Source organism: Oncorhynchus kisutch, linkage group LG10, assembly GCF_002021735.2.
Source record: "Oncorhynchus kisutch isolate 150728-3 linkage group LG10, Okis_V2, whole genome shotgun sequence".
Taxonomy (NCBI): Eukaryota; Metazoa; Chordata; class Actinopteri; order Salmoniformes; family Salmonidae; genus Oncorhynchus; species Oncorhynchus kisutch.
The window spans coordinates 43,674,015-43,818,193 of record NC_034183.2 but is presented as its reverse complement, the minus strand read 5'-3'; the positions used below and the strand labels follow the sequence as shown (position 1 = coordinate 43,818,193).

Here is a 144,179-nt window from a genome sequence, read left to right as displayed (position 1 = left end):
TTTCATCAAGGATCTCTCTGTAAGTTACTCTGTTCATATTTTCGTCAATCCTGACTGGTCTCCCAGTCCTTGCCACTGAAAAACATTGCAACGGCATGATGCCTCCACCAGCATACTTCACCGTAGGGATGGTGCAAGGTTTCCTCCAGACGTGAAGCTTGGCATTTAGGCCAAATAGTTAAATCTTGGTTTCATCAGACAAGAATACTGTTTATCATGGTCTGAGAGTCCTTTAGGTGTCTTTTGGCAAACTACAAGTGGGCTGTCATGTGCCTTTTACAGAGGAGTGGCTTCAGTCTGGTCACTCTACCATAATGGCCTGATTGGTAGAGTGCTCCAGAGATAGTTGTCATACTGGAAGGTTCTCCTATCTCCACAGAGGAACTCTGAAGCTCTGTCAGAGTGACCATTGGGTTCTTGGTCACCTCCCTGACCAAGGCCCTTCTCCCCCAATTGCTCAGTTTGGGCAGCCAGCTCTAAGAAGAGTCTTGGTGGTTACAAACGTCTTCCAATTAAGAATGATGGAGGCTACTATGTTCTTGGGGACCTTTTTTTGATACCCTTGCCCAGATCTGTGCCTTGACACAATCCTGTCTCGGAGCTCTATAGACAATTCCTACAACCTCATGGCTTGATTTTTGCTCTGACATTAACTGTCAACTGTGGGACCTTATATAGACAGGTGTGTGCCTTTCCAAATCATGTCCAGTCAATTGAATGTACCACAGGTGGACTCCAATGAAGTTGTAGAAACGTCTCAAGGATGATCAATGGAAAAAGGTTGCACCTGAGCTCAATTTCGAGTCTCATAGCAAAAGGTCTGAATACTTACGTAAATAAGTATTTCTCTTTTTTATTTTTTATACATACAAAAAATAAAAACTGTTTTCACTTTGTCATTATGGGGTACTGTGTGTAGATTGATGAGGCAATTTTTATTTATTTAATCCATTTCAGAAAAAGGCTGTAACGTGCCAAAATGTAGAAAAAGGCAAGGGGTCTAAATACTTTCCCAAAGCACTGTATATACTATAGTAATCATTGTAGTGTTTGTGTAGACTTTACTGTTGCATTCACTGTAGTGGTTTTGCAGACATGACTTTGGTATACTGTAGCAGTCACTGTAGTGTTTATGCAGACTTAACTCTAGTATTCAATGTAGTGTTTTTGCGGTCATGAATGTAGCATACTGTAGTGTATTTTGCTGACATGACTAGTATTTACTGTGGGGTTTGCGGCCATGACTGTAGTATACTATAGTATTACACAAATATTAATTTTCAAAGTCTGCTGCCTCAGTATGATGGCAATTTGCATATACTCCAGAATGTTATGAAGAGTGATCAGATGAATTGCAAAGTCTCTCTTTGCCATGCAAATGAACTGAATCCCCCAAAAACATTTGCACTGCATTTCAGCCCTGCCACAAAAGGACCAGCTGACATCATGTCAGTGATTCTCTCGTTAACACAGGTGCGAGTGTTGACGAGGCTGGAGATCACTCTGTCGTGCTGATTGAGTTCGAATAACAGACTGGAAGCTTCAAAAGGAGTGTGGCTTGTATGCTGCTGCATAAATGATGTAATATGCCAGGGAGATACATATACTGTAGCTAAGAAAGTAATACTAAGTGTATGTTGTGTAGTAAGCTGTCAAGGGCCTAACCCTAATCATTTGATCCCTTTTCCCCTCATAACGTAGCCTACTGTTCTGACTTTGTAGTGCACATGTAGCCTATAGCCTCTTCAAAAGTGCTGAACAAATAGTTATATTGACTACGTCCGTCTTAGCTTGCTTGCTCAATCGAAATTACAGATTGCCTCTTATCTGCTCATCGTTCCCTTATGCAATAGTTTGAACATCTCAATTGTCAGTAGTAACTACATTTATTTAAGCAAGTCAGCCATATCAGCTATGTTTTTAAGAAATGCAGTAAATGAGGCAGAATGAACTGTTTCACTGCCAGACAAGACTCCACTGATAGGCAGGTGTAGCAGTGGTAGATAGCCAGGTGTAGCGGTGGGAAGGATCCACTCCATGGTGCTGAAAAGAAAGCTCTGCTGTTGGGATGGCTTTATGTAGGCCCTAACAGTTTGTGGTCACCGTTTGTCACCGTTATAGTGCAAATAATTTATTGTTTAGTGTTCTGTTGTGTCTGGGGGGGAGTTTGCCCCACCAAGACTTATATACTAAAATCGCCACTGCAAAGAAAACATGTGCATATGTTGCGTACGACAGCTTGATAAATGCCAATAATTTGTTGTGCATGCAAATCCTAGAATCTCCAAGTACTCCTGAATTTAGTGAAACGTTTAAGCTCTATTGATAAATGAGGCCCCTAGGGCTGTATTCATGACGCCGTTTCTGTTGCAAAATGTTTCTTAAACAGAAGCAAACAGAACGAAACAGAGGGACCTTCCAATAGAAACTCTTGTTTTAGTAGCAAAACGTTCCTACTAATGATTACACCCCTGCCATATGCAAAGACAGGTAGGCAGACACACAGGATCATAGTGATGTAACCTTGTCTGGATGTGTGTTTGTCTCCACAGCGTCTCCTGGTGTTCAGGAGGAGGTTGACAGCTCCTCAGTTCTCAGACTCATGGTTGCCTTCTCTCCATGACCAGACTTGGGAAGAGGAATGAACTGCTGTGAGCGTGTGTGTTTGTAAGTTTTCCATAAACAGCAGTTGAGGCGTGTGTGTGATGTGTGTGTGTGTGTTTTAGCCACCTGCTATGTGTCTCCAGTGTGGTATGACCTGCTGCTTTCTGCCCTTGTACAGTGACAGTAACTCACTGTAGGCCTCACACTCCTCGCTGTCAATCAAACATGGAAAATGTGTCATCCGTTTACATAGCACCACACAGTAACACACTAACACCCAAAGCACAGTCATAGATGAAAAGGTATCAACATGGAATGAATGTAGATATATCACTAACGTAGGTTACAGTGCTACATTGTAATAGTACACGAAACAAAAATATAGCAGCGCGACACATTTCCTTCACATAAGAGTTGATCAGGCTGTTGATTGTGGCCTGTGGAATGTTGTCCTACTCCTCTTGACTGTGCAAAGTTGCTGGACATTGGTGGGAACTAGAACACGCTGTCGTACACATCGATCCAGAGCATCTCAAACATGCTCAATGAGTGACTGGTTGTTTATTATGCAGGCAATGGAAGAACTGGGACATTTTCAGCTTCCAGGAACTGTGTACAGATCCTTGCGACATGGGGCCGTGCATTATGGCGGCGGATGAATGGCACGACAGTGGGCCTCAGGATCTCGTCACGGTATCTCTGTGCATTCAAATTGCCATCGATAAAATGTAATTCTGTTAGTTATGGCTGCCCATACCATACCGCCACCATGGGGCACTCTTCAAGCTCTTGAATAAGTAGGTGTGTCCAAACTTTTGACTGGTAGTGTATATAAACTCAGCAAAAAAAGAAACGTCCTCTCACTGTCAACTGCGTTTAATTTCAGCAAACTTAACATGTGTAAATATTTGTATGAACATAAGATTCAACAACAGACAAAAACTAAACAAGTTCCACAGATTAACAGAAATTGAATAATGTGTCCCTGAACAAAGAAAGGGGTCAAAATCAAAAGTAACAGTCAGTATCTGGTGTGGCCACCAGCTGCATTAACTATTGCATTGCATCTCCTCCTCATGGATTGCACCAGATTTGATGTTCGAGTCTCATAGAGATATTACCCCACTCTTCCACCAAGGCACCTGCAAGTTCCTAGGCATTTCTGGGGCGGAACGGCCCTAGCCCTCACCCTCCAACAGGTCCCAGATCCAATAGGTCCCAGACGTGCTCAATGGGATTGAGGTCTGGGCTCTTCGCTGGCTATGGCAGAACATTCCTGTCTTGCAGGAAATCACGCACAGAATGAGCAATATGGCTGGTGGCATTATCATGCTGGAGGGTCATGTCAGGATTAGGCTGCAGGAAGGGTACCACAAGGAGGGAGGAGGATGTCTTCCATGTAACACACAGCATTGAGATTGTCTGAAATGATAACAAGCTCAGTCCGATGATGCTGTGAAATACCGCCCCAGACCATGATGGACCCTCCACCTCCAAATCGATCCCGCTCCAGAGTACAAGCCTCGGTGTAACGCTCATTCCTTCGACGATAAACGCGAATCCGAACATCAACCCTGGGGAGAGAAAACCGCAACTCATCAGTGAAGAGCACTTTTTGCCAGTCCTGCCTGGTCCAGCAACGGTGGGTTGGTGCCCATAGGCAACGTTGTTGCCATTGATGTCTGGTGAGGACCTGCCTTACAACAGGCCTACAATCCCTCAGTTCAGCCTCTCTCAGCCTATTGCGGACAGTCTGAGCACTGATGGAGGGTTTGTGCATTTCTGGTATAACTCGGGCAGTTGTTGTTGCCATCGCTGAGGAAGGACACGCGTTCTGTCTCCTAGAGATGAACGTACTTCGTTGCGAAAAGTGCAAATCAAACCCAGAACAACAGCAAAGGACCTTGTGAAGGTGAAGAAGTCAGGAAGTTAAAGCTTGGTCGTAAACGTGTCTTCCAAATGGACAATGACAATGACAATTCCAAAGTTGTGGCAAAATGGCTAAAGGACAACAAAGTCAAGGTATTGGAGTGGCCATCACAAAGCCCTGACCTCAATCCTATAGAAAATATGTGGGCAGAACTGAAAAAGTGTGCGAGCATGGAGGCCTACAAACCTGACTCAGTTACACCAGTTCTGTCATGAGGAATTGGCCAAACTTCACCCAACTTATTGTGGGAAGCTTGTGGAAGGCTACCCAAAACGTTTGACCCAAGTTAAACAATTTAAAAGCAATGCTAGGGAGGGTTTAGCTGGTAGGGATATCCTTATCTCATCGCGCACTAGCAACTCCTGTGGCGGGCCGGGTGCAGTGCATGCTGACGAGGTCGCTAGGTGTACGGTGTTGCCTCTGACACATTGGTGCGGCTAGCTTCCAGGTTGGTTGTACGCTGTGTTAAGAAGCAGTGCGTTTTGGTTGGGTTGTGTTTCGGAGAACGCATGGCTCTCCCCACCTTTGTCTCTCCCGAGCCCGTACAGGAGATGTAGCGATGAGACAAGACAGTAACTACTAATAATTGGATACCACGAAATTGGGGAGAAAAAAGGTGTAAAAATACTGAGTTTAAATGTATTTGGCTAAGGTGTCCAACTTCAGCTGTATATAGGAGAAACATACACAAACATTCACATAGGTGTCCAACTTCAGCTGTATAACAAACATTCACAGAGGCAGACATTAACTCCATAGTCTTGACCTTGTTCTCTGTAGCACAGTGAGGAAATCCTCACTGTGCTACAGAGAACTGGTGTGGCAGGACAGGAAACAAGCTCTCTTTATGTCCTCTCCCTCTGCTCCTCAGGTACCAGGTCACTCTTGTTGAACACCAGCAGGACCCTGTCTGAGATAGCCTCCATGTCCGCACTCGGGGTGCTCGTGGCTGGGGTTGGGCAACACAGTGCCTGCTGAGGATCTGGGGGTAGCTGGGTGGAGTCCACCACTACTAGGGTCAGGTCAGTCTGCTACACCCTGAAGAGAACAGAACACATTAGAATTGTACATTTTTGTTGAATCAGAACATTTTCTGTATCTTTATGCGGACTCTCCCCCACCCATACGGACTAGCAGCAGCAGGATGCTTATTCTGACCATCTCATTCCTGCCCTTCCACAGGTTATGAGCCCTAGATCCCCTGACAGACACACAGAAAGTCACCTTAAGTACAATAACTATCTGCACTTCCTACTGGGCCAACTCTCCCCACTCTCTCCCTGCAGTCAGCCGGGTGAAGTCTGTGGGGGAAGGGGTGTGTGTGTGTGCACATTGACAGGGCCTACAGTATGTAGTCTGATCCCTGGGTGAGAAGGAGTGTGTGTACTCAGGGAGGGGTGTATACACATTTCCAAACTGTTGCCACAAAGTTGGATGCACAGAATCATCTATAATGTCATTGTACACTGTGGCATTAATATTTCCCTTCACTGGAACTAAGGGGCCTGGCCCGAACCATGAAAAACAGCCTCAGACCATTATTCCTCCTCCACCAAACTTTACAGTGGGCACTATGCATTTGGGCAGGTAGCGTTTTTCTGGCATCCGCCAAACCCAGAGGCAAGGGTGGATACTTTGAAGAAAAAAATATACATTTTGATTTGTTTAACACTGTTTTGGTTACTACACGTTTTCTTATGTGTGTAACCCTCTCCCCAGGCTCAAATGTGACTCTCACAATTTTACCTTACTTAGAATATCTCAACAGCATGGGATATTAGGTGAGAAGGACATCTCCAATAAGAATCCATAGTGTAAACTCGCTAGGGTGATGACAACTAGAGTATTAACTTCAGATACAGTAGAACGATTCTAGATTTTTGTTATTATATAAGGATATGCTTTCCCATGCATTTAAATTAAACTGAAACAGTAAATGACTCCACCAATGCAACAGACATAAGCTTAAAGATGTAAAGTTATATTATCACATTTCGAATGTACCACATGAAAAGAAATTCAAATAATAAACCCCAATGATGTCCAAATTATTTGCAAGCTTGCTTAAACCCGTTGACGCGCGTTGGAGCTAAAAAAAATATGGCACACTCGTAGATATTTCCTCAGCGAAGTATAGCAGTTCAGTGCAGGTGTCCTCACAAGATCCACAGCAAGCACAGCTATCAATTCAGAGTACTCCTTAGCAGCAACAGATATCCCATGGAAACATGAACGCGTTAATCTTCCACAAGCAACTCTCTCCAGGTCTTGAACGATGCTAGGCTAACCTCGAGTTGTCAAATACCTCCACGATGCGACGGTGGCTTCAGGCTCTGCTAAGTCTTTCTTAACAAAATAACAATACTCTCTTATAAAATCAAATCAGTATTTTCCTTCAAAACTCGATAGATATGGGCTTTGTTCTATTTGTATCGTCTTCTTTCATAGTTGTTCTTGATCAACACTGATAATGTCTCTCCATCTCTCTTTCAACGTCTCTCCATCTCTCTTTCAACGTCTCCCTCTTTCGTTCAACGTCTCTTTCCCAGGACTCCTGATAACCAGGTCAACTTTGACATTGGCCACAGCTTAACAAGCGACCTTTTTGGTCAAAATTTAACTATTCACTTTTGTACATTAAATAAATATTTTTTCCAAAAGATATGCATTAACGACATTACAATTCAGGATCAATTCGATCACTTTTTAAATCAAATACCTATTAATGATAACAAATAAACTCTATACATCGTTTTAACAAGGGTATTACATGTGTTATTTCATTTGACTGGTACTGTATAATTTTTTTATTCTTCCACTTTGAAATAGTATTTTGTGTAGAATGTTGGCAAAAAAAATGACAGTATGGCAACAAATTAATTCTACATCATTTTAATGGCTTTCTCCATTCTGATTGTTTTATACGCAAACAAACTAGGACAAAACTGACAGTGAAGTAGTCCAATTTGTAAATCTTTTCATTTATTTAGCACTGTATCAAAACATTGTTATAGACTGTATTGTAAAAATCCATACCGTATGTGGATCCATACCAGGTAACTTAAAATAGAATATATCGCCCAGGTTTATGGTGACTTTCTTCAGAAGGTTGTGGTAATTTGAATCTAGAGCATAATAATAGTCAGCCACTCTTGGAGGAGCATAATAGTTCAATTGAGGGTGCTTGTTTCCAACTATAAATCTTGGTTGGACTGCATGGTAGTGAGTTTCCTTTCTGCTTGTGTCTGAGCTACAGGTGAAGGAGTCTCTACTGTTCTCAGGGAATCCTTTGTTTAAGGCCTGTTTTTTTGTTGTTGCCCTGTGCGATATCACACACACTCACTCCATCTTACCCTGAGTCAACCAAGGGGAGTGGGCACACAGAGCGGATCTGTGAATGTGAACCCCATTGCCCCCAATTACACCACGTATGCTGGATTTCACTCAGATAAGAATGAAGTGTATTCATTTTAGGTGAACTCTCTCTCTCCACGCTGTCTAGGCTGTCTCTGAGCCTCGCAGTGTCACTCAAGAGGACAGGGAACCCCCACAATGTCCAGTGTGGTCTTCACCACGTCCCTGGTGGTCCCTGCAACGAATGAGAGGGATGGGGAGAGAGATCGAGAGGGATGACAGAGAGAGAGGGCTTGAGAGAGAGATCAAGAGGAGTGGGGGAAGAGAGAGAGATGAGGGAGAGGGATGGGGAGAGAGATCGAGAGGGATGACAGAGAAAGAGGGCTTGAGAGAGATCGAGAGGAGTGGGGGAGAGAGAGAGAGATGAGGGATGGGGAGAGAGATTGAGAGGAGTGGGGGAGAGAGAGAGTTGGATGGGGAGAGGGATGGGGAGAGAGAGAGAGAGAGAGAGAGAGAGAGTGAGATAGAGGGATTACGATACAAATAGAGAGGGACGGTGAAATTCGCATCTTTAAGGAAACCGAAAGCATTCTTTAGATATTTTTTTATATCCCATATCTATCTTATTTCATCATCTTGGAAACATGTCAAAATTAGAAAATCGACAAACACATCAACCGTCTCCTGCCATGGGATATTTTCATCCAGACTCACATGGCTTAATTCAGCTTTAGTCCGGCTAAACTATACGTAGATAGTGTAAAGTACTATAGGGTAGCATCCCTACCTCCCAGCTGCCCAGCCAAAAGACTAACAGCCAGGCTCGGTCATTAATCGGTGTCAGAGCTAAGGGCATGAGTCAGGCCCTGGGAAAGACAAAGCTCAATAGCAAACAATAACCAGACTTTATATGGAGTCGGATAAATACATCTATTATTCGGATAGGAAGCCCTGTGGTGCAGTCTCCAAACACACATGGTTGCATAAATGTCATTAGGCAGTTATTTTCTCTCAAGGGACATCGGACTTAAGCAGTATCGTGAGTGTGCGGAGTCTTTCTCTGTGAGTCATTGTCATTCGTGTGTGACATTTGCAGAATGTTTTAGGTGTCGATTAACATCTGTGCCTTGTTAAAAGTTTAATAGTGGAATTTCTTTCCTTAATGAGTTTGAGCCAATCAGTTGTGTTGTGACAAGGTAGGGGTGGTATGCAGAAGATGGGCCTATTTGGTAAAAGACCAAGTCCATATTATGGCAGGAACAGCTCAAATGAGCAAAGAGAAATGACAGTCCATCATTACTTTAAGAAATGAAGGTCAGTCAATCTGGAAAATTTCAAGAACGTTGAAAGTTTCTTCAAGTGCAGTCACAAAACCATCAAGCGCTATAATGACACTGGCTTTCATGAGAATTGCCACAGGAAAGGAAGACCAAGAGTTACCTCTGCTGTTGATAAGTTAATTAGAGTTACCAGCCTCAGAAATTGCAGCCCCAAAGAATGCTTCACAGAATTCAAGTAAAAGGCACATCTCATCATCAACTGTTCAGAGGAGACTGCGTGAATCAGGCCTTCGTGGTCGAATTGCTGCAAAGAAACCACTACTAAAGGACACCAATAATAAGAAGAGGCTTGCTTGGGCCAAGAAACACAAACAATGGACATTAAGATCACTGGAAATCTGTCCTTTGGTCTGATGAGTCCAAATTTGAGATGTTTGATTTCAACTACCATGCCATGTCTTTGTAGGTGAACAGATGACCACCGTGAAGCATGGAGGAGGAGGTGTGTGGTTGCTTTGCTGATGACACTGTCTGTGATTTATTTAGAATTCAAGGCACACTTAACCAGCATGGCTACCACAGCATTCTGCAGAAATATGCCATTCCATCTGGTTTGTGCTTTTGTTTTTCAACAGGACAATGACCGAACATACCTCCAGGCTGTGTAAGAGCTATTTGACCAAGAAGGAGAGTGATGGAGTGCTGCATCAGATGACCTGGCCTCCACAATCACCCGACCTCAACCCAATCGAGATGGTTTGGGATGAGTTGGACCGCAGAGAGAAGGAAAAGCAGCCAACAAGTGCTCAGCATATGTGGGAACTCCTTCAAGACTGTTGGAAAAGCATTCCAGGTGAACGGGTTGAGAGAATGCCAAGAGTGTGCACAGTTGTCATCAAAGCAAAGGGTGGCTACTTTGAAGAATCTAAAATATAAAAAAGATTTGGATTTGTTTAACACTTTTTTAGTTGTTACATGATTCCATATGTGTTATTTCATAGTGTTGATGTTTTCACTATTATTCTGCAATGTAGAAAATAGTTAAAATAAAGAAAAACCCTTGAATGAGTAGGTGTGTCCAAACTTTTGACTTGTACTATATATATATATATTATTGGGGCTGATTGGGGATTGGTGAGTAATCAAGGGCTAATTGCTCACCAAGTCCCATTATATATGTATATATATATATTGTGGCATACAGCAGGTCAGCCACCAGGGGGAGACTCGTTGAGGCCTGGTGACAGATGGCATATACATCATGAGGTGATGGCTCCATCTGCTGGACGTGCCAGGTCTTGACGGGCTCTCCTGCCAGGACTAATTGGGGCTGATTGGGGATTTGTGAGTAATCAATGGCTAATTGCTCACCAAGTCCCATAAAGCTGCCAGAAGGGCAGCACACAAGGAAGAGACTGGGGGGAGGAAATTAGTTCTGTATAGTTGGGGATAGTAACAGAAGGGAGTTCAGTTTTTGATCCCCACAGGATACAGCAAGACCCCATGCCTAGAAGACGGTATCCCGGAGAGGGTCTCTTGGGGGATACCTTTTCTTTTGGACTATTATTTTTATAAACACCTTTGAAACTGAGCTAATCCTACTCTGTCCGTGTCTGATCTGTGTGAACGTTTTGACCCAACCCCCTAGTCTGCCACTCATATATATATATATATATATATATATATTATATATATATAATCTAACAGTACAAAACAAAACATACAAAAGACAACATACAAAAGACAACATACAGATGCACACAAACATCAACAACATCCCTCCTGCCCACACCCACCTGTTCTCACCCATATCTCCAGTGCCTGCACTACTCTCTGCCACATGTCCTCAAATTGCACCATTTTGTTCCTTTGAGTCTCCCACACTCTTTCAATATTCAGATAATGAAGCATATGATTTTTCCATTGTCTTAATGATATAGGATTGGGAAACAATCACGAGAAGAGTATCGTCCAACCCATCGGGGATTTCACTGCTCCAACACATGACATGTCTTGAAATATGCAGACAGATGGATTAAAAGTAAATTTACATTGTACTTCTGACAGTCAACTTTCTAACCCCGCTCATAATTGTTGGACTTCATAGCACTCCCAGAAGGCATGGATTATTGAGTCATTGTTAGTTTTACACTTAAGACATGACTCTGTTGTTGTTCTGTAGAATTTGTGCATTTTGGCTCTTGTATAATAAATTCTATACATTAGTATATACTGGATTGAGCTTAAATTTTCGTTCCCTGTAATTTAGTTTATGTTCCAACAGTCCCTCCATCTTGTGCCAATATCAGTTATTTTTAAGTCTTGGTTCCAATAGTTTTTTTCCTAAGAGGTTGTCAGTTGGATAGACTGTCTGCAAGGTTCCTTCAAGATTGCTATAATGTCCGAAAGATTTTAAATCCACATTTCATGATATGAAACTTGTAAGTTGCATGTATTTGAAAATATCTACATTGGTCAGTCCAAAATAGTTTTTTAATTCTGTCATGGAAATAAATGTACTTCCTATTACTAACAGGCTGACTACATCGCTCGCGTCGCGTGTGCGAGCATTGCAAAAATAAATTTAGAAATCTATATTATTAAATTATTGCACCCACACTGCTTGCGTGCACCAACGAGCATCTACGTTGCCAAAGGCTAAAATAGAAGTCAGTTCTATGTGTGACGCAGATTGCGCTGCAAGTCCTGCCTCTCCCATCTCCTCATTGGTTTATAGAAGCAGGTACCCACGTGCCATCTCCTCATTGGTAATACCCACGTGGGTGTCTGAAAGACGAACGAGATCAGTGGCGGTAATGCATCTAATTTATGAAAGTTGCCAATCGCAATATAAAGTCTAGAGAATAAAAAGCCTAGAAGAAGGAGAGATGACTAGAAATGATTCGGTTGACCGTTTTATGTGTGGATCAATTGTCGGATTAGAGGACTTTGTGCATTTCAGGTAAAATAACAACTCAATATTGATATCACAGGACAAATTAGCTAGCAACAGCAAGCTAGCTAAATAGGACAAATTAGCTAGCAAGTGCAAGCTAGCTAAATTGCCATACATGTTTAATCCTTTTCAATCTGTCCCCAAATGAATGTAATTGGTTCAGAGTTTGTTTTGATATTTTAACCTGGGTGCTGTGATTGTGTTTGGTGTGGGGGGACAAAATACATTTATGCACGATGGAGCACGGGCACAGACGGTTTGGGTTCCGTGTAAGTCATTTACGGTTTCTATGCCTTAGTTTTCCATATGGACCAGTTAATCGGTGCCTTCTGAAAAGCTATCCAAGGATCGTTCCATAGGGTTGTGCTTTTTGAAAGTGATATTGATTCTTGAATAATCTGTATAATTTTCTTCCATATTGTTATGTTTGTAACTATGAAGTTGTTAATCTGCTTAGCTTTATCCTTTGAAAATAGACACATTAAATGATTCTGGGTGTGAGAATGCGTATCTTCAATGTGTACCCATTGTTCCTCTTTAGTGCATTTAACAATATTTCTCACGTAAAAGCCTTGGGTGGCAAGTTGATACAATTCCCAAGTCTGGAAGGTTAATAAAACCACCCTCAGACTTAGGGAGATATAAAACTTCCCTTTTTATTTTATGAGTTTTATTTTCCCATAAAGTCTTATGGCTGGGTATACTTTTATAAAGAATATCTTGGGTGGGGTAATTGGTATTACCAAGAATAAATGTAAACTTTGGGAGCTATGCCATTTTTAAGTTTATTCTACCTGTAAGATTTTATGTTGTTTGTTGTCACTTAACCATTAGAGTTGATGTCCGCACCCTCACAAACATCAATTAGCATAATAAAAAATCCCAATAAAAATCTGTTAGTTTAAGCTTGTAACGGCGTTCTTCGTTTGTCGAAAGAGAGTCGGACCGAAATGCAGCGTGGTGGTTATTCATGATCTTTAATGAAGAAATGACGATACATGAAACAACTATACAAAAATACAAAACAACAAATGGAACGTGAAACCTAATTACAGCCTATCTGGTGAAACTACACAGAGACAGGAACAATCACCCACGAAATACAAAGTGAAACTCAGGCTACCTAAATACGGTTCCCAATCCGAGACAACGAGAATCACCTGACTCTGATTGAGAACCGCCTCAGGCAGCCAAGCCTATACTAGACACACCCCTAATCAACCACAATCCCAATGCCTACAAAAACCCCAATAAGACAATACAATAACCCCATGTCACACCCTGGCCTGAACAAATAATTAAAGAAAACACAAACTACTAAGACCAAGGCGTGACAAAGCTAGAGATACTGGCGACCCGTCATTCAGGGCAGGTGGGGCAGGGCCTGTTACTATGGCATTAATACGTGTCACATTTCAGTTTGCAAACAATATTATAATAATATATATAAAGCTGCATACAAACATGGTCTCTTTTTTGCTTTCTTGAGTAAGGCAGCTCCAAAATGCAAGTGTTTCAGCCCAGCAGTACTTTTTGTGGTGGATTGGTAGCCAGTGGAAAATACAGAGCATAGGGGTTGGTAATCTTCTCTAGTAGCACCGTGATTGGCTCTCATGGCGACACCACCTTACCGCAAAATCTACAGGGAGAGCTTGAAAGTTCAAGCCTCATTGGGTGCTGCCATAAATTTACATAGAAATGCCTATCCAAGAAGGCTCAAGGTCATTGGCCACAGATAAAATGACCTCAAATCACATATCTACCGTAGCTTTGATTGGACTGATCATGACAACCTCGTACTTTCAAAATCTTAGCTAGCAAGCTAGACAAGCAGTCATCGTCATGAATCACGTCGACAATCTACTGGCAAATCCTTTTCAATCCTTGTAATATGAAGAGAAATTATAGATAAAACGTGTCGGTTCTCATCGGCCTTTGGACATGAACATTACACAACAAGTTGGAAATCGCAAATTCAACAATGAGTGGTTTGAAAGGAATCAGTGGCTAACTGCAAGCGTTGCTAAGCAATCCCGATTTTGCTTATCCTGCCTGCTATCTGGTGGAGAGGATGTGTGGTACAAGTCTGTGTCTAAGGGTCTCTTTTCCAAGCTTAAAAGGATAAACATTCACACTCAACACTATGGGCCAGAAAAGGTTGACTTCAGCATGACTTCTGCCACTTTCAAAACAACTGGAAACTCGGAACTGGGAAATCTCAAACTTCAGTGAGTTCAAACAACTGGGAACTCAAAAAAAATGAACTCCGACTAAGAAAATATGTTTTGAATGGTCATCCAACTCAGAATTCGAAGTCGGGAACTCTGGCCTACGTCTGTCTTAGCTCGCTCATTAATGTCTTAATCGGAATTACTCCTCTTATTATTATCTTATTATATATTGCCTCTTATCTGCGCATCGTTTCCTTATGCCATAGTTTGTACATCTCAATTGTCAGTAGAAACCACATTTGTTTAAGCAAGTCAGCCATATCAGCTATGTTTTTCAGGATTGGTGTCCCTTCCACGGGATGGTTGAGCTAACGTAGGCTAATGCGATTAGCATGAGGTTGTAAGTAACGAGGAACTTTTCCCAGGACATAGACATATCGGATATTGACAGTAAGCTTAATATTGTTGTTAATCTAACTGCACTGTTCTATTTACAGTAGCTATTACAGTGAAATAATACCATGCTATTGTTTGAGGATAGTGCACAATTTTAAACATGAAAAGTTATTAATAAACAAATTAGGCACATTTGTGCAGTCTTGGTACAAAATGTTGAACAGAAATCTAATGGTTCATTGGATCAGTCTAAAATGTTGCACATACACTGCTGCCATCTTGTGTCCAAAATCTAAATTGCACCTGGGCTGGAGTAATACATTATGGCGTTTTAAAAAAAATACAAAAGAACAGTTGGTTTTATCTTTTATCAGCTCTATTATGTTATATTCTACAACATTCCTTTCACATTTCAATAAACTTCAAAGTGTTTCCTTTCAAATGATACCAAGAATATGCATATCCTTGCATCAGGGCCTGATCTACAGGCAGTTAGATTTGGGTATGTCATTTTAGGTCGAAAATTTTAAAAAAGGGGCTAATCCTGCTGTTTGGACAGATTTATGTAGGCCCTAACTGTCATTTGTGCGCCCTCTCTGGCCTCTAGGTCACCAGGCTGCTCCTTAGGCCGCACACCTGTCACCATTGTCACGCGCACCTGCGAGTCGTCAGACTCACCTTGCTCCATCACTTCCTTGATTACCTGCCCTATATATGTCACTCCTTTTAGTTCCTTCCCCAGGCGTCATTGTTTCTGTTTCATGTCTGTGCATTGTTCGAGGGTCTTGTTTTGTATTATGTTCTGTTTATTTTATTAAAACACTCCCTCCCTGAACTTGCTTCCCGACTCTCAGTGCACATCGTTACACTAACAGTTTATGGGCACCGTTATAGTACAATTCATGTATTGTTTAATGTTGCGTTGTGTAGTGGCTTTGCTGGCATGTGTCCCAATTTTTTTTTTGAGTTTGCCCCACCAAGATTTACATGCTAAAATCACCACTGGTCTCAATCCACCGCATCCGCCGATGTTGCACTTCCACATCCATCTATGGGAAGATGAGACTCTCACGGGCACTATGGCGTTCTCCATTTTGCTCTATGACCCCCACAGGCAGCTTGGGACTCGTCTGAAGTTAAGGGGTTTTAAAATTCAAAATCAAATAGCTTGGTATGACCTTCTTAAAACAATTCCATACCACTTAGTAGAACCCCCTCCCCCGTCTTAGATGGGGCCTAGACTGTAATGGGTAAACCATCCTAAGTATCTTTTTTGTGGTCCACTTCAATATGTTTTGCAAGAGGAGTATTAAGTTTTCAATATAGGTCAGATAAATCATGAGATCATTGGCAAATAAGCTTAGTTTATATTCATGTTTACCAACACTTATACTTTATATCATGTTTAACAACACTAATGCCCCTTTCTAAAGGAATTTCATCAACAAATGCATTATTTTCTATTTTTGCGTTGGGATATTTATATACCGTAATATTTTTATGAAATGTATTATTTCAGCTGGTAAGTTGAAGGCTTCCAAAGTTTTGAATAGAAAAGGCCATTGAAGATGGTCGAAAGCTTTTTCGGCGTCTACTATTGATAAATCTAGATCTTGCTTTTTTTGCGTATTGTATTATACTGAAACATGTTAATGTATTTGTCTGTAAATGTCTACTTAAAAAAAAAAAAAGGTTTGATTAATATGTATCATGTCACGGATCCCTCAAACTTTCATTGCGCACACCTGGCCCCTATACCCACTGATTGTATTTGTATATATGTGCCCTTTGTTCACCATGGTCTTGTTGATTACTGTTCCCATGTCCGTTGGTCGTGTGAGTACTATGCGTTGGTGCAGCTGTTATGCTGCGTGTTTTATATATTGTGTATTATGGGTATCGTCCCTTGTCGTTTTTCGAGGTACTCCTCTCTCTTCTGTTTGGGTTTCAACCCTGTGGTTTTGTATAGTGTTTGGTTGGTCTTCGTCCCTGTGCCTTCACACAGCACGATGTAATTTGGGCTTAATAAATACCCCTATTACGCATTCCTGCATCTGTCTCCCGACTCATTTATACCAGCGTGACATACTGTATCAAGTCTAAGACTTTTTCCATTTTTCCACTTTTATTATTTTATTGTTGCAATTTGGGTCTGTAGTCTTCAGGGGAATCCCGCTGTTTCTGTTTTTAAAGAATGTGATTAAGCCAGTGGCTCAGAGGGAACTATGTAAGTAGTAGATACATTTCCTTTAAATGTTGTTGTTGCATTGTCAACCAAACACAATTCAATATTGCTTTTGTAATACAGTAAATAGCCTAATGTGAAGGTTCTTACAAACTAATTAAACATTCAACGTTAAAATGAGTAATGCAACACATCCATGGCCACATTTAAGGTTACTGTAACAATAAATGTCTTAAGTAATCATATAAAGTGTGCATGTTCAAGATGCTGTAATAATTTGCTCAAAATCTCAAATGGCATTGAGCACTTGCACCATGTTTTTTTTATGTAATCTAAACTGCAATCCAGGTCATCTAGTTCTGCTATTCAATGAAGCACAGTGACAACACAATCTGTTGTATAAAAGTGTTGGCATGTCTATAGTATTCTCTCGGGTATACAATCTGGTTTCCGCACAGGTTATGGATGTGTCACTGCAACCTTAAAGGTCCTCAATGGTGTCACCATTGCCCTTGATTCTAAGCAATGTTGTGCTGCTATTATTGACTTGGCCAAAGCTTTTGATACGGTAGGCCATTCCATTCTTGTGGGCCGGCTAAGGAGTATTGGTGTATCTGAGGGGTCTTTGGCCTGGTTTACTAACTACCTCAGAGTGCAGTGTATAAAGTCAGAACATCTGCTGTCTCAGCCACTGCCTGTCGCTAAGGGAGTACCCCAAGGTTCGATCCTAGGCCCCACGTTCTTCTCAATTTACATTAACAACATAGCTCACGCAGTAGGAAGCTCTCTCATCCATTTATATGCAGATGATAGTCACCTAGCCCATCCCTGGATTTTGTGTTAAACACTCTACAACAAAGCTTTCTTAGTGTCCAATAACCTTGTTCTGAATACCTCCAAAACAAAGGTCATGTGGTTTGCTAAAAAGAATGCCCCTCTCCCCACCGGTGAGATTAATACCTCTGAGGGTTTAGAGTTTGAGGTAGTCAACTCATAAAAGTACTTGGAAGTATGGCTAGACGGTACACTGTCCTTCTCAACACATATCAAAGCAGCAGGCTAAGGTTAAATCTAGACTTGGTTTCTTCTATCGTAATCATTCCTCTTTTACCACAGCTACCAAACTAACCCTGATTCAGATGACCATCCTACCCATGCTAGATTATAGATCGGCCGGGAAGGGTACTCTCGAGTGGCTTGATGTTCTTTACCATTCGGGCGTCAGATTTGCCACCAATGCTCCTTTTGGACACATCACTGCACTCTATACTCCTCTGTAAACTGATCATCTCTGTATACCTGTCGCAAGATCCACTGGTTGATGCTTATTTATAAAACCTTAGTCCTCATTCCCGCCTATCTGAGATACCTACTGCAGCCCTCCTCCACATACAAGACCCGTTCTGCCAGTCACATTCTGTTAAAGGTCCCCAAAGTGCAGACATCCCTGTGTAGCTCCACTTTTCAGTTATTGCAGCTAGCGACTGGAACGAACTGCAAAAAACAACCAAACACAATTCAATTTGACTAAAATATAATTATTGAAATCAACCAGTCCTATATGTATTAGCTATTTTTATTTTAATCCTGTTTTGAATTGAAACAATGTATCTTGATGATATTAACAGTGAATCTATTTCATTTTTAACTGGAGATCTCTCAAATCATTCTCATGATAGCATATTGGTAATAATCATTCACAAATATCAAAGCTAGGCAGGGCTGGACTTGGTTAGGTTAAAACCCTGGATGGGAGACCAAAGGGTAGCTGTAGATAGATCAATTCTCCAGTAGGAGGTGCTGCCCAGCCTATAGTTATTTTTCTGATCGTGGATATAACGTTGAAGACGTGACATTGTTTCAAAGGTACAAATTCAACATACTTCGTACAAGGTTTGTTTATGTTGAAATTTGGTTACCATGATAACATAATCCGGTGGTTTTCAAATCCAATGTATTTTCCACATAGAATCCACATCACAATACATCTAGCAAATTACATTGAAACAACGTTGATTCAACCAGTTTGTGCCCAGCAGCTATTGCTTAAGGTGGGGGAGGGACAATATTTAACCTGTGTACTTAATTATTCAGTAGACTCCATAGAGGACAGCTGTCACCTTACTTGAGCCATCAGCACCAAGTCTTTGTCTTCATACTGTACCTCTGACTGTATGTGTAGTAACAGCAGTCATAATGTTGATGTATACACTGTAGTGGCACATGAAACGCACACCTTACATACACACACACACAACAGATAACAGGTTGGGGAGTTGGTCACGTGTGGAGATGGTTATTTTTTCATTCGATTTTTTTTACCTTTATTTTACAGTTAAGTCAATTAAGAATACATTCTTATTTACAATGACAACCTAGCCAACATATCAACAAACAAATTACACTCTATATATATATATATATATATATATATACACAATTACAAAATACATGAAAAGCAAAACAATCATATGAAACAAACACATTCTTCAGTAAAAAAGAAAGCAGTTGCCATAGTACTGAAACCATTTGACACAGTTTTTTTTATAGCTAACATCTGCCTGAATTGCCATAGAGGCACCAAGTCCACCAACTTTAAGGACTTTTGTAGATCATTCTACATGAGGCACAAAAAAACTAAAAGAAGATTTTCCTAACTCGGTGGATATTGAAGCGATCTCCAGGGTTAGCCATCCTTGAGTCCGGGTCTGGTAACGTATACTGTAAGTCTGAAGGTCAACAATGAGGTAAGGTATGGCAGAAGTTTATGCAAGAGGGCTTTTGAGACAAAAAAAGTGCAATGTATCGATCTATGAGACTTCAAGGAGGGCTAGCCTACTTTCTGATACAAAACGCAATGATGTATACTGAACCTATCACCCGTAATAAAGCACAATGCGCTATGATAAACTGTGTCAAATTGGTTTCAGTACAGTGGCAACTGCATTCATATAGACGATATCGCCATATTCAATGAATGAATATTGACTGAATGAATTGTTTTCTGCCATTTAACAGAAAACAGGACATGTTCCTGTAGAAGAAGTCTATTTTAATTCTTAATTTCTTAATTAAGTCATAAATGCTTTTTGAAAGGTAGCTTTTTATAAATCTGATTCACAGATATTTATAAGCGGGGTCATGATCAATGAGGGCACCATTCAAAGTATGTATGCATAAATCAGATACATTTTTACATGATTTGTAAAATGATGCAAATGTTTTTCCTGCATTAAGTACCAATTCCAGTTCAACTAAGGTTTTCTGCATGGCAATAAATGCAGATTGAAGCCCCGACAGAGCCTGGTCAGCTGTGGGGGCAATAGCATACACCACAGTGTTATCTGCATACAGGTGAAAGTTCATGTTTATTACAGATAAACCAATATTGTTCATGTAAATAGTGAAAAGAACCGAACCAAGAATCGATCCTTGTGAGACACTCTTTGGTATGTCCAAAAAAACGGATTTAACACCATCAGTAAATACACACTGCGTTCTGTCCTTTAATAAATTGTTTTCAAACCAGCAACACTCAGCCTGGTCCAGGCCAATTGATGAAAGCCTCTGAATAAGTAATCAGTGATCCACAGTGTCAAAGGCTTTAGACCGGTCAATAAAAAGGGCTGCACTGTGTTTCTTATCGAAAACAATTAAGAACACAATTTAAAACAAAAAAAGTATGAACTGGTCTGAAACCTGACTGGTGTACATTTAGGGCGTTTTCACATATGAAATTCGGTACCCTGATGCGGTTCTCTGGAGCGTTTGCGAGAATTCTACAGAATAAGTTTGGCTTTCAAAATTATTTGTTTTTAAAGTGTATCAGAGTGCGTTTTTGGAATTCTGGGACTGTCTGTATTAAAACCCAGCTAACTTAAAAATGGAGACCAATTTACTTGTCAGGCATGTGCGTACTTGTGGTGAAGTCAGGTGCAGGAGAGCAGAGAATTGTGAACAGGCGCACACTCACTATTACAGCAGTAGAGATATACAGATGAACGCAGCTGCGTCAAAACCTCTATCAGCCAGCAAGCGAAAGAGTATACCGCGCACAAATGTCACACAACAATAATGAATAGCAATACAAATAAGCTTAGTTCAATAAATTGCATAATGGTGTTTTCACTATGTAAAAGCAGCAGGATAATGGAAAACTATCCACCTAAACCGACACAGGCGGCTCACACAACAACACCAAGGCCAACCGTTTTTAATGATGAATCAAGAGTTCATGAAATGTAATGTTTCTCAGCATACTGTTCTCATCCAAAAGCATGCAACACGGTGAGTAAAAAGATGCCTGGATTTTTCTGAGCAACTTGTTGTCTATAGTCTATAATAACAGTCACGAAAATTGTCATATCTAGATTGGATTCAGCTTTTGTCAACATTTTTTATATACATTTGAGCTAAACCTAACCCTTTTCCTAAACTTAACCTAATTCTCCTAACCTGCAGCGTAAATTCTCCAAAACCTGCTACGAAAAGTCAATTCTGGCAAAAGCTGGATTCCTTCTAGCCATGACCCACAAGTGCAGTTACAATGTTGTCCGTTAGATGGCACCAGCCATCTAATATCAGATCAGAACACTAGCCAAAAGGACATGATGGCATGCATATATCATTTAATTTAAAATGTTTTATATTCTGTTTTGAAATAAGTAATATTGACATGCATGCACTATCAGATCTATCATTGTTATCTGTTATACATATTATTTTGGCTATAATTGTTATATTGTAGCTTACCATTCATGTTTACAATTTGAAGTAATAAGCCTAAGCCATGTATTTCTCTTTTACCGTGAGTATATGGGCTGTTCCAAGGGAGGCACAGTGGTGGCTGACTGCATTTGAAGGCTGGACTGACAGAGAGAGAGAGAGCGGAAGGCGAACTTTAGGATGAGGAAGACAACATTCCTCAATCTGTGATATTCTTCGTCCTTCTCTTGTCCAGCAACAGTGTCATTGCAGGAAAGCACTGTCTGTGGAGCAGCAGGTTGCCATTTATCTGTGGAGACTTGCCACTAATATAGAGTATTGACTCTCTCTCTCTACCGCACCTGCTGTCTTTAACTCTGAATGATCGGCTATGAAAAGCCAACTGACATTTACTCCTAAGGTGCTGTTGCTCCCTCTACAACCACTGTGATTATTATTATTTGACCATGCTGGTCATCTATGAACGTTTTAACATCTTGGCCATGTACTGTTATAATCTCCACCCAGCACAGCCAGAAGAGGACTGGCCACCCCTCAGAGCCTGGTTCCTCTCTATGTTTCTTCCTAGGTTCCTGCCTTTCTAGGGACATTTTCCTAGTCACCGTGCTTCTACATCTGCATTGCTTAATGTTTGGGGTTTTAGGCTGGGTTTCTATATAGCACTTTGTGACATTGGCTGATGTAAAAAGGGCTTCTTAAATACATTTGATTGATTGGAACCATCTCGTTATTGTTTGGTGTAGGTTTGTCAACTGCATGTACAGTCACTAATCAAACTGCCGGTCTCATCCGGGAGAAAATGTTAAACGTTTACATCAAGAGAACCAACGGAGGCTGAGTTCAGAGACATAGTAAACGGATTCCATGACCGTCAACCAAGATTCCCTCAATGCTGTGGAGCAATCGATGGCACACATATACCCCACTTAGCACCACAAGACAAGCGGGACTATTATAATAGAAAGAAGTTATACTCTGTGATCCTACAAGGGGTTATAGATCACAAATTTAATTCCATGATGCCCATGTGCTGGTCAATTCAGTACTATTTACCAAGAGTCAGGAGGGCAGACTACTCCCAAGATGGACTGAGACCTTTCATGGAGTGAATGCGCCAAATGTATTATTAGGAGACTCTGCCTACCAACTTCTTTGGTGGATGATGAAGCCCTACTCAGAGAGAGGAGGAATCACACCTGTGCAGACCAACTTTAATGAGGCTCAGTCCTTCTCACATTACTGTAGAGAGGGCTTTTGGTCAACTGAAGGGAAGATGGAGGTGTTTGCTGCATAACACGGTGCCTGACCAGTCACACGCTCCCCACGGTAAGCACGGGGAGTTGGCTCAGGTCTAAACCCCTGACTCCGTCAATCTCCCTGTGTGCCGCCCCCCATTTTTTATTTATTTATTTATGGTTTGTTCGGTGTTCATTCATTAAAAGAGAATGTACGCATACCACGCTGCGCCTTGGTCCAATCCTTACGACAAACGTGACAGAACTACCCACCACCAAAGGACCAAGCAGCGTGGCCAGAAGAGGCAGCCCCCAAAAAACATTTTTGGGGGGCACATGGAACCAGAGTCAGTCGGGGAGAAGAAGGTGAACTTGGAGGGGAGTGAAGGGAATGAAGCAGACAGTTAAGGAGTTGATGGGGAGATTGGAGGAGAGAGTTAGGAGAGAGCTGTTGTGTTGGTGCATGAGGCACGACATTCGCCCTAAGGAGCATGTCCTCAGTTTGATGTCACCTGAGTCAGCTCTCCATACTCGTCCTGAGGTGCGTGCTAGCCGTCTGGTGAAGACTGGGCCAGCCCCACGCTCCAGACCCCCAGTGCTCCCCCACAGCCCGGTTCGACCTGTGCCTGCGCTCTGGAGGTGCCGGGTTAGAGTGGGCATTCAGCCCGGAAGAGTGGTGCCAAGGATATGCACCAGATCTCCAGTGCTCCCCCACAGCCCGGTTCATCCTGTGCCTCCTCCAAGGACCAGATCTCCAGTGCTCCCCCACAGCCCAGTTCATCCTGTGCCGGTCCCCAGTCCGGGGCCAGCAGCGAGGGTCCCCAGTCCAGGGCCGGCAGCGAGGGTCCCCAGTCCGGGGCCTCCAGCGAGGGTCCCCAGTCCGGGGCCTCCAGTGACGGTCCCCAGTCCGGGGCCGGCGACGAAGGTCCCCAGTCCGGGGCCGGCGACGAGGGTCCCCGCACCAGAGGCGCCACCAAAGTGGGGGGAGCCAGAGGCGGAGGGGGGTCTACGTCATGCACCAGAGCCGCTGCCGTAAGGGATGCCCACCCGGACCCTTCCCTTTAGAGTCAGGTGCCAAAGTCCGCACCTTTTGGGGGGGGGGGGGGGGGGGGGTAGGCCAAGGTGTGACTAGGGTGGGCATTCTAGTTTCCTTATTTCTATGTTTTCTGTTTCTATGTTTTGGCCGGGTATGGTTCTCAATCAGGGACAGCTGTATATCATTGTCTCTGATTGGGAATCATACTTAGGCAGCCTTTTTTCCTTTGTATTTTGTGGATAGTTGACTTTGTTAGTGGCACTATAGCCCTAGTAAGCTTCACGGTCGTTTCTTATTTTGTTGGTGACATTTATATAAATAAAGGAAAATGTACGCTCACTACGCTGCACCTTGGTCCTGTCAATTCCACCCCGACGACGGCCGTGACAATGATATGTATTTGATTAAATCAGACAACATTTCTGCACCGGATGGCTACAGATGACGATATGTGGTTGTGGTGGATGTTGATGGCTCGTTCTCAATTATGAATACGGTGCCTTGAGAAAGTATTTACACCCCTTACATTTTTCCACATTTTGTTATGTTACAACCTGAATTTAAAAACACAATACCGCATGTTCTTTTTTTGTGGCAAATAAATTAACTTTTTATCCTGAAAAAAAATATGTTTGGCGCAAATCTAATACAACACATTAGTGAGTAACACTCTCCATATTTTCAAGCATAGTGGTGGCTGCATCATGTTATGGGTATGCTTGAAATCATTAAATATACATTGGAGTTGCTTACCAAGAATACAGTGAAAGTTCCTGGGTGTCTGAGTTACACTTTTGATTTAAATCTACTTGAACTGAAAATGGATGTCTAGCAAATGATCAACAACCAATTTGACAAAAGCTTGAAGAATTTTATAAAGAATAACTGACAAATGTTACACAATCCAAGTGCGGAATGTTCTTCGAGACTTACCCAGAAAGACTCTCAGCTGTAATCACTGCCAAAGGTTCTTCTACAAAGTTTTGACTCAGGGGTGTGAATACTTATGTAAATGAGTTATTTCTGTATTTTATTTTCAATACATTTGCAAAATGTCTGAAAACAACATGTTTTCATGTCATTATGGGGTATTGTGGGGGAAAAAAATCTATATTTGATCAATTTTGAATTCAGGCTGTAACACAATGAAATGTGGAATAAGTCAAGGGTTATGAATACTTTTTGAAGGCATTGTAGGTGAGTCACATCTGAGGCTGTGTACACTGAAGTTCCAAATGGAGTTGTGGGGGGATACCACGTTGTGTTTTGGGCCTACTTTGTGTTGTTGGGGGACAGCTTTCATGAGGTGGACAAGGGCTCCTGCCACACATTCAAATGTGTTTTCCAATGTAGCACATGGGGATGTGTGATACTTACTCCTCAGCCTGAAGTGTCCCCACTTGCGCAAGCGAATCACTAGCTTTTCGCATCGTGCCGACTGGTAAGACACTTCAGGAGGGCGGTCACGTATGCTAGCAAGGCAGAGGTTCCGCATTTGTGCCAGGTATGGGTCGAATCGGGAGGAAGTTCTACTCGCTAAGCAAGCAATATGACATCCTTTACAGGAGTACTGAGTAAGTCGGATCTACAACGCTGGGGCCGCTGTTGAGTAATTTTCAGGGGTGAATGTACTGTATAGCACATGCGGATGTGTGAAACGTACTCCTCAGCCTGAAGTGTCTCCACTTGCACCAACGAATAGCTAGCTTTTCGCATGGTGCTGACTGTTAAGAAGCTTCCGGAGAGCAGTCAATTGTGCTAGCAAGGCAGAGGAAGTGGCACTCGGTAAGCAAGCAGCGTGACGTCCTTTACAAAAGCTGCTGAAACACAGTAACAAAGCTCTTATTCTCGTTGAGGAGTTCATCCATTTGCTGAACCTGCCTTTCGCTGTTCTTCTCCTCATTTGCTGTCCATGCCACCATTTGATCTACCTGCTCATTCTCTCTCAAGAGGCGATCAATCTCCAACTTCACACACTCCTCAAATTGTTTATTCTGTGTCCGCAATTGCTGCCGTGGTGCTGTGTGTGTCAGGTGTCTTCCTTTTCCTCTTTGTCACTGGTGGTACAGGTCCCCACTTGCTGGATAATGTCCCTTGAAGCACAAGCAGGTTCACCTGAAAAACAAATATTCAAGGCTTGAATACATTTGCAGTATTGATTACTGTAACCCAAATAAGTTGAAATGTGACTGAGCTGGCTAGATAAAAGGTTAAAAGGTCTATGTATTGTAAGCAACGTACTTGCATCATCAATGGGAGTACTCACAGGCAAGCCATACATTACATGGCCTCCTGTTATTATTTTACTAACTAGCTACCGGTAACTTACAGTAGTGTGCCATTGTTACAGTGTATAATTGCTACAATGTATCATTGCTTCACATAGTCTACTTATTGTAAGCAATGGACGTGTGCATCACCAGTGGACTAATCATAGGCTAATGTTACTTGGTCTAATGTTGTTAGAATTATTTTGCTAGCTAGCTCACGTTCACCTACAGTGTACTATTGCTATGCATAGCCTACTGTCAACTTACCACTAGGGAAGGAATCGTCAATTTCAGATGATGAAATGTTCAGTGTCTGGTTTGGTTTGCAGCAGTAGGCATAGGACTCATCTATGACAATGTATGCACAGTTCCGATTGGCTTTCTTGTTGGGCGTGAGCCAATGATGGCGTCAATCATGTCACAATATTGACACTTATCTTTTTCATCCGCCAAGCTTCCTGAGTGCATCCCTAACTGGAATGTACTGTGAGTTGCTTAATTTTTTTTAATGTCCAACTATGCTCTGCATTCCTTGAGTAGCCTTTTTCCCCCATATGTTCGCAAATGTACCCATGCACCACCATATCTTTGTGGGCGTTTGCCAGTTCCACCTTGATACTCTAATCTCCCCAGATCTCCAGAAGGTCTTAGTTTCACAGACAGTCCATGTCGCCCCTTTGCCCTTGTTTGAACACATTGTTTTGTATTTTAGTTATTTTAGCGAATTAAGCTACAGTGCCTTGCGAAAGTATTCGGCCCCCTTGAACTTTGCAACCTTTTGCCACATTTCAGGCTTCAAACATAAAGATATAAAACTGTATTTTTTTGTGAAGAATCAACAATAAGTGGGACACAATCATGAAGTGGAACGACATTTATTGGATATTTCAAACTTTTAAAAAAGTTATTCAGCCCCTTTACTTTCAGTGCAGCAAACTCTCTCCAGAAGTTCAGTGAGGATCTCTGAATGATCCAATGTTGACCTAAATGACTAATGATGATAAATACAATCCACCTGTGTGTAATCAAGTCTCCGTATAAATGCACCTGCACTGTGATAGTCTCAGAGGTCCGTTAAAAACGCAGAGAGCATCATGAAGAACAAGGAACACACCAGGCAGGTCCGAGATACTGTTGTGAAGAAGTTTAAAGCCGGATTTGGATACCAAAAGATTTCCCAAGCTTTAAACATCCCAAGGAGCACTGTGCAAGCAATAATATTGAAATGGAAGGAGTATCAGACCACTGCAAATCTACCAAGACCTGGCCGTCCCTCTAAACTTTCAGCTCATACAAGGAGAAGACTGATCAGAGATGCAGCCAAGAGGCCCATGATCACTCTGGATGAACTGCAGAGATCTACAGCTGAGGTGGGAGACTCTGTCCATAGGACAACAATCAGTCGTATATTGCACAAATCTGGCCTTTATGGAAGAGTGGCAAGAAGAAAGCCATTTCTTAAAGATATCCATAAAAAGTGTCGTTTAAAGTTTGCCACAAGCCACCTGGGAGACACACCAAACATGTGGAAGAAGGTGCTCTGGTCAGATGAAACCGAAATTGAACTTTTTGGCAACAATGCAAAACGTTATGTTTGGCGTAAAAGCAACACAGCTCATCACCCTGAACACACCATCCCCACTGTCAAACATGGTGGTGGCAGCATCATGGTTTGGGCCTGCTTTTCTTCAGCAGGGTCAGGGAAGATGGTTAAAATTGATGGGAAGATGGATGGAGCCAAATACAGGACCATTCTGGAAGAAAACCTGATGGAGTCTGCAAAAGACCTGAGACTGGGAGGGGAGATTTGTCTTCCAACAAGACCATGATCCAAAACATAAAGCAAAATCTACAATGGAATGGTTCAAAAATAAACATATCCAGGTGTTAGAATGGCCAAGTCAAAGTCCAGACCTGAAACCAATCGAGAATCTGTGGAAAGAACTGAAAACTGCTGTTCACAAATGCTCTCCATCCAACCTCACTGAGATCGAGCTGTTTTGCAAGGAGGAATGGGAAAAAATGTCAGTCTCTCGATGTGCAAAACTGATAGAGACATACCCCAAGCGACTTACAGCTGTAATCACAGCAAAAGGTGGCGCTACAAAGTATTAACTTAAGGGGGCTGAATAATTTTGTACGCCCAATTTTTCAGTTTTTGATTTGTTAAAAAAGTTTGAAATATCCAATAAATGTCGTTCCACTTCATGATTGTGTCCCACTTGTTGTTGATTCTTCACAAAAAAATACAATTTTATATCTTTATGTTTGAAGCCTGAAATGTGGCAAAAGGTCGCAAAGTTCAAGGGGGCCGAATACTTTCGCAAGGCACTGTAGTTAACACATAGTTGCAACACAATCAATATTCGTTATTTCCTTTTGGTCATTAAACTTTTGTTAGCCAGTTAAAATTAAGTAGATTATTTTTAACTATGAAATGTATTCTGGGCAGTTTCACATACACTACATGACCAAAGATATGTAGACACCTATTCGTTGAACATCTCATTCCAAAATCATACGCATTAATATGGTGTTGGTCCCCCCTTCGCTGCACTGACAGCCTCCACTCTTCTGGGAAGGTTTCCACTAGAAGCCTGCGGGGACTTGCTTCTATACAGCCACAAGAGCATTAGTGAGGTCGGGCACTGATGTTGGTTGATTAGGTCTGGCTCGCAGTCAGCATTCCAATTCATCCCAAAGGTGTTTGATGGGGTTGAGGTCAGGGCTCTGTGCAGGCCAGTCAAATTCTTCCACACCAAACTTGATAAACATTTCTGTATGGACCTCACTTTGTTCACGGGGGAATTGTCATGCTGAAACAGGTAAGGGCCTTCCCCAAACTGTTGCCACAAAGTTAGAAGCACAGAATCGTCTACAATTTCATTGTATGCTGTAGTGTTAAAATTGTCCTTCACTGGAACTAAGGGGCCTAGCCCAAACAAAGAACAGCCTCAGGCCATTATTCCTCCTCCACCAAACTTTACAGTTGGCACTAGGCATTTGGGCATGTTGTGATCTCCTGGCATCTCCCAACCCCAGATTCATCCGTCAACTGGCAGATGGTGAAGCGTGATTCATCACTCCAGAGAACACGTTTCCACTGCTTTAGAGTCCAATGGCAGTGATTTGTACACCACTCCAGCTGACGCTTGGCATTGCGCATGGTGATCTTAGGCTTGTGTGCCGCTGCTCGCCATGGAAACCCATTTCATGAAGCTCACGACGAACAGTTGTTGTGCTGATGTTGCTTCCAAAGGCAGTTTGCAACTCAGTAGTGAGTGTTGTAACCGAGGACAAACTATCTTTACATGCTACGCGCTTCAGCAATCGGTGGTCCCATTCTGTGAGTTTGTGTTGTCTACCACTTCATGGCTGTCCGTTGTTGCTCCTAGACATTTCCACTTCACAATAACAGCATTTAGAGTTGACTGGGGCAGCTCTAGGAGGGCAGAAATTTGACAAACTGACTTGTTGGAAAGGTGGCATCCTATGACGGTGCCACGTTGAAAGTCACTGAGCTCTTCAGTAAGGCCATTCTACTGCCAATGTTTGTCTAAGGAAATTGCATGGCTGTGTGCTCGATTTTATTCACTTGCCAGCAACTGGTGTGGCTGAAATACCGAATCCACTAATTTGAAGGGATGTCCACATACTTTTGTATATATAGTGTATCTCTGTATGATCCGGATCCTGGAGCGATTGGTACCCTGAGCTGCACTATAAAGCATATGTGAAACGTCAACGAATACTGGCCAAAACTAATCTTCGCCCCTGCCCGGGCTGTGATCATGCTGTTTAATCTGCTTCTTGGTATCCCACACCTGTTAGTTTGATGGATTATCTTGCCGACGGGAAATGCTCACTAACAATGATAGTAATAAAGTTGTACACAACATTTGAGAGAAATAGGGTTTTTGTGCATTTGGAACATTTCTGGGATCTTTTATTTCAGCACATGAAACATGGTACCAACACTTTACATGTTGCGTTTATATTTTTGTTCTGTATAAATTGAGGGATTATAGAATTCTAGAATTTTTGCTGGGCAAGAGAGTTTGGAAATCGGGCGAAAATGTTTTAGGTCACACGGGTCACCACCTTTGAAGGGGGAGTATATGGGCCAGATCCTGGGGATGGTACCTGAAATAATTGTTAGCTTAAAAATATGTCAAAGATTCAGCTAACATCAATATTTGTTTTGAAGCTGTTTTTCAGGCATTCTCTGTCTATTGACAAGTGCAGGATGAGTATATTGAAACTGAGTTGCACAGGTGCTCCACATGTTGACATGGTTTGACAAAGTAAATAAATTAGGTCTCGATTTACCTTTATGCTTTTAGAAACTAGAGAACGTTTGGCTTTGCGAAAGAGAATGACATTTATTACAATGTTTGCATGGAAAACGTATGAAGACCAATAAATACGTTTCAAGGCATTAAATGACAGCCTAGGAACAGTGGGTTAACGGCCTTGTTCAGAAGCAGAACGACAGATTTGTACCTTGTCAGCTCGGGGATTCGATCTAGTAACCACTCAGTTACTGGCCCAATGCTCTAACCACTAGGCTACCTGCTACCCCATATCCGTGAAGACATAAATCAATCATAATGTAGGTAATCCTCCCAGATAGGACAGGCTGTGCGCTTTATTATGCCATTTCACAGCTGAGGAGATGAGCTTTTATGGTACCCTTCCCCAGATCTGTGCCTCAACACAATCCTTTCTCGGCACCTTATGGCCAATTCCTTTTACCTCATGGCTGGATTTAGGCTCTGACATGCACTGTCAACTGTGGGACCTTTATATAGACAGATGTTTATCTTTCCAAATCATGTCCAATCAATTGAATCTACCACAGGTCGACTTCAAGTTGCAATGGAAACAGGATGCACGTGAGCTCAACTTCGAGTCTCATAGCAAAGGGACTGAATAGTTATGTACAGTTGAAGTCGGAAGTTTACATACACTTAGGTTGGAGTCATTAAAACTCGTTTTTCAACCACTCCACACATTTCTTGTTAACAAACTATAGTTTTGGCAAGTCGGTTAAGACCTCTACTTTGTGCATGACACAAGTAATTTTTCCAACAATTGTTTACAAAAATATTATGTCACTTATCATTCACTGTATCACAATTCCAGTGGGTCAGAAGTTTACATACACTAAATTGACTATGCCTTTAAACAGCTTGGAAAATTCCACAAAATGATGTCATGACTTTAGAAGCTTCTGATAGGCTAATTGACATCATTTGAGTCAATTGGAGGTTTACCTGTGGATGTATTTCAAGGCCAACCTTCAAACTCAGTGCCTCTTTTGCTTGACATCATGGGAAAAACAAAAGAAATCAGCCAATAACTTTGAAAAATAATTTGTAGACCTCCAGTAGTCTGGTTCATCCTTGGGAGCAATTTCCAAATGCCTGAAGGTACCACGTTCATCTGTACAAACAATGGTACGCAAGTATAAACACAGTGGGACCACAAAGCCGTCATACCGCTCAGGAAGGAGACGCGTTCTGTTTCCTAGAGATGAACGTACTTTGGTGCGAAAAGTGCAAATCAATCCCAGAACAACAGCAGATGACCTTGTGAAGATGCTGGAAGAAACAGGTTAAAAAGTACCTATATCCACAGTAAAATGAGTCCTATATCGACATAACCTGAAAAGCCGCTCAGCAAGGAAGAAGCCACTGCTCCATAACTGCCATAAAAAAAGCCAGACTACAGTTTGCAACTGCACATGGTGACAAAGATCATACTTTTTGGAGAAATGTCCTCTGGTCTGATGAAACAAAAATAGAACTGTTTGGCCATAATGACCATCGTTATGTTTGGAGGTTAAAGGAGGAGCTTGCAAGCTGAAGAACACCATCCCAAAAGTGAAGCACGGGGGTGCTTTGCTGCAGGAGGGACTGGTGTACTTCACAAAATAGATGGCGTCATGAGGGAGGAAAATTCTGTGGATATATTGAAGCAACATCTCAAGACATCAGTTAGGAAGTTAAAGCTTGGTCGCAAATGGGTCTTCCAAATGGACAATGACCTCAAGCATACTTCCAAAGTTGTGGCAAAATGGCTTAAGGACAACAAAGTCAAGGTATTGGAGTGGCCATCACAAACCCCTGACCTCAATCCTATAGAACATTTGTGGGCAGAACTGAAAAAGCGTGTGCGAGCAAGAAGGCCTACAAACCTGACTCAGTTACACCAGCTCTGTCAGGAGGAATGGGCCAAAATTCACCCAACTTATTGTGGGAAGCTTGTGGAAGGCTACACGAAACGTTTGACCCAAGTTAAACAATTTAAAGGCAATGTTACCAAATACTAATTGAGTGTACGTAAACTTCTGACCCACTGGGAATGTGATGAAAGAAAGAAAAGCTGAAATAGATCATTCTCTTTACTATAATTCTGACATTTCACATTCTTAAAATAAAGTGGTGATCCTAACTGACCTAAAGACAGGGAATTTTTGCAAGGGTTAAATGTCAGGAATTGTGAAAAACGGAGTTTAAATGTATTTGGCTAAGGTGTACTCTATGTAAACTTTCGACTTCAACTGTAAATAAGGTATTTCTAAAAACCTGTTTTCGCTTTGTCATTATGGGCTATTGTGTGTAGATTAATGATGTCATCCAAAATGTGGAAAAAGTGAATACTTTCCGAATGCACATCTCACCTACTCTTACCTATTTATGAATATCCTTTTCTGACTAAAATAGGATACCCTCAAGATTGCTCTGATGTCCAAAAGATTTCAAATATACATTTCATGATATGAAACTTTTAAGTTTCATATATTTGAAAATATCTATATTGGTCAGTCCAAAATTCCTTTTTAATTCTGTAATGGAAATAAATGTATTTCATATTACCAAGTCATTGATGGTTTCTATGCCTTACGCCAGTTTTCCATGTGGACCATCAGTTAATTTTGAAACTTTATCCAAGCATTGTTCTATAGGGTTGTGTTTTTAGGGAGTGATATTAGTTATTGTAGTATACTTTTCATTTTCTTCCATTTTATAGCGTTCTTAATTATGAAATTGTCAATGTTCTTTGCGTTATCTTTTCAAAATCGCCACGTGAAAAGATTTTAGGGATGAGCTTGCGCATCTTCAATATGTACACATTGTTCCTCTTTAGTGCATTTACCTATCAATTGCAAGTCAAAGCCCTGGGTGGCGAGTTGATACAATTCCAATTCTGAGAGGTTAATACCACCCTTAGACTTAGCAAGATGTAAAACATTCCTTTTATTATATTAGTTGTATTTCCCTTATTTAGTATTTCATGACAGAGTACAGTGGGGCAAAAAAGTATTTAGTCAGCCACCAATTGTGCAAGTTCTCCCACTTAAAAAGATGAGAGGCCGGTAATTTTCAACATAGGTACACTTCAACTATGACAGACAAAATGAGAAAAAAAATCCAGAAAATCACATTGTAGGATTTTTAATGAATTTATTTGCAAATTATGGTGGAAAATAAGTATTTGGTCACCTACAAACAAGCAAGATTTCTGGCTCTCACAGACCTGTAACTTCTTCTTTAAGAGTCTCCTCTGTCCTCCACTCGTTACCTGTATTAATGGCACCTGTTTGAACTTGTTATCAGTATAAAAGACACCTGTCCACAACCTCAAACAGTCACACTCCAAACTCCACTATGGCCAAGACCAAAGAGCTGTCAAAGGACACCAGAAACAAAATTGTAGACGACCTGCACCAGGCTGGGAAGACTGAATCTGCAATAGGTAAGCAGCTTGGTTTGAAGAAATCAACTGTGGGAGCAATTATTAGGAAATGGAAGAAATACAAGACCACTGATAATCTCCCTCGATCTGGGGCTCCACGCAAGATCTCACCCCGTGGGGTTAACATGATCACAAGAACGGTGAGCAAAAATCCCAGAACCACATGGGGGACCTCGTAAATGACCTGCAGAGAGCTGGGACCAAAGTAACAAAGCCTGCCATCAGTAACACACTACGCCGCCAGGGACTCAAATCCTGCAGTGCCAGACGTGTCCCCCTGCTTAAGCCAGTACATGTCCAGGCCCGTCTGAAGTTTGCTAGAGAGCATTTGGATGATCCAGAAGAAGATTGGGAGAATGTCATATGGTCAGATGAAACCAAAATATAACTTTTTGGTAAAAACTCAACTCGTCGTGTTTGGAGGACAAAGAATGCTGAGTTGCATCCAAAGTACACCATACCTACTGTGAAGCATGGGGTGGAAACATCATGCTTTGGGGCTGTTTTTCTGCAAAGGAACCAGGACGACTGATCCGTGTAAAGGAAAGAATGAATGTCGCCATGTATCGTGAGATTTTGAGTGAAAACCTCCTTCCATCAGCAAGGGCATTGAAGATGAAACGTGGCTGGGTCTTTCAGCATGACAATGATCCCAAACACACCGCCCGGGCAACGAAGGAGTGGCTTCGTAAGAAGCATTTCAAGGTCCTGGGGAGTGGCCTAGCCAGTCTCCAGATCTCAAACAATCTTTGAAGGGAGTTGAAAGTCCGTGTTGCCCAGCAACAGCCCCAAAACATCACTGCTCTAGAGGAGATCTGCATGGAGGAATGACAAAATACCAGCAACAGTGTGTGTAAACCTTGTGAAGACTTACAGAAAACGTTTGACCTCTGTCATTGCCAACAAAGGGTATATAACAAAGTATTGAGATCAACTTTTGTTATTGACCAAAAACTTATTTTCCACCATAATTTGCAAATAAATTCATTAAAAATGTGATTTTCTGGATTTTCTGTCATAGTTGAAGTGTACCTATGATGAAAATTACAGGCCTTTCTCATCTTTTTAAGTGGGAGAACTTGCACAATTGGTGGTTGACTAACTACTTTTTTTGCCCCACTGTATACTTTTTTAAAGGATGTCTTCGGTGGGGTAATTGGTATTACCATTCTGAAGCGGTTTATTCTACCTACCTGTAAGATTTATGGGAAGATTAAATGGAACAAATAAATCTGTTTTCATATTGTTGAGTAATGGGATAAAGTTATCTTTATATATTTGTTTATCACTTATTTAGCGCCCTAAGTACAGTGCCTTGCGAAAGTATTCGGCCCCCTTGAACTTTGCGACCTTTTGCCACATTTCAGGCTTCAAACATAAAGATATAAAACTGTATTTTTTTGTGAAGAATCAACAACAAGTGGGACACAATCATGAAGTGGAACGACATTTATTGGATATTTCAAAAACTGATTTGTTAATACTTAAGTTAATACTTTGTAGCGTCACCTTTTGCTGCGATTACAGCTGTAAGTCGCTTGGGGTATGTCTCTATCAGTTTTGCACATCGAGAGACTGAAATTTTTACCCATTCCTCCTTGCAAAACAGCTCGAGCTCAGTGAGGTTGGATGGAGAGCATTTGTGAACAGCAGTTTTCAGTTCTTTCCACAGATTCTCGATTGGATTCAGGTCTGGACTTTGACTTGGCCATTCTAACACCTGGATTTATTTTTGAACCATTCAATTGTAGATTTTGCTTTATGTTTTGGATCATTGTCTTGTTGGAAGACAAATCTCTGTCCCAGTCTCAGGTCTTTTGCAGACTCCATCAGGTTTTCTTCCAGAATGGTCCTGTATTTGGCTCCATCCATCTTCCCATCAATTTTAACCCTCTTCCCTGTCCCTGCTGAAGAAAAGCAGGCCCAAACCATGATGCTGCCACCACCATGTTTGACAGTGGGGATGGTGTGTTCAGGGTGATAGCTGTGTTGCTTTTACGCCAAACATAACGTTTTGCATTGTTGCCAAAAAGTTCAATTTTGGTTTCATCTGACCAGAGCACCTTCTTCCACATGTTTGGTGTGTCTCCCAGGTGGCTTGTGGCAAACTTTAAATGACACTTTTTATGGATATCTTTAAGAAATGGCTTTCTTCTTGCCACTCTTCCATAAAGGCCAGATTTGTGCAATATACGACTGATTGTTGTCCTATGGACAGAGTCTCCCACCTCAGCTGTAGATCTCTGCAGTTCATCCAGAGTGATCATGGGCCTCTTGGCTGCATCTCTGATCAGTCTTCTCCTTGTATGAGCTGAAAGTTTAGAGGGACGGCCAGGTCTTGGTAGATTTGCAGTGGTCTCATACTCCTTCCATTTCAATATTATAGCTTGCACAGTGCTCCTTGGGATGTTTAAAGCTTGGGAAATCTTTTTGTATCCAAATCCGGCTTTAAACTTATTCACAACAGTATCTCGGACCTGCCTGGTGTGTTCCTTGTTCTTCATGATGCTCTCTGCGCATTTAACGGACCTCTGAGACTATCACAGTGCAGGTGCATTTATACGGAGACTTGATTACACACAGGTGGATTGTATTTATCATCATTAGTCATTTAGGTCAACATTGGATCATTTAGAGATACTCACTGAACTTCTGGAGAGAGTTTGCTGCACTGAAAGTAAAGGGGCTGAATAATTTTGCACGCCCAATTTTTCAGTTTTTGATTTGTTAAAAAAGTTTGAAATATCCAATAAATGTCGTTCCACTTCATGATTGTGTCCCACTTGTTGTTGATTCTTCACAAAAAAATACAGTTTTATATCTTTATGTTTGAAGCCTGAAATGTGGCAAAAGGTCGCAAAGTTCAAGGGGGCCGAATACTTTCGCAAGGCTGTCACGCCTTGGTCTTAGTATTTTGTGTTTTCTTTAATTATTTGTTCAGGCCAGGGTGTGACATGGGTTATTGTGTTGTCGTATTGTTTTTTTTTGTAGGCATTGGGATTGTGGTTGATTAGGGGTGTGTCTAGCATAGGCTTGGCTGCCTGAGGCAGTTCTCAATCAGAGTCAGGTGATTCTCGTGGTTACAGAATCACCCACCACAATCGGACCGAGCAGCGTGTTAACAGGCAGCAGCGAAAGGAGGACGTTATGGACAGCAGAGGATTAGAGTATACGACGTGGGAAGAAATAGACAGGTGGGCGGCCGACCCAGAGAGAGTGCCTGAGCCAGCCTGGGATTCGCTAGAGCAGTGCGAAGAAGGCTATAGGCGTATGGAGTTAGAGAAACAGACACGGCGGCGCAGAGAGAAACCCGAAAAGCAGCCCCCAAAAAATTATTGGGGGGGGGCTTACAGGGAGTATGGCTATGCCAGGTAGGAGACCTGCGCAAACTCCCTGTGCTTACCGGTGGGCTAGAGAGATTGGGCAGGCACCATGTTATGCTATGGAGCGCACGGTGTTTCCAGTGCGGGTGCATAGCCCGGTGCGGTACATACCAGCCCTTCGTATTGGCCGGGCTAGAGTGGGCATCGAGCCAGGTAAGCTTGGGCAGGCTCGGTGCTCAAGAGCTCCAGTGCGCCTGCACGGTCCGGTCTATCCAGAGCCACCTCCACACACCAGTCCTCCGGTAGCAGCTCCCCGCACCAGGCTTCCTGTGCGTGTCCTCGCTCCAGTATCACCAGTGCCAGCACCACGCATCAGGCCTACAGTGCGCCTCGCCTCTCCTGCGCTGTCGGAGTCTCCCGCCTCTCCAGCGCTGTTGGAGCCTTTCTCCTCTCCTGCGCTGTCGGAGTCTCCCGCCTGTTCAGCGCTATCAGAGCCTTCCTTCCCTCCTGCGCTGTCGGAGTCTCCCGTCTGTTCAGCGCTATCAGAGCCTTTCTCCTCTACAGCGCTGCCGGAGCCTCCTGCCTGTTCGGAGCAGCCTGAGCTGTCAGTCCGCAAGGAGCTGCCAGTCAGCAGGGAGCTGTCAGTCTGCAAGGAGCTGCCAGTCTGCAAGGAGCTGCCAGTCTGCAGGGTGCTGTCAGTCTGCAAGGAGCTGTCAGTCTGCAAGGAGCTGTCAGTCTGCAAGGAGCTGCCAGTCTGCAGGGTGCTGTCAGCCTGCATGGAGCAGTCAGAGCTGTCAGTCTGCATGAAGCAGCCGGAGATGCCAGTCTGCAGGGAGCTGTCAGTCTGCAAGGAGCTGTCAGCCTGCATGGAGCAGTCAGAGCTGTCAGTCTGCAAGGAGCTGCCAGTCTGCAGGGAGCTGTCAGTCTGCAAGGAGCTGTCAGTCTGCAAGGAGCTGCCAGTCTGCAGGGTGCTGTCAGCCTGCATGGAGCAGTCAGAGCTGTCAGTCTGCATGAAGCAGCCAGAGCTGCCAGTCTGCAAAGAGCTGCCAGCCTGCATGGAGCAGTCAGAGCTGTCAGTCTGCATAGAGCAGCTAGATCCGCTAGTCAACCAGAATCTTCCAGATCTGCTAGTCAACCAGAATCTTCCAGATCTGCTAGTCAACCAGAATCTTCCAGATCTGCTAGTCAACCAGAATCGTCCAGATCTGCTAGTCAACCAGAATCGTCCAGATCTGCTAGTCAACCAGAATCGTCCAGATCTGCTAGTCAACCAGAATCTTCCAGATCTGCTAGTCAACCTGAATCTTCCAGATCCGCCAGCCAGCCAGGATCTACCGGAGCCTACTACCTACCTGAGCTTCATCTCAGTACTGGGCTTCCTCTCAGTACTGGGCTTCCTCTCAGTACTGGGCTTCCCCTCAGTTCCGGGCTGCCCCTCAGTTCCGGGCTGCCCCTCAGTCCCGAGCTGCCCCTCAGTCCCGAGCTGCCCCTCAGTCCCGAGCTGCCCCTCAGTCCCGAGCTGCCCCTCAGTCCCGAGCTGTCCCTCAGTCCCGAGATGCCCCTCAGTCACGAGCTGCTCCTCAGTTCTGTGGGGTTCTGGGTGAGGACTATTATGCCATGGTCGGCGGCGAGGGTGGATTATCCCCGGACGCGAAGGGGAGGAACTATGACATTTATGGAGTGGGGTCCACGTCCCGGAGCCGCCACCATGGACAGACGCCCACCCGGACCCTCCCTATGGTTTTGAGGTGCGTCCGGGAGTCCGCGCCTTGGGGGGGGGGGGGTTTCTGTCACGCCTTGGTCTTAGTATTTTGTGTTTGATATTTTTTGTGTTCCACTTGAAGGATTGCTGTAGATCATGAGCTATTCTTTTTATTTTTCCGATTGCCATTATTTCATGTTTTTTGTTCACGTTCATTGTATATCCTGAGATTTTAGAGTATTTTGAAAATATTTTTAACAAGTGGGGCACTGAGTTTTCAATATTGGTCAGGTATATCAGGAGATCATCTGCAAATAATATTAGTTTATATTCATGCTTACCAATACTGGCACCTGTTACATTTGGTCAAATTCTTTCTGCAAGCGGTTCAATTGCCAGTGAAAACTGGAGGGAGAGAGGACAACCCTGTCTTGTGCCACTTTCTAAAGCAATTTCATCAGATAATGTATTATTTGTGTATATTTTTGATTAAGGAACATTTATATAATATGTTTTATTACATTTGTTATTCCAGGTGGAAAGTTGAAAGCTTCCAAATTTGGAATAGAAAAGGCCATTCAAGATGGTCGAAGCCTTTTCGGCATTAATAGACATTATTGATAAAATATATATCTTGTTTTTTAAGCCTTACTTTTGTAATATAATACATATCCTAAAGTTAAGGCTATAAACTAATGTAACATTCAACCTGAAAATGGAGTAACACATCCATAGCCACATTTTGAGGTTACTGTAACAATACATTTCTTCTTACGCAATCATGTAAAGCATGCCTGTTCAAGATAGAACCCATAGGTCATCACAGGTCAGTGGTGATCTTCACAATTGCTGTAATAATCTGCACAAAGTCTTTAACAGTAGTACTACTGGTAATGCATCTCAACTGCAATCCAGCATCATTTGGTTGTGCTATTAGATGAAGCAGTGATATCACACCAATCTGCTGTATACATAAACACAATATAGATCATTGTATTCCCATTTGAACTTTGCTGTGCTTTTAAATGGTTGAAAGCACAGTGACAGACATTTGGGTGCCAATTTAACCAACAATCTGACATTGTTTTTCCCTTGGAATTTGGTTGTGGTTTTACTAGTAGATGGTTGAAAGCATCATGATAATACATTGGACATTTTACTAACTTTTGTATTTTTGAGTGGGTGACTATAGGTTGTAATATCATTGATCAACGTCTCAACCAAATAGTACCCAATTATCTACGTTGAAATGACAGCGTGACCAGTGGGATTGGAAAGTAAATCGTTTAGTATTTTGACTGATATCAGATGGGGGGTGGCGCTTCTGCGTCGGGTAGTGGTTCTATAAAAAAAAACAATTTGCTCTCTGGCTGTTTGCAGAGGTCAGAGAAAGTGAAAGGTGTATTTATTGAAATGCTCTCTTGGAGGGCAAGGAGGAAAATAACGATATTTTATGTGTCTGTGTGTGGTGGCTGGCTGTAGCCTACGTGTCATCTCCTCTTTTCTCTTAAGCCTCGATACTTAAGAATCAACCGAGCGCTATCCATCTGCTGGCATTCTGCTGCAAACCAGGATGAGCCACCAGCACAACAACCATCACTTCACGTTAATTTAACCTCTGTATCTCTGACCCACCGGTCTGTCGCGGTCCATGCTTTGCCTGCCTGAGATGCGATTTCATTCTCCCTTTTCCCGGAGAGTATCGACCGTTACACCCCACTGAAAGAGCATGTCTGAGACCGGGGCGACGGGAGCAGCAGCTGCAGCTGCCCGTATCAGCTCCTCGGACAGCAGAGACGGCACCGAGGGCTTTTGGCACAAACACCGATCGCAACGCGAGGGAGAAAAGACAGATCGAAGTGCTGCCTCCTCGCAGCAAACGTCCTCCGGTGTACTGGGTGAGCCCGTATTTCAAAGGGTCAGTTTGGCTTGTGGGCGGAAATGTAATGTAGTTAGAATTGCAGCGACGGGACGGGTAGATGCGACGGGAAACGAGACGAGCAATATAGGACCGGCGCCGCACCGTCCTTTCGTCTTTTCAGGCACATGGCCACCATAGAAACAGCCCACATCTTATATTGTTTGTAGAAGGGTGTATTTGTCCTTACATTTACAGTATCATCGTCGCTGTCTCTAGGCTAGCCTGCTAACACTCACTCCACATGTGTGTGTTGTAGGTTTGACATGTGGGAGGTTTAGCCTGTAATATCCTGCAACAACCTGGAATTACCATCCACTGCAAAAACTGGTTGAATCAACGTTATTAACACGTGAAATCAACCCCAAAAATATGAACGTGGGGACATTGAATCAATGTGGAAAACTGATTGGATTTGTAAAAAGTCATCAACATAATGGCATTTATTTTTTTCACCCAACTTTTAACCTAAATCCATCCAATGGCATGGTGAGATGTTTTGTTGATTTCACCTTGATTCCACTTAGGTGACAACTCAACCAAAAGTAAATTAAAAACTAGACGTTGAACTGATTTATGTGCCCAATGGGCAGCATTTTATGGATTAGGGCTGCTGTATTCTGAGTTTTCAAATGGTCTGGTTTTAACCGTTTACCAACCAAAACGCATTTCCCATAATGACAGTTGAATATTTTGTTATTTAAATGAAGTATTTTGTGAAGATTGGACATTGTGCCCCCTTCTATCAACCTACTGGGCACACCACATAATTTCAATGTGGATAATTGGGTAATATTTGGTTGATGTTGATCAATGAGATTACAATATTTATTTACCCATGCAAAAATAATTTGTTGAATTTCCAATGTGTTATCACTATGCTTTGCAACCATCTAAAAGCATCAACAAATTCCAATGGAAAAACAATATCTGATTTTTGGTTTAGTTAGTGTAACGATCCTCTTCCTGTAAATGACTGGACCAAAGCGCAGTGTGGCACGTGTTCATGATATTTTATTAACTCAGAACAAAGAGGAAAACAAACAGTTCTGTAAGGAAACTAAACCATACAGAAAACAACGACCCACAAAACCCATGTGGGCAAAAGCTACCTAAGTATGGTTCCCAATCAGAGACAACGATAGACAGCTGTCCCTGATTGAGAACCTTACCCGACCAAAACAAAGAAATACAAACACATTGAAAAAAGAACATTGAATGCCCACTCAAATCACACCCTGACCAAACCAAAATAGAGACATAAAAAGCTCTAAGGTCAGGGCGTGACAGTAAGTCACCCAAATGTCCATCACTGTGCTTTCAATTAAATAGGATTAAATAGGAATACAAACACACTGATAACACTTTAAATAGGAATACAATGTCAGATATTTTATTTATACAACCTTTGATTGTGTTCAGTGTGTTAATAGCAGAACCAAGTGGCCTGGATTGCAGTTGAAAATACATAAAAATACAAGTACAAGTCATCAATGCCGTTCAAGATTTTGCGCAGATCATGTAACCTCAATGTGGCCATTTTAATGTGGAATGTTAGCCTTAACTTTAGTATTAAAAAAGTAATATTGAATTGTGTTTGGTTGACAACGCAACCAAATAACATTTAAAGGTGATGTATCTACTGATTGTTGATTGTTCCATCTGAGCCACTGTCTTAATCCCATTCTTACATTTTTATTTGTGGTTGAGTTGGAGACATGAATCCAACATATAGTTTATTAACTTGTCTAAATTAATAGGCTATTTATTGTATTTCAAAATTATATTGAATTGTGTTTGGTTGTCAACGCAATCATGGAACTATCCAACTATCCTATGACATCCGAACACAATTCAATATCAGTATACATCATTACATTTGAAATCAACCAGAGCTTGAAACCCTAGGCCTATTTTATTGTCTATTTTTAGTTAAATTCTGGGTTGAATTGAAACAGATGTTGATAATTTTGCAAACGCTATATAGGCCCATTGTCTTACATCAGATGGCATCACTCCAACGCGATGTACTTCCCTCATCCAATCTGTCTTGTAGGATGTGGGACTCATCCTAAAATGTTAGGATTCCCGATCATCCGCTATTCAATAAAAAAAACAACTTAGTTCCACATTTTTGATATCACTGCACTCTATGACTCTATGAAATATGCAGAATAGTTAGCTAAATTATTATTATTATTATTATTACACAGCAGGGTTTCAAACTGTAGAACCCAGTTACTACATTTGAATATACAATTTGATTTTATCTAACAAAATGATGCTACATTTTATCTTTGGACCCTCATGATGACAAATCAGCTAGATTACTGAATGTAAGGACATTATTTACCTTCAGAGGTGAATACCGATCGCATAGAGGTTAAGAGTGACTGTTGTCAGAAATCCGTCCGTAGATCAGCGTGTTTCTCTGCGATCGTTGGGATCAGCTGAGTGCAGCACAAGCTGAGCTGACGGGAGGCTATCACTGCAGAACAGGCAGCGCTAGCAGCTTCTTCAAAATGAGAAAAAAAGTCCAGAAAACCACATTGTAGGATTTATATTGAATTTATTTGCAAATTATGGTGGAAAATAGGAATACAAAAAAATAAAGAAAATCGTGCCATCTGGTTTGCTTAATACAAGGAATTTGATGTATAGCACTTTTACTTTTTTTTTTTTTACTTTTTTACTTTTGCATTCGGAAAATGTTCAGACCCCTTCCCTTTTTCCAGATTTTTGAATTCTAGAATTGATGAAATTATTTATTTTCCTCATCAATCTACACACAATACCCCATAATGACCAAGCGAAAACAGGTTTTTAGAAATACAATATAAAAACAGAAATAACTTATTTACTTAAGTATTCACACCCTTTGCTATGAGACTCGAAATTGAGCTCACTTGCATCCTGTTTCCATTGATCATACTTGATGTTTTTACAACTTGATCGGAGTCCACCTGTGGTAAATTCAATTGATTGAACACGATTTGGAAAGGCACACACCTGCCTATATAAGGTCCCACAGTTGACAGTGCATGTCAGAGCAAAAATCAAGCTCGAAGGAATTGTCCGTAGAGCTCCGAGACAGGACTATGGGGAAGGGTAACAAAATATTTCTGCATTGGCCTCCATCATTCTTAAATGGAAGAAGTTTGGAAGCACCAACTCTTCCTAGAGCTGGCCGCCCGGCCATTTAAATCCACTTCAATCAGTGTAGATGAAGAGTGGGAGACAAGTTAAACAAAGATTGTTAAGCCTTGAGACATTTGAGACAGAGACATGGGTTGTGTATGTGTGCCATTCATAGGGTAAATGGGCAAGACAACATGTAAGTTCTTTGAACAGGTCATGGCAGTACGCACAACAGTTTCCCGTGTGTATCAAGAATGGTCCACCACTCAAAGGACATCCAGCCAACTTGACACAACTCTGGGAATCATTGGAGTCAACATGGAACAGCATCCCTATGGAATGCCTGACACCTTGTAGAGTCCATTCCCCGACGAATTGAGTGTTCTGAGGGCAAAAGATGGTGCCAGTCAATATTAGGAAGGTGTTCCTAATGTTTTGTACACTTCGTGTAGTATATATTATGGGCTGTATTTCCCAGTTGGTTCATGGGGGAGAAGAGCTGGGGAGTCAGTGCAGACTTTCATCATGATTAACATATCACATAACTGCTTTCACACGTGTCAGTGTCTGTCAGCGCCACGCCGCCACACAGCATGTTGAGTCCTGATGCCTTATTCCCCCTCAGCCCTGCTCTCTGTTTTAGCCGGGCGGGGAGGATTGGATGTTTCTTCTCCATGTTTTAAGCAAGTCTTCCTAATCCTTTTTCAGTTAGCCTAAAGTAGCTATGATCCATTAAGACACCGTCCTTTGTGACCTCACCCTCTCAGTCCCCTCCCTCGTCCTCCACATTAATTACATGTCCATCATATAACATAGTCATCTTAGGATGAGTCCCAAATGGTACCCTGTTCCCTATGTGGTCCACTACTTTTGACCAGGGGAATAGGCTGCCATTTTGGGCGTCTCCGTAGTTTCAGAAAGTATTGACCACTCCAGTGCAGAGTGGTGCTGCTGATAAGATACAGATGGTTACAGTAGTGAAATCAGGGCATGGGTTTTATGGTGGATATTCATTCAACCAGAACATCAGTGTTTTTGTTGTTTGGAAGGGACATCCATTATTGAAAAGTCAAAGGCAAGCAAAAGTGTATGTGGAGTTTCCCTAACCTGATGTAATGGTTGTGAAGAGGGTTACTCCTCTAAACATGTACTTGAACTGTGCTTATAACAAGTATATTTTGTAATTCCCATTGGTTTTACTGTATTTCTCTCTATAAGTGAAGCACTGATCTAAGCGATACAAGTCCCCAAATTAAGACTAAACTTGAACACTCTTGGAGAACAAACTCTGAGCATGAGAGTGTGGAGCACGGGAGTTTGTATATTGAGAAACTCCCCTCCTGTCTAAAACGATCAGATCATGAGAAGGGTTTCCACTCTGCCGACTCAAACAACCTCAGAAAGTGGCACTCGGTCTATTCTGTGATCTTGATGAGATAGGATGGGGGGGGTCAAATTTAATCTGTGTAAACTTATTTAACAGAGTCTCTTTCTTTAGAACTCAGCATTAATAAAGGCGATTCTCCTTGTGCAATAAGGCACAAGTAAAATGTTGTAAAAGGAATAGGTCGGTATTTTGTCAATCGTGGATACCCTTTTTATGTCTCTGTGTCCAGTATAAAGGAAGCTAGAGGTAGTTTCACAAGTCAGTGCTAACTCGTGTTATCTCAATGAATGGAAGTGTACTAGTCTCATTGTACTAACTGTAGTTTGCAACTTCCTTCAAACTGCATGCAGATACAAAACAATGGTATCCACAAGTTTATCTGACTCTGGTGAAGCCAAAATCCCGAATTATCCCTCTAAGCAGGGATATGCACACTGTCTCAGCACACATCATCCACACACCCTTGGCACTGACAGGGATTCCACTTTCTCTGTTTCTCTCTTTTTACCCCTCAGCAAGGAGTCCTCCGCTCTGCTTTAAGCAGATTTAGACAGGTCCAATGTCACACAAGTTGGTTTAAATACACTCCTAGAAAGAAAGGTGCTATCTAGAACCCAAAAGGGTTCTTTGGCTGTCCCCTTAGAGAGAAATAGCAATAGCTTCTTTTTGTAGGCACCAACTCCGCCATGGTTCGTTGGACAAAGCCTATGAGGAAAATGTTTTTGTAGGTTTAATCTTCATCTGCTTACGTCCCTTTTTGTGAATATTATATAATAATAAAAAACAAATGACATACAGGCTTCATAAGTCATAGTCATGTTAACTGACTGCTATTATCTCATAGAACCCTCTGTGAAAAGGGTTTGGTTCCATTTGGAACTAAAAACGGTTTCTGCCTGGAATCAAAAATGTCTCCTATTGGGGACAGCCGAAGAACACTTTTTTTCTAATAGTGCACACCAACCTTCTGTGACAGCACTGAAAGGCAAGACAATTTATGCAAAAGCATCAAACTCACCACCACATTTGTAGAAGCAAGAACCTACACTTTTTACTGTAGACATTGCAGTAGACATTCTATTAAATTCTATCTGATCCTATTTTATTCTAACGTCACAATATGGTGTAGAGTATTCGATTTGGCTACTGGGGAGCAAGAAGACCCCCAGCTTCTCAGAAAACCATTGACAACTATATGCTGTTTTCAAGGGATTGTTAAATAAATGTTATAGCTAACTATTTGGTTTTAATATCACCGCTTGAAGAGCATGGTCAGAACTACACCATCATCAGAGTTATATATCAAGTAACTGCATGCTTTTCATGATCAGTAAACACCAATTGATCATGTCATTTAAGATACGTGAGGGTGACCTATCCATTTACACCGGTAAATCCTCGTCCTGGTAAAGTTGCCAGTCGGACTTCTGTCATCACCACTGTAGATGGCAAGCAAATCAAACTATATTTGGAAATAGCTGGCCATCTAGTTTATACCCTGAAAGTTAGCTTCTTAACCAGCCATATTGACGTGATCTGTTATTAGCTAGCTAGCTAATTTGACATCGTCCATCGATCAATGTAGCATATCATGTCTTGTCAGCAGCAATCATAATTAAACACTCTTAAAAACAATGTTGAAAAGGGGATAATGTTAGCTAACTTCGCTAGGTAGCCCTACGTTGGTTGGAGAAAAAAGTACATTAGGTATAATTACCACTGTTTTAAGCCAACTGTGCAAAGTTTCTACCAGTAGCTTGCAAAGAAAACATCAGCTAACAGTACATCGGCAAATGCGCCTTTCTACTGCCAATATTGAGAGATATCGTGAGGCTACCCCACTGAGCTGTAATAAGAATGTTCTACCCTCTCATATCTGAATGGTGGCCAATATTGAGAGATATCTTAAGGCTACTCACACATATCTGAAATGACATGATCAATTGATGGTTTACTGATCACGAAAAGCATGCAGTTACAGTGGGGCAAAAAAGTATTTAGTCAGCCACCAATTGTGCAAGTTCTCCCACTTAAAAAGATGAGAGGCCTGTAATTTTCATCAAATACCATAATTTGCTAATAAATTCATTAAATCCTACAAAATTTTGTCTGTCATAGTTGAAGTGTACCTATTATGAAAATTACAGGCCTCTCTCATCTTTTAAGTGGGAGAACTTGCACAATTGGTGGCTGACTAAATACTTTTTTCCCCCACTGTACTTGCTGTATAACTCTGATAGAGCTACATTTGGAATAATCTGACATTTTGTAGTTCTGACTATGCTCTTCAAGAGGTGATATTACAACCCCATAGTTCATATTTATTTAACAATCCCTTGAAACCGATGTGCAGTTGCCAGTTGAGGGTCTCCTAGCCCCCCAGCAGGCAAATCCCACACTCTGCGCCTTATTGTGACGTTTTATTGATAACTACCTATTAACAGACTTCTCCTCTCATAGCACCATAGACTACTGCTTTATAGGAGAAGCACAGGGATGTTTTTGATATTTTAACAGCCAGTCCATTGCACAACCTGGTTACAATGTCTTATGAGAAGTGATCCAATGTTGTCAGGGTAAAAAGAGCCTACAAACTAGCCTGCATATAGTGTGTATAGCTTATACTTGGGCTAAATCCATGATGAAGTAGCTATAGATATTATGAGGTATACTTAGGTTAACATTTAGGTCTACATTAAAGGGCACTTCATTGAATATAACAGGCTTATATTGGTTCACATTTTCTACTTACAAGTATCAAAGGGAAGCAAAGGGCATTCATTTCATGTAACGACCCAAAGATCGGGTAGATTAAAGATAGCAGTTGCTGTGCAGTCTACGGGACATATTTAGGGATGATGAGAGTATTTGTGAGCAACCTGGTGGGGCCCTCCAGTCCGTTCTCTGTCTCAAGTTGCTGTCTTGTGTTTCTATCGTTCTTCCAGAGATGAAAAATGCAAGAGTGGAACTGGTCATACATTTATCTTGTCTGTCTGAGGGTGAAATCTAGTCAGCCTGCCTCTTACTCAAGAGCCTGTGGTTATGGTTTTGACTGGCTTGTGGATGCATGTGGACTCTGTTCCTAAAAGTTAGGTCTATTCTAGACATGAGAAATGTTTGCATTTCATCTATAAACATCCACCTTGCCAATACAGAGAGGCTTTTGAATGTCTTTCTTGAGCATGTCACCCTGTGATCGCTGCCTGCAGAGTCAATACTGCTGTTCTTTGGTGTGTGTAAATAGATATTGCAATTCTCATGGAAACTGAGAATCCCTCTCCTTTATCCTCCCTGAGCAGGGGGGGACTGAGCAGGGGGGGATTTTTGTTGTTGTTGCTAAGCAAGGCCAGTAGAAGTACAATGGCGATGGAGCCATGCAGAGGAAGGCTGTTTTTAGCCTCAGTCATGACATGGGGAATATCACCAGATCAGCTCCTCTCTACCCTCTACCGAAGGGCTTTTTAGTTAGCCTACAGGGGAGAGGAACACTTTCTGGTCCATTTTCAGGCATTAGTATTTCAGCACCAGTTCATCACTGTCTCTCCTCTTTTCCTAATTGGTTATTCCAAAAATAGATGACAGATTCAGTTCTGAATACGTTTTATATTTGTGGTAAATGAGCAGTGGAGATGAAAAACCCCCCACATCATATTAGTTATCTTTCGGTGCATAGGCAACGTGATTAAAACACAGTTGCTAACCAAACTCCTCGCTGTGGTTCTTGTGCCACTTTTGACCCCTCAGCAAAACTAAAACAAGAGGGTCGCCTGCCTTTGTGCAGTGTTGCATAAGAACCTCTCACAAATAGGCTGTCAGGAAAATGCAGTGCAAAACCTTCTCTATACCCTGATTCTGCACCCGACATTTCCACTTTAGAAATCTAAGTGTTTTTGTCTTATGTTGATGTCCTCAGAATTGTGTCAATACAGGACTAAAATCGAATCATACTACTAAGATTGAATCCTGTCACTCGTCCGCGTGCTGCGGATAACCAAAGCCTACCAGATGTGCAAAATGCCTTCTATGCTGGCTTCAAGGCAAGCAACACTGAACCATGCATGAGAGCACGACTGTGTGATTGCGCTCTCCGTATCCGATGTGAGTAAAACCTTTTAACAGGTAACATTCACAAAGCTGCAGGGCCAGATGGATTATCAGGACCCGTACTCAGAGCATGCGCTAATCAGCTAGTAAGTGTCTTCACTGACATTTTCAACCTCTCCCTGACCCAGTCTGTAATACCCACATATCTCAAGCAGACCACCCTAGTCCCCGTGCCCAAGAACGCCAAGGTAACCTGACTAAATAACTATAGCCCATAGCACTCACATCTGTAGCCAGGAAATGCTTTGAAAGACTAGTCATGGTACACATCTGTGCTTCCAACTTGTGGAAACAGTTTGGGGAAGGCCCTTTCCTGTTTCAGCATGACAATGCCCTGTGCACAAAGCAAGGTCTGTACAAAAATTGTTTGTTGAGATCGGTGTGGAAGAACTTGACTGGCCTGCACAGGGCCCTGACCTCAAGCCCATCAAACAACTTTGTGGTGAATTGGAACGCCGACTGCGAGTGGATCTAAGGGCTGTAATTTCTACATCCTCAGGGTATCGATCTGCCTGGGAACAGTCCATGAACATGTACTGTATCTACCACTACAATAGGACCTTTCTACAGATAAAACCTAGGCCTATAATAGCAGTGATAAGAGCTCGAGATCAGCAGCCCAATTACTGACTGTAGTGTCCCACTGCCATTATTATTGACATCCACATCCTCAAAGACGTCACATAGATATCATTACTACGGTATAGGGCATCAGTCTCAGCACGGATATGAGGGTTAGGGTTGCTGGATATACAGTATGATACTATGCGTCACTATAGTATGTGTGATAGTGTGTGCGAGTTAAAAGCGGAAATTAGATCTAGAATGACTTTCTATAAATAGATATTCTGTTATCATCAGTGTGGTTGTACAGTATGGAGATGAGCGTTGCTCAGAGGCAGAGCACAGCAGCAGTTTGGCAATTTGAACTAATTCATCAGGAAAGTGAAATTTTCTCTCTTTTTAGACAGAAATAAAATGATTACGAATCTGGATTAAGTCACTGCTAGACAGTCTGTCGTCTCATTGCTGGTCTACCATAGTATTACATTACATCATATTAAGTAAAATGTACCATGTTATTTGACTGTTAGAGCCATGGGCTATACACATGAAAATGCAGTAAAGGGTGTAAATATGTAATATTGTAGTAATAAGTGTTATGTGATTCCTTATTGACCTTATGAGAAGTAAACTGATGAGATGTGAAATGAGAGGTGAAATAAGGGACACAAATAATGCCCAGCTAGCACATATTGTTCTGAGAACCATATCTTTCTTAGGTGTGAATTTCAGTACTTCAGCTTAACTTTTCCTACAGGTTTCCTCATGGTTCTATTTAAAGTAAAGTTCTCACATTTTTCAGAGAATGTTAAGAAACAATGTTCTTCTGTGAGAATTTCAATACATTAGCATCACGTTTCCTCATGGTTGTATTTAAAGTCATGTTTTCAGAACAAAAAGAAAACGTTCCATAGACTCGGTCGGTATTACACAGAACGTCGCATTTTTCAAATGCAATTTTCTTGTCTGCTTGTTTTAGTAATTACAAAACTACATTTAAAAAAAAAGTACATGTCTAAAGATAACTTTTCAACATTGCCTACTCCCGAGCATTCTCACTACTTAGAAAAATATATTGTAGGACATTTGTCACCAACCGGTCGATCAGCTGCCCTGCACGCCGGGCGAAGTGTTCCCATTTTGAACCATTTCATGTGTCTGAAGCAGTGTTGTGTTCGAGACCACTTAAAGCAAGACCGATTTCAAGATGGGAACAAATAGATTTGGAGTCAAGACCAAGTCCAGAGGGGGGCGAGGCCGAGTCAAGACCGAGACCGGGAGGGGGGACGAGGGGTCCATGATTGTAATTTTTGTCAAATTGTCCAGTATTTCAGAACCACATATGAATTCTTAAGACATTCATAACAGTGTGGGAGAATGGGCCTTCTATGCCTTCAGAGAAGGGATAAGTATTTTATAAAATAATAACAATATTTTCAATGTTCTGATTTAATCTCTTCAGTTTTGTTGGAAAGGAAAGGGTTAACACTGAAGAGGAAAAAAATATCCAATCAGGATTTTTCTTTGCTAGTCTCTGGGGAGCTAAATCTAGTCAGCCTTTGGCTAGATGGATCAGAAGCAAGATAGAAGTCATTTGCCATTCAACTGTAATAAGGCAACAATTTGTAGTGACTGTGACATCAACCAATCACAGTTTGACTTACAAAAACGTATGGATACTTCTGCCTTCTCAAAGGCCAACCGGTCTCTGCGCAATAAGCTAGCAGTAGTTTTCCCATGGTCTAGTTAACTAGTTTTTGTTGTCGGCTAGTTTTCAGCAGCTCCAGCAGGTGTTATCAAAGAGGATGTTGTTGCTAATTTGTTAGCTTCTCCCTTTTCAAGAATAACTTTCAACAAAAAGTTAAGTTTCAAATGATCATCATCTGGTGAGTGGAACAGTGTTTTTATTTTATTTTAAATTGCAGCTCGCTAGCTGTTAGCCATCTCTTTGAAAATAACTTATGTGTGTGAAACATGGTTGCATTCAAACTTTAGGTCACCAATTACATGTTTTTGCAATGAAGTATTTATTTAACTCCTTATTGGGAAATGCTTAATGGTTGTGTTTTTGTATTCTTATGATTGGGACCTACTGGCTTATTACTGTATGTATATCCTTAACATCATGCGCTGTGTGATTGCTGTCTTTCCATCGGCCCTATGGTGTACTGGTGCCTGGAGAGGTGGGAATACTCTAATTTCCCAAACGGCCCACCCAGCGAAGGAACGGCACCCTGTGTGAAAGTCATGTTTTCCTATCTTTTTAACGAGTTTTCACGTAGATTTTGGGATTTTCACTTTCAAAATCAATTTGATTGGGCTTAATTCGATTTTGACTCAGAGAGTGATCTTGACTCAGAAAAGGTTGGTGACCACTGGGCTTCCCTCATACCCCTTTTCATGACGATTCTAGCAGCCACTTGAGTGAGTGAGTGCTAGATAGCTACTGACCTGAACATTAAGCTAGCCAAGATCAACAACACAAACGGACTATAGAGCTACAAGTAGTGAGTTGAGTTACAAACAGACTGTACTAAACAAGTTAAATGTCTTACCCGGGATTATTAAAAACACAACAAAACATTGACGTCCAAAGAACATTATAATAATGAATTTAAAACATATACATTCCGTCTGCAGCATCAACCGAACTCTCTCTGTCTTCTATCTTTGTAAGTGTGTTCAGGTGTGGTGGCCGCACTTACTAATTGGCCTCAGCTGATCTTAATCAATACTTGTTTCCTTTGAAAGGGGGGCTGATTGAATAGACAAATGATCAGCTTTGTGAATTAAAAAAACATGGCTCAGTGGACTAATTTTGTTGATAGAGAACAGAAGCCGATAGGATTTAAATCTCCCTGATGCCACAATAATAAAAACAATGTTTGCATCATTAATGCTCATGCAAATTAATTTCCATGTGTCCCATCTGTGCATAGCGTTCAAAGCAGTTCATCCAAACTAAGCTAGAAGTGTTATTAAAAATCTTATTTTCAGAATGTTATTTTAATTACTTTTAAAAAACCTATCAATTCCATTCACAGAATGTTAATCAAATCTCCCAGGAAAACTTTCAGGGAACCATAGTAAAACATTCTCAGAACCTCCCTGCAACCTAAAAACGAATGTTCTCAGAACATTTAAATAACGTTCTGTTTTTACCAGTCAGGAAACGTATGGCTTCGTTCCCAGAACCAATGGGAAACCAAAAACGTACGTTCAAACAACTTCCAAGGAACTAAATGTGCTAGCTGGGTGCATTGTAATTGTTTTTTTTACTCACTGTAACCTAATAATAGAGAGGGAGAGAGAGAAATATAAATGGACTTGAGTTTTTCAATTCTTTATACAGATAATACACTAGTAGGTCTTTGCCTCAAAATGGAAATAGATTTAAATCCCTTATTTCCTGAAATAGTTGGTCATTGCTAACAGTCCCACTGGACACAGACCTCAGTTCAACATCTAGTTTTGATTTACATTTGAAATCAACAACAAATGTCATTGGATTTAGATTCAAAGTTGGGTGAAATAAAATGAAATGCCCTTGCGTTGACGACTTTTTGCAAATCCATTCAGTTTTCTACGTTGATTCAACGTCATAGATTTTTCGGGGTTGAAATTGTGGAAACCAATGTTGATTCAACCAGTTTTTGCCCAGTGGGGTGTCAGTCAGAATTGGGTCAGTGCCTCCAACGCTAATGCCCTCTCTCTTTAAGCATCTTACTGAAAGAACGCTTGTGCTTGGTTTTGTTCTGCTCACCTCCTTTGGTTTCCTTACGGTTTTTTGTTTGAGAAACACATCAAAAACCTATACCTCCTTTTTATGGAACTGTTTTCAACCGTAGGTTATATCTCACAACTTTTTCCTTCTGTAAATTCCCTCTCTTGATTTAGGGTTATCACATCAGACTTAATAGTTCAGACCCCACCCAATCAATTATCCCCCCCAGTGATTTGTAACGTGCACAACTTCACGTTACAAAACATTGTGCTACATCTTGCAATGCCCGAATGGCCTTGCATCGTCATGGTTGTACTGTTGATCTGGTAAATCCTGTATCCCTTTGTTGCTGTGGTCATTAGAGGATCTTCCTCTTGTGTTTGGGGGCTTTTGCTGTGACAACTATGGAACACGGCTGTCCGTTGGAGTTGGACACACAAAAGCTGCTATTCATTAACTATATTCAGAGCCACTCTCTTATTAATCCCCCTTCATCACAATGGCCAATTCAGCCAGTTAGATAACCAGCAAGCTGTGGATCTGGGAAGAAGTCTGTATGGAGTTGTGCGAAAGGGGCTCCGCTCCACACTGGCACTCTTTGATGATTGTTACCTGGATGAATAGCAGGCATTGTGGCTCTGGCACTTTACTGTTCAGACTCCGCCTTATACTGCTGCTCTTCACTGTCTGATCTAGCCCACTCTTCTTTATACAGTGCAATATACTGTGTTGAAGGTCACACTCAGTTATGTTCTTGAACCCCCATTTTCTATTGACAAAATATACGTTTGTTGAACTAGCACAAATTAGTGAAAGGCTTTAAAACCTTAAGAGCCCCACATTTTGAGAGAGAGGGGGAGAGAGCAAGAGAGAGGGAGAGAGAGGGGCGGGAGAGAGAGGAGGCGGGCAAGAGGGGTAGCAAGAGGAGGGGTAGCGAGAGGGGGCAAGAGAGGGGGCGAGAGAAAGAGGGGGCGGGTGAGCGAGAAGGAGAGCGAGAGGGGGAGAGAGAGGGCGAGAGACGAATTATAGGAACAGTAGACCTTCTAATTGAAGAAATTAGCATGATTAGATAATTTGGCCCAGAAACAGAGCAGATGTTCTTAATGGGATCATTGCTATTACACTGTACTGGTATTGTGGCTGTGGACATGGTTGTTAGTCATACAGAATCATGTTAGTACATAGGGTAGTGCTGAATCCCAAATCAATGGGCAGCTGTCCAGTTCTTTCAGATCTTCAGCGTAGTCCCTAAAGGGCTAGGGCTGGTTGTGGGTTTTAGAATGGGGTTCGGTATATGTCATCCCTCTAAAACCAGCCCTTGAGAAACAGGTGCCGCTCAAAGCAGTTCCACACATTCCCTTCCCCCTGGTCTGCCTGTGAGGTACTAGTCACTGTTGCTAGGGGGAATATGGGATAAGAAAGAACACTAACATGCGGACTACACTGGGCACGCGCGTCATCAAAGGCTTGTTGATTTTATCCATCCACACCAGACACGATCAGGACACGCAGGTTGAAATATCAAAATGAACTCTGAACCAACTATTTAATTTGGGAACAGTTCGAAAAACATGAAACATTCATGGACATTTAGCTAGCTAGTTTGCTGTTGCTAGCTAATTTGTTGTTACTAGCTAATTTGTCCTGGGATATAAACATGGGGTTGTTATTTTACCTGAAATGCATAAGGTCCTTTTTTCCCTTGATCTTTGGAGAATTTTGACCCACTGAGTCACACAAAAAAAGGTGTGTTCTCTACTCCAACAATTTAATTCACAAATAAAAGGGGAAACTTAGTTTGTTTCTAATGATCTCTTCTTCTGTGGACTTTTTAAGGTGCATTACCACCACCAACTGGACTGGAGTGTGGACCTCAGTTCAGCTTTCAATCTCCCACGTGGATATATGCTCCTAAAAACCAATGAGGAGATGGGAGAGGCGGGACTTGAAGCGCTTAAAACGTTAAAAAAATAGCACAAAGTCCTATTTTAGCGCCTAACGACGCAAACACGTGCGAGCAGTTTGGATTAAATAATTGAATAACATGCATGTGTAAATGTATTTTGCAACGCTCACACACATAACGTGAGTGGTGTGCTCAGCATGTAACTCACCCTAGAGGTGTTTCTGTGTGAGTTCTGAATCCTATATTTAGACTCTATTGTTAATATGTAGTCTAAAATTCCATGGATTGACAGAGAAGACATTTTTTGGGGTCACTACATAACATATACTTGGAAAAAGGCCCAGCAGAACCTATTTGTAGTTTATGAATGCTGTTATGAATGTGTAATAAACATGTTATGAACTGTTCCTGGGTCATGAACGCACATTTATGTAGTCAGAATTTTGTTATAAATGTGTATTAAGTAGTTAGTTTCAGGTCTGTTTTGCAGTATGAATATGAGATAAGTTCCAGGTCTGTTTAGTCAAAGTTGACATCCCATCTGTGTTGTCCTGTGTATGCAGTAATTTAGTATGTGACATGTTGGCGTTGCACAGCGCATCACGCTCTGGATGTAGACCCCATGAAAGCACCCCTAAAGCTTGTTCACATGTGCTGACCCACCCCCTGAGTCGACCCCCAGGATTCAATATGATGCTCTCAACCACTTAATATACTCTGAAGTGTCTGTGAATACAGCTAAACTACAGAAACCTGAGCTGTAGTGCTCAGAGAGTGATAGTATTTAAAGTCTCAGTGAAATTGAATTACTTTGGCTGATGTCACTGCAAGATGCTTAGCTAACATGTAAACTATCCTACTTGTTTACATGTAGGCCGAGGCCTCAACATTTGACTTTTTAAACTACTGTAGTCTATGTAACCATTATTTGAAGTGAACTTACTGTAGCAGTGGGGGGAGGTTGAGGTTAGTGAATTTACATGTTGGTTTGCATTTCCTTCAGCATTACTACCCCTCGAGAGGACTTACAATAATACATTATATTCCATTCAGTCCTATGCCTTGCTTTTCTATAATTATATTGTTTCTAACTGTTAGAGGAATTCTAAATTCCTATATGTTTTGTAGCCAAAACCAAATTCACACTCTATTTCATAATAAGTTGTAAGATTATCATTTGCATGAAATGGCAAGAGACCAGTCTTAAAAACAAGTTCAGTACTTATTCTTGATGAGTACTGACCCAAAATACAAAGAACATTACATTTTAAAGAGAAGATCAAAATGACGTCATCAGTTCTCACACTTTCTCCGATCCACACAATAGCGCAGTGTCTTCAGGTCTGGAGATTGTTTCCTACTCCCCTCACAAAGCAAACATTCCAATCTGTCTAAAAGATATACTCTTCTCCACTAATGGAACATCAAATAACATTCTTATCTGTCTAAAGAGATATACCCTCCTTCTCCCTTAAACCCACAATGTACAGACAATTCATACATTTTAACTACATTTTCAGTCATAGTTTAACTAAAAACCCATACATTTCATACCACAACATAATAGTATTAAAATAAATGGTTCTAATTTAAATGTATACATAATTAATCATTTCAACTATAATTTCCTCCAACACTAACTATATATTATTATTATTATTATTATTATATATACAGCACCAGTCAAAAGTTTGGACACCCCTACTCATTCCAGGGTTTTTCATTGTTACTATTTTCTACATTGTAGAATAACAGTGAGGACATCAAAACTAAGAAATAACATATATGGAATGATATAGAAAACAAAAAAGTATTAAACATGTCAAGATGTATTTTATTTGTGTGATTTATTCAAAGTAGCCACCCTTTGCCTTGATGCCAGCTTTGCACACTCTTGGCATTCTCTCAACAAGCTTCACGAGCCTTGTTAAAAGTGAATTGGTTGAATTTCTTTCCCTTAATGCTTTTGAGTCAAACAGTTGTGTTGTGACAAGGTAGGGGTGGTATACAGAAGATAGCCCTATTTGGTAAAAGACCAAGTCCATATTATGGCAAGAACAGCTCAAATAAGCAAAGAGAAATGACAGTCCATCATTGCTTTAAGACCTGAAGGTCAGTCAATCTGGAAAATTTCAATAACTTTTAAAGTTTCTTCAAGTGCAGTCGCAAAAATCATCAATCGCTATGATGAAACTGGCTCTCATGCGGACCGCCACAGGAAAGGAAGACCCAGAGTTACCTGCACCTCAGATTGCAGCCCAAATAAATGCTTCAAGTAACAGACACATTTCAACATCAACTGTTCAGAGGAGACTGCGTGAATCAGGCCTTCATGGTCGAATTGCTGCAAAGAAACAACTAGTAAAGGACACCAATAAGAAGAAGAGAATTGCTTGGGTCAAGAAACACGAGCAATGGACATTAGAATGGCGGAAATCTGTCCTTTGGTCTGATGAGTCAAATTTTATATGTGTCTTTGAGATGCAGAGTAAGTGAACGGATGGTCTCCGCATGTGTGGTTCGCACTGCAGAGGATGGAGTTGTGATGATGTGGGTGTACATTTCAGGTGACACTGTCGGTGATTTATTTAGAATTCAAGGCACACTTAACCAGCATGGCTACCACAGCATTCTGCAGCGATATGCCATCCCATCTGGTTTGCGCTTAGTGGGACTATCATTTTGTTTTTCAAAAGGACAATGACTCAAAACACACCTCCAGTTTGTGATGGAGTGCTGCGTCATATGACCTGGCCTCCACAATCCCTCAACCCAATTGAGATAGGTTGGGATGAGTTGTACTGCAGAGTGAAGGAAAAACAACCAGCAAGTGCTCAGCATATGTGGGAACTCCTGCAAGACTGTTGGAAAAGCATTCCAGGTGAAGCTGGTTGAGAGAATGCCAAGCGTGTGCAATGCTGTCAAGGCAAAGGGTGGCTACTTTGAAGAATCAAAAATTATATTTTGATTTGTTTAACACTTTTTTGGTTACTACATGATTCCATATGTGTTATTTCATAGTTTTGATGTCTTCACTATTATTATTATACAATGTAGAAAATAGTAAAACTAAAGAAATAACCCTTGAATGAGTAGGTGTGTCCAAACTTTTGACTGGTACTGTATGGAATATTATTCAACAATACCGGAATGGTGATAGATCAGTGGAGCCCATACTTGAGTACACATAACAGAGCAGGTGCCTTGGCCTCGCTGTCGCTAGATAAGCCCTGTTCTTAAAACAGTGATTTCCCAGTCAAATGCTTGAGTTTGTCTGTGACTGCTGACCCTGGGTCTGTTGATAGGGGCAGTATTTTCCTCCGTCTCTTCAGCAGCATGGTGTCAGGTGCGCTTGTCTCTCCATGGTATTTTGGTGGAAATTACGACCTCGTCTTGCAGGGGAGCCAAGTGAGCAGAGCACACACACACACACATTTATTTTGCTATCCTTGTCGGGGACAAGCAATTGATTCCAATTCAAAATCCTATTTTACCTAAAGCCAACCTTAACCCTTACTCCTAACCCTCTACTTGTAACCCTAAACCTATCCCCTAAGCCTAACCATTTTCCTTGTAGGGACCGGCAAAATGTCCCCACTTAAGCCCTGATGGGCAATGTCTGGGAAAATGGGGGCTCTCGATTGGCGCAGCGGTCTAAGGCACTGCATCTCAGTGCTAGAGGTGTCACTACAGACCCTGGTTTGATTCTAGGCTGTATCACAACCAACTGTGATTGGGGGTCCCATAGGGCGGCGCACAATTGGCCCAGCGTCATCCGGGGTAGGCCGTCATTGTAAATAAGAATTTGTTCTTAACTGATTTGTCTAGTTAAATAAAAATGGAGACACCACCAGTGTGAATGGGTTTTTCTATGAGCATTACTCAAACACAGAGACGAACACCCACACTAAAACCCACACACACGCAAGCTGCACAGCAGTCTGCCTGTCAATTTGGTTCATAAATCGAGGTATTGTGGAGGTGTTGGCTTTCAGACTGTGTGTGTGTGTGTGTGTGTGTGTGTGTGTGTGTGTGTGTGTGTGTGTGTCTAGAGCAGTGAATACAGGCCTCATTAGAATGCTTGTCAGGCTGTTCTTTTTCTGCCAAACTGCAGCTGCATGGGGAACAGGATGGATTTAGAGACTGTGAATAATAACTCTTAAGATGAAACTGAAATAAAAATGTTTTTTACATTTGTTTCTATTGTTTTCATTTGTTAAATCACTATTTGGAATAGAATAACATCCTGAAACAAAATCCCACTGGGCACAGTGTTGATTCAACGTCTGTTCCATGTTGAAACGATGTGGAAACAGTGTTGATTCAACCAGTGTGCCCAGTGGGATGAAATTCCTTAACTCTCTCTGTAAGAACTCCAAATTCAACTCTACATGTTCAGACTGCCTATGTAACAAAGTGATGCAGGCATGAAGGTTATCTAGTGTTAAAGAATAACAATCCGAACCGTATTTGACCTTGCAATGTACATCTTGACAGTATGGGGGCTATTTTTATTTATCTGGAACAACCCCTGGGCATTCTTTCCAGGAAGTAGTCCTCTGCACTCTGTACTCTGCCCTTCTTTCATCCTCAGTCTGTTCCAGGAAGCAGAACCACACAGAGCTGAACAGTGTATTTCTCAAACCAGTCCTTGGGGACCCCTAGCTATTCAACATATATATATATACACTCTAGACCACCTAATTCAACTGGTCAAGGGCTTGGTGATTAGCTTAGTTGACTGTTTGACTAGTGCTGGTATAAATTAGATATGTGGCTAGAGGTCACCGTGGACTGGTCAGAGAACAGAGTTTTAATGTGGCAGGTGATTATAGGGCTGTGGTATCTAGTTCAACTCATAATATATGATTTTAAGAAGATAAGTGTCAAAGGCTTTTATTGGCAATTAAATGAAGTTGATGCAAAGAGACAATATTTGAAGTGTTGACCCTTCTTTTTCAAGACCTCTGTAAACCGCCCTGGCATGCTGTCAATTACCTTCTGGACTGATGGCTGCCCATTCTTGCATAATCAATGCTTGGAGTTTGTCAGAATTAGTTGGTTTTTGTTTGTACACCTGCCTCTTGAGGATTGACCACAGATTCACAATGGGATTAAGGTCTGGGGAGTTTCCTGGCCATGGACCAAAATATCGATGTTTTGTTCCCCGAGCCACTTATTTATCACTTTTGCCTTATGGCAAGGTGCTCTATCATGCTGGAAAAGGCATTGTTCATCACCAAACTGTTCTTGGATGGTTGGGAGAAGTTGCTCTCAGAGGATGTGTTGGTACCATTCTTTATTCATGGCTGTGTTTTTAGGCAAAATTGTGAGTGAGCCCACTCCCTTGGCTGAGAAGCAACCCCACACATGAATGGTCTCAGGATGCTTTACTGTTGCCATGACACAGGACTGATGGTAGCACTCACCTTGTCTTCTCCGGACAAGCTTATTTCCGGATGCCCCAAACAATCGGAAAGGGGATTCATCAGAGAAAATGACTTTAGCCCAGTCCTTAGCAGTCCAATCCCTGTACCTTTAGCAGAATATCAGTCTGTCCCTGATGTTTTTCCTGGAGAGAAGTGGCTTCTTTGTTGCCCTTCTTGACACCAGGCCATTCTCCAGAAGTCTTCGCCTCACTGTGTGTGCAGATGCACTCACACCTGCCTGCTGCCATTCCTGAGCAAGCTCTGTACTGGTGGTGCCCCAATCCCGCAGCTGAATCAACTTTAGGAGACAGGCATGGCGCTTACTGGACTTTCTTGGGCTCCCTGAAGCCTTCTTCACAACAATTGAACCACTCTCCTTGAAGTTCTTGATGATCCGATAAATGGTTGATTTAGGTGCAATCTTACTGGCAGCAATATTCTTGCCTGTGAAGCCCTTTTTGTGCAAAGCAATGATGACTGCACGTATTTCCTTGCAGGTATCCATGGTTGACAGAGGAAGAACAATGATTCCAAGCACCACCCTCCTTTTGAAGCTTCCAGTCTGTTATTTGAACTCAATCAGCATGACAGAGTGATCTCCAGCCTTGTCCTCGTCAACACTCACACCTGTGTTAATGAGAGAATCACTGATATCATGTCAGCTGGTCCTTTTGTGGCAGGGCTGAAATGTTGTTTTGGGATTCAGTTAATTTGCATGGCAAAGAGGGACTTTGCAATTCATCTGATCACTCTTCATAACATTCTGGAGTATATGCAAATTGTCATCATACAAACTGAGGGAGCAGACTTTGTGAAAATTAATATTTGTGTCATTTTCAAATTTTGGCCACGCCTGTACTGTTCAGTCACCGTCATTGTAAATAATAATTTGTTTTTAACTGACTTGCCTAGTTAAATAAAGGTTGAATAAAATCAATTCTATGAACCAGCTTCACCTGCAATGCTTTTCCAACAGTTTTGAAGGAGTTCCCACATATGCTGAGCACTTTTTGGCTGCTTTTCCTTTCACTCTGCCTTCCAACTCATCCCAAACCATCTCAATTGGGTTGAGGTCGGGTGATTGTGGAGGCCATCTGATGCAGCACTCCATCACTCTCCTTATTGACCAAATAGCTCTTACACAGCCTGGAGATGTGTTGGGTCATTGTGTGTGTATGGTCTCACGCACACATGCAGACACACTTGTAGGAATAAATGCATGCACGCATGAACACGCACACACATACACAGTAATAGAGAGAGATAGTCTGTGTTGACAATGTAGAAGGAGAAAGAGTGTTGACAATGTCTCCAAGAAAGGTAGGAGTTAAGTCCGACTCCCTCGCTCTTATGTTGCAGAGGGAAGGAGGGTGACATTTAATTCTGGCAGATAGAGAGGGGACGGGTGTACAATGCGTTCGGAAAGTATTCAGACCCCTTGACTTTCAGTTGTACAACTGAAATGTGTCTTCCGCATTTAACCCAACTCCTCTGAATCAGAGAGGTGCGGGGTCTGCCTTAATTTTCATCCATGTCATCGGCGCCCTGGGAACAGTGGGTTAACTGCCTAGCTCAGGGGCAGAATGAGTTTTACCTTGTCAGCTCGGAATATCACATTTGCATACGTATTCAGACCCTTTACTCAGTACTTTGTTGAAGCACCTTTGGCAGCGATTACAGCCTTGAGTCTTCTTTGGTATGACGCTACAAGCTTGGCACACCTGTATTTGGGGAGTTTCTCCCCTTCTCTGCAGATCCTCTCAAGCTCTGTCAGGTTGGATGGGGAATGTCGCTGCACAACTATTTTCAGGTCTCTCCAGAGATGTTAGATCGGGCTCTGGCTGGGCCACTCAAGGACATTCAGAGACTTGTCCCGAAGCCACTCCTGTGTTGTCTTGGCTGTGTGCTTAGGGTAGTTGTCCTGTTGGAAACTTCCCCACAGCATGATGCTGCCACCGCCATGCTTCACCATAGGGATGGTGCCAGGTTTTCTCCGTACGTGACGCTTGGTATTCAGGCCAAAGAGTCCGATCTTGGTTTCATCAGACCAGAGATTTTTTTTTTTTTGTCCTTCAGGTGCCTTTTGGCGAACTCCAAGTGGGCTGTCATGTGCCTTTTACTGAGGAGTGGCTTCCGATAGCTCACTCTACCATAAAGGCCTGATTGGTGGAGTGCTGCAGAGATGATTGTCCTTCTGCAAGGTTCTTCCATCTCCACAGAGAAACTATTTTGCTCTGTCAGAGTGAAGATCTGGTTCTTGTTCACTTCCCTGACCAAGGCCCTTCTCCCCCAATTACTCAGTATGGCTGTGTGGCCAGCTCTAGGAAGAGTCTTGGTGGTTCCAAACTTCTTTCATTTAAGAATGATGGAGACAACTGTGTTCTTGGTCATTCAATGCTGCAGAGTTCTACAGACAATTCCTTTGACCTCATGGCTTGGTTTTTGCTCTGACATGCACTGTCAACTGTGGGACCTTATATAGACAGGTGTGTGCCTTTTCCAAATCATGTCCAAACAATTGAATTTACCACAGGTGGACTAAAAATCAAGTTGTAGAAACATCTCAAGGATGATCAATGGAAACAGAATGCACCTGAGCTCAATTTCAAGTCTCATGGGAAATGGTCTGAATACTTACGTCAATAATGTGTTTCTGAAAACATAAAACATAAACTGTATTCGCTTTGTCAATATGGGGTATTGTGTGTAGAGTGATGAGGGGAAAAAGTTAAGGGGTCTGAATCCTTTCCAAATGCACTGTGTGTGTGTGTTTGGCAGATTGTGTGTGTGTGTGGTAGAGCAAAAGGATGTGTGTGGAAAGGGGGGTGGGGGGGGGAGGAGAGGAGAGGGGCACTGACTGACAGTTTGAAAAGAAGTGTCCTAATCTGTCATTCTGCTTCACTATTGGAAGGTGACTGTCGTTGTGATTCTCTTTCTCTCTATGTCTCTTTCTCTCTCCTCTCTAGATAAGTTATTTGGGAAGCGGCTGCTGCAGGCTGGGCGGTACATAATGTCTCATAAGTCCTGGATGAAGACCGTGCCCACTGAGAACTGTGACATCCTCATGACTTTCTCAGGTGTCTCTTTGTTTTTGTTTACCTACATGTTTGCATGGCCATCCAGGACTTTGAAAAGCAGAAGTACGCAGAAGTAATTTTTCATGTTGGTCTCTGTGGCCTGACTTTATGAATGGTGATAATGTAATAGAAACATTAGCCATCCCAGTACATAGATATGCTGTGCTACTCTTCTCAGTCATTACTGGAACATAATGCTCATTAGACAACACGCATTAGACAACATGGGTTATTTACTCTTTTGAGATAATGATGCTACCTCTGAGTTGAATTAAAAACAGTGTTTCTGTGTTGGTTTATGTGGAACAATTTCACAGTAAAACTGTTGTTAATATCTTGAAGGTTGGAATTTTCATTTAAACCGTTATTATGATGTAACCAAATAATTGTATTTTTTAAAACATGCATGTACTGTATGTGTTTAATCTCCATTCTATTTCTTCCCTGTGACAGACCAGACAGATGACCACACGTTGCTATGGCTACTGAACCACCTGCGTTTGGGCATTCCAGAACTCAACATCCAGATCCGACATCACAAACGCACGCGCGTCCATGCCTTCTTTGTCACGGCAACCTATGAGAAGTAAGAACCCGGGGGGGGGGGGGGGCGGCATGGCCAGCTAATGTACAGTATAGACAATGACATTGCGTGCTGCAGTATGAATTAATTGTCATTATTATTGTTAGCATCTAAATGGATCCGGGGATAGAGGGTAGTTACCAAGGCTTTAGTAAACCTGTTTGAATTAGTGTCTTGACTGATCACAAATAGAACATTTCCTACATCAGCAGAAGGTTAGTTCATGTATTAGCAATACTAGTGTGGCTTCCCGTTGCTGTATGTGAGTGTATTAAAACCACTGCTAAGAGATCTGGAACTAGGATTGCACAATTTTGGTAACTATCCCCAAATTCCCTGAGTTTCCAGAAATCCTGGTTGGAGGATTCCCAGATTACCTCCTTCATTTCTCAATATTCCAGGAATGTTCCAACCAGGATTTCTGGAAAACCAGGGAATTTGGGGAAAGTTACCAGAATTTCATTGTAGAATGTTAGGACTTACATTCTACAATAGCTTCAACTCTTTCTAAACACTGTACTGTACATGATGCTATTATGCTGTATCTTACCTCTCTGGGTAAATACCAGGGGATTTAGAGATGACTCTGGGTCATCAACCAAAGTAAGAGCGCAGCGGGCATTAGCCACACTACCCCACAATGCAGTACACTCTGTGTTAGATGATGTCTGCTGTGCTGACTGACTGCTGTGCTTACTGATCTGTTTTCAAGAGCTCTTGACTATCCTATCCCGAGAGTTTTAAGGGTGGCTTTCACCTCTTAACAAGTGAACGGAGTAGAGAGAAAGAGGGAGAGCTTTCTGTAAGTGTGTCAGTGTGCGTTACTGAAGAAATGCTCAAGGCAGATGGCTGTACCAGCATGTGTGCGCACACAATCTCACATACACATAGTCACACATACTTGCACGCTCCTTCTCAGGTGTATTGGATGACCTAAATTAACGCGATAGAAAAGCTAATGTATGTAATCTCATTTACTGCTGCTGAAACGATTCAAACTTGTGTTGAACCATGAAAGTGATATGGAAATGCTAATAATCGTGAGATAGAAGGTTAAATGAAAATGATACACGTTCACTTATTTATTTATTTCACCTTTATTAACCAGGTTGGCCAGTTGAGAACAAGTTCTCATTTACAACTGCGACTTGGCCAAGATAAAGCAAAGCAGTGCAACATAACCAACAACACAGAGTTACATATGGGATAAACAAATGTACAGTCAAAAACACAATAGAAAAATCTATGTACAGTGTGTGCAAATGTCGTAAGGTTAGGGAGGTAAGGCCATAAATAGGCCATAGTGGTGAAATAATTACAATTTAGCATTAACACTGGAGTGCAGATGATGATGATGTGCAATTAGAGATACTGGGGTGAAAAAAGCAACAAAAAAATAACGATATGGGGATGAGGTAGTTGGTTGTGCTATTTACCTATGGGCTGTGTACAGGTACAGTGATCGGTAAGCTGCTCTGACAGCTGGCTTAAAGTTAGTAAGGGAGATATAAGTCTCCAGCTTCAGTGATTTTTGCAATTCGTTCCAGTCATTGGCAGCAGAGAACTAGAAGGAAAGGCGGACAAAGGAGGTGTTGGCTTTGTGGATGATCAGTGAAATATACCTGCTGGAGCACGTGCTATGGGTGGGTGTTGTTGTTATGGAGACCAGTGAGCTGAGATAAGGCAGGGCTTTACCTAGCAAAGACTTATAGATGACCTGGAGCCAGTGGGTTTGGCGACGAATATGTAGCGAGGGCCAGCCAACGAGAGCATACAGGTCGCAGTGGTGGGTAGTATATAGGGCTTCGGTGACAAAACGGATGGCACTGTGATAGACTACATCCAATTTGCTGAGTAGAGTGTTGGATGCTATTTTGTATGACATCGCCGAAGTCAAGGATCGGTAGGATAGTCAGTTTTACGAGGGTATGTTTGGCAACATGAGTGAAGGAGGCTTTGTTTACGAAATAGGAAGCCAATTCTAGATTTAATTTTGGATTGGAGATGCTTAATGTGAGTCTGGAAGGAGAGTTTACAGTCTAACCAGACACCAAGGGGTATTTGTAGTTGTCCACATATTCTAAGTCAGAACCGTCCAGAGTAGTGATGCTAGGTGGGCAGGCAGGTGTGGGCAGCAATCGGTTAAAGAGCATGCATTTAGTTTTACTAGCATTTAAGGGCAGTTGGAGGCCACGGAAGGAGAGTTGTATGTCATTGAAGCGTGTTTGGAGGTTTGTTAACACAGTGTCCAAGGAAGGGCCAGATGTATACAGAATGGCGTCTTCTGAGTAGAGGTGGATCAGAGAATCACCAGCAGCAAGAGTGATATCATTGATAAATACAGAGAAAAGAGTCGGCCCGAGAACCCTGTGGCACCCCATAGAGACTGTCAGAGGTCCAGACAACAGGCCCTCCGATTTGACACACTGAACTCTATCTGAGAAGTAGTTGGTGAACCAGGCGAGGCAGTCATTTGAGAAGCCAAGGCTTTTTAGTCTGCCGATAAGAATGCGGCGATTGACAGAGTCGAAAGACTTGGCCAGGTCGATGAAGACGGCTGCACAAAACTGTCTTTTATCTATGGCGATTATAATATAGTTTAGGACCTTGAGCGTGGCTGAGGAGCACCCATGACCAACTCTGAAACCAGATTGCATAGTGGAGAAGGTACGGTGGGATTCGAAATGGTCAGTGATCTGTTAACTTGGCTTTCGAAGATTTTAGAAAGGCAGGGCAGGATGGATATAGGCCTGTAGCCGTTTCGGTCTAGAGTGTCTGACCGCGGCAACTTTCCAATCTTTAGGGATCTCAGACGATACAAAAGAGAGATTGAACAAGCTGGTAATAGGGGTTGCAACAATTTCGGTGGATAATTTTAGGAGAGAGGGTCCAAATGATCTAGCCCAGCTGATTTGTAGGGATGCAGATTTTGCAGCTCTTTCAGAACATCAGCTATCTGGATTTGGGTGAAGAAGAAGCGGGGAGGGGGCTTGGGCAAGTTGCTGCAGGGGTGCAGAGCTGTTGGCCAGGGTAGGGGTAGCCAGGTGGAAAGCATGGCCAGCCATGCTTATCTTCTAGCAGATGGCAACATTCATCAATTCATTCACTCTTCTCTAGGTCTGAGTTCGCTGTTTTTTCCCGCAAGCAGGGCAGAATTTTTCATTACTGGTGATATATTATTTTCTAAATTAGCACAGAGCAAGCTGCATAGAGTACAACTGGCTAGTCTAGCCCTCTCAGCAGTATTAGACTGGGTTATTTATCCCAGGTTAGCAGTGGCCAATGACAACGGGACACTAAATGCAGGTAATGACTTCTTGAATTGAAAGGAAAATAAGTCTAGAAACTTTTAATCCAATAGAAGCTTGGGTGCTTGGACGTGTTCAGTCACGACCCCTCGTAAAGAGTGTTGGCAGTAGCAGGATACCTCTGTAAAACATACTGGCTTCATCTGGATAAGAAATTGTGGATTTGAGTAAATGCAGTCTGTGTTACCCTATAAATAGATATAATCCTTCTTAGATCGTTGATCGGTTTCAGTCATTGTTGAGTTCAGTACTATAGAGTATATTGTAAAGCAGTTTCATTCACGACCTGAGAGGGCCATAACAGTGTGATAGATGTGTGCTGGTAAATGGCAGCTAATAGGAGTGTGGCCTCACTCAGGTGTGTGTGTGTGTGTGTGTGTGTGTAGCTGTGTGAGTTGGGCTTATCATTCTGCAGAGAGAACAGAGCACAACTGCATAGAGTCAGCCTCTAGAGAGAGGAGGATAGGAATGGAGGAGGAGAGGCGAAGTAGAACCTAGAATAGATACTGTTGTCATTCGAGAATGCTGTCATTCAGAGTTTACTCAGGCTTTCGTTTGCTGCTCTGTTCAGTGTTATTTGGTCCCTTCATGTGCATCTATCATGGGGTGTGTCATATGGAATTCTTATCAGATGTGTGGCATGTCAGGACAGGTCTTATTCACATTAGACCATGTAGTCCAATCTTTGTGTATGTTCTTGTTTTTATTGCATGTGTGTGTGTGCGTGTCCTAACACCTGTCTGTTTGCTTGTCTGTCACTCTGTGCCACTCTGTTGGTTTGTGAGTGTGCGTTTCTCCATCCCAACTCTGCTCCAGCCTTGTGGGCCTGTGGAAGCCTGTGTGTGTTTCCCTAACTCTCTCCCTCTTACTCTCTCTCTCTCCCTGTCTCTCAGTCTGTTGCGTGGGGCAGAGGAGATGGGTCTGAGGAAATCAGTGAAGCCAGAGTTTGGGGGAGGAACACGCAGCTTCTCCTGTGAAGAAGACTACATCTATGAGAACATTGAGAGTGAACTATGCTTCTTCACATCACAGGTCAACACACACACACACACTTGTGTGATAAATAACCTTGTCTGAGAACCTGAAGATTTGATTCTGTCTGACCAGTCGGTCCCTATCTCTCCTCAGGAGAGGCAAAGCATCATCAAGTACTGGCTCGACAATCTACGTGCCAAGAATGGAGAGGTGCTTCACAACATACAGTTCCTGGAGGGACAGCCAATCAGTGAGCAGCATCTGTTGTTTGTTTTGCCTTTGTTAGTCACTGTGAAGTAAATCATGTTGTGTAACTTGTTTATACCCAGCACTGTGTTAATCCCAATACCATACTGTATACTGTAAACGGGTGTGTGTGTGGGTGTGCATGTGTGTGCGTGCTCCTGAATGCTTCTATGTGTACCACTTTGTACTCTGTGTGTTGAAAAATAAGAATTCATGTTTGTATGCGTGTTCCACCAGTCCCAGAGCTAAGTGTGCGGGGCGTGATCCAGAAGGTGTTTCCGCTCCATGAGCAGAGGGTCCTCAGTCAGCTGATGAAGTCCTGGGTGCAGGCCGTGTGTGAAAAACAGCCACTAGGTCAGTACCAGTGGAGGCTGCTGAGGGGAGGACGGCTCATAAAAAAGGATGGAATGGAGTGAATGGAATGGCATTAAACACATGGAAACCATGTGTTTGATGCATTTGATACCATTCCACTTTTTCTGCTTCAGCCTTTACCACAAGCTCGTTCTCCCCAGTTAACACTCTCACACACACAGAACTGTTTGTGTACTTTTCCTCTGTCTTGGTAGGCGAGTGTTTGCTGGAAGTGAATTGTTAGTGCAGTCAGGCTGTGCTGGGTGAATCTTTCATGATGTACAGTTGAAGTCGGAAGTTTACATACACTTAGGTTGGAGTCATTAACTTGTTTTTCAACCACTCCACAATTTTTTTGTTAATAAACTATAGTCTCGGCAAGTCGGTTAGGACACCTACTTTGTGCATGACACAAGTAATTTTTCCAACAATTGTTTACAGACAGATTATTTCACTTATAATTCACTGTATCACAATTCCAGTGGGTCAGAAGTTGACATACACTAAGTTGACTGTGTCTTTATTAAATTCCAGAAAATGATGTCATGGCTTTAGTCAATTGGAGGTGTACCTGTGGATGTATTTCAAGGACTACCTTCAACCTCTGTACCTCGTTGCTTGACATCATGGGAAAATCTAAAGAAATCAGCCAAGACCTCAGAAAAATAATTGTAGACCTCCACAAGTCTGGTTCATCCTTGGGAGCAATTTCCAAACAACTTAAGGTACCACGTTCATTTGTACAAACAATAGTAAGCAACTATTAACACCATGGGACCACGCAGCTGTCACACTGCTCAGGAAGAAGACAAGTTCTGTCTCCTAGAGATGAACGTACTTTGATGCAAAAAGTGAAAATCAATCCCAGAGCAACAGCAAAGGACCTTGTGAAGATGCTGGAGGAAACAGGTACAAAATTATCTATATCCACAGTAAAACGAGTCCTATATCGACATAACCTGAAAGGCCACTCAGCAAGGAAGAAGCCACTGCTCCAAAACCGCCATAAAAAAAGCCAGACTACATTTTGCAACTGCACATGGGGACAAAGATCGTACTTTTTGGAGAAATGTCCTCTGGTCTGATGAAACAAAAATAGAACTGTTTGGCCATAATGACCATCATTATGTTTGGAGGTTAAAGGGGGAGGCTTGCAAGCTGAAGAACATGATCCCAACCGTGAAGCACGGGGGTGGCAGCATCATGCTGTGGGGGTGCTTTGCTGCAGCAGGGACTGGTGCCCTTCACAAAATAGTGGAAGGATAAGTATGTGGATATATTGAAGCAACATCTCAAGACATCAGTCAGGAAGTTAAAGCTTGGTCACAAATGGGTCTTCCAAATGGGCAATGACCCCAAGCATACTTCCAAAGTTGTGGCAAAATGGCTTAAGGACAACAAAGTCAAGGTATTGGGGTGGCCATCACAAAGCCCTGACCTCAATCCTATAGAACATTTGAAGCATGTTCTTTCAGAACTGAAAAAGCATGTGCGAGCAAGGAGGTCTATAAACCTTACTCAGTTACACCAGCTCTGTCAGGAATGAGCCAAAAATCACCCAACTGATTGTAGGAAGCTTGTGGAAGGCTACCCGAAATGTTTGACCCAAGTTAAACATTTTAAAGGCAGTGTTACCAAATACTAATTGAGTGTATGTAAACTTCTGACCCTCTGGGAATGTGATGAAAGAAATAAAAGCTGATAAATCATTCGCTCAACTATTATTCTGACATTTCACATTCTTAAAATAAAGTGGTGATCCTAACTGACCTAAGACAGGGAATTTTTACTTTGATTAAATGTCAGGAATTGTGAAAATGTTTTTAAATGTATTTGGCTAAGGTGTATGTAAACTGCCGACTTCAACTGTATATGTGGTTCATGTGACCTTAAGTTTAAGGTCAACCGAGGCCAAAACTGACCAGAAAAAGTATCTTCACTTCAATTGTATGATGAATTGAATTATAAATGTTTCATTGCTAACTGTCTCTCTCCCTCGGTCCCTCTGTGGTGTATCTAGATGATATTCATGATTACTTTGGGGTGAAGATAGCCATGTACTTTGCCTGGCTGGGGTTCTACACCACATCTATGCTGTATCCAGCTGTCATAGGCTTTGTGCTCTGGATTCTGACGGAGTCTGATCAGGTGACGTTCACACTGGGCCTTATCAAGTGCCTTTTCTAGCATCCTGTCCACGGGGTGTACTTGTATATCAAGCTGCCTCACTACAGAATCAGGACATACATTTCCTTCAGAAAGTATCCACACCCCTTGACTTTTTTCCACATTTTGTTGTGTTACAGCCTGATTTAAAAAATACGATTTTCCAATGCCTTGTAAAGAAGGGGACTTATTAATAGATAGGTATAAAATAAACAGCAGACATTGAAAATCCCTTTCAGCATGGTAAAGTTATTAATTAAAATTAGGAAGGTGTATCAATACAGAGACAACAAGGATACAGGCATCCTTCCTAACTCCGTTGCCGGAGAGGAGGCCAGTGGCGTTCACCACGAGGCCAATGGTGACTTTAAAATAGTTAGAGTTTAATGGCTGTGACGGGAGAAAACTGAGGATGAATCAACAACATTGTAGTTACTCCACAATACCAACCTAATTGACAGAAATAAAAGAAGGAATCCTGTACAGAATAAAAAATCATCCAAAACATGCATCCTGTTTGCAACAAGGCACTAACGTAATAATGCATTTTTGTCCTTAATACAAAGTGTTATGTTTGGGGCAGATACAACACATTACTGAATACCATTCTCCCATATTTTCAAGCATAGTGGTGGTTGTATCATGTTATGGATATTGTTGTAATCATTAAGGACTGGGGAGTTTTTAGTATAAAAAATAAATGGAATGAAGCTAAGGCAAAATCCTAGAGGAAAACCTGGTTCATTCTGCTTTCCACCAGGCTCTGGGAGATTAATTCACATTTCAGCAGGAAAATAACCTAAAACAGATGGCCAAATCGACACTGAAATTGCTTACCAACAAGACAGTAAATGTTCTGGATTGGCCAAGTTACAGTTTTGACTTAAACCTACTTGAAAATCTACGACAAAACCTGAAAATGGTGGTCTAGCAATGATCAACAAACAATTTGACAGAGCTTGAATAATTTTGAAACTAACAATTGGCAAATGTTGCACAATCCAGGTGTGGAAAACTCTTCAAGACTCACCCAGAAAGACTCACAGCTGTAATCACTGCCAAAGGTGCTTCTACAAAGTATTGAGGTGTGACTACATACCGTATGTAAATGAGATATTGCTGTATTTATTTTTCAATAAATGTGCACACAAAAAATCTAACGTTTTCAGCAGGGGTTGGAACAAAAATAATTTTTCAAATGTTTCGATCTGAACAGAACCATTATTTTGGGGGGTTTTGTTCCACTGTTCCGACAGCCAAAATAAAGTCCTGAACCGGTTCGACCCCAAAAAAGTACCATTTTATATTGTTCCTTTCTGTTCGTTTTTCAACCTGTGAAATCAACAGGTTTTTACATTTAGCTCATTAAATTACTTCAATCCGTGCGGATAGCGCAGGCAAGCTAGTTGTTTACATTCGTGGTGGACAGACAAGTGTAGCCTATGCTGCAATATGCAACTTAAATTTTGTGGGTGGGGAGAGAGTGAAAGAGGATTGAGGAGGAGGCTTGAATCACTGGGCATGTTGTTATGACATGCATTATATGAATTATACCTAGAAGGAGTGGCTTCTATGGAGGAACCTTGAAATGTCCTTTGAGCTAGCTAGCTTACAAGCTTGAGCTAGCTAGCTTGTGTGTGCAGAGCAGCACAATAATTAAAAACACGTCTTACCTTTTTAGTTAGACAGGCCTTAATTAATCCAATGTGATAAATAGACCTATAGTATCCTAGCATTGAACAAGTTTATTCATTCTTCTCTACTAATTAAAAATCTCTCTCCTTATCTTCTGAATCAAGCTTGTAACATCAGTACAGTAGCCTATGCTTCGGGAGAGGGAGGAGCAGGTAGCCTAAACACGCACAGGCAAAGATTTTCAGCTTGCAGGCAGACACTTATCAAGGCACAAGGCAAGACCCAGATGCAGACACAGGAGGCAGATGGTTGGAGTCTTACAATGTTTATTAATCCAAAGAGGTCGGCAAAAGAATGGTCGTGGACAGGCAAAAGGTCAAAACCAGATCAGAGTCCAGGAGGTACAGAGTAGCAGGCAGGTTCGTGGTCAAGGCAGGCAGAATGGTCAGGCAGGCAGGTACAAAGTCCAGAAACAGTCAAGGGTCAAAACCGGGAGGACTAGAAAAAGGAGAATGCGAAAAGCAGGAGAACGGGAAAACCGCTGGTTGACTTGGAAACATACAAGACAAACTGGCACAGAGAGACAGGAAACACAGGGATATATACACTGGGGAACATCAGTGACACCTGGAGGGGGTGGAGACAATCACAAGGACAGGTGAAACAGATCAGGGCGTGACACACTGGTATATGTTTCTGAGTGACAGAGTGAGGGCTTTGCATAGGTGCTTTGTTGTATTTTGTTGTGGGACTAGAAAAAAAATTCTGAAACGTAAAACAATGTTATTAACCAGTCCCCTTAAAAGTAACGGTTCTGTTCCCGGAACAGTATGGATTACTTTCGTTTCAGGTTACGTTTCTGTTACTGAAAAATTGCGTTCTTTTATGGTTTTCTGTTCTGTTTCCTGAACCGGTTCCAACCCCTGGTTTTCACTTTGTCATTATGGGGTATTGCGTGTATAATCCATTTTCAATTCAGGCTGTAACACAACAAAATATGGTAGTCTAGGGGCATAAATAACTTCTGAAGGCACTATAAGATTCTGCCTCTATGGGCAGTTCTGGCTCAGACAAGCCTTACTTGTCCAAGGCTTTACTTACCACTTACTTCTCAAGTGCACTGTCTGGACACAGATGTTAATTGTGATACACTCATCTGCTCTCTAACAGACTTATGCCGTTCTCTAACAATGCCTTTTCAACAGAATCACAGAGTGAGATATCGAACTATTGACACTTAAAAATGTAGAAAGTATTTCAAAGTAACCTCAGATATGATGATCCCATTTCTTTCTAAGACGTTTTCCTTTTCCTCCAGTCCTCCTTTAGTTTTTCCTATTTAAAGATTCACCTGTGTATTCTCTGTGTGTTCTCTCAGACAAGTCGTGATATCTGCTGTGTAGTGTTTGCTCTGTTCAACGTGGTGTGGGCCACGCTGTTCCTGGAGAGGTGGAAGAGGAGGGGGGCGGAGCTAGCCTATAAGTGGGGTACGCTGGATACCCCTAACGAGTCCCTAGAGGAACCACGGACACAGTTTATGGTGAGGAGGACATGAGAACATTTCAAATCAAATAACATTTTATTTTTCACATGCGCCGAATACAACAGGTGTAGTCCTTACAGTGAAATGCTTACTTATAAGCCCTTAACCAACAATGCTTTAAGAAGATTTAAGAAAAATAAGTGTTAAGTAAGAAATTGAAAATAAAAGTAACAAATAATTCAATGGCAGCAGTCAAATAACAATAGCGAGGCTATATCAAACATCTCCAATCGAAAATCAAATCAAGAGTCGGCTTTCTATTCCGCAACAAAGCCTCCTTCACTCAAGCCGCCAAGCTTACCCTAGTAAAACTGACTATCCTACCGATCCTCGACTTCGGCGATGTCATCTACAAAATGGCTTCCAACACTCTACTCAGCAAACTGGATGCAGTCTATCACAGTGCCATCCGTTTTGTCACTAAAGCACCTTATACTACCCACCACTGCGACTTGTATGCTCTAGTCGGCTGGCCCTCGCTACATATTCGTCGCCAGACCCACTGGCTCCAGGTCATCTACAAGTCTATGCTAGGTAAAGCTCCGCCTTATCTCAGCTCACTGGTCACGATGGCAACACCCATCCGTAGCACGCGCTCCAGCAGGTGTATCTCACTGATCATCCCTAAAGCCAACACCTCATTTGGCCGCCTTTCGTTCCAGTACTCTGCTGCCTGTGACTGGAACGAATTGCAAAAATCGCTGAAGTTGGAGACTTTCATCTCCCTCACCAACTTCAAACATCAGCTATCTGAGCAGCTAACCGATCGCTGCAGCTGTACATAGTCTATTGGTAAATAGCCCACCCTTTTCACCTACCTCATCCCCGTACTGTTTTTATTTATTTACTTTTCTGCTCTTCTGCACACCAATATCTCTACCTGTACATGACCATCTGATCTTTTATCACTCCAGTGTTAATCTGCAAAATTGTAATTATTTGCCTACCTCCTCATGCCTTTTGCACACATTGTATATAGACCCCCCCTTCGTTTTCTACTGTGTTATTGACTTGTTAATTGTTTACTCCATGTGTAACTCTTTGTTGTATGCTCACACTGCTATGCTTTATCTTGGCCAGGTCGCAGTTGCAAATGAGAACTTGTTCTCAACTAGCCTACCTGGTTAAATAAAGGTGAAATAAATAAATAAAAAATACCGGTACAGAGTCAATGTGGAGGCTATATACAGGGGGTACCGGTACAGAGTCAATGTGGAGGTTATATACAGGGGGTACCGGTACAGAGTCAATGTGGAGGTTATATACAGGGGGTACCGGTACAGAGTCAATGTGGAGGTTATATACAGGGGGTACCGGTACAGAGTCAATGTGGAGGTTATATACAGGGGGTACCGGTACAATGTGGAGGCTATATACAGGGGGTACCGGTACAGAGTCAATGTGGAGGCTATATACAGGGGGTACCGGTACAGAGTCAATGTGGAGGCTATATACAGGGGGTACCGGTACAGAGTCAATGTGGAGGCTATATACAGGGGGTACTGGTATAGAGTCAATGTGGAGGCTATATACAGGGGGTACCGGTACAGAGTCAATGTGGAGGCTATATACAGGGGGTACCGGTACAGAGTCAATGTGGAGGCTATATACAGGGGGTACCGGTACAGAGTCAATGTGGAGGCTATATACAGGGGGTACCGGTACAGAGTCAATGTGGAGGCTATATACAGGGGGTACCGGTACAGAGACAATGTGGAGGCTATATACAGGGGGTACCGGTACAGAGTCAATGTGGAGGCTATATACAGGGGGTACCGGTACAGAGTCAATGTGGAGGCTATATACAGGGGGTACTGGTATAGAGTCAATGTGGAGGCTATAAACAGGGGGTACCGGTACAGAGTCAATGTGGAGGCTATATACAGGGGGTACCGGTACAGAGTCAATGTGGAGGCTATATACAGGGGGTACCGGTACAGAGTCAATGTGGAGGCTATATACAGGGGGTACCGGTACAGAGTCAATGTGGAGGCTATATACAGGGGGTACCGGTACAGAGACAATGTGGAGGCTATATACAGGGGGTACCGGTACAGAGTCAATGTGGAGGCTATATACAGGGGGTACCGGTACAGAGTCAATGTGCGGGGGCACCGGTTAGTCGAGGTAATTGAGGTAATATGTACATGTAGGTAAAGCACTTCATGGCTACAGACGTGAGTGCTACGTGTTGGTAGTCATTTAGGCAGGTTACCTTAGTGTTCTTGGGCACAGCGACGATGGTGGTCTGTTTGAAACATATTGGTATTTTACATACTCAGACGGGGAGAGGTTGAAAATGTCAGTGAAGACACTTGCCAGTTGGTTAGCGCATGCTTGGAGTACACGTCCTGGTTATCCTTGTAAATGTTGACCTGTTTAAAGGTCTTACTCACAGTCGTCCGGAACAGCTGATGCTCTCATGCATGTTTCAGTGCTACTTGACTCGAAGCGAGCATAGAAGTAATTTAGATCGCCTGGTAGGCTCGTGTCACTGGGCAGCTCTCTGCTGTGCTTCTCTTTGTAGTTTGTAATAGTTTGCAAGCCCTGCCACATCCGACGAGCGTTGGAGCCGGTGTAGTACGATTCGATCTTAGTCCTGTATTGACGCTTTGCCTGTTTGATGGTTCGTCGTAGGACATAGCGGGATTTCGTATAAGCGTCCGGGTTATAAGCTTTTAGGGGCTTCCGAGTGGCGCAGCAGTCGGGTTCAAATCCAGGCTGCATCACATCTGGCCGTGATTTGAAATCCCATAGAGCGTCATTATAAATGAGAATTTGTTCTTAACTGACTTGCCTAGTTAAATAAAGGTTACATTAAAAAAATGTTTTAAATAGTCCCGCTACTTGAAAGCAGCAGCTCTACCCTTTCTTGCTTTTCTCTTCCCTCTCAATTTCCCTCCACCGTTCTCCTCCTACCCTTTATCCTCTCTCTCACCCTTTCCCTCTTGCCCCATCCCCTCCATCTCCCCTCTCTCCCTCTATCTCCTCTCTCGCCCCCTCCCCCCTGCAGGGCGTGAAGCGGTGCAGTCCCATAACAGGCTGTGAGGAGTTGTACTACTCTCCGTGGAGGAGGAGGATGTTCAGGTGGCTGGTCAGCCTGCCCATCTGTATCCTTTGTCTCTGCTTTGTCTTCCTGGCCATGCTCATCTGCTTTGAGCTGCAGGTATGTCAGTACTGCTCCTTCTGGCTGCTGCTGCTCTACCTACATAACTGCCTTCCTAGTGTCTAGGGAGCTTCCCCAAAATTGTGTATTTTGTGTATTTTGTGTATTTTGTGCTTATTCCTTCGTCATTCCTGGAAAGTTTCCAACTGGGATTTCTGGAAAACCTGGGAATTTTGAGAAAGTTAACGGAATTTAACAACCCTACAAAAGAACATTTCCTTCAACCGTAGAAAGGATTTGAAGGGAAACATACCTGTGGAATTGATTGTAAACGGGTCGCTGCCGTGAAATGTCAACACCCATGCGTTGTGCAAATAGAGTTAGCCCACTTGGTGGGAATTGTAACGTGGCTCATATTAGCAAGGATTGCAACAATATTAGGCAGCTGTTGTTGTCTCACAGGAGTTTGTGATGGGGATTAAGGAGGTACCTCGCTTGGCCAGGTTCATCCCTAAGATCATGCTGGCCATCACTGTGACCGCCTGTGACGAGGTGTACCGGAAGATAGCCTGCTGGCTCAACGACATGGGTGAGAACACGTAGGCAAATACATACACACACACACACACACACACACACACACAAACACATATGGCTGTGTTAGGGCTATTTTACCAAGAAGGAGAGTGATGGAGTCCTGCATCAGATGACCTGGCCTCCACAATCCCCCGACCTCAACCAAATTGTGATGGTTTGGGGTGAGTCGGACCGCAGAATGAAGGAAAGGCAGCCAACAAGTGCTCAGCATATGTGGGAATTCCTTCAAGACTGTTGGAAAAGCATTACAGGGGAAGCTGGTTGAGAGAATGCCAAGAGTGTGCAAAGCTGTCACCAAGGCAAAGGGTGGCTACCTTGAATAATCTGAAATATATAAAATAATGTTTTATTTTGACACTTTTTTTGGTTACTACATTATTCTATATGTGTTATTTCATAGTTTTGATGTCTTCACTATTATTCTACAATGTAGAAAATTGTGAAAATAAAGACAAACCTGTGAATGAGTAGGTGTTCTAAAACTTTTGACCGGTAGTGCGTTTATAAACGTCCCTTTTTCAGGACCCTGTCTTTAAAAGATAATTCGTAAAAATAGAAATCACTTCATTGTAAAGGGTTTAAACACTGTTTCCCATGCTTATTTAATGAAACATAAACAATTAATGAACGTGCACCTGTGGAATGGTCATTAAGACACTAACAACTTACAGACGGTAGGCAATTAAGGTCACAGTTATGAAAACTTCGGACACTAGAGGCCTTTCTACTGACTCACCAAAAGAAAGATGCCCAGGGTCCCTACGTCAAAGTGCCTTAGGTATGCTGCAAGGAGGCATGAGGACTGCAGATGTGGCCAGGGCAATAAATTGCAATGTCCGTACTGTGAGACGCCTAAGACAGCGCTACAGGGAGACAGGACGGACAGCTGATTGTCCTCGCAGTGGCAGACCATGTGTAACAACACCTGCACAGGATTGGTACATCCGAACATCACACCTGCGGGACATGTACAGGATGGCAACAACAACTGCCCGAGTTACACCAGGAATGCACAATCCCTCCATCAGTGCTCAGGCTGTCCGCAATAGGCTGAGAGAGGCTGGACTGAGGGCTTGTATGCCTGTTGTAAGGCAGGTACTCACCAGACATCACCGGCAACAACGTCGCCTATGGGCACAAACTTTCGCTGGACCAGACAGGACTGGCAAAAAGTGCTCTTTAATGACGATTTGCGGTTTTGTCTCATCGGGGGCAATCGTCAGATTCACGTTTGTCGTCGAAGGGAATGAGCGTTACACCGAGGTCTGTACTCTGGAGCGGGATCAATTTGGAGGTGGGGCGGTGTGTCACAGCATCAGAGGACTGAGCTTGTTGTCATTGCAGGCAATCTCAACGCTGTGCGTTACAGGGAAGACAACCTCCTCCCTCATGTGGTACCCTTCCTGCATCATGGTCTGGGGCGGTGTGTCACAGCATCAGAGGACTGAGCTTGTTGTCATTGCAGGCAATCTCAACGCTGTGCGTTACAGGGAAGACAACCTCCTCCCTCATGTGGTACCCTTCCTGCAAGCTCATCCTGACATAACCCTCCAGCATGACAATGCCACCAGCCATACGGCTCGTTCTGTGCGGGATTTCCTGCAAGACAGGGATGTCAGTGTTCTGCCAGTACTTAATGCAGCTGGTGGCCACACCTCCCCCCCTTTGTTCATGGACACATTATTCCACTTCTGTTAGTAACACGTCTGTGGAACTTGTTCAGTGTGTCTCAGTTGTTGAATCTTATGTTCATACAAATATTTACACATTTTAAGTTTGATGAAAATAAATGCAGTTGACAGTGAGAGGATGTTTATTTTTTTGCTGAGTTGATATATAGTTTATTTTTATTCAGGTGATGATGATGATGATTATTTCTGTGAATGCTGACATTTATATTTCTTCCCCCACAGAAAACTACAGACTCCAGAGTGCCTATGAGAAAAATCTCATCATCAAAATGGTTCTTGTGAGTCGTGTCATCTTCTTCCTTATTACATGGAAATTGGACTCACTTTTCACATGACAAATGATTGAAATACAGAATCCACACTTATACTTTCTCTCTAAAGTTTTTCAACTCGCATGTTTTGTTTCTTTATTTGCAGTTTCAGTTTGTAAATTCTTATCTCAGTCTTTTCTACATTGGATTCTACCTCAGAGACATGGAGCGTCTGAAAGAGGTAAAAGCCACTGAAATCTAACCTTGTTTCCTCTCCTTCCAAAAGTTACCCAAACCATTTTCACCTCCCTGGTCTTCCTTCCTTAATCCTTCTACCTTCTTCACATGTTGCTCTCTCTCCATTCTGCCCATTTCTCCATCTGTCTCTGTGTTGTGTGGGTCTTTGGTACTGGTCTTGTGGTGTGGTCCTTGATGTTACTGGTGTTCTCACTGGGCCAGAGTCTTCTCAGGCAGCTGAAGGACAGTGTGCTGCCATATCTCTTTCCCAAGATCCAGATGATGGTCTTCACCATCTGGGTCATCAGGGCCTCTTTTATGTCCAAAGTACGACTTCGCCCACCACAGGGGGTTAGTCATCTCGACATTACCTGCCCAGCACCCCACATTTTTTATTGGCCTAATCATAGAATTACGTATAGAATCCCTATTTAATTCAATATGATCTCTGTGGGCCTAGTTGTGAAGATGTGTCTAACTTTTAAAATGTATTTATTGTGGCATAAATGCAACCCATTATGATGTTTTCATATGATTGTCAATCACTCACTTCAAAGGGCTCCTTTAACTAGGCTACCCGCGCATGTTCATCCACTCGCAACATATTTCCAGCCTCCAAACAGTGTTGAATGGAAAGAGACACCTGTTACACAAAACACCAAAAAGTGTAATGCCGATTGACATTAGGCCAGATTATATGTGGCCACTACTGTGATCGGCTCGTGTTTTGCCAGGACGCCGTACCGAAGCACTTTACTTTCACCCGCGGTTATTAGTTGTAGTCTGTACGTTTGTTGTGCTTGTCGTTTGTAGCCTCTTTATGCATCGTTGGCATTGCATAGAAAGCGTTTATATGTTTAGGTGAATCTCTCGTGGAAAGATTATGCGTGTAAATCGAGAGAATCTGTCGGGACTGAATGCGTAATATAAGAGTAGCAGTAGTCCCAGTGTTTTGGGTTTTTCGATAAATCACGATTTCGCAGTTGTTAGTATGTTTCGAAATTCGGAAGAGGAGGGACATTTGGCCCGTAACTTGCCAAGAGAGAGGGTGGAGCTCATCGTTCTAGCGTTTCTTGATCTCTTAACATGCATGTACCCAGAACTTAATGCTATGTTGATTTACAAAACATAACACACAAAACCAATGCTTCCCACAGTTGTTTTTTGTTCTACCTGTTAATTGTGTATATGATGTCAATTTTGAAGCATTTGACATGTCTGCAGTGTTATGTTATGGGTTTTATAGCGTCTGACTACCTGTGGATTTGGACATTTGACCTATAAGGTTTGTGTCGTGAAAGTCATGTGCCTGGCACATCACTCTGTACTCTTTTCCGTATGTCTTTCTTTCAGCCACTCTGTTATTACTGTCTTTGGGTGTTTCCTGTATATTCCCAGTGTTTTATTTCTGTAAGCTAAAAATGTCTGGGATATCTTTTCATACTGCACTTTCTGTTCGTGTTAAGGAACATTATAAGCACTGAATAGGCCTTTGTGTAAACTGATGGACTGACTATGGGCTGGCTGTCTGTAAATGTGCTATCTGTGGTTTGTGCTTTGACTTGGTCATGGTTTGCAGTGAAAGGACACTGTGTCTGTGTCCTGGGTATTACCTCTGGGCCTGAGCACAATGCCCTGTAGTTATTCCTGCAGTAGTAGTTTTACATGTCATGGTTTTGATGTCGCACATTTGACTAGGCTGCATACAGAGTAGTGTGTGCATCTACTGTATTTGAATGGGCGTGAACTGCTTGCGGTTTATATAGAGGTTTGTTTTCAGTCCATCCATATATAGTACCGAGTGAATATTATACACTGAGTATACCAAACATTAGGAACACCTTCCTAATATTGAGTTTTGCCCTCAGGACAGTCTCAATTCGTCAGGGCATGGACTCCACAAGGTGTTGAAAGCGTTCCACAGGGATGCTGGCCCTTGTTAACTCCCATGCTTCCCACAGTTGTTTCAAGTTGGTTGGATGTCATTTGGGTGGTGGACCATTCTTGATACACACAGGAAACTGTTGAGCATGAAAAACCCAGCAGCGGTGCAGTTCTTGACACAAACCGGTGCGCTTCGCACCTACTACCATATCCCATTGAAAGGCACTTAAATATTTTGCCCATTACCCCCCTCTGAATGGCACACACACAATCCATGTCTAAATTGTTTCCTCCCCTTCATCTACACTAAATCCACTATTGAAGTGGATTTACAAGTGACATCAATAAGAGATCATAGCTTTCACCTGGATTCACCTGGTCAGTCTGTCATGGACTGGTGTTCTTAATGTTTTGTATACGCAGTGTATTTTTGCAAAGGAATTCTATTTTTTTCCATTTTATTTGTTTAGTGTGGTGCCTACTTATGGGAAACTCCACCCATGGTATTCAAACCCAGTGACCGATCATAACAACTCTGACCTTTAAGCCTTGATCCTGTCAGATGCTGGCCACCCTTCTGATCACCCGGCAGTTTGTCCAGAACGTGAAAGAGGTGCTGCAGCCTTACCTGTACGAGCGCCACAAGCTGGGCGAGCTCACCCTGCACGGCGTCTGGGACCTGCTCCTCTCAGCCCTGCTCAAGTACTGCCGGCTGGCCGCAGGAAAGGCCCAGGCTTCACCCACCGACCAGGCCGTACCGAGCCACGGCCTGAGGGGAACCAGATCCGGGGTGGGACAGCCTGGCCGCAGGTAATGCTGACACAACGGCTTATTCATTCATGAATAAGTTAAATTAGAGCTTTTTTTAGGGCATGTTTCTTTGACTATAGACAAGCCTATGTTTTGAATTGTTTGAGGATGTGTGACCTATTGACATTTACATACTTTAGTCTAATCAACACTATTGTAAGTGGAAGCCTAACCTTTCTGCTGTTCTATAGGGAGAAGAAGTGTCTGAACGGGGGATGTGGGGTGCCTGACGAGGAGGAAAGGGAGAGGGAGGAGGGAGACAGCGGGAGGTTCAGTGAGGGAGAGAACGAGGAGTTGACAGACTGTGGCCTGAAGCTGAGGAAGGTTAGCTTCATAGAGAAGGTGGACAGGAAGTCGTCTGGAGGGGGCTGCGTCCCTACAATAGAGGATAGTTTCCTGGAGGATGGCAGCCCCACCATGGTGGAGAAGGGGATGGACCCGGCCTCGGTGTTCGAGACGTATGATGATGCCGATGACAATGAGATGAAGGACACAGGTGGTTTGGCCAATGAAAGTGTGGCAGCTGCCCCACTGCCTTCTGGGCCGGAGAGCACGGTGAGGGTGCGTCATCACAGAAGGCAGAGGAGTTTGGAGAGACTAGACTCTGAGACCAAGAGGGAGTCGTGGATCGACCCCCCAGAGGAGCAAGAGAGTACGATTCTGGCACAGGCTGAGATTGAGAGCTGCATGCAGACTTATGAGGTAGGACAACACACACACAAACACACATACATAGATACAGTTGAAGTTGGAAGTTTACATACACCTTAGCCAAATACATTTAAACTAAGTTCTTCACAATTCCTGACATTTAATCCTAGTAAAAATTCCCTGCTGGTGAATTTTGGCCCATGCCTTCTGACAGAGCTGGTGTAACTGAGTCAGGTTTGTAGGCCTCCTTGCTCGCACACGCTTTTTCAGTTCTGCCCACAAATGTTCTATAAAATTTAGGTCAGGGGTTTGTGATGGCCACTCCAATACCTTGACTTTGTTGTCCTTAAGCCACAACTTTGGAAGTATGCTTGAGGTCATTGTGCATTTGGAAGACCCATTTGCGACCAAGCTTTAACTTCCTGACTGATGTCTTGAGATGTTGCTTCAATATATCCACATAATTTCTCCTCCCTCAAGATGCCATCTATTTTGTGAAGTGCACCAGTCCCTCCTGCAGCAAAGCACCCCCACAACATGATGCTCTCCATAATAATCTCATCATGTAGGCTATCCTACCCGCACTGTATCTAAGAGCTGTTGGCTAGAGCACAAGTGCCAATACCAGAGTGGGCACATACTATATAATGCAAGATTTTTATGAGAAAAACATCAGTAGAGTTGAAAATGCAATGGAAACCCATTTGACTTCAAAGGGTATTTTAAGTGCACTACATCATCACGCAAAGCCTTTTTTTGATAGAAACACATATTTGATTGAAACATATCTGGTGGGAAAATGGATATTATTTAATGCAGATTTTAGAATATGCACATTAAAATCTATCACCAATTGGATGGAAACCTAGCTACTAATGGTGAAAACTTGGAGAAATGTTGGTTAAGTGGGTTAAAATCTTCCTATAAGTCAGAGGGTGCACAGGGGGGCGTGTCAAAATGCTGTATGTCAGCACTTGAGCAAGTCTTTATTCATATAAAAATAAGATTTATTGAATTCTCCATGTGGTCTATATTAAAAGGCACTTAAAAAATATCAGCCAGTTATATAAAATTTTCATATTTTACCCCTTTTTTTCTCCCCAATTTCATGGTTTCCAATTGGTAGTTAGTCTTGTCTCATCGCTGCAACTCCCGTACGGACTCGGGAGAGGCGAAAGTCGGGAGCAGTGATTTAAGTCCCCCGAAAACAAAACACAACCCAACCAAGCCGCACTGCTTCTTGACACAATGCCCGCTTAACCTGGAAGCCAGCCACACCAATGTGTCGGAGGAATCACCGTACACTTGGCGACCGTGTCAGCGTGCCATCCTTGGCCCACCACAGGACTCGCTAGAGCACGATGGGACAAGGACATCCCTGTCGGCCAAACCCTCCCCTAACCTGGATGACGCTGGGCCAATCGTGCACCGCCCCATGGGTCTCACGGTTGTGGCCGGCTGCGACAGAGCCTGGACTCGAACCAAGATCTCTAGTGGCACAGCTAGCACTGCGATGCAGTGTCTTAAATCACTGCGCTGCTTGGGAGGCCCCTAATATAACTGGCTTTTAAAATGCAATATATTGGTGCACAATTTCGTATTAAAATATCAAAGAGACACAAAAGGCACTCTTCGTGGAAGATATTAAACACTGTGATAATCATCTATCCATGTCACAGTGCTAACAGTGTGCTAACAGTGTATTTTGTCCCTTCCAGGACACCTTCCAGGACTACCAGGAGATGTTTGTCCAGTTTGGCTATGTGGTTCTCTTCTCCTCAGCCTTCCCCTTGGCGGCCATGTGTGCTCTCATTAACAACATCATAGAGATCCGCAGCGACGCCTTAAAGCTCTGTACCGGCCTGCAGAGGCCCTTTGGTCAGAGGGTGGAGAGCATCGGACAGTGGCAGGTAGAGCAGTCTGTTCAAGCTCAGTACTTAATATAATGTCAAATTGAAAGAACTTACAAAAAAAAGTAGAAATGATACTTAGGGACAATGGCAGGTAGGACTGAAGTACAGGTAGGACTGAGGGACACTGGCAGGTAGGACTGAGGGACACTGGCAGGTAGGACTGAGGGACACTGGCAGGTAGGACTGAGGGACACTGGCAGGTAGGACTGAGGGACACTGGCAGGTAGGACACTGAGGGACACTGGCAGGTAGGACTGAGGGACACTGGCAGGTAGGACTGAGGGACACTGGCAGGTAGGACTGAGGGACACTGGCAGGTAGGACTGAGGGACACTGGCAGGTAGGACTGAGGGACACTGGCAGGTAGGACTGAGGGACACTGGCAGGTAGGACTGAGGGACACTGGCAGGTAGGACTGAGGGACACTGGCAGGTAGGACTGAGGGACACTGGCAGGTAGGACTGAGGGACACTGGCAGGTAGGACTGAGGGACAATGACGATAGGACTGAGGGACAGTGGCAGGTAGGACTGAGTGACAGATAGGACTGCGGGACGGACAATGGAACGTAGGACTGAGGGACAGGTAGTACTGAGCGACGGCACAGGTAGGACAGAGGGACAGGACGGTAGGGCTGAGGGACAATGACAAGTAGGAATAAAGGACAGTCCTAAGACTGGCAGTGGGAACGGGGGACTGGTTATGGAAGGCCACAGTGTTCACGGGCTTTTGTTGCAGCCCAGCACTAATATTTCATAAACAGAGCCCTGTCCTTTAGTATAAACCTAATCATGAATTTACCCTGTGTAAGCTTTGAAAGCATGTGTTATACTGCATGTAAATACAGTAAGCCTGTCTGTTGTGTGTGTGTGTCTCTCTCTGCAGACAGCAATGGAAGCCATGGGTCTAATCGCCATCATAGTCAACTGTTACCTGATTGGTCAGTGTGGTCAGCTGCAGCGACTCTTCCCCTGGCTCAGCCCTGAGATGGCCATCATCTCCATTGTCATCCTCGAAGTACAGACTCTACTACAGTCACACACCTGACATCAGCTAATGCCTAGGCTTTAGCTCAGTTGGCTGATGGGGTTTTTGAGTCTCACTCTGTTTCAGTGTTGGCAGGGTTTAAATAGGGATTTTGTAGGAGGTAGACTAACTCTCAGCACTGATCCAGAGTCGGATTTGATTGACGTCTTCTAATAGTTGAGGGGAGGATATATGGCTGGTCAACTGATCTCAGAGCAGCTCAACCTCTCAAACTGACAGCAGCCCAGCAGGCCTTATAGACTTGTCTCTTTAAAAGTCACCTCGGGGGGCTGTGGTCATAGTAGCGTCTTCCAAGACACATTTCAAACGTTTATTATGACCTGCAGCTCCACCAATGCGTTTTGGCATCAAGCCGTCCTCAGTGTGCAGTATACTAGCAGGCTTTCAGATGAGATTAAAATTAAGTCAATATAATAAATATGACAAATATTTTGGAGACTGCTGGGCATGTCATTTGCAATTTCATATGAGCTTCCTCCTTTATTTAAATCTTTCATAAGTAAAGATGTCAAAGTTGTTTTACATCCCAGAGAAGGGATTTTCGTTAGAACGGTATCTACCATGTTGAAGCTAGTCTTGCTCACTAGTCAGCAGCAGGTGTGTCTTAAGCCCCTATGAAAGCTTAGAAACAGGCAATACTATTTTGAAGCTAGCCACAGCTACCTCAATGAAATGTATCCTTCTCTGAGGCAGCTTTCAGCTATTCAACTAAGTGCCCATAGCAGTAAAAATGAGTAAGTGTGAAATGAGGCGGATCATTCCTGGCTACTTCTGTGGTTGTTGACAGGGCAGGTGGGTGGTGAGTGATGTGAACCCTACTCCTAGCCAGAGACTGTACGTACCTGTAAGAAAGCTCAAGTGTTACATGATCTCTGGACATCTCCACCACTCTGTCACACTCCCGGTGGTGAGGTATAAAGGGGAGGGAGTGGGGTGGACAGGATAGGACAGTCTCAACATGCTAAATAAACACAACACAGCACTGCAGCCAGTAAACAGCTCACAGGTAAACAGCTCTCTGGCTTGGGCCTGCTAACTCAAAAGGCCTGACCAGCCTGGTTTTGTAAATGTTCTAACGTTCTCTCTTGCTCGCTCTCTCTCAGCACTTTGCCATCCTGCTGAAGTACATCATTCACGTAGCGATCCCAGATATCCCCAGCTGGGTAGGAGAGAAGATAGCAAAACTGGAGTACCAACGCAGGGAGGCCTTTAAGGTAAATTGTCCATGCCTGAATCATATTGGTGTTGTGAGGAGTTTATTGTATCAATCAATCAATAATCAATCAAATTGATTTAGAAAGCCATTTTTTATATCACCAGTCGTCACAAAGTGACCCAGTAACTCAAAGTGATACAGTAACCCGGCCTAGAGCTCAAAGAGCAAGCAGAGGCACATTGGGTAGGAAAACTCCCCAGAAAATAAACCATCCTCTTCTGGCTGTACCTGGTAGAGGTGAAGAGTGAATAGATAGTTTCTCGGTTCAGAGTGTGCACAGTTTTGTCAGACTGTGATTGTATGAGTTGTTGTAACGGTTGATTCTCTCCCTACAGAGGCACGAGCGGCAAGCACAGCAACACTATCAACAGCTACAGAGGAGGAAGAGAGAGGAGGAGGAGAGGCAGAGGCAGGCGGAGTATCAGGCTCGCAGGGAAAGGGAGAGAGATGAGGGGAAGGACTCCTCTGGGGGAGACCACCACCAAGACAAGAGCCATAGGGGGAAGTCCCACACTGGGGGGGGTGGAGGGGGGGACAAGCCCAAGAGGCCCAGCTCCCTCTTGGCCAACAACAACGTGATGAAGCTCAAACAAATCATCCCCTTACAGAACAAGTTCTCCTCAAGCAGTGCGCGCTCCCCTCAGTCTCCCACCGGAAACGAACCCAAGCTCCCCGGGTTCCTTAGCTTCAAGTTCCTCAAGTCGCCCGAGACTAAGAAGGAAGCGGCAGCGACTGCTGCTGCAGTAGCGGCAGCCACGGCAACGAATAACACGATGTCTGCGACCGTCCCAATTGGTAACCAGGAGTGGTCTCAGTCGCCAAGCAAGTCATTCAACCCGGGGAAACTGTTTAACTTTGGGAAGTCGGAGGGGGGCTCCTGTGTGAATGGGACCCAGTTACCCCGACCAGGAGAGGGGTCCCAAGTTTCTGACAAACAGCTCACCAAGTCTGACCTGAATGGGGTGACGGAAGAGAGACGTTCACCTGGAGGGGACGCAGGGGAGAACGAACACCACACAGACTCCCCGGACCGTAAAGTCTAGTCTCTCTTTGGAAAGAGATAATAAACTGCTGTGAGAACTTAACTTTATATATCTACTACAAGGAAAAAATAAGTGGGGTGAAAAGGCCAAGCCTCTCCATGCTGTCTGAGGTTGTGTATGTAGACACTGCCTTAAGGCTGTGAGGGGAATGGGCTGATGGTGATGATGATGAAAACATAACCCGTGCGCGCTTAGAGACACACACATACCTCACTTTTGTCTGCAATACATATAGACATGCATGAGCTGTGTTTCTAAAACTTTTTGGGAAAAAAGGGAAAGCAGTTTATCTTGATTTATTCTCATCTGAAAATTTAAATCATCTTGGTGGCCATCTTGCCACTGAAACATAATAGCCTGGTTTTGGGGAGAGAAGGAAAAACATTTATCAAAGGCATAATGAGACCTTTCGTAGCATCCACAAAATGGTCGCCTGATCTCATACAAATTTTGAACTATGAAGGCCTATCAGCTTTTCTACTTAAACGAAGCGGCTTTGCTAGCCATGCAATATCAATCAGTGTTTAAAATTTGGGCAATACTGCAAAACACGAAGTTCATTCTCATCAGCCTCATCTCCCATTTAAAGACATACATGAAGTGCTATGAGCTTTATTTACAAAGCAAAAAGAACCACCCAAGCTTAGTATATACCTCCCAAGAAAACAACAGGAATATCTGAAGTGTATGTCTGACAGTGAGAGTGGATGTTGTGAAAGACCGAGATGAAAGTTGTTTGATAAAAGACAACCAACACATACTGTCTCGTATCAGTATGTGTTCTAGGGAGAGAGGAAAAGAAAGAGAGGGAGAGAATGACAGTTGTTTTGACTGATGCCTGCCCAGGAAACTGAGAGTCCGATGAAGGAAGATGCCACAGGATGTTGACATGGATGTGTGTGTAGACTAGACAGTATGTGCTATGGAGAGTTTAGGTTACTGTAGTCTACTGTGTGCCATTCTAATCTCTCCCCATTCAAGCCGGCAGAGAGACACATTATAGACAGTATACTAATCATGGCACTCCATTTCAACACAAAGATCTGACTAGATTAGTGAGATAGAAAAGAGAGAACATTTGCACTAAACCCCGAAGTACTGCACTGAGACAGCAGAGTTTGTTCTGCAGGTGTAAGGAAGGACCATACCAGCCTGGCTCATAACACAACCTAACATATGCAAACACTTGCTTTTTTTATCGCTAGTATTTTATACTGATGCTGTTGTTATTTCATCTGGATGACTGATGATCCCAATCATTTCAGAGCTGACATATATTTTACTTCACCTTGTGTCTTTGGGGACATATGTCATTTGGGATGTTGCCAAAGCGGTACCTTTCTGGCATGTGAGAACATAGTTACATTTCTGGAGATCCCAGATTTCTATATTCCTTTTATAAGAAAATCCAAAGGGATTATTCAACCATCTTTATTTTCTATAATGTGGCCAGAGGATGGTGCCAAGAGAACAAGAAAGTGGTTTGTACGTCTCTAATTTAGAGTACGGTGGCATTGTCCTTGGATACTGATCAGCAGTCAGTTGTGTGTCCCCTACCCCTACTGTTAAATTTTGGATTTGGGGAAGGTAATCTAACATTAGATCTGTGCCTATAAACTCATAGTACATCCAGTCTTCTTCATTAAAGAGAAGAACCACTGCAATTCACAGCAGAGATTCAGCACAGAGACATGCAGTAAACTAACTTTGCACCTCCATGTCATCCTCTTTGGCTAGGATCTTTGCAATAATATAGTATTGGAGGGACATAGTGGCTCAGCCATATACACTAGTCTTCTACTGGTCCATGCCTTAGCCAACTGCATCTCTTGTTCCACCACCCAAATTTTTCGATCTCCTCCACCTTACCTGGCTTCTCAGTGTGGGTATTAACATCTCATCTCTCCTCTCCATCTGGGCTGAACCAGACACATACCTGTCTCCCTTCTGAAATAGGAAACCTAATCTAAGGAAGCTTCCCTGGTACACTGTCCTTTTCATCTCTCTCTGTGCTTTAAATATGAGATGAGGTTACCTAAAATGCCTATCAAATATGAATTTTGGCAAAAACATGCATAAACTTTCATTTTGCATGGATTGCCTTGTTGTAATTATACAAGCTACAAAATAATGTCATGCTTCTGCAATGAAACTCAATATGGTATTTCAGCCTGGTCTCATAGACTAGACATAGTACATGTACATCCGGGACACTCAAGTTAGTATGATGTATTATGTTTAGTATGGTGACTTATCTCATCATGGACAATTTATAGTTAATTAGCAACTTGAACTACTTACTACTTTTTAGCTACTTTGCAACTACTTAGCATGTTAGCTAACCTTTCCCCTAACCCTTTAGGCTAACCCTTCCCCTAATCTTAATTATTTTAGCAAACCCTAACCCTTTAACCTTAACCCCTAGCCTAGCTAATGTTAGACACCTAGCTAGAATTCGTAACATATACATTTAGCAAATTTGTAACATATTGGACGTTTTGCAAATTTGTAACATATAATACGAATTGTAATTTGTAACATATCATACAATGTTGGTGATGGACATCACAAATTAATACATATCATACGACATCATACTAAGTGGAGTTTCTTGGATTTACGTACAGAATGATAAGAAATGCTCTGAGACCAGGTTGAGTATTTTCATGCATATGATTGAAACAATGAGTATTGAGCTCTGACTGACTGAACTAGTAGTTACATGAGAATGTATTTGAGCTGAAAAGGCACTTCAAGGAAACAGAAAGAGCAGTTGTTTGACCTTATCATTACATTTCCCCCTCACTCTACAGCCATTAAGTAATTCTGTACAAATAACAAGGAAACCATTTGGTTACTATCATCGTCACCATACATTTGTGAATAATGCCAAATAACTAGGCCACGGATGACACGATTGAGACATGATTTCAATTTTGTTCTCTTTTACTGCAGCTGCTTAGTCGGACACATTTGGAAGTGTTTGATTAGGTTTTCTGTCATAGACTATTGTTAGTAACAGTCATCCATGGTACACCTGCCTGCCGCAGCTCTGGAACCAGACTAGGTTGGTTTCTTTGTTTGTTTCACCTTTGATACAGGTTGTATCTTCGTAGTTCTGAATGGCTTCCTCTATTTCCCTGATCTGAAAGAAATGGACAAGCTAAAGCAAATTCCCAGCAGGCAACTAACATGTTGCTTTTACCTGTCCGGTATTTTCAGATAAGTGCCGATGATGGAAAGGAGACGAGGAGCTCACCATCGAGATGCAGCCTGCCTTGGGTCAGCGGCCGTCCATGTCCTTTGGCCTCACTAAACACGTTGACCCTTTTATCAGACAGAGCTTCTTAGAAGTAGTGAAATTGTTCATGTCCGTATCAATGCAACTATACGTATTTTAAAACTGTAAGGAAGTACTCTGAAAGAGTTTACCTTTTGATGTTCTATCATTGCACTGCTTAGTTACAAATATTACAAGGGTTACGAGAAGAGAACTGAGGCCGTGTTTAGAGTTGACTTGACAGTTCAGTTTAATATCCGATCAGAGTTCTGGATCATGGTATTACGAATGCGTCGTGTCTACACCTATATTTAAATGTGTCTACCGTGTCCGGATTCCCTTATCCCACGCTACATTCAAATGCCAGTATGCATTCTACAAATGGTGGAATAGGCCAAATATGGTACCAACACAACAACTGATGGCAGTAGCTAACTAGCCAGCTAACCTTCTGTAGCTATCCAGCAAGTAACGCTAAAGGAATTGCAAACAGGTTAGCTAGCTGGCGAGCATTTACGAGGCCAGCAAACACATTCCTTGCATGCTAGGAATGTATTTCCTCCAACTTTATAATGAAAAGGTCCCTCTCAGTCCCAAAACATACGTTTTCTGGAGACTTGTGGGAGGAGTGCTGTTGATGCTGTGAAGTGGAGGTGTACAGGTGTACTGTACAGCTACCAGTATGTAGAACCCTTCCCTTAAACCTCTTAACAATTTTTTGTTTAAAAACATATTCACAACAGCCTCACTGACAAGACATCATGTTCTCTTCCAATGTACCACTGTACAAAAAAAATCTTTATTTTCAAGAAAAATATAATACTGGGAAATGGGATTATTTTATTTTGTCATATTTTTTGTACGATTTGAAAATAGATAATAAAACAAATGTAAACTGAAATGTTCGTTTCTTTCTTCCCTGAAACATGAAAGTATGAAACAAATGTACATTTACATTGTTTCAATTACATAACGGAAACAACTTTTAAAAAATGTGTATTATTTTTGGGTACTTTTTACTCATTTTTCTCCACAATTTTTGAGATATCCAATTGGTAGTTACAGTCTTGTCCCATCGCCGAGAGAGAGGCGAAGGTCGAAAGCCATGCATTCTCGAAGCATGACCCTGTCAAGCCGCACTGCTACTTTTGCTCGCTTTTAACCCGGAAGCCAGCCGTACCAATGTGTCAGAGGAAACACCTACAGCTTGCTACCGAAGTCAGCGTGCATGCACCCGGCCTGCCACAAGAAGTTGCTAGAGCGCGTGCTATAGAGCGCGATGGGACAAGGACATCCCGGCTGGCCAAACCCTCCCCTAACACGGACAACTGTGTGCCAATTGTGCGCCACCTCATAGGTCTCCCCGTCATGGCCAGCTGCGACACAGCCTGGGATTGAACCCTGGTCCGTAGAGATGCCTCAAGCACTGCAATGTCTTAGTTTCCAGCAGCGGTCTACTTTTCAATCTTTTTTTGAGGGAAGCTGAAGAGAACATTTGACCTACATAGGTTAGTTGTTTCGACACATACGCATCTATGGGGCAAAACAGACGGGGTTGGCTTAGACTGTTGACAAGTAAACTATATTTTAATCTCCAAATGTTTATTGAAAACAAATACATTTGCACAATGAGCACTTGTCTCTCAAATACATATTTACAGTTGTTGGTTCGCTAGCTAGCAAATCTTTGCCATATAGGCATAGACATGACATCAGTCAAAACAAGACATGGCTTCAATAACAAGATATGAACTGAAACAAGCCACCTACGATCCCCCACAAGGCAGCTTCTTTTCATTGTTGCAATTTTTCTGACTTTTCAGAATCATAACGTGCATCTTCCGGCCACATCGATGTGCGCCCATAATTTTCATGATGTTGTCAGCCAACCCATCTATACACAATAAAACAGGGCAAGGCGTAGCATGTGTATTGAGAACAGTCTAGTAGAAGCATAACATGTCTTTATGCTTCAAAGTCAGAGGATGGCAATAGACCTACAGAAGGAACATCACTGACAACAGTCAACTCACTTTGATTGCAGCATCTGGAAAATATATTTGCAGTGATTTTGTTGAGCAGTGTAAATATTAACATAGGTCTGGGGCCTGTTCTGAAGGGTGCAACGTTACAGAAAATGTATAGAAATGTATTATATAGAGCAGATTAGAGGTTGACCGATTATGATTTTTCAACACCGATACTGATTATTGGAGGACCAAAAAAAGCAGATGGCGATTAATCAACCCATTTTATTAGGTTGTAGTTATAGGAATTATGATGCGTCGACTATTTCTCTCTATACCATTTGTATTTCATATATCTTTGACTATTGGATGTTCTTATAGGCACTTTAGTATTGCCAGCCTAATCTCGGGAGTTGATAGGCTTGAAGTCATAAACAGAGCAGTGCATCAAGCATTGCTAAGAGCAGCTGGCAAACGCAGTAAAGTGCTGTTTGAATGAATGCTTACGAGTCTGCTGCTGCCTTCCACCACTCAGTCAGACTGCTCTATCAAATATAAAATCATAGACTTATAATATAATAAGCACAGAAATACGAGCCTTTGCTCATTAATATGGTCAAATCCGGAAACTATAAAGTTTATTCTTTCAGTGAAATACGGAACCTTCTGTATTTTATTGAATGGGTGGCAACCCTGAGTCTAAATATTTCTGTTACATTGCACAACCTTCAATGTCTATGTAAGGTTCTGGCAAATTAGCTCACAGTTCGCATGGACCTGCGGCCCAAACTGTTGCATATACAGTGCCTTGCGAAAGTATTCGGCCCCCTTGAACTTTGCGACCTTTTGCCACATTTCAGGCTTCAAACATAAAGATATAAAACTGTATTTTTTTGTGAAGAATCAACAAGTGGGACACAGAATCTGTGGAAAGAACTGAAAACTGCTGTTCACAAATGCTCTCCATCCAACCTCACTGAGCTCGAGCTGTTTTGCAAGGAGGAATGGGAAAAAATGTCAGTCTCTCGATGTGCAAAACTGATAGAGACATACCCCAAGCGACTTACAGCTGTAATCGCAGCAAAAGGTGGCGCTACAAAGTATTAACTTAAGGGGGCTGAATCATTTTGCACGCCCAATTTTTCAGTTTTTGATTTGTTAAAAAAGTTTGAAATATCCAATAAATGTCGTTTCACTTCATGATTGTGTCCTCACAAAAAAATAGTTTTATCTTTATATTTGAAGCCTGAAATGTGGCAAAAGGTCGCAAAGTTCAAGGGGGCCGAATACTTTCGCAAGGCACTGTACCTGGACTCAGCTTGCACTGAACGCAAGAGAAGTGACACAATTTCCCTAGTTAATATTGCCTGCTAACATGAATTTCTTAACTAAATATGCAGGTTTAAAAATATATACTTCTGTGTATTGATTTTAAGAAAGGCATTGCTGTTCATGGTTAGGTACATTTGTGCAACGATAGTGCTTTTTTCATGAATGTGCTTTTGTTAAATCACCCGTTTGACAAGTTGAAGTAGGCTGTGATTCGATGATAAATTAACAGGCAACACATTGATTATATGCAACGCAGGACAAGCTAGTTAAACTAGTAATATCATCAACCATGTGTAGTTAACTAGTGATTATGTGAAGATTGTTTTTTATTAGATAAGTTTTTAATGCTAACTAGCAACTAGGTCCTTTTGACGAGCTGCACTCGCGTAACAGGTGGTCAGCCTGCCACGCAGTTTCCTCATGGATTGCAATGTAATTGGCCATAATCGGCATCCAAAAAGGCCAATTACCAAATGTTATGAAAACTTGAAATCGGCCCTAATTAATCGGCCATGCCGATAAATCGGTCGATCTCCAGAGCAGATATTAATCATGTCATCTCTTTTCATGACTATTTTATCTTCAATGTTGTGAATGTACACCAGTACTAGTACCAACTAAATCTCTGGAACAAGGCAGGATGGCGACTGCACCTATTTTAGCGTTCCATGGCAAGTGGTCTGTTACGTATCATACCATCTTTATTCCCTTATCCTCTTCTCCACACAACTTCCCCCCCAGCTCGGGAAGTTTGACATTTTTTCTTCTTCAAGATCACAAACATTGGGTAGCAGTGCTTCTCTTAACATTTAATAACACCATCTAGTATAATATCCATGTAGCTATGTGTATTCATTTTTACAAAAAGGCAGATTCAAAGTAATTTATTTTGATAAATATCAAGCCAAAACCTTAATATCTAACAGCTGGCACTGGTTATTATATTTACATACAAGATGCAGTCTTCACATTTTGCTATATAAAAATAAAATAAAAAGACAACACAGGACTACATTCGTTTATTTTTCAACTGATCTACAAGGTGGAGAATAAAAACCCCATTTCATTCCTTTTTAGATTTAATTCTAAGGCAGCAAAAATGTGAAGTATGTGCAAGGGGTGTGTACTTTCAGGAGGCACTGTAGGTCTTCATACTGAATACAACTTTCTCTCTTCCCCTCATTGATGTAGGCTACTATTCTTTGTTCTACCGGTGCTATAACTTTTGAGTTTAAAATACCTAATGGGTCCATCGATTGCAGTATAAACAAATTGAAAAGCAATTCTAGCAAACTGAGTAGTCAACACATGTGACTAAAACAATTTGGCATGACATATTATCCTTTTTGTTTAACAGGGATACTTTGCCAGAAAGCAGCAAAAATTCAAACTAAGCGAGTATACTATTGAGTCACTTGTCATCCAGGCTGAATCACATCCAGTCGTGATTGGGAGTCCCATAGGGCGGTGCACAATTGTCCCAGCATCGTCCGGGTTTGGCCATCATTGTAAATAAGAATTTGTTCTTAACTGACTTGTCCTAGTTAACATCTCAGAACTAAAATTGACAGTAAAACAAAGCAGCAAACTTCAAACACAAACTAATCCAGAGCAGAATGGCAGATAATGCACCTTGAACATTAAGTCCAGGGGGAGGGTTCTTCCCAATGATGTGTATAAACCCTGGATGTCTGACAGGGGGCACTGTATTGAAGCCTCAGCACAGCCATCTTGGTAATCCTCCATTGTAAAAAAATAAATAAAAAAAAGATTGTGGAAGCCACATTCGTTTTTGACACTTAGTCTATTAGACACTAATACATACTTTTAAATTATATGTGAGCTGAACATTAAATGTTTATATTTTTTGTGAGTACTAGGGTTACTGTGAAATGAAATGCATGTAATTTTGTTCTTCAAACATTTAATTGAAATACTGTTGAATTCCATGAATTCCTATGGCAGACTGCTCCTACTGGAGAGTGCCAATATGGCCGACCAATGGCTTCAAAGCCTCTCAATGGCCAATACATTGCATCATCAAACCAGAGTTTATATACATCCTCGGGTCCTCCCCTGCTGTGGCAGGCAGAAGTTCAGTGTATTGGGTCTGCAAACTGTGTGGAAAGATGTTGCAGCGCCCCATGTGGTCAGGGCTAGGGAGTGAAGCTGAAAACAGGGCACTAGACAAGGCAGGAAACTCTTTGAAGGTAACAAAAAAAAGCCACTTTTTTTCATTTTCCCAAAACAGGGTGACCATTTTCTCAGGTTGTTTGTCAAAGTGTGAGTGTCTCGTATGTCTTTATAGTCATGTCTGTTGTGTGCCTGTACTTCCTCCAGATGCACCCACACACTCCTAAGAGTCCTCGTTCATCTCTTGGCTATCTGTCCTTGCAATTTTGTGTGGAGGTGCTGGACTCCCTCCCTCTCCTTGATCCTGTTCCCTCTTCTTCGCTGCATTCTGTTCAACAGAGGAGGACAATCAGTGCTTTCACTCACCTGATTGACAACCTCCTCTACAAAGTTGATGTTCCAGTTTTAGAGTGAGCATTGCTGACCATGCTTTAAGCAGTTCCTGGTCTGTTACAGGTCACATCTGTTACTCTTGCATGACACCTTGCTATTCATAAATGTATCTATTCATTCAGGAATGGGAAGCCCCCGCCAACTCACCTTTTTGTCCCACTGTTGGTGAAGGTAGCGAAGGAGGATATTTGTTTTCTCCGTGACAATGACTAGGAAGTAAAATAAATCCATTTATGAGGAATAATTTAGTTGTTTTGGGAGGGGAAATGGCTTGAGTTTAAAATACTTTTTTACATTTCTAGCAGTACATGTTTCCCAAGACAAAGAAAATAAACACCATCGATGAAGTATGTGCTCTCCAGTAAGGATGAAAGAACTTACTCTGTTCTGAGGGGTACTCGCATGTCGGGAGGTACACGGACGGTCTTCGGTTCTGTAAAAAGTGATTTAAAATCGTTTCAGGTGGAGCAAGACTGATGATGTTCATCTGTCATATTACAAATGTTCTGATAGATGAGTAAGTGCTCACCGATGCTTTGCACACAGGGTCTGCATGGAACAGGCTGAAATTGTTCTTGTTGTAAACAGGGAGACCCTTTAAGAAATCTGCCTGTAGAAAAATATTATTCAGTATGTGTTGTGTAGCTAAGCAAAGGTGTAGACTACATCTAATAGTTGCCAATTTTGCAGAGCGTCATCCTAGTCCTGCAGTTCATGGGTGACCAAGCCTCTTGCCCTGCAAGATTCTGTACCATCCCTTGCCTTATCTATCATGTCTGGTTTTAGGTTAGCTAAGCACCTCCTCCACATTGAAATTAAATTGGCACATGAGCATTAGCGCCGAGGTGGTTGTATTTTTAATTAAAAGTTTTATTAAAAAGAAACAGCGAAAGGCACGCAACAGAGGACAAACATGGGTACATTTAAGTATCGACACAGAGTGACTCGAAGGAATCAGAGGTTACATTTTTTTTTAAAACTCTAGTCTGCGCTCAACTCAGTGGAGTTGGGGTACATGGCTAGTTTAGGTTGACATCTAGTTAGTTCAATATGAAGGATGCTTTACTGCCCCTTTGACAGCAGTTGGTTCAAACTACAGAGAAGCAAAGGACTGTATGTTCTGGAATAAGTGAGCTCCAAGACACCATTCGGTGGGTGGGGTACACCTCTGCTCAAAACCTGGGCTGATGCCATGTGGCTGACACCCTGGGCGTTCCCTCTCATATGGTCGAAACAAGTGGAGGATTCTATCTGGCTTGCTGGCTGGCAGGTGAGATACAAGCAAAGATTTGTATAACTAAAGCAAGATAGGCTGTGGTCTGTCGTTTCAAATGGGAACAAATGAGCCATAGTGGGCAGAACAAGCAAGGGGGGAAGACCCAAAAGCACGAGATGGCGAGATCCAATTGGCGTGTTCTAGCAACATTTGCATATTTCCGTTGGGGAACGCCTACTCAAATGCGCGTGTACAATAACTCGAGACGCCTTTGCACCCCGTCTAAACGCAAATTTAAAATAAATATACAAAACTTTGTAAAAGGGTAAAGTCTACAAAAAAAGCCCACTGTTTGCAACAGACCTTTGTTTTGGTTACAGAAAACTATTGAGATCAAATGTTTCATCGATTAGTATATTAACAGAATGTCGGCCAAAATCCATCTCGTTCCATCTTCTCCCACTGCCGGACACTGGGCTTCCTCTCACTACCATATTTGATAGTGAGTGGAAACGCCAACCGGATGCTTCACATTTATCCATCTGGTGAAATATCTGTCTCATTGTTATGTGATACAAGCTAGCTAACTAAGTATTTAATGGCAACACATGAACGTTACCAATAAGACAGAAAGCGAGCAGGCTACTTCAAATCATACAATTAAATAACTGAAAAATTAACAGCCATATGATGAGATCACTGAACTGACATTAGCTAACGTTATCTTGCTAAGCTGCCAGCTAGGTAGTTGCTTTCTCTTCGCAAAACGTTTTGCCGGTAAGTTACCTTGTCCATGATGTTCCCTTTTTGTGTCGCAAGACGAAACGCAGACTGAGCTTTGCACAATATCTTGCAGCTGGATAGATAATGTGGCAGGTAGCTAGGTAAAGTTAATGGACTGTTTTATCAAGACAGCGAACGTTAGACTGCTGTTTTAGCTAGTTAGATTGCTACCTTCTCTCCAGCCTACTAGCCAATGTTTATGAAATCCTCCACAGTCACTTGTTATTTGAAGCAAGCTGTTGTATACATTCTTGCGTCCAACTTTATCTTCTGTAATCATGAAAAACCGCAAGTACAGTGAGGCACTTCTTCGACTAGGTTTAACTGCGGTTGGCATCCAATAAATGTTTGCATTACCGCCACCTACTAGATTGGAGTATAACTCCCTTGTACTTTGCTTTAAAAAAAACTATACCAACACTTGTAACTCTTCTGATATCAAGTCTCGCACACCCAAATACTTCTCTGCAGCTGCCACCACAACCCAATTTTCTGTGACTTACCTTCCATCCCTGCAGTACAGTTGATAACCATTGCTATAAATCCAATCTTACTGAAACATATTTCACTTGTTGGCCTATCCCTCTGTGCTGGTACATACAGTATACACTACAAACACCACTCCTCTCAGGATCCCTCCCTCTTGACCCATCTTCCTCTACTTTCTTCAATACCTCAGCATATGCTGCACTACTTTAACCCTGTAAACCTCAACCTGCCTCTCTCTTACAGGACATTTCTGATCCTCAGCTCCATGGGCACCCGTACAACGAACACATACCACTACTTTCCCCAATGCTACACATTCCTTTGTCTCATGCCCTTCTGCACACTTCTCACACCTAGGAACCTCCCTCCTACACACTGCTGCCACATGCCCATAAGCTTGACACCTGTAACAATAAAATGTATTCGGCATAATAGCTCGAACATGATCAATTATAAATCCTAACATCACTTTGTCGGCCAGACTCAACATCAAAATTCAAAAGAACAGACAATAATTCTTCTGTTTCACCACTCACGCCACCCGCAAACACCGGGAATCTTCCCCTTCAGTTGGTCAACCTTTACATTAATCGGTGGTTGGCATCCAATGTTATGGTGCATTACCACCACCTAATGTACTGGAGTGTGGAGCAGGCACGGAGAAACTAAATCCTACTTGCTACTTAATATACTCTATAAACTAATTTCCCGTATCCCCTTCTCCCTCATACTAGAGCTCATCCTCTCTTTCCCACTGATACTGCCCAAACTGTAGCAATACACGCTCCACGGTCTCTGTTTTCTGGCAATACTCACACTTTCCTGTTGGATGCTTTCCTATATCACATTTAAAGTATTATTAAACTGGCTGTGTCCCATCCTTAATCTTCTAAAAATAGCCTCCTCTATTCTTTCCCTTCCTGCCAACCTACCCTTTCCTCTGTACTTGAAATAAATGCCGGCCCTTAGTATGTCTATTCCACTGCTCCTGTCGTCTCTGCACCATCATTGTCAATTTCAGGCTTTTTGCCTCTGCCTTGCTCATTGAAGCTACAACATCAACATCCCCACTACTAAGTGCTTATTTAGCCAGTACATCAACTGCCTCATTCTCCTCCACCCCCACATGGGCTGGAACCCAAGTAAATCTTATCTGTGTACCCATCTGTCTAATCCTGCAATGGGTTTGTAGTACCTCATAAAGCAGGTCTTGTCTGCTACGTGAACTAAAAGACTGCAGACTGCTCAACACTGCACATGAATCGGAGCAAATAACTTCTCTGTCTGGCTTGACTTCCTCCACCCACTGCAAGGCCAACAGTATGACCATCAGCTCTGCCGTATATACAGCCAGATGATCTGTAACACGTTTCCTGACTGCCACCCCACATTCCTACGCTACAAATGCGGACCCAGTGCATCCTGTCCTTGGATCGTTTGAATCATCTGTGTAAATGGCCACAAAATCCTGATTCACGGGGCCTCGCGGGTGGCGCAGTGCTTACGGGCGCTGTACTGCAGCGCCAGCTGTGCCACCAGAGACTCTGGGTTCGCGCCCAGGCTCTGTTGTAACCGGCCGCGACTGGGAGGTCCATGGGGCGACGCACAATTGGCCTAGCGTCGTCTCGGTTTAGGGAGGGTTTGGCCGGTAGGGATATCCTTGAATCATCGCGCACCAGCGACCCCTGTGGCCGGGCGCAGTGCACGCTAACCAAGGTTGCCAGGTGCACAGTGTTTCCTCCGACACATTGGTGCGGCTGGCTTCCGGGTTGGATGCGCGCTGTGTTAAGAAACAGTGCGCTTGGTTGGGTTGTGTATCGGAGGACACATGACTTTCAACCTTCGTCTCTCCCGAGCCCGTACGATGAGACAAGATAGTAGCTACTAACAATTGGATACCACGAAAAAGGGGTAAAAATTAAACAGAAAATAAACAAAAATTGCCAGCAGCATACCACACTGCTGGCTTGCTTCTGAAGCTAAGCAGGGTTGGTCCTGGTCAGTCCCTGGATGGGAGACTGCTGGAAGTGGTGTTAGAGGCACTCAGGGCAGTGACTATTCCCCAGGTGTAAATGAGAAGGTGTTCTCAGTCAACTTACCTGGTAAAATAAAAAAATCATGATGTCTATTTAACAAATCACCCTCCCTATCTTTCTGTAGTCTCTCTAACACAGATCAACTATGGGAGGCGGGATTGGCCATGGTGGATTTACAGGAATAGCTATCGTTGGACTAAACTCCCTTCTATACAGTCCCATCTCCTTCACCTGGGTTACCCAACCACCCAACATTTGTGTTCTGTTCTCGCTCATGTTCCCAGCATGCTTCTAAAATCCCTTTTGCAGGATGAGACACCCCATGTCCCTGTATGTTGACCCAATAATTCATTGCCAGCTGCTGTCTCCTAATCTGCAATGGCATATCCCCCATCTCCACCTGTAGTGCAGCCAGTGGGGAGGTCCGAAACACCCCACGACATATTCTGAATCCTTGCCCCTGTATGACATCTAGCCTTTCCAATGAGGTCCGGGCTCCTCAACCATACGCTATACTGCTGTAGTGTATTACAGATTGGATCAATGCAACATATTATCCACTTCTTCCCCGTCAGACAGCGCATCACATTTAGCACCTAGTTCTGCCCAGGTCAGTCTGGTGTCAAAGTATACCCCAAGGAACCTGAAGGACCCTATTCTCTCCACGTTTCTTCCATATAACCTCAAGCATACCTCCTCTCCCGCATATCTAATCTCCCACCTTCCTCCTGGTAAAGAACACTGTCTTGAGTTTTCTCTACAGAGAACCTGAATGCCCACATTAATGCCCACCGCGCTACGTCATTAATTGCTTCCTGTACCTTCCTGACTGTGTATGGCACATTTCTTCCCCTCTTCCATAAAGCCCCGTCATCTGCAAATACCGACCTACCAATATCCGGCCGTACCTGAGAGTAAACATAATTGATCATGATTGAGAACAACAGAAGACTAATCATACTCCTCTGTAGTGTACCGTTATCCACCAGGTAGCTGCCTGATAGAGACGTCCCCACCCTCACCTGGATAGATCTTCCAAACATGAAATCCTTTATCCATTTGTACGGTCTTCCTCCTACCCTCATAATATCAAGCTTGATTAACAATCCCTCCTTCCACATCATATCATAAGCCTTCTCCACATAAAAAAAGACAGCAACAGCGGTCTCCTTGTTCACCTGAGCCTTCCTGACATCTACTTCTAAGCAGAGCACTGGGTCCATAGTTCCCCTACCCTTCCTGAACCCACTCTGATGTAGCATTGGGTCCTTCCCTAGCTTCCGGATTGGTACCACTACTGCCTCCTTCCAGCTGCCTGGTAGTTTCCCCTCCTCCTACACTCTGTTGTACAACAACAATACCTTATCCAGTGCTTCATCACAAAGATGGGCCAAAATAACATAGCACACCTCATCTTTCCCAGGTGAAGTTAACCGAAGCTTATCTATTGTCCTTTTCATCTCTGCCATAGTAAATGGTGCATTCAACGCATAATTTACGTCATCCCTCCTTTCTAGCACTCCAGGGTGCTCCTCTCTTTCTCTTTCTCCCCCTCCGCCCCTCCTGACAAATTTGCCGAGCTATGCACTTGGACAAACGATTTGGCCATCATCTCTGCCTTTTCCTCACCTGTTACTGCCACATCCTTCCCACGTGTCAACACTGGATAACCCCACTCCCTTCTGACCCCACCCATCCTCTTAATCATCCCCTTCCAATGGTGTCACAGAACCGACGCCAGCATGACCCCTTTGCCTGACTGATAGTTCTCCTCACCAGGGCCTGGGCCTGCTTATACTGAATCAGATGTTGGAAGTTATTTGTCCCTTTCTGTGCTCTAAATGCCCTGTTCCTACTCCTCATCATTGCCCCACACTTCTCTGTCCACTATGGGACTGCTTTCCTCCTCCTCCCTGAACTCTTAAGTATCAAATCAAATCAAATGTATTTATATAGCCCTTCGTACGTCAGCTGATATCTCAAAGTGCTGTACAGAAACCCAGCCTAAAACCCCAAACAGCAAGCAATGCAGGTGTAGAAGCACGGTGGCTAGGAAAAACTCCCTAGAAAGGCCAAAACCTAGGAAGAAACCTAGAGAGGAACCAGGCTATGTGGGGTGGCCAGTCCTCTTCTGGCTGTGCCGGGTGGAGATTATAACAGAACATGGCCAAGATGTTCAAATGCTAGTGTAGAGAGGCTAGCACTGGAGTAATATGATCAAATTTTTGGGTTCTAGTCAGGATTCTAGCAGCCGTATTTAGCACCAACTGAAGTTTATTTAGTGCTTTATCCGGGTAGCCGGAAAGTAGAGCATTGCAGTAGTCTAACCTAGAAGTGACAAAAGCATGGATACATTTTTCTGCATCATTTTTGGACAGAAAGTTTCTGATTTTTGCAATGTTACGTAGATGGAAAAAAGCTGTCCTTGAAATGGTCTTGATATGTTCTTCAAAAGAGAGATCAGGGTCCAGAGTAACGCCAAGGTCCTTCACAGTTTTATTTGAGATGACTGTATAACCATTAAGATTAATTGTCAGATTCAACAGAAGATCTCTTTGTTTCTTGGGACCTAGAACAAGCATCTCTGTTTTGTCTGAGTTTAAAAGTAGAAAGTTTGCAGCCATCCACTTCCTTATGTCTGAAACACATGCTTCTAGCAAGGGCAATTTTGGGGCTTCACCATGTTTCATTGAAATGTACAGCTGTGTGTCTTCCGCATAGCAGTGAAAGTTAACATTATGTTTTCGAATAACATCCCCAAGAGGTAAAATATATAGTGAAAACAATAGTGGTCCTAAAATGGAACCTTGAGGAACACCGAAATTTACAGTTGATTTGTCAGAGGACAAACCATTCACAGAGACAAACTGATATCTTTCCGACAGATAAGATCTAAACCAGGCCAGAACTTGTCCGTGTAGACCAATTTGGGTTTCCAATCTCTCCAAAAGAATGTGGTGATCGATGGTATTAAAAGCAGCACTAAGGTCTAGGAGCACGAGTACAGATGCAGAGCCTCGGTCCGATGCCATTAAAATGTCATTTACCACCTTCACAAGTGCCGTCTCAGTGCTATGATGGGGTCTAAAACCAGACTGAAGCATTTCGTATACATTGTTTGTCTTCAGGAAGGCAGTAAGTTGCTGCGCAAAAGCCTTTTCTAAAATTTTTGAGAGGAATGGAAGATTCGAAATAGGCCGATTAGTTTTTTTATATTTTCTGGTTTGGTTTTTTCAAGAGAGGCTTTATTACTGCCACTTTTAGTGAGTTTGGTACACATCCGGTGGATAGAGAGCCGTTTATTATGTTCAACATAGGAGGGCCAAGCACAGGAAGCAGCTCTTTCAGTAGTTCAGTTGGAATAGGGTCCAGTATGCAGCTTGAAGGTTTAGAGGCCATGATTATTTTCATCATTGTGTCAAGAGATATATTACTAAAACACTTGAGTGTCTCCTTTGATCCTAAGTCCTGGGAGAGTTGTGCAGACTCAGGACAACTGAGCTTTGAAGGAATACGCAGATTTAAAGAGGAGTCTGTAATTTGCTTTCTAATAATCATAATCTTTTCCTCAAAGAAGTTCATGAATTTATCACTGCTAAAGTGAAAGTCATCCTCTCTTGGGGAATGCTGCTTTTTAGTTAGCTTTGCGACAGTATCAAAAAGGAATTTCGGATTGTTCTTATTTTCCTCAATTAAGTTAGAAAAATAGGATGATCGAGCAGCAGTAAGGGCTCTACGGTACTGCACGGTACTGTCTTTCCAAGCTAGTCGGAAGACTTCCAGTTTGGTGTGGCGCCATTTCCGTTCCAATTTTCTGGAAGCTTGCTTCAGAGCTCGGGTATTTTCTGTGTACCAGGGAGCTAGTTTCTTATGAGAAATGTTTTTAGTTTTTAGGGGTGCAACTGCATCTAGGGTATTGCGCAAGATTAAATTGAGTTCCTCAGTTAGGTGGTTAACTGATTTTTGTCCTCTGCCGTCCTTGGGTAGACAGAGGAAATCTGGAAGGACATCAAGGAATCTTTGTGTTGTCTGTGAATTTATAGCACGACTTTTGATGTTCCTTGGTTGGGGTCTGAGCAGATTATTTGTTGCAATTGCAAACGTAATAAAATAGTGGTCCGATAGTCCAGGATTATGAGGAAAAACATTAAGATCCACAACATTTATTCCATGGGACAAAACTAGGTCCAGCGTATGACTGTGACAGTGAGTGGGTCCAGAGACATGTTGGACAAAACCCACTGAGTCGATGATTGCTCCGAAAGCCTTTTGGAGTGGGTCTGTGGACTTTTCCATCTGAATATAAAGTCACCAAAGATTAGAATATTATCTGCTATGACTACAAGGTCCGATAGGAATTCAGGGAACTCAGTGAGGAACGCTGTATATGGCCCAGGAGGCCTGTAAACAGTAGCTATAAAAAGTGATTGAGTAGGCTGCATAGATTTCATGACTAGAAGCTCAAAAGACGAAAACGTCATTTTTGGGGGGGGTAAATTGAAATTTGCTATCGTAAATGTTAGCAACACCTCCGCCTTTGCGGGATGCACGGGGGATATGGTCACTAGTGTAGCCAGGAAGTGAGGCCTCATTTAACACAGTAAATTCATCAGGCTTAAGCCATGTTTCAGTCAGGCCAATCACATCAAGATTATGATCAGTGATTAGTTCATTGACTATAATTGCCTTTGAAGTAAGGGATCTAACATTAAGTAGCCCTATTTTGAGATGTGAGGTATCATGATCTCTTTCAATAATGACAGGAATGGATGTGGTCTTTATCCTAGTGAGATTGCTAAGGCGAACACCGCCATGTTTAGTTTTGCCCAACCTAGGTCGAGGCACAGACACGGTCTCAATGGTGATAGCTGAGCTGACTACACTGACTGTGCTAGTGGCAGACTCCACTATGCTGGCAGGCTGGCTAACAGGAGTTAGAGCCCTGTCTATGTTGGTAGATAAGATGAGAGCACCCCTCCAGCTAGGATGGAGTCCGTCACTCCTCAGCAGGTCAGGCTTGGTCCTGTTTGTGGGTGAGTCCCAGAAAGAGGGCCAATTATCTACAAATTCTATCTTTTGGGAGGGGCAGAAAACAGTTTTCAACCAGCGATTGAGTTGTGAGACTCTGCTGTAGAGCTCATCACTCCCCCTAACTGGGAGGGGGCCAGAGACAATTACTCGATGCCGACACATCTTTCTAGCTGATTTACACGCAGAAGCTATGTTGCGCTTGGTGATCTCTGACTGTTTCATCCTAACATCGTTGGTGCCGACGTGGATAACAATATCTCTATACTCTCTACACTCGCCAGTTTTAGCTTTAGCCAGCACCATCTTCAGATTAGCCTTAACGTCGGTAGCCCTGCCCCCTGGTAAACAGTGTATGATCGCCGGATGATTCGTTTTAAGTCTAATACTGCGGGTAATGGAGTCTCCAATGACTAGAGTTTTCAATTTGTCAGAGCTAATGGTGGGAAGCTTCGGCGTCTCAGACCCCGTAACGAGAGGAGTAGAGACCAGAGAAGACTCGGCCTCAGACTCCGACTCGCTGCTTAATGGGGAAAACCGGTTGAAAGTTTCTGTCGGCTGAATGAGCGACACCGGTTGAGCGTTCCTACAGCATTTCCTTCCAGAAACCGTGAGAAAGTTGTCCGGCTGCGGGGACTGTGCCAGGGGATTTATACTACTATCTGTACTTACTGGTGGCACAGACGCTGTTTCATCCTTTCCTACACTGAAATTACCCTTGCCTAACGATTGCGTCTGAAGCTGGGCTTGTAGCACAGCTATCCTCGCCGTAAGGCGAGTACAATGATTGCAATAAGAAGGCAACATGTTAATGTTACTACTTAGCTTCGGCTGTTGGAGGTCCTGACGAATCGTGTCCAGATAGAGCGTCCGGAGTGAAAAAGTTGAGGAAAAAATAAATATATATATATATATATATAAACGGTACCGTAAAGTTGTCAGGTAGCAAAATAGGTTGGCAACAAAACGCACAGCAACTCGAAAACAAGTCTGCAAGTTGTGACCGGAAATGACGTCAACACGCACACCTGCAATCTGCAATCTGCAATCTGCAATCAGTTCTCCCTGTGAGTGAACGCCCGTCGTGGTGGCAGTAAGTGCCTCAGTATAGCCTCCGTAGCTGCCCCCACTAATGCTGTTCTCACCAAGTTATTCATTCTGTCCACATCCCCTCTCTTATCCACCTGAGTAATCACCTGCTCACTCAGCTCCTGAAATGGATCCCACTTTGTCCTTCCAAACACCCACCTGCCTACCCCATCCACTGACACCTCCGCCTCCCTCCGGCCAACTGTGCATACTATGAGGTAATGATCACTCCCTACTGTCGACTCCTCCCATACCTCCCACTCACAGATTCCTGCCATCACACTAGATACCAGAGTGAGGTCCAAGGCAGACTCTTTCCCTCTGGCTACATAGATACTGGTCCCTCGGCCATCATTCAGGCACACCATATCTTTAAGTACTATCAGATTTTCCATCACTTGGCCATTTCCATCCATTAAGATCCCCACACCACATCACCTTATTTCAATTCTGGCCCTCCACCCTCTCCAGCACTTCCCAGTCCAATATCTGACAAGGATTATAGTAGTTCACTACCACTAGCCCCCTCCTCGCAGTCTCAACCACACCTTCACCACCACACATTCCTGTTCAATACCTTTGCCACCTTAATAAAGTCCTTGCTTTATGAAGGTGGCTCACCCCCCCATATCTGTCCCTAGAAACCACTACATATCCCTCCACAGTCAGATTGAGACATGTTTCCTGTCACATACACATGGTTAGCAGATGTTAATGCGAGTGTAGCGTAATGCTTGTGCTTCTAGTTCAGATTAATTCATATTAATTAGCATTAATATCTAACAAGTAATCTAATAATTTCACAAAGACTACCTTATACACACAAATGTAAAGAAAAATATAAGAAAATTTACATATAAATATATGGATGTGCGGCATAGGCAAGATGCAGTGCGGCCGTGCGGCATAGGCAAGATACAGTAGATGGTATAGAATACAGTATATATGTAGGATATGTAGACGTTATTTAAAGTGACTAGTGATACCTTTTATTAAATCAATTTATAACATTTATTAAGGTGGCCAGAGATTTGAGTATGTATGTTGTCAGCAGCTACTCTCTTAGTGATGCCTATTTAACAGTCTGATGGCCTTGAGATAGAAGCTGTTTTTCCGTCTCTCTGTCCCAGCTTTGATGCAACTGTACTGACCTCGCCTTCTGGATGATTGCGGGGTAAACAGGCAGTGGCTCGGGTGGTTGTTGTTCTTGATCTTTTTGACCTTCCTGTGACATCGGGTGCTGTAGGTGTCCTGGAGGGCAGGTAGTTTGCCCCCGGTGATGCGTTGTGCAGACCGCATAACCCTCTGGAGAGCCTTGCAGTTGTGTGCGGTGCAGTTTCCGTACCAGGTGGTGATACAGCCTGACAGGATGCTCTCGATTGTGCATCTGTAAACGTTTGAGCGTTTTAGGTGACAAGCCACATTTCCTCAGCCTCCTGACGTTGAAGAGGCCCTGTTGCGCCTTCTTCACCACGCTGTCTGTGTGGGTGGACCATTTCAGTTTGTCCGTGATGTGTATGCCGAGGAACTTAAAACTTTCCACCTTCTCCACTACTGTCCAGTCGATGTGGATGGGGGGATGCTCCCTCTGCTGTTTCCTGAAGTCCACGATCATCTCTTTTGTTTTGTTGACGTTGAGTGAGAGGTTATTTTCCTATTTTCCCACACCGAGGGCTCTTACCTCCTCCCTGTAGGCCGTCTCGTCGTTGTTGGTAATCAAACCTACCACTGTACTGCAAACTTGATGGTTGAGTTGGAGATGTACATGGCCACACAGTCATGGGTGAACAGGGAGTATAGGAGAGGGCTGAGAACGCATCCTTGTGGGGCCCCAGTGTTGAGGATCAGCGTAGTGGAGATGTTGTTTCCTACCTTCACCACCTGGGGGCAGCCCGTCAAAGTCCAGGACCAAGTGGAACAGGGTGGGGTTGAGACCCAGTGTCTTGAGCTTCATGACGAGTTTGGAGGGTAGTATGGTGTTAAATGCTGAGTTGTAGTCCATGAACAGCATTCTTACATAGGTATTCCTCTTGTCCAGGTGGGATAGAGCATTGTGCAGTGTGATGGTGATTGGGTCGTCTGTGGACCTATTGGGGCGGTAAGCAAATTGTAGTGGGTCTAGGGCGACAGGTAGGGTGGAGATGATATGATCCTTGACTAGTCTTTCAAAGCACTTCATGATGACAGAAGTGAGTGCTACGGGGCGATAGTCATTTAGTTAAGTTACCTTAGCTTTCTTTGGAACAGGAACAATGGTGGCCATCTTGAAGCATGTGGGCATAGCTCACTGGGATAGGGATTTATTGAATATGTCTGTAAAAACACCCGCTAGCTGGTCTGCGCATGCGCTAAGGACGCGGCTCGGGATGCGGTCTGGGCCGGCAGCCTTGGGAGGGTTAACACGTTTTAATGTTTTACTCACGTTGGCCATGGTGAAGGAGAGCCCACAGGCTTTGGTAGTGGGCCCGTGTCAGTGGCACTGTATTTTCCTCAAAGCAGGGCTGGTTTTCTTTTTTTAATCCATGATTGACTGTAGACCCTGCCACATACGTCTTGTGTTTGATCCGTTGAATTGCGACTACTTTGTCTCTATACTGACACTTTGCTTGTTTGATTGCCTTGCAGAGGGAATAGCTGCACTGTTTATATTCAGTCATGATTCCAGTCGCCTTGCCATAATTAAAAGCAGTGGTTAGCACTTTCAGTTTTGCGCGAATGCTGCCAACAGTCCACGGTTTCTGGTTAGGGAAGGTTTTAATAGTCACATTGGGTACAACATCACCGACCCGCTTGCTAAGAAATACCCTCACCTAGTCAGCGTCTACATCAATGTTGTTGTCTGAGGCTATCCGGAACATATCCCAGTCCACGTGATCAAAGCAATCGTGACGTGTGGAATCCGATTGGTCGGACCAGCGTTGGATAGACCTGAGCATGGGCGTTTCCTGTTTTAGTTTCTGTCTATAGGCTCGCGGAAGCAATGGTCCAGATTAGCAATGGTCCAGAATGCTACCAGCTCATGTCGCTCATTCAAAATGCTGATAGAATTTAGGAAGCCTTGTTCTCGGATTAGCTTTGTTAACCTCTGGTATAGGGGGCAGCATTTTCACTTTTGGATAAATAGCGTGCCCAATTTCAACTTCCTGCTACTCATGCCAAGAATATAAGATATGCATATTATTAGTAGATTTGGATAGAAAACACTCTGAAGTATCTAAAACTGTTTGAATCATGTCTGTGAGTATAACAGAACTTATGTAGCAGGCAAAACCCCGAGGACTAACCATTCAGAATTATTTATTTTTGAGGTCACTGTCTGTTCAATGGGCTCTCATGGGGAAACGATATTTCTTAGGCACTTGTTTGCAGTTCCTACCGCTTCCACTGGATGTCACCAGCCTTTGGAATTTGGTTGAGGTTATTCCTTTGTGCAATGAAGAAGTACGGCCATCTTGGAACAGGGTAATACTGTTGAGAGTTGGGCAAGACTAGAAAAGTAGCGTTAGTTACCTCTCGTCCTCTATTGAAAACAGATAGACCCGTCTTCAATTCGATCGATTATTAACGTTTAAAAATACCTAAAGTTGCATTACAAAAGTATTTTGAAATGTTTTGGCAAAGTTTACAGGTAACTTTTGAGATATTTTGTAGTGACTTTGCGCAAATTGGAAGCTGTTTTTTCTGGATCAAACACGCAAAATAAATGGACATTTTGGATATATATAGACAGAATTAATCGAACAAAAGGACCATTTGTGATGTTTATGGGACATATTGGAGTGCCAACAAAAGAAGCTCGTCAAAGGTAAGTCATGATTTATATTTTATTTCTGCGTTTTGTGTAGCGCCTGCAGGGTTGAAATATGCTACTCTCTTTGTTTACTGTTGTGCTATCATCAGATAGTAGCATCTTATGCTTTCGCCGAAAAGCCTTTTTAAAATCTGACATGTTGGCCGGATTCAGAACGAGTGTAGCTTTAATTTAGTATCTTACATGTGTGATTTAATGAAAGCTTGATTTTTATATAATGTTATTTGAATTTGCCGCTCTGCATTTTCCTGGCTTTTGGCAAAGTGAGACGTGACTGTCCCCCTATCCTAGAGAGATTAAAATCCCCAACTACAATAAATGCAGCCTCAGGATATATGGTTTCCATTTTACATCAAGTCCAGTGAAGTTCTTTCAGGGCCTTCGAGGTATCTGCTTGGGGGGAAGATATACACGGCTGTGACTATAATCAAAGAGAACTCTCTAGGTAGATAATGCGTTCGGCATTTGATTGTAAGGAATTCTAGGTCAGGTGAACAAGAAGACTTGAGTTCCTGTATGTTGTTATGATTACACCATGAGCCATTAAACATAAGGCATAGACCATCACCCTTCTTCTTACCAGAGAGATGTTTGTTTCTGTCGGCGCGATGCATGAAGAAACCGGGTGGCTGTACCGACTCTGAGAACATATCCAGAGTGAGCCATGTTTCCGTGAAACAGAGAATGTTACAATCTCTGTCTCTCTGGAAGGCAACTCGTGCCATAATTTCGTCCACCTTATTGTCTAGAGATTCAACATTGGCGAGTAGTATGCTCGGAAGCGGTGGATGGAGTGCTCAACTTCTAAGTCTGACCAGTAGACTGCTCCGTCTGCCTCTCCTGCGGCAACCGTGTTGTTTTGTGTCGGCCTCTGAGATAAGATCCCATGTCCAAGGTGGAGGTCTGAACAAAGAGTCCGCTTCGGGAAAGTCTTATTCCTGATTGTAATGTTGGTAAGTTGACGTCGCTCTTATATCCAGTAGTTCTTCCCGGCTGTATGTAATAACACTTGAGATTTTCTGGGTTAACAATGTAAGAAATAATACATAAAAAAAACAAATTACTGCATAGTTTCTTAAGGATCTGAAGCGAGGCAACCAGCTCTGTTGGCGCCATCTTGTTTTTTTGTTGCTTACCTGGCATATCCACTATGAACTGCTTGAACTCCTGCCAACACGCTTCGAGCATTCCATGGTAGTACTACCACCATAACAAAGATCCAGTAATAAATTACTCCACCCTTGGTTGATTGAGGTAATCTCTAACCTCTTCCCATGTCAACCCTGTCATTCTCAGACGCCTCCCAGCCGCGTTCACTATTAGCTGAATCCTCTCTGTTTTAGACTCTACTTTAGCTACTCTACTTTAGCAGTGCTATTGATAGCTCCTGCTATGAACGTCACCAGCTTTCTTTTATCTATGTATGCCATATCGCCGCCCACCTGCCCTGTAATACTCTGTCTAGATGCTCCTACCCATCTCTCCTGGACCACCCTCACTGCCTCAGCATATGACACCCTTCTCTCCACTCTCACTTGTTGCACTTCCACTGCCTGCTTCATGGCAACACACCCACCATATGCCACACTATGAGCGCCCCCACAGCTGCAACACTTTGGTTATACACCATCCCCACACTTCCCATACTTATGCTCCACTACTCACCTGGCACCTCTTTTTCTCTTTACAAACTGCTGCCACATGCCCAAATCTCTGGCAGTAATACATCTTAAAGGCTTCGATACATACGCCCTCTCATAATAACTCATATCCTATATTTACTTTATTTGGCAGTACCCTGTCCTTGATGTGTAACAGAATAGACAGGCTGTCGACCCTAATTCCACCCCTTTAGTGCTTGCAATCTTTGAACATTCAATAAAACACCTCTCAAGTTGTTGCTAACCTCTTTAATGCTAACTGACAGACACTCCTGTTATCACTCCTTTAATCCACTGCTTCCCTGCTTGAACATCCCAGCAGCTCGACACCACCTTACACTTCCCTATTTGCTTCACCCTGAGAGTTTTTTCCCTCTGCGCCATGTTCTTACAGAACCAACACGCTCCCATCTCTTTAGCATTGATAACTTCCCCAATCAACTATTTTATCACAGCCGTCAACCTTATCAGACTCATCGCCCCAACTCTCCCTTCCTCCCTAAACTTCAGAATCACTTTATGCTCCCCTCGCAACTTATCTCGCACTTCTTCTGCGCTCTCTGCCTCTAGCGTTGGAAACTGCCGCTAGCGTTGGAAACTGTTGCTTTCCTAAAAACATATTTTTCTGCCTCCTTAAACCTCTCGCTCCCCTTAAAACCCCTACTCCCTTTCTCTCCCGCTTTCCTTTTCTCTTTCCTAATCCCCCCTTGTACCGCTTTGCTCCATACTTGCTTGACTTTCTTCTCTAATCACTATCTCATACCATCTCTGTCACAGCACAGCCGTGCCGAACAGCCACCACGCAGAGAAAGTTTTGATTGTTTGTTTATCAACGATTGATACCGGAGCTCCGATCAACCCTCATCCCAGCAATCGTCCTCAGATTCCACTGATGTTATCAGTTGGAGAAAATCTTGAGATTGTGTTTGCTGATCGCATTCAATTTAAGGTGCAGACACCGCACCCTAATGTACTGGGGTGTGACGCCATTCACGGCCTACTGACATTCAATAATTTGTGGTACAGTACTATAAAATTGGGGAAAAGGAAAAGTTACCATGCCAACTATTAGCCATCTCTCTCGAAAAAAAAAACACCACTTCATTATTTACCCTTATTTACCCAATCTAATCCTACTCCAGCCCAACAGTCTGGGAGGACAGAACACTACCACTCAACACCCCCTGAACTGTTCTGCAGTAAAACCTCGCAATCCCAAGTGTATTTCTGCTGCTGCCACCACAACCTTTATTTCTGTGACTTTTGATCCATTTCTGCAGTACAATTGACAACCATAGCTATGAATGCCAAGAAACCTACATTACTGACGCAAATATTTTTCCCATCACTCTGTTATTCTTTGCCTACTCACAGGAATTATCTCAGGGTCCCTTCACCCTGTACCCATCTTCCTCTACCACTCTCTTCACTGCTTCAGCATACAACACTTTCTGTACTAATCTGACCCGAGCAACCTCAACCTGCCTTTCTCTCATCGGACACCTCTGAGCTCCAGCCCCATGGGCAACCCCACAACTAACACACACAACTTTCTCCACTGAAACTACACATTCTTTTGTCTCATGCCCTCCTGCACACTTCACGCATCTAGGACTCTCCCTCCTACATCCCTCCTACATACTGCTGCAACATGCCCATAAACTTGACACTTTAGTATTTTAGGAACAAACGCTCTCACGGGATAACTTACACTTCTTACCTTAATCTTATGGTAAAGACTCTACATCAAAACTCAAAAGAACAGACGTTTCCATTTCCCACTCTCTCCTGCGGATCTGCATCGCACAAAGCGGCGAGCGTCACCGACCTCTTTAGCATTCTCCTTCGATGGGATTTATTGCCGTTTAGCATCCAACATTAATGGTGCATTAACACCACCAACTGTATGTGAGTGTGGGCCAGAGACAGTAAGGAACAACAGTGCCTTCAGAGAGTATTCATACCTCTTGACTTGTTCTACTTTTTAAAAGTAGAAGCTCAAACTGTTTGGGCACAGACCTGGATAGCATGACAGAACTCTGCAGACTATCTCTGCAATAGATTACAACTCCACCCCCTTTGGCAGTTCTATCTTGCCGGAAAATGTTGTAGTTGGGGATGTAAATTTCAGATTTTTTTTCCTAAGCTAGGATTCAGACACATCTAGGACATCAGAGTTGGCGGAGTGTGCTAAAGCACTGAATAAAATCAACTTAGGGAGGAGAGTTCTGATGTTAACATGCATGAAACCAAGACTTTTACGGTTACAGAAGTCAACAAATGATAGCGCCTGGGGAATAGGAGTGGAACTGGGGGCTACAGGGCCTGGGTTAACCTCTACATAACCAGAGGAACAGAGGAGGAGTAGGATAAGGGTACGGCTAAAGGCTATAAGAACTGGTCATCTAGTGTGTTGGGGACAGAGAATAAAAGGAGCAGATTTCTGGGCATGGTAGAATAGATTCATGCAATAATGTACAGACAATGGTATGGTAGGATGGGAGTACAGTGTAGGTAAACCTAGGCGTTGAGTGACGATGAGAGAGGTTTCATCTCTGGAGGCACCAGTTAAGCCAGGTGAGGTCTCCGCATGTGTGTGGGGTGGGACAAAAGAGCTATCTAAGGTATTTTGAGGGGGACTGAGGGCTCTACAGTGAAATAAAACCATAAGAACTAGCCAAGACCGCAGTAGACAAGGCATATTGACATTAGAGAGAGGCAAAAAGCAATCACAGCAGTTGATTAGGAGAGCTAAGACAACATTGGGTAAATGGCGATGAATGGGCACAGCGAGTCAGTTAGGTACAAACAGGACCTGAGTTCGAGACTGGGGCTGACAGGTAAACAAAATGAGGTACCGTGTTATTGAAACAGTCCAGGGGGCATCAGCTGTGTAGCCGAGTGATCATAGGGTCAAAAGAGCAGCAATAGGTGAGTCAGGGTGCCATTCTGTAGTCACTACTACGCTAGTCGAGCAGGGGACACAGCGTTCAGAAAAGCTAGCGGTCCGGGGCTTGTAGCGACATCGTAACAGAATAGCCTGTTGAGACCACATCGGGCAATCATGTTGGCAGCCCAGTCGTGATGGATCGGCGGGGTTCCGTGTTGACGATAAAGGGTCCAGGCCAATTGGCAAATGAGGTATTGTACCTAGAATTAGCTGGTATATGGGCCTAGTTTGAGGCTAGATCAAGGCTAACTGATGCTTGCTTGCTTCGAGGCGTTAGCTAACAGTAGCCACTCGTTTGCAGCTAGCTAGCTGCAATGATCTGGTGTATTGATCCAGAGCGGCAGGAATCCTGTGATATGGTAGAGAGAAGCAGTCCGATATGCTCTGGGTTGATTTCGCGCTGTGCAGACTGGCAGGTGTTGTCCGAGCGAAGGCTTGTTGACAGAGAAAAAGGTGAAGACCTTGGCTAACAAAGAACAGTAGCTAGTTAGCTGGCGAGCTCATGATGGAAGTTCCAGTTATAAGGAATAAAAATAGCAGATCCGTACCACATTGGGTGAGGCGGGTTGCAGGAAAGTATATTTAGTTTGTAGATAGAAAGTGAGATTAAGATATATACAAAAAAGACTGGCTATTTACACAGGATAAGACAAAGACAAATATACACGTCCTACTGCTACGCCATCTTGGGGAGCTCGTAATATAATAATAATATCCTAATTCTGTTTGTGTTTGTGGGGTAGACACCTGACTACTTGTATTCAAAAAAGCTTGATATATTGGGTTACATGAGTTTATGTGGCCCCTCTCCAATCCAGCCAGTCATTTTTCTGCAGTTTGTTTGTTATTTATTATATTGAACCTTTATTTAACTAGGCAAGTCAGTTAAGAACAAATTCTTATTTACAATGACGGCCTACACCGGCCAAACCCGGACCAATTGTGCGCCGCCCTTTGGGACTCCCAATCATGGCCGGATGTGATACAGCCTGGATTCAAATCAGGGTTTCTGTAATGACACCTCTAGCACTGAGATGTAGTGCCTTAGACCGCTGTGCCACTCAGGAGTTAAGGGGGTTTAACACAATATTTATCAATTTAACCACTTTGCAGTCAAATATTTTTATACAACCATCCATATAACCATTTCATATATGGGAGACATTAGAAATATGGAAAACATGTTTTTGTTTTGTTATACTTCAGGTAGGCTTATCTCAAAATGTTGGGGTTCTTGCCACTAGCCTATTAGGAGAGTGGATTTGAAGGTGCCAATGAGCAAGGCTGAGTCTAAGCGACTGATATGGGAAGTAGTGGTGCAGAGATGGCAGGAGCAGTGGAACAGAGACACAAATGGTAGACATGTATTCCAAGTACAGAGGAAAGTCGGGGAGAACGGCAGGAAGAGACAGAAGAGAGGGGGCCATCTTTAGAAGGCTATGGGTTGGACACAGCCGGCTGAGTAAGACATGAAATATGATAGGAAAGCATTGAACAGGAAGGTTTGATTACTGCCAGGAAACAAAGACAGTGGAACATGTACTGATACAGTGTGGATGGTATGAGATGGAAAGGGAGAGACTGAGATAGAGTATGAGGGGAAAGGGGATGCAGGAATAGAGTTTAATAAAGAACATATTGAGTAGAACATCATTAGATACATTATCTAATCTTTTGTTATCTTTAAGCGAAAAGGGGCTGACAGGTCGGATTTACAGTGCCTTTAGAAAGTATTCACACTCCTTGACTTTTTCCACATTTTGTTGTGTTACAGCCTGAATTAAAAATGGATTAAAACATTTGTTTTTAATCGATCTACACACAATACCCCATAATGACAAAGTTAAAACATGTTTTTAGTAATTTTGGCACATTTTATTGAAAATTAAATACAGAAATATCTTGAGTTAATGAGGATTCATACCCTTCGTTACGGTTCAGGAGAAATAAGTCTCTCACTGTTGCCGCTTGTTATAGACCCCCCCAGCTGTGCCCTGGACACCATATTTGAATTAATTGCCCTACCATTTATCTTCAGAGTTTGTACTGTTAGGTGACCTAAACTGGGATATGCTTAACACCCCGGCCGTCCGACAATCTAAGTTAGATGCCCTCAATCTCACACAAATTATCAAGGAACCTACCAGGTATAACCCTAAATCCGTAAACACGGGCACCCTCATAGATATCATCCTGACACACTTGCCCTCTAAATACACCTCTGTTGTCTTCAACCAGGATCTCAGCGATCACTGCCTCGTTGCCTGCATCCGTAATGGGTCCGCGGTCAAACGACCACCCCTCATCACTGTCAAAAGCTCCCTAAAACACATCAGCGAGAAGGCCTTTCTAATCGACCTAGCCTGGGTATCCTGGAAGGATATTGACCTCATTCCATCAGTAGAGGATGCCTGGTTATTCTTTAAAAGTGCTTTCCTCATCATCTTAGACAAGCATGCCCCATTCAAAAATTTTAGAACTAAGAACAGATATAGCCCGTGGTTCACTCCAGACTTGACTGCCCACAAAAACATCCTGTGGCGTACTGCATTAGCATCAAATAGCCCCCGCGATATGCAACTTTTCAGGGAAGTTAGGAACCAATATACACAGGCAGTTAGGAAAGCAAAGGCTAGCTTTTTCAAACAAGAATTTGCATCCTGTAGCACAAACTCCAAAAAGTTCTAGGACACTGTAAAGTCCATGGAGAATAAGAGCACCTCCTCCCAGCTGCCCACTACACTGAGGCTAGGAAACACTGTCACCACCAATAAATCCCTGATAATCGAGAATTTCAATAAGCCATTTTCTACGGCTGGCCATGCTTTCAACCTGACTACCCCGGTCCCCGGTCAACAGCTCTGCACGCCCCACAGCAACTTGCCCAAGCCTCCCCATTTCTCCTTCACCCAAATCCAGATAGCTGATGTTCTGATAAATCTGGACCCCTACAAATGAGCTGGGTTAGACAATCTGGACCCTCTCTTTCTAAAAATTATCCACTGCAATTGTTGCAACCCCTATTACTAGCCTGTTCAACCTCTCTTTCGTATCGTCTGAGATCCCTAAAGATTGGAAAGCTTCCACGGTCATCCCCCTCTCTAGAGACCCAAACTGTTATAGACCTATATCCATCCTGTTCTGCTTTTCTAAAGTTTTCGAAAGCCAAGTTAACAAACAGATCACCGACCATTTCGAATCCACCGTACCTTCTCCACTATGCAATCTGGTTTCCGAGCTGGTCATGGGTGCCATGCTCAAGGTCCTAAACGATATCATAACCACCATCAATAAAAGACAATACTATGCAGCCATCTTCATCAGCCTGGCCAAGGCTTTCGACTCTGTCAATCACCGCATTCTTATCGGCAGACTCAACAGCCTTGGTTTCTCAAATGACTGCCTAGCCTGGTTCACCAACTACTTCTCAGATAGAGTTCAGTGTGTCAAATTGGAGGGCCTGTTGTCCAAACCTCTGGCAGTCTCTATGGGAGTGCCACAGGGTTCAATTCTCGGCATGACTCTTTTCTCTGTATACATCAATGGTGTCGCTCTTGCTGCTGGTGATTCTCTGATCCACCTCTACGCAGACGACACCATTCTGTATACTTCTGGCCCTTCTGGCCCTATGTTAACAAACCTCCAGACGAGCTTCAATGCCATACAACTCTCCTTTCGCCTCCAACTGCTCTTAAATGCAAACAAAACCAAATGCATGCTCTTCAACCGATCGCTGCCCTTACCCTCCCGCCCGTCTAGCATCACTACTCTGAACGGTTCTGACTTAGAATATGTGGACAACTACAAATACCTAGATGTCTGGTTAGACTGTAAACTCTCCTTCCAGAATCAAATTAAGCATCTCCAATCCAAAATTAAATCTAGAATCGGCTTCCTATTTCGCAAAAAAGCCTCCTTCTCTCATGCTGTCAAACATACCCTCGCAAAACTCACTATCATACCGATCCTTGACTTCGGCGATGTCATTTACAAAATCGCCTCCAACCCTCTACTCAGAAAATTGGATGCAGTCTATCACAGGGCCATCCGTTTTGTCATCGAAGCCCCATATACTACCAACCACTGCGACCTGTATGGTCTCGTTGGCTGGCCCTCGCTTCATATTCGTCGCCAAACCCACTGGCTCTAGGTCATCTATAAGTCTTTGCTAGGTAAAGCCCCGCCTTATCTCAGCTCACTGGTCACCATAGCAGCACGCGCTCCAGCAGGTTTATTTCACTGGTGATCCCCAAAGCCAACTCCTCCTTTGGCTGCCTTTCCTTCCAGTTCTTTGCTGCCAATGACTGGAACTAATTGCAAAAATCACTGAAGCTGGAGTCATCTCCCTCACTAACTTTAAGCATCAGCTGTCAGAGCAGCTTATTGATCACTGTACCCGTACACAGCCCATCTGTAAATACCCCACCCAACTACCTCACCCCCATATTGTTTTTGTCTTTTTGCTCCTTTGCACCCCAGTGTCTCTACTTGCATATTCATCTTCTGCACATCTATCACTCCAGTGTTTAATTGCTAAATTGTAATTATTTCACCACTATGGCCTATTTATTGCCTTACCTCCCTAATCTTACTACATTTGCACACACTTTATATAGATTTTTCTATTGTGTTATTGACTGTACGTTTGTTTATCCCATGTGTAACTCTGTGTTGTTTGTGTCGCACTGCTTATCTTGGCCAGGCCGCAGTTGTAAATGAGAACTTGTTCTCAACAGGCCTACCTGGTAAAATAAAGGTAAAATAAAAATTGCATCTTGGGAATATAGACCTGTAACACATTGATACAATATGCAGAAATATCAACTATGAATATTTATGAAGAACCTAAGCTTTACTTTTTGTTAGCTAATTAATAGACAACTTTCCAAGTCAAATTTGCTCTCATTCAGGGATGTATGGTCCTGCCTGCAAAAGCAAATACAGTTACACATGAGCCCCTACTCTTACAAATATATCAGGGCGGCAACACAGATTATTTTGGGGGATTTAGCCTCAAATCCAATATGGTATCCAATATGGCTGCCATAATACCATTTGATGGAGGTTAAATCACCTGTAAATATGCATTTTATTAGTGAGAGACATTTTTCAGAATTGTGTGCAACACTCATGCCCATAAAGACTGTTTTGGTATAGATACATTTAATTTTGAATCCAATATGTCCAACATGATTACATTCAAACATCTTTGCCTGTATATTAGTTTCCCTTGTTCATTTTGTATTGTATTATCCTGGGGTGGTAGGGTTAGGGGAAAATATATTGGGGGATTGTATGGGGAATTGGAAATTATGCAGCCTATTACATTGATGGAAGCCACAATCTATCTGCAATATTAAAGCTTATCTACTCCCACCCCCAAAATATTTTTTGAAAATAATAATCCATCCAACTGACAGGTGTGGCATATCAAGAAGCTGATTAAACAGCATGATCCTTACACAGTTGCACCTTGTGCTGGGAACAATAAAAGGCCACTCAAAAATGTACAGTCACATAACACAATGCCACAGATGTCTCAAGTTTTGAGGGAGCGTGCAATTGGCATGTTAACTGTTGGAATGTCCACAAGACCTGTTGCCAGAGTATTGAATGTTAATTTCTCTACCATAAGCCGGCTCCAACGTCATTTTAGAGAATTTTGCAGTATGTCAAACCGCCTTCACGCCAGCCCAGGACCTCGACATCCGGCTTCTTCATCTGCGGGATCGTCTGAGACCAGCCACTCAGACAACTGATGAAACTGTGGGTTTGCACAACCGAAGAATTTCTGAAACCGTCTTAGGAAAGCTGATCTGTGTGCTCATTGTCCTCACCAGGGTTTTGACCTGACTGCAGTTCGGCGTCGTCACCGACTTTAGTGAGCGGTTTGCAGAATATTCCAGCATTATAATACATGGCCACATGTCGCAAGGATCTATACACAATTCCTGGAAGCTGAAAATGTCCCAGTACTTCCATGGCCTGCATACTCACTAGACATGTCACCCATTTGAGCACGTTTGGGATGCTCTGGATTGACGTGTAAAACAGTTTGTTCCAGTTCCCGTCATTACCCAGCAACTTCGCACAGCTATTGAAGAGTGGAACAACATTCCACAGGTCACAATCAACAGCCTGATCAGCTCTATGTGAAGGAGATGTGCTGCATGAGGCAGATTGTAGTCACACAAAGATACTGACCGGTTTTCTGACCCACTGCCCTACTTTTCTTTTCAGGTCTCTATGACCAAGGGACGCATATCTCTATTCCAAGTCACGTGAAATCCATAGAATAGGGCCTAATTAATTAATTAAAATTTAGCTAATTTCTTTATATGAACTGTAACTCAGTCAAATCTTTGAAATTCTTGCATGTTGCGTTTTATATTTTTGTTCCTCTGTGTCCACGTCACTAAGGAAAGTACATGGTTAACACTAACCCTCACAGTTGTGAAGAGAGCAGTGACTCGTCACCAAAATATCCTCAAAACATTCTACAGCTGCACCATTGAGAGCATCTTGACTGGCTGCATTGTTACTTGGTACGGCAACTGCAAGACACCCGACCGTAAGGCGCTAAAGAGGGTGGTGAATACGACTGAGCTCCCTGCCATCCAAGACCTCTATACCAGGCAGTGTCGGAGGTAGGACCAAAACATTGTCAAAGACTGCAGCCACCCAAGCAGTACCAGTGCACCAAGTCTGGAACCAACAGGACCCTGAACAGCTTCTACCCCCAAGCCATAAGACTGAGCAACAAAACTGCTAAATAGCGAATCATATGGCTACATGCTGCTGCTCCTGTATATTATCAATCCTGTTGCCTAGTCACTTTAACCCTACCTATACAGTGACTTGCGAAAGTATTCACCCCCCTTGGCATTTTTCCTATTTTGTTGCCTTACAACCTGGAATTGAAATTGATTTTTTGGGGGGGTTTGTATCATTTGATTTACACAACATGCCTATCGCTTTGAGGGTGCAAAATATTTGTATTATTATTGTGAAACAAGAAATAAGACATAAAACAGAACTTGAGCGTGCATAACTATTCACCCCCCCCCTAATGTCAATTCTTTGTAGAGCCAAATTTTGCAGCAATTACAGCTGCAAGTCTCTTGGGGTATGTCTCTATAAGCTTGGCACATCTAGGCACTGGCATTTTTTTCCCATTCTGCAAGGCAAAACTGCTCCAGCTCCTTCAAGTTGGATGGGTTCCGCTGGTGTACAGCCACCTTTAAGTCATACCACAGATTCTCAATTGGATTGAGGTCTGGGATTTGACTAGGCCATTCCAAGACTTAAATGTTTCCCCTTTAACTACTCAAGTGTTGCTTTAGCAGTATGCTTAGGGTCATTGTCCTGCTGGAAGGTGAACCTCTGTCCCAGTCTCAATTCTCTGGAAGACTGAAACAGGTTTCCCTCAAGAATTTCCATGTATTTAGGGCCAGCCCTGAAAAACATCCCCAACACATGATGCTGCCACCACCATGCTTCACTGTGGGGATGCTGTTCTCGGGGTGATGAGAGGTGTTGGGTGTGTGCCAGATATAGCATTTTCCAATAAGCTAAATTTTAGTCTCATCTGACCAGAGTACCTTCTTCCATATGCTTGGGGACTCTCCCACATGCCTTTTGGCGAATACCAAACATGTTTGCTTATTTTTTTCTATAAGCAATGGCTTTTTTTCTGGCCACTCTTCTGTAAAGCCCAGCTCTGTGGAGTGTGGGGCGTAAAGTGGTCCTATGGACAGATACTCCAATCTCCGCTGTGGAGCTTTGCAGCTCCTTCAAGGTTATTTTTGGTCTCTTTGTTGCCTCTCTGATTAATGCCCTCCTTGCCCGGTCCGTAAGTTTTCGTGGGCGACCCTCTCCTGGCAGGTTTGTTGTGGTGCCATATTCTTTCCATTTATTAATAATGGATTTAATGTTGCTGATATATTTTTTTAACTCAACCCTGATCTTTACTTCTCCACAACTTTGACCCTGACCTGTTTGGAGAGCTCCTTGGTCTTCGTGGTGCCACTTGCTTGGTGGCGCCGCTTGCTTAGTGGTGTTGCAGACTCTGGGGCCTTTCAGAACAGGTGTATGTATATGTATATATATATATATATATATATATATATATATATATATATATATATATATATATATATATATATATATATATATATATATAAAAAAATATTCAGCCCCCTTAAGTTAATACTTTGTAGCGCCACCTTTTGCTGCGATTACAGCTGTAAGTCGCTTGGGGTATGTCTCTATCAGCACATCGAGAGACTGACATTTTTTCCCATTCCTCCTTGCAAAACAGCTCGAGCTCAGTGAGGTTGGATGGAGAGCATTTGTGAACAGCAGTTTTCAGTTCTTTCCACAGATTCTCGATTGGTTTCAGGTCTGGACTTTGACTTGGCCATGGATATGTTTATTTTTGAACCATTCCATTGTAGATTTTGCTTTATGTTTTGGATCATTGTCTTGTTGGAAGACAAATCTCCGTCCCAGTCTCAGGTCTTTTGCAGACTCCATCAGGTTTTCTTCCAGAACGGTCCTGTATTTGGCTCCATCCATCTTCCCATCAATTTTAACCATCTTCCCTGTCCCTGCTGAAGAAAAGCAGGCCCAAACCATGATGCTGCCACCACCATGTTTGACAGTGGAGATGGTGTGTTCAGGGTGATGAGCTGTGTTGCTTTTACGCCAAACATAACGTTTTGCATTGTTGCCAAAAAGTTCAATTTTGGTTTCATCTGACCAGAGCACCTTCTTCCACATGTTTGGTGTGTCTCCCAGGTGGCTTGTGGCAAACTTTAAACAATACTTTTTATGGATATCTTTAAGAAATGGCTTTCTTCTTGCCACTCTTCCATAAAGGCCAGATTTGTGCAATATACGACTGATTGTTGTCCTATGGACAGAGTCTCCCACCTCAGCTGTAGATCTCTGCAGTTCATCCAGAGTGATCATGGGCCTCTTGGCTGCATCTCTGATCAGTCTTCTCCTTGTATGAGCTGAAAGTTTAGAGGGACGGCCAGGTCTTGGTAGATTTGCAGTGGTCTGATACTCCTTCCATTTCAATATTATCGCTTGCACAGTGCTCCTTGGGATGTTTAAAGCTTGGGAAATCTTTTTGTATCCAAATCCGGCTTTAAACTTCTTCACAACAGTATCTCGGACCTGCCTGGTGTGTTCCTTGTTCTTCATGATGCTCTCTGCGCTTTTAACGGACCTCTGAGACTATCACAGTGCAGGTGCTTTTATATGGAGACTTGATTACACACAGGTGGATTGTATTTATCATCATTAGTCATTTAGGTCAACAGAGATCCTCACTGAACTTCTGGAGAGAGTTTGCTGCACTGAAAGTAAACGGTCTGAATAATTTTGCACGCCCCATTTTTTCAGTTTTTGATTGGTTAAAAAAGTTTGAAATATCCAATAAATGTCGTTCCACTTCATGATTCTGTCCCACTTGTTGTTGATTCTTCACAAAAAAATACAGTTTTATATCTTTATGTTTGAAGCCTGAAATGTGGCAAAAGGTCGCAAAGTTCAAGGGGGCCGAATACTTTCGCAAGGCACTGTATATGTGTATATATATGTGTGTGTATATATATATACATGTGTGCAATCTAACTAATTATGTGACTCCTGAAGGTAATTGGTTGCACCAGATCTTATTTAGGGGCTTCATAGCAAAGAGGGTGCATACATATGCATGTTTTTTTATATATATATTTTTTTTAAATCATTTCACTTCACCAATTTGGAATATTTTATGCATGTCCATTACATGGAATCCAAATAAATATCCATTTAAATTACAGGTTGTAATGCAACAAAATAGGAAAAACACTTTTGCAAGGAACTGTATGTGCATTCAGAAAGTTTTCACACCTCTAGACTTTATCCAATTGTTTTTGTGCTAGAGCCTGAATTTAAAATGAATTACATTAAGATTTTGTGTCACTGGCCTACACACAATAACCCATAATGTCAAAGCTTTTTTAAAATTATTATTATTAATGAAAAGCTGAAATGTCTTGAGTCAATAAGTATTTAACCCCTTTGTTATGGCAAGCCCAAATAAATGCAGGAGTAAAATATGCTTAACAAGTCACACATAATAAGTTACAAGGACTCACTCTTTGTGCAATAATAGTCATTCAAAAATCATGATAAACACTATCTCATCGTTGTACCCCACACATACAATTATCTGTAAGGTCCCTCAGTCGAGCAGTGAATTTAAAACACAGATTCAACCACAAAGACCTGGGAGGTTTTGCAATGCCTGAAGGGAACCTATTGGTAGATTGTAAAAAATAAAAAAAAAGCACATGATCCCAACCTCACTCTGAATTTACTTTCACATACAGCTTGTGTAAGAAAAGTTACTTTCAAACACAGTGATGGACTGGGCCGTATTCACCGCCCTCTGTAGCACCTTGCTGTCGGGTGCCTTGCAGTTGCCGTACCAAGCGGTGATGCAATCAGTGCTCTCAATGGTGCAGCTGTATGACTTTTTGAGGAACGCGATGTGGATGGGGTCGGAAGCTCATCCTTCCGTTTCCTGTAGTCCGCGATCAGCTCCTTTGTCTTGCTGACGTTGAGGGATAGTTTGTTGTCCTGCCACCACACTGCCAGGTCTCTGACCTCCTCCCTATAGGCTGCCTCATCATCACACAGTTATCTGGAACCACTGGTGCTCTCATGCATGGTTCAGTGTTGCTTTCCTAGAAGCGAGCATAGAAGGCATTTAGCTCATCTGGTAGGCTCACTGGTACTTACCTATACTAAATATGTAGTACTTACTTGCTTGGTTCCTAGTAACTATGTTTAAGACTAAATTGTTGGTACATATTTTGTTTTTGCTACTATGTATTTACCTACTAACAGGCTGTAAAATGAAGGGTTACCCTGGACGCTTATCCCAACCTGAAGGATGCTGGGAATACTCCTGTAGTGGAATGGTTGGTTGTCTGGTTGTGAATGAGTCTGTGAAAGGGCTGTCACAAACAGACCTGCCCTTAGTTATTTCAAAAGCCTAATTTAGTTTAAAAAAAATTTGAATGTTTCAAAAGGTCCTGTAGGTCCCATCCTACATTTCTTAATATTCCTTTTGAAGTCAGGTAGGATTATAATTAGAGCAGGGCTCTCCATTCCTGGCTATAATATTTTAGCCCCACTCCAAAACCAGGGATAGGTTGACAAATGGTCAGGTAGGGATGGAAATGATGCATCTCGATAGTCTCCTCTCATTGATGTATAACACAAATGCAGACTTTGTGGAATTTGCTTTCCCCTACCAGTTCTTTCTCGCTAGTGCATTGATGCTGTATGACTAAATTGATATAGGCCAATCACAGAATATCTTCAAGATAATTTCAGCGAATTTCTAAACTTTATTTGAGACCTATGTTGCTGCTCTGTATGATTATTTTTGTGGTAAGCCTATGTGAAACACAGCTGTGAATATAGGCCATCACCACTGATGTATGGAAGTCTGCCTTGTCTCACCTCTCTGGCACCTGGACCCTTGGTAACTGTTCCTTAGCAACAAAACTAATAGAAACCACATCAGCAGTGGTTGTCAGCTAGAGGAGGATAGGGAGAGAGGAAGATTTTGGGAGTTTGCATTTTCCTGTTAGACTTGTTTGGAAACCAATGGGATTCATTGGCTTTATCAGTTACAGTTGCAACTGTTTTCCAGTGTAAATGGAAACAACTTAGCTTTTACTGAAATGGTACTTTTCAGAAACTGTTTATCCATGAATAGATTACATTCCCCCTGTATCAGTAGTGTGTCTGCTAGGAGGTGAACACGGCAGCCTACATATGATACATTGGAAACCATCTCCATGGAGACAGCTGGGTTAATTAATTCACAGAGCAGAGGGGTATACTAGTTAGCCAGCTAACTTCAATAAACAATTCAGAAATAACAATAGATTTCCTGGATAATTAAGAAAGCTAAACTTAGATATGTGTATTTTGTTGTTCAGTCAATTAGCCTACACCAAGCACAGTTCAAGCTTATCTTTCTAAAAAAAAAGTAAAAGTTATTTCCGAATATTTAGACAAGTTAGCTGGAGGTTCAATACTTTATTCAGGAAGTTCTTCTGTAGAGAGAAACCCCCTTGAGTCAGCTGCTCAAAATGATCAATGGACAGAAATAGAGGTGGCCTGGGCCTTCCTGATATTCAGAAATACTATTTGGCATTTAATACAAGTTACCCTCTTAAATGGGCTTTTTACAACGATTTCACTCCCACTCCTTGGGAGATCATAGAACAAGAAGTCTTAGACATGAACAAATGTTCTTTGTACCACTCAGCCTTGAAGAGACAATCTGAAATACTGGTAAGGGATAAAGAATCCTATCATAAGATTGCTTTTCAATTTACATAAAACTATGGGCTTTGTTGGAATATAATCACCCCAAGCCCCTCTTTGACAACAATATGAGATTGTTTAGAAATGTATTCAATTTACCCAATAAAAAATTCCTACTCAAGATCTACCCTCCAAAGTCTACTGAATTTGAAAACAAACTTATTTACATTTTTAAGTCCAAAAGACACATAGCTAGTCAACTTTATAAAATCATTAATAATTCCAGATCTTCTGTTTACCACGGTGTAGAACTGTCCTGGGAGATTGATTTGGGTGTCCGCCTTTCTCCTGAAACATGGGAAAATATCTGTAAAAACTATCCAATTCTGTTATGAATATATTATTAATCCATTTAAAATGTATGACCCCTAAGAAATTTTAACTCATGCAAGCTTCTGTGTCTGACAAATGTTGGCACTGTAATGGGGGGGGGGGGGGGCAAATGGACAATTTATACATAGATCTGGAAATGGCCTAAACTGATATTGATCCATGGTATTGAAAACAGTTTCAGCCATTACCGGAATATCAGTCCCTTTTGGACCAAGTGAAATGTTTTATTGAATCACCTTGGAAATGTCCAAGGAGAGATAAAACAAAATAAGTTAATCTCACTTGCGTGTATGTGTGCTAAATGTTCCCTTCCATTGAATTGGATGTACATTGATGTTGTGTCAGAGGAAATTTGTATCAGAATTTACCTTGACACACGTACAGTACCAGTAAAATGTTTAGACACACCTACTCATTCAAGGGTTTTTCTTTATTTTTACTATTTTATACATTGTAGAATAATAGTGAAGACATCAACACTATGAAATAGCAAAAATGGAATAATGTAGTAACCAAAAAAGTTTTAAACAAATCAAAATATATTTTATATTTGAGATTCTTCAGAGTAGCCACCCTTTGCCTTGATGACAGCTTTGCACACTCTTGGCATTCTCTCAACTAGCTTCACCTTAAATGCTTTTCCAACTATCTTGAATGAGTTCCCACATATGCTGAGCACTTGTTGGCTGCTTTTCCTTCACTCTGCGATCTAACTCATCCCCATCCATCTCAATTGGGTTGAGGTCGGGTGATTGTGGAGGCCAGGTCATCTGATGCAGCACTCCATCACTCTCCTTCTTGGTCAAATAGCCCTTACACAGCCTGGAGGTGTGTTGGGCCATTGTGCTGTTGAAAAAAAAATGATAGTCCCACTAAGCGCAAACCAGATGGGATGGTGTATTGCTGCAGAATGCTGTGGTAGCCATGCTGGTTAAGTGTGCCTTGAATTCTAAATAAATCCCAGACAGTGTCACCAGAAAAGCACCCACCATCACACCTCCTCTATGCTGCATGGTGGGAACCACACATGCAGAGATCATCCGTTCACCTACTCTGCGTCTCACAAGGACATGGCGGTTGGAACCAAAGACCTCAAATTTGGACTCATCAGACCACAGGACAGATTTCCACCGGTCTAATGTCCATTGCTTGTGTTTCTTGGCCCAAGCAAGTCTTCTTATTATTGGTGTCCTTTAGTAGTGGTTTCTTTGCAGCAATTCTACTATGAAGGCCTGATTCTCGCAGTCTACTCTGAACAGTTGATGTTGAAATGTGACTGTTACTTGAACTCTGTGGAGCATTTATTTGGGCTGCCATTTCTGAAACTGGTAACTCTAATGAACTTGTCCTCTGCAGCAGAGGTAACTCTGGCTCTTCCTTTCCTGTGGCAGTCCTCATGAGAGCCTGTTCCATCAGAGCATTTGATGGTTTATGCCACTGCACTTGAAATTTTCCAGATTGACTGACCTTCATGTCTTAAAGTAATGATGGACTGTCGTTTCTCTTTGCTTATTTGAGCTGTTCTTGCCATATGGACTTTTTGCCTACTTACTACTGTTTCGCTACAATGCAACTACTTAGCATGTTAGCTAACCCTTTCCCTAACCTTAACCCTTAAATTGAATCCTTTAACCTAATACCTAACCTTAACCCTAACCTAACATAGCATATCATACTAAAGCAGTCAAACTTAGCATATCACACTAAAGTAGTCAAATGTAATGTATCATACTAAACAGGTCAAATGTGATCAAGATATAGGATACTATACATCCTACAATTCATATTATATTTTACGACCGTTATTACATTGGTAGGGCCAATGTAATGTAACCTAAAGTAAAGTAACATTTCATACTAAACGGATTGACCCGGATTTTAGTCAAATATAATACGTTTTGCTCTGAGACCAGGTTCCAGAGAGGCAGTCACAGGACCAGGGAACAGTTGGAAAAAGAGTGAACCGTGCGCTTTACAATGGATTAAAAACCTGCACATGTAGATAGACACCGGGCGTGCGCATCCACTATGCGCCCACGGGCACGTCCAATATGCAATGGAATTGATAATGCACCTTGGTTTTCATTTTTAGTAGCTTGTCAGGTAAACTAACGGGTAAGAATGTTGAGGTTGAGAACAGTGCTGCTGACTCCAATTAGATTAGATTATTGGATTGGCTGCAACAGATTATAGCGCGCCTGCTTCCAAGACGCAGTATACCGAGGAAGACGCTTATGATCTAACAATTTTACCCCTGTGGACTTCGACAATAATAAGGTATGATTCTTCGTTGTTGAGAATGTATATGAATGAAGCCTGATGTATGATTATAATTGTATTTCGTGTCAACAGAAGGCAAAAAGAGAACGCACCGGGAAAGTAGGGAGATACACTAAACCAATTGCATAACAAATTCTCAATGTAAATCAAATACCACAATGGGGATGTGGTATTACTTGTGTGTAAAGTGGTATGGCTGATCTAATGCATCTTGAAAATTGATGAACAAAAGGTGAAAAACATTCTGGCGTTTGCTGTATGTTTGCTGCATCAGATGTTCCGTCAGTGATCCATTCAGAAGTAAAAGGCAGTGCGCACGCTTCGTTGTTTTCCATTATATGGAAGGGGACCTATAGTAAACGGAACAGTAGCAAATCAACTACCTCATTTATTAGATAGCTAACAATAAATGATATTAGATTCATTTCAGTTGCGATATGACCTAATTATTGACATGTGATTCATGAGAGCCCAGATATGATTTGTCCTTTGGACAGCTCACTTATTGCAAGATATTCCTGAGATTATATTGTACTGGTTGAGGGTTTCAAAATAAGCTTGGATGATATATATTTCATGTAATTTCAAAAGGCCTAATAACTATATAAATAGATACATTATTAAGGATGTCTTTTGTATTTAATGTCACACCAATATCCTATTTGATTGGTTTTGTGACCAATTGTTTTGATTATTTGTATTCAAGACAAAGCACCTATCCTGTGTTGATTTGAAGATGTCACCCAGTGATAGGTCATGTGATGTGTTGCCTTGTAAAGTAGCTGATATTGAGTGGATCCTCCAGCTGACACCAGTCCATTGGAGGATATTGAACACATTCTCAGCAGCATTTAGAAATTATTGTGTTTTTAGTACCAAATAGGCTCTGATTTTGATCAACTCATCAAACTTTTCTCATGGCTGGTCTCGCCTCTGATTTAGTACAGAATACACAACATGTATGTATACATGAATTTAGAGTCCGCTTAGCATCAGATTTCAACACCATTTTAAAAGTATTTATTGATCCCATGTAGCCTATGCACATCTCATGGTTATGACTCTCACCATGAGCCAACAAATCAATTGTCCTGACACTCATCCACAGAAGTTGGAGCCATTGTTTAGTATGGGGTCCACACAAAACATAAAATATGACATAACATGAACAGGCAATGACCGCTGAAGGACAGAACTACATACAATCACACAATATTGTGACCTTTGATATATTAAGGATGCCACTTTGCATCGTGCAGAACAGAAGCACGCCCGTAGTCACACCTAGAAGAAGAAGAAGGATTATTGTTAGTGTTTGTTGACCCTTAGCAGGCCCGAGACCGTCAGCACAGGCCATAATGTGTTTTAATCCATCTGATGCTATCTGCTCTTTTCTAAGCGCCAATCCCTACGCAGAGTTGACTACCCTTTGATCTGGGCTTATGTAACACTGTTTTAGCTACGCCATTGGCAGGAAGTCTGTGTGTTGCTACTGCTAGCCTTGCAGATATTACTGGCCAATTTTGAAGGATTGACAAAATTTGCATATGGACCAGAGATTTTGACCCAATTGCTGAAATTGTTTGTAGTTGCCAAAAAGTTACACACTTGTTCCTCAGTGGGTAGACAGCGGGGGGATTTTAATGAGTGTGCACGCGAAGAATGTGTGTGGGACTTCTGCTATTTGTAGCCAGTGCCGTGTTATGCCGATAACATCATAACAGCGTTATTGGCCAAGAAAGTGGGTGGCAGTACCTTCGAATCCTTTATTATTATTTCAGATAAGACCACATATGAGAGATGTAAAACCGTTGTGTGCCACACCACAAATAAGCCCACGGTTGCAGTTTGTGGCGTTTATGGGAGAGGTCCCACTCAGTAATTTGTCATACAGTGTGTTGTGACGAGACACTGAGTCTGTTTTTAGGAATCACTGGAATTATGAATAATTTAAACCTATAGCATCTATACTCCTGGTTATTGAATAATATATATCAGCACTGAGGGAGACTGCTATGAAAAGGAGGGGTAGGTGTGGTTTAAAGGCAGTCATTTATGGAGGGGGATGCAATGTGTGTCAGTTTTCTACCTAAAATGACACCTGAAATGGACTACTTATTAACAGTAAAGTGTATGGTAAGTTAGGTAGCCTATAAGAGGTTTACCTTTAAAACACAGGACAGGGTCATGCTGGCCATGCCCCTGTCAGAATCAACACTGAGAGAAAATGGAGGGCCACGCCACAGTAGTCGAGGGACACGTTTTTTCAATAGTTCAAACCTGATGTGTCAGACATCGAGGCCTACAGCTTATCACACAACACACAGCACCACAGAACACCGTGTGGGCTGAGGAAGTGCAAGTAAGCAAAAGAGAGGGGGGGAAAAGGAGAGGAAACAAGAGGAGCAGAGTTATATGCTACATTGTTACTATAATCCTCATCCAACCACAGTGAGCAGTGGGGGCTGAGGTTGAAAAGTCTGCAGTTGTACAAAGAGAACGTCTGGTTCCAACATCAAACCACAAAAGAAAAGACATATCCGGCCTATTCTATTCTATTGCAAACACAAAAGTTGAAAGAATTGTTTATGGAGAACCACATATTTTTAAAATATATTTTTTAGAAAGGATAGATAGACAAACATATTGCGGATTGCAGTGTGTCTGGAGGGAGAGAAAGAAAGGGGTGTACATCCCTCTTTTTTCCCAGGAAAGAAAGGTGAGGAGAGCAGCAGGAAGACTAATAGCACAGGAGACAGACCCAGCTTGACTCTCTCTGCTATTGCCAGTCTGATAAATAACACTTATCTTAAGAGTTGCTGCTCAGGAAATAATACATTAGGAACACAGTGAGAGGACATAGTGTGAAATACATATCAGTAGTTGTAACAATCTGGTTTTGTCTGATTTTGTTTTGTTCTTTTGTCAGGAACATTTTGTCAGCTGTTTGTCAATATGTGAAAACAGTGTAACAAGTCTGTTAAAAGCCAAGATGCTGCCCACTCAGAATAGTTTATTTGAATTAAATGGGATCTTAAAGAAGAGCCACACCCCAATCCCTTTACAAGGGCTGTCCTGAGCCCGATTTATGTTTTGTGTGGGCAACATCTGTGAACGCATGTCATCTTCGCTTCATTCAGAGCAGTCCCACTCCAATACCCCATTTCCATAATCAGATTGGAACAGCCCGAAAATCACAGAACCATTGTTTAAGTATTCTAAATAAAATAAAATAAACAGTAGTTGGAAAACAGCATCAGCAATGAAATCCAAAGTTTGTCATTTACTTTGCTTATCAAAACAAACACACATGTTCTTGCTTTGTAGCCTCAACAATATTCACCCCAGGCCTTGGGTCCTATGAAGTGTAATAATTCTGGAAGACACAGGGGGCACACTGTAGCCGGCTTTATCTCAGCCATGGGCTATTACGGCCCCCCCTTTCTATTAATACTTCTAAGGCCTCACTAGGGGAAGAGGCTTGATAGAAGAGCCTATTTATCAGCCACGTCTGAAGGAAAAAGGAAAATGGTCACATTTCGGGGGTTTCAACGAGTCACCAACGTGTCAAAGGAGTTCCTCTGCCATTCCTGATATATTATGCGCTCATTATTCTGTTGTGCTGGGATTCTAAGAGTGGACTCTGTTCACATAGTCTAACCTTACCCCTAACGGCTTTAGAATAGGGATTATCCTGGCAGCATGTGTTTGTGTGTGGATGCTGTTAGCGGGTGCGCGTTTCCTTATATTTGTATATGTATAGTGAAACAGCCGGGTATGTATCGTCAGACACTGTTATTGCCTTCATTATTCATATGCAATTGACTCATGTTTATGTCTATGTGTGTGAACATCCAGGGGCAGCCATGCTGACCACCTTAATGGACGGCCTCCTCTGCTGCCTGACGGGGAAGTCGGCCAACGTTGTGGTTCCCATAGAAACCTCAGAACCCGCTGACGGCTACGAGTTTGTGGAGGTCAAACCAGGTCGCGTCCTGAGGGTCCGACATGTCATTCCGGAACGGGAGGTGGAGGAAGAGCCCAGCGGGCCAGGGGGAAGCGTCCGTTGCAAGAGGAAGATCACAGTGTATCGTAACGGACAGCTACTGATAGAAAACCTGGGGGATGCGGTGAGACAGGAGCGGTTACATGCTCCGAACGGAGAAGCAGAACCCAACTGTACAGTAGAGGTAGAGCTCGCAGACCCACCTTCCAATCCAACTCCCAATTCTGACACCAAAGTGGACAAGACAGGGTCAGTGGTTGGGACAGGGGGAATTGGGGCAGGGGGAGCAGCAACAGCTCCAGATCTGACCCAGCAGCCCCGGAAGCGACGGCGGAAGCCCAAGCGCACAGTGGTGATCGACAGCGAGAGGAAGATCACATCGTGTAAGGGGACACACGCGGACGTGGCACTGTTCTTTGTGCACGGTGTGGGTGGCTCGCTGGACATCTGGGGCAGTCAGCTGGACTTCTTCTTCCGTCTGGGCTATGAGGTCATCGTGCCAGATCTGGTAGGTCACGGGGCGAGCTCGGCGCCCCAGATCGCGGCGGCATACACGTTCTATGCCCTGGCCGAGGACATGAGGGCCATCTTTAAGAGATATGCACGGAAAAGGAACATTCTCATTGGACACTCTTATGGGTGAGTTAGACAGAAGTGTGTTAGTTATAGACATATTATAGACACACGTATTTTCTGCCTTTTGCTCTCCCAGACTCTCTCCATCTCTCTCTTTGTACAGTGTGTCATTCTGTACATTCCTGGCCCATGAGTACCCGGACCAGGTCCACAAGGTAGTGATGATAAACGGAGGAGGCCCCACAGCCCTGGAGCCCAGCCTTTGTTCCATCTTCAACCTGCCCACCTGCGTCCTGCACTGCCTCTCCCCCTGCCTCTCCTGGAGCTTTCTCAAGTAAGAGTGAGAGAGTGAGAGAGAGAGTGTGTGCGCGCCTTCCCTCCCAAATAGACAAACTTCAGTACAAATATCTTTCCGTCTATGACGTTCAAGTATGATATCCTATATCCTACTCACTCTCTCCTCTGCTTCCCTCAGGGCTGGATTTGCCCATCAGGGTGCAAAGGAGAAGCAGCTGTTGAAAGACAACAATGCTTTCAACGTGTCCTCCTTCGTGCTGCGTGCCATGATGAGTGGCCAGTACTGGCCAGAGGGCGACGAAGTGTACCATGCAGAGATCACTGTGCCCATCCTACTGGTGCATGGCATGTACGACAAGTTTGTGCCCGTGGAGGAGGATCAACGCATGGCAGAGGTGAGAGAGAAACCTTTAAACGCCAACTTTAACCCTTTCTTTAAACCTAATCTAACCTCTCTACCTCCTCTCAGATCTTGCTGCTGGCCTTCCTGAAGATAATCAATGAGGGCAGTCACATGGTGATGATGGAGTGTCCCGAGAGCGTCAACACCCTCCTGCACGAGTTCTTCCTCTGGGAGCCAGACTCCGCTCCTAAATCTAAACCACGATCTGAAACCGCCAATGCCCCCACTGCATCCAACGGGGGAGCAACTTCAGAAAGCCAAGTCAAGAATAAGTAGCCCATAGAAAGATGGATGTGTGTTATTGACTCCAATCAAAGCTTGCACAGTGATGTGCACTGTCTACCATGGCTGGTAGTGCTAGGTGTGTCTCCTCGGGTGCAGGGAGCTGGTTTGAGTCGGTTTGAACTGGTCTGGACTGGTTTTGAGCTGGTTTAAGATTGAGATTTGAGGAGGTGGAACACAGTACACAGGGACAGATGGGTCCATATTTGGTCTAAGTCTGAGCCACTGCACTACATCAGAGGAAGGACAAGAGGGATGTGAGGGAGGGTGAGGAGGGACGGATAGATGGACGTCAATGACGTTGACCGTGGAGGTCTATTGTATTGTTCTGATTGAGTGACTGATCCCTGACTGTGCCTTGGGGTGACGTGGGGCTGAAGAGGTGCTGAGTTGTAGAGGTGGACCTGATAATGTTTTTGGTTTTGTGTGTTGCGTGTGGTACACCTCTAGTTGCACAATGGGTGGAAATGTCAAAACAAGGGTGCATCAAAGAGGGAAGAGAATGTATTGGAAGTGGTCAAGTCACACAAGAAAATAACTAGCCAAGAAGAACGCTTGTTATACTACTCAAGCCAAAGGTTAGCCAATGTTTGTGACAAGCAACACCAGAACCAACTTTCTTTTTTTTGGACTACTTTTCACATTTGAATATTTGAAACTTCACAACTTTGTGACTCAAGTTGAATGAGACATTTGAAATGATGTTTGACAATCAATGCTGCTTTTTGAGAACGAGCCAACTCCAATGTATTTAAATGCATTATTCAAATGCACTTCCCTGTCAGAATCATTCCAAATGACAAGCAATTTCTTGACATTGACAATGTTTTGCTTTGTCTACAGAGAAACAACTTGAGGGATAGGGGAAATACCAATGTGTGACTGTTTTACAAAGTCTCCTTGTGTATTTTATGGGGAAACAGAAATGTTTACTATGGCTGCTGGTTAACTGGGAAGTACAAACTGGTAGATATCAATGTGTGTTTTGGGCCCTTTTTTAGAATGATTATTTTTCTTGCTGTTTCTTCATATTCCTCTACAAAACTATGCTGAACAATGATTGTTTACCTTTTTTTCAGGTAAAAGTGATATAAGCTATGAAAATGTTTATTGGTACACCAAAATATGGTACACCAAAACAAATTGTAAAATCTGAGAATTCTTCAATACCACATAGCAAGCTCTCCGTCATGTAACTACTGAACAAAAATGTAAACAAAAATGTAAAGTGTTGGTTCCATGTTTCATGAGCTGAAATAAAAGATCCCAGAAATGTTCTATATGCACAAAAAGCTTATTTCTCTCAAATGATGTGCACAAATTTGCTTTCATTCCTGTTAGTAAGCATTTCTCCTTTGTCAAGATAATCCATCCACCTGACAGGGGTGGCATATCAAGAAGCTGATTAAACAGCATGACCATTACACCAGTGCACCTTGTGCTGCGTACAATAAAAGGCAACTCTAAAATGTGCAGTTTTGTCACACAACATAATGCCACAGATATGAAGTTTAGAGTGAGCATGCAATTGGAATGCTGACTGCAGGACTGTACACCAGAGCTGTTTTCAGAGAATTTAATGTTAATTTGTCTACCATAAGTCGCCGCCAACGTCCTTTTAGTGAATTTGGCAGTACGCCCAACCGGCCTCACAACCGCAGACCAAGTGTAACTACGCCAGCACAGGACCTCCACATCCGGCTTCTTCACCTGCGGGATCGTCTGAGACCAGCCACCAAGACCAGCCACCACACCAAGACATGTGCACAACCTATCAGAAACCGTCTCGGGAAGCTCATCTGCGTGCTTGTCGTCCTCAACAGGGTTTTGACCGGACTGCGTCAGAACTGGCTTCAGTGAGCAAGTGCTCACCTCCGGTGGCCACTTGCACGCTGGAGAAGTGTGCTCTTCACGGATGAATCCTAGTTTCAACTGTAACGGGCAGATGGCGTCAGGTGGGCAAGTGGTTTGTTGATGTCAACGTTGTGAACAGAGTGCCACATGGTGGCGGTGGGGTTATGGTATGTGCAAGCATAAGTGACAGACAGTGAAAACAATTGCATTTTATCGATGCCTCACCTCGAACTGGACGAAGATGTTTTCGTTAATGAGTCTGAAGCGAAAGATATACTGTTTCTCCCGGACCAGGTCCAAATCCTTGTTATTCGCATGAAGAAAAGACGGAGATACAGGGGGCGCAGATCCGGGAGCCTTGTGAGAATTCATCGGCTAGTGGGTAACCTGCCTCCTACCATCCGTTCTATTGGCCAATGTGCAATCACTGGAGAATAAACTGGATGAGCTTACGGGACATTAAAAACTGTAATATCTTATGATTCAACGAGTCGTGGCTGAACAATGACACGGATAATATACAGTTGGCTGGATTTTCCGTGCATCGACAGAACAGCTAGATCAAGTAAGACAAAGGGTGGTGGTGTGTGTCTATTTGTCAATAACAGCTGGTGCGCAATGTCTAATATTAAGGAAGTCTCAAGGTATTGCTCGCCTGAGGTAGAGTACCTCATGATAAGCCGTAGACCACACTATCTACCAAGTGTGTTTTCATCTATATTTTTCATAGCAATCTATTTACTACCACAAACCGGTGCTGGCACTAAGACCGCACTCAACAAGCTGTATAAGGCCATAAGCAAACAACAAAATGCTTATCCAGAAGCGGTGCTCCTAGTGGTCGGGGACTTTAATGCAGGCAAACCTAAATCCATTTGACCTTCTACCAGCATGTCACATGTGCAACCAGAGGGGAAAAAAACAATAGATCACCTTTACTCCACACATAGAGATGTATACAAAGCTCTCCCTCGCCCTCCATTTGGCAAATCTGACAATAATTCTATCCTTCTGATTCCTGCTAACAAGCAAAAACTAAAGCAGGAAGTACCAGTGACTCGCTCAATACTGAAGTGGTCAGATGACTTGGATGCTACGCTACAGGACTGTTTTGCTAGCACAGACTGGAATATGTTCTGGGATTTATCCAATGGCATTGAGGAGTATACCACCTCAGTCACTGGCTACATCACAAAGTGCATCGACAATGTCTTCCAGTTCCCACCAATATCCATCAACTTCGCACATCCATTTAAGAGGAGTGGGACAACATTCCACAATCAACAGCCTGATCAACTCTATGCGAAGTAGATGTGTCGTGTTGAATGTTGCAAATGGTGGTCACAACAGATACTGACTGGTTTTCTGATCCACACCCCTACATTTTTTTAAAGGTATATATGACCAACAGATACCTTATCTGTATACCTGTATTCCCAGTCATGTGAAATCCATAGATTAGAGCCTAATGAATTTATTTCAATTGGCTGATTTCCTTATATGAACTGTAACTCAGTGAAATCTTTGAAATGGTTGCATGTTTTGTTTTTATTTTTGTTCAGTGTAAGATCCCTTGGTGGATGAACATGTCAGGAGAAGCCCTGTTTTGTGTCTGATAAGTGTCCTCATACAAAGACTGCATTGAATAACAGTAAATACCATATAGCTTTACTCTCTAGCTTGGTGTGCACTCTGAATGATGCCCTCCTGTATTCCACAGGACTGGATGCTCTCCTTTCTAATACGACTGTTACTCGGAAACTATATGGTTGAATTCTGATCTTAGCACTGCAAGAGTCCAGTTATTTCAAAATGATCACATAATGCGCTCTGTTACTATTTGTTATGGAACAGTCAGTAGGTCACCTACAAATAGCAATATGCATTTTGAAAACATAACACTTATACCCTGACTGCACCGCTCGCAATGCAAAATAAATGTAGAAATCTATGTTATTCAATTATTGCACCCACACTGCTCACGCGCGTCTGCGTTTCCAAGGGCTAAAATAGAAGTCCTTTCTATTTCTCACGCAGATCACGCTGCAAGTCCTTTCTCTCCCATCTCCTCATTGGTTTATAGAAGCAGGTACCCACGTGCCATCTCCTCATTGGTTATACCCACGTGGGTGATTGAAAGACTAACTGTGTTGCCGGTTGTCGTGGTAATACTATGAAAGTTTAGATGCCAATCACCATAAAAATTCAAAGATGAAAAAGCCTGGAAGGAGGCGAGATGACTAGAAACTATTCGGTTGACCGTTTTATGTGTGGATTAATTGTCGGAGTAGAGGACCTTGTGCATTTCAGGTAAAATAACAAGCTAATGTTTATATCCCAGGACAAATTAGCTAGCAACAGCAAGAAAGCTTAATCGGACAAATTAGCTAGCAAGTGCAAGCTAACTAGCGAAATTTACATAAATGTTTAATACTTTTCGACCTGTCCCCAAATTAATGTCATTGGTTGACAGTTTGTTTTGATATTTTAACCTGCGTGTCGTGATCGCATTTGGTGTAGGGGGACAAAACAAATGCATGATGGCGCGCACAGCCGGTTTGTGTTCCGTGTTAGCCTCTACAGGATCAGTGGGTTCCCCGTGGGACGGTTGACTTTTAACGTAGGCTAATGTGATTAGCATGAGGTTGTAAGTAACAAGACAATTTCCCAGGACATAGACATATCTGACATTGGCAGCTTAAATATTGAAAGCTTAAATTCTTGTTAATCTAATTGCACTGTCCAATTTACAGTAGCTATTACAGTGAAATAATACCATGCTCTTGTTTGAGGAGGGTGCACAGTTATGAACTTGAAAATGTTTTAATAAACCAATTAGCCACATTTGGGCAGTCTTGATACAACATTTTGAACAGAAATGCAATGGTTCATTGGATCAGTCTAAAATTTGCACGTATACTACTGCCATCTTGTGGCCAAAATCTAAATTGTGCCTAGGCTGGCATAATAACATTATGGCCTTTCTCTTGCATTTCAAAGATGATGGTACAAAAAAACATCTTTTTTTTCTTTGTATTATCCTTTACCAGATCTAATGTGTTACATTCTCCTACACTAATTTAACATTTCCACAAACTTCAAAGTGTTTCCTTTCAAATGGTATCAAGAATATGCATATCCTTGTTTCAGGTCCTGAGCTACAGGCAGTTAGAGTTGGGTATGTCATTTTAGGCAAAAGAAAAAAAGAAAAAAAAGGGGGTGGATACTTTTGGGCCGTGAAATGAGGTAACAGTAAAATGGAAGACATTCTAAAGCCGCTACAATAGGCTCTCACAGAAAACATGTCCAGCATTAACTATGCTGATGAGGCTTTAAGCATTGGTTCATAATTGTTCACAGTATTCAGATGTTTCTTAATATTTGTTTACAGAGTATACCTTTTATACAATATGCAACTTTTACTTGCAACTGACGAGAACATGATGCGGAAAATACGAGAACACCAGTGAATTAATAGAATAGAGAATTGTCACAAGTCAAATTTGTCAAATGTATGTTTAGTGTTTAGTTCATCATTCTTAGTCGTGTTCTCAGTGGAACTGGACTTCAAATTAAAATCATGAGTCTGATAAATATTATACCATACAACCTTAAATGTTTAAAAGCCAAGTTTATTACAAGTGTATTAGAAGCACATGCAATGTCAAGCTACAATACCTGGGTATTTGTCAAGCTACAAGTAGTTAGTATTTGCACTGTATAATACTCTGCTTAACGCTAGAATGAACCTTAACTACAGTGGAAAGCATTTAGGGGTGACTTCAAGTGGGTGCAGGAAATGTCCTGCACACCTTGTGTTTGCTGGAAGTATTACTGTTTGAGGAAACACTTGTGGTTATCCATCCTAATACAGGAAAGTGTAGTGGCGGTGAGTAACAAGTAGCTGTCCAGATTAGGAATCAAAGCCATTTGTTACTTCCACCATTCAATTCAGTAGGAAAACTATGGTACCTTTTAAGAAAAATCTTAATCAACTGTGCAAACATACAGTGTGGTTCCAATGACTCAGGCTACTTGGTTTTAGCAAGTAAGAAAACACATTATTTTCAGCATACATACTTTATCCAGACCTACAGTTAGGGCATCGTTGCCATTAGGCATACCAATATATCATACAAAGATGAAAA

The 144,179-nt window shown here is 42.7% G+C and overlaps 3 protein-coding genes across 6 annotated transcripts; 2 read left to right on the top strand and 1 right to left on the bottom strand.

Annotated features, from left to right (window-relative positions):
• Positions 1-40,246: 40,246 nt before the first annotated feature.
• LOC109898171 (anoctamin-8) lies at positions 40,247-93,611 on the top strand. 3 transcript variants are annotated; one of them, XM_020493016.2, is made up of 19 exons: positions 40,247-40,826; positions 64,065-64,175; positions 64,629-64,761; positions 68,960-69,098; positions 69,195-69,291; positions 69,525-69,641; positions 71,662-71,789; positions 74,821-74,982; positions 77,999-78,151; positions 78,554-78,680; positions 80,602-80,657; positions 80,797-80,871; positions 83,314-83,561; positions 83,753-84,263; positions 85,931-86,122; positions 87,010-87,141; positions 88,275-88,385; positions 88,723-89,460; positions 92,653-93,611. In XM_020493016.2, the coding sequence occupies exons 1-18, from the start codon at positions 40,658-40,660 to the stop codon at positions 89,428-89,430; spliced, it is 3,369 nt and encodes a 1,122-aa protein (XP_020348605.1). In that variant the 5' UTR covers positions 40,247-40,657; the 3' UTR covers positions 89,431-89,460; positions 92,653-93,611. The 3 variants fall into 3 exon arrangements, with proteins under 3 accessions (XP_020348605.1, XP_031689592.1, XP_031689593.1); XM_031833732.1 differs by lacking the exon at positions 92,653-93,611 and having other exon boundaries at positions 88,723-91,449; XM_031833733.1 differs by lacking the exon at positions 92,653-93,611 and having other exon boundaries at positions 40,741-40,846; positions 88,723-91,449.
• A 3,267-nt stretch (positions 93,612-96,878) lies between these two features.
• Positions 96,879-100,902, bottom strand: LOC109898170 (DET1- and DDB1-associated protein 1-like). The gene is made up of 5 exons (XM_020493013.2): positions 100,538-100,902; positions 99,065-99,145; positions 98,917-98,968; positions 98,683-98,744; positions 96,879-98,470 (listed from the first exon to the last, which is right to left on the bottom strand). The coding sequence occupies exons 1-5, from the start codon at positions 100,544-100,546 to the stop codon at positions 98,366-98,368; spliced, it is 309 nt and encodes a 102-aa protein (XP_020348602.1). The 5' UTR covers positions 100,547-100,902; the 3' UTR covers positions 96,879-98,365.
• On the top strand, positions 100,282-139,469 carry LOC109898169 (protein ABHD8). 2 transcript variants are annotated; one of them, XM_031833731.1, is made up of 5 exons: positions 100,282-100,528; positions 136,472-137,258; positions 137,359-137,529; positions 137,671-137,887; positions 137,962-139,469. In XM_031833731.1, exons 2-5 carry the CDS (start codon positions 136,480-136,482, stop codon positions 138,169-138,171), a joined length of 1,377 nt encoding a protein of 458 aa, XP_031689591.1. In that variant the 5' UTR covers positions 100,282-100,528; positions 136,472-136,479; the 3' UTR covers positions 138,172-139,469. The 2 variants fall into 2 exon arrangements, with proteins under 2 accessions (XP_031689591.1, XP_020348601.1); XM_020493012.2 differs by lacking the exon at positions 100,282-100,528 and adding an exon at positions 132,314-132,610.
• The last annotated feature ends 4,710 nt before the right edge of the window (positions 139,470-144,179 follow it).

Coding starts and splice junctions, on each gene's coding strand:
- LOC109898170 (XM_020493013.2), bottom strand. Junction 98,969..99,064: donor ACCCTGTGTGCAAAGCATCG/GTGAGCACTTAC, acceptor CACTTTTTACAG/AACCGAAGACCGTCCGTGTA. Junction 98,471..98,682: donor ACCAACAGTGGGACAAAAAG/GTGAGTTGGCGG, acceptor TCTGTTGAACAG/AATGCAGCGAAGAAGAGGGA.
- LOC109898171 (XM_020493016.2), top strand. CDS start 40,658: ATGTCTGAGACCGGGGCGACGGGAGCAGCAGCTGCAGCTGCCCGTATC. Junction 64,176..64,628: donor CATCCTCATGACTTTCTCAG/GTGTCTCTTTGT, acceptor TCCCTGTGACAG/ACCAGACAGATGACCACACG. Junction 88,386..88,722: donor AACGCAGGGAGGCCTTTAAG/GTAAATTGTCCA, acceptor CTCTCCCTACAG/AGGCACGAGCGGCAAGCACA.
- LOC109898169 (XM_031833731.1), top strand. CDS start 136,480: ATGCTGACCACCTTAATGGACGGCCTCCTCTGCTGCCTGACGGGGAAG. Junction 137,259..137,358: donor CTCATTGGACACTCTTATGG/GTGAGTTAGACA, acceptor CTCTTTGTACAG/TGTGTCATTCTGTACATTCC. Junction 137,888..137,961: donor AGGATCAACGCATGGCAGAG/GTGAGAGAGAAA, acceptor ACCTCCTCTCAG/ATCTTGCTGCTGGCCTTCCT.